This window comes from Somniosus microcephalus, chromosome 19 (assembly GCF_052327205.1).
Source record: "Somniosus microcephalus isolate GS21.2 chromosome 19, FLI_Smic_1.0, whole genome shotgun sequence".
NCBI classification, from domain to species: Eukaryota; Metazoa; Chordata; class Chondrichthyes; order Squaliformes; family Somniosidae; genus Somniosus; species Somniosus microcephalus.
In genome coordinates this window covers 26596262-26740440 of record NC_141005.1, presented here as the reverse complement: position 1 = coordinate 26740440, position 144179 = coordinate 26596262, and the positions used below count along the sequence as shown (strand labels likewise).

Here is a 144179-nt window from a genome sequence, read left to right as displayed (position 1 = left end):
TTGTTGTACTGGGTCATCTACCCTCTCAGTGGAATCAGATCCTGCTCTGCCACACCGGTGTCTAATGCGGCTGCTGCTGCCATTCTAGCCTCTTCTTTCTGAATGATTTGTCTTTTATCGGAGATTTGTTTGTTTGTCTTAGTTGTTAAAATTTCACTAATTCTTATATTAATATCTTTACAGCCCTGGAACTGGTTTTCAAGCTCTAACAGGCGCTGTACTTCCTCGACAGACCAAACATAATCCCGTCTTCCACTTCTCTGCTTAGACATGAGCAGTTTTATCCTTGCCTCCTTCCTCAGTGTTGGATGCTGATGTCTTTCATGTTGGCTGAGGCCATTTTGCGTCGTAAACCTGGCCTCACAAGCTACACACGAAAATAGGTCTTCTGACACTAACACTTTCTTTCCTTTACATTTGCGTTTTGGCAGGCAGTAGATCTGTATTCTCCTGTTTTATCGCATTTGGAACATTTGGTGGTAAATGACTTGAGTTGATGTTTATTCAACAGATGTTTCCTAAATGAGCTGACCGTTTGACATACTTCGTTGCACTCTGTGCAGAACAGACCATCTACAGGGTAGTTAATCGTTATTGGGGCCTTACTGTTACGATTGTCTACAGGCTCTATACTAACGACTTCATAATATGTGTTAGTGGATGACTTCTCTGGATCTGGCTCTAGATCTTCTCCCTCTAGATCTTCTCCCTCTGGCTCTAGGTCTTCTTCACCTGCATTTATCTCCGCTCCCTGGCGCATGCAAAAGCCTTTTCCGTAAAAAATTTGGGTCTGTATTCTCGGAAGGAGTACCCTACCTACTCTGGTGGATTCTTCTACTTCCTCCTCTACATCCTTATCTTCGCCTAATGGACTTGATATTCCCACTGCTCTGGTTATTGGAATATACTGCCAATAGGGCATGTAGAAAGATGTATAGAGTCTCTTCTCCCCATCATCAGTTTGGGTTGACGAGGATGTCATTGCAGGTCTACCAGGCAAAGACCCTGCATAGGTGCAGTACATGCATTTTGCGCAGCATGGTTCTGCCTCCAACACTGCGGGGACGTTTTTTCTCCAGGTCCCGTCCCATCCGGCAAGGGGCAACCCCTGAGGGTCGACTACGACTTTACTTTTTAGAATTGTTCACCCGAGCCTGTTCGAGCACCAATCTACGCAGATTGGCCACCTTCTCTAGTTCTTTCTGAGTCGACATAGCCGGCAATCTCTTGCTGTTTCCAGCGGGGCCCGAGGAGGTGCGACTTGCCAAGGACGACCGAACAAGATAAGACGTCCTTGGTTACGTAGTAACTAAACCAGTCATAGTTACTCCCGCCATTTATTTATGGCCACTAGTTCTCGTCTCGTCCGCACGTGGAAATATCTTCTCTGTCTACCCTATCAAGCCCTTTCATAATCTTGAAGACCTCCATCAGTTCACCCCTCAGTCTTCTCTTTTCTGATGGGTATAACCTCTCAGTTCTGGTATCATTCTAGTAAATCTTCTTTGCACCTTCTCTAGTGCCTCTACATCCTTTTTATAATATGGAGAGTGACTGCCTGTGCTTGTACATGGTTCTTAAGTCACCAGAGAAAGGATATACAGTCTCAGTGGGGTCCTGATATCAACTGAAGTTTCATTGGAAGCTGCTGAGTGACAGTGAGAGGCAGTTACAGGTGAATACAAGTCAGTGCTGTCAGGGAGCTCTAACCAGCTGTTTTCACACCAGTATAGGCAGGTCTGTTTGGAATAGAGGGTTTTTTCCCAAGTTTTTCACCCATTAACTAGAGAAATCTGATGCAGTGCTAATCTCTCTTGTATTACTTTTGATATTACAGGTAGACTATCCTTTATCCGCACTTCCGAAAACCTCTAAAAACCGAAAGTTTTTTCGTGGAGCGTAAGTCGTGCGCACAACATGACCCGAGTGGCCTGGGAGCTCTGCCTTTCCCTGTGAGCAGGGCAGAGGGTCACAGAGTTCCCTCCTGGGTAGGAGATTGCAGGCCGAGCCGGGCAGTGTGAAGGAGGTACCGGGAGAGTGAACCCAACAATACAGCGGCCCGTCCGATAGCTGCAGCGGCCCGTCCGATAGTCTTTTCTTCCCCCACCCCCCACCCAACCTGATTTGCGGGCCAGCTTAGTGTAGGAGTCAGCCGATATCCGGCTTTCCCACAACTGGCGGTAGCAGTCGAGCCCCAGACCCCCACTAAGTCAAGGAATTCAGATACGGAGCAAGGGGAGCCGGAAACCTTGATCTAACGGCAGAAATCAGCAGCCGTTTTGTTAGGTTTTTTTTCTTCCCCTAGCATTTTTTTAAACAGTCAGGCTGTGGAAAGAGTCTCTGTAGCTTAGCAACAGCTTCAGAGAGCTTCCAAGGCAGGGCCCGAGTATTTACAAGCCGTTAGTGTTTGTTGTCAGAAAACCTTCTGAAATCTGAAAAATTCCGAAAACCGAAACACAGCTGGTCCCAAGGTTTTCGGATATCTTGAATCTGTATCTTGAAACTTCAGTGTGGCCTTCTTTCGCCAGGCTTTCGTACAGGGTACTTTGGCATTTTCTTTCTCTGATGACTTAATCAGATTAATTTTAACATCTTTAAAACCAAGGAACCAAAGGTTCAGAGGCAGCATTGTGGGTCTGTATTGCCTGGTCTGCCAATTTCTTGTACTTTTATTCAACTTTTACACTAAGATTTTCTATTGATGTTTTTGAGGTATTCTAGAGGATTCAGTTTTGTTAAAACATATAGGGGGAAAAATTTGGTTGCTTCGCGTGGTGCAAAGCAACTAGCGCCCGGGCGCAGTGCCGCTAACTCCTCCTGCGAAATTCAGCGGGTAGTGCCCCATGCCGCTGGCGTCATCACCGTGCACAGCGCCCCGACCGCAAACTTGGCTCGCTCCCCCTGATCTACCGCCGGATGCTATGTCTGACAGGGTCAGGGTGGTGTTTTTGTGGCCGGGGCGGCGATAATTAAAGGGCAGGTGCCGGGTGGCCATTTTTTGGGGGGCCGCCTACCAGCACCTACCCCCTATCGCTTCCTGCTGTGAGGTGCCGGCCACGATCGGGCAGCCCAGCACTCCTCTTGAGTGCTGGGCTCTTTTACCGGAACCCCACTCCCCAGTGGTCCAGCAGGGCCCCAGTGCCGCTGCGCTAGGCCCGTCCCCTTTAATCAGGGAAGGGAGGCCTGCAGTACAGCAGCTCTAACGCACGTAGCACTGTGATATTCAATAGGAATGCCCCAAGAGGGAGTGGGAGCACTTCCAGTAGCGCCCCGCCTCCTGCTTGGGGCGCTACCATTGAATTTCGGGCGTGGGGGCACTAACCATTTCGGGGCGCTAAAGTTATCGCCCCAAAGGGGGCGTGAGCCAATTTTCCCCCCATATTGTTTTCTCCTGAGTTAAATGATTTGACTTTAGTGTAAACAGAGGGTGGCATAAAGCTCTCCATATCTTACTATTTGCTCCCTATGCTAGATATTCTGGTTCTTTTAATTTACCAACTGCCACAATGTTGCCAGAAAGTACATCATTAGTACATCAGACAGTCCATTATTGCTTGAGTAAGGTGAACTAGTCGGTGATATGTTTGTTAATGTTTTCAGTGGTGACATGAGAGTGTCAACTTCCAATGCCATCCTAACAAGCTTGAGAAACTATCACTTCCTAAATTGCTGACCTCAATCCCATCAGTTACAGACTAAAAAGACACTGCAGACATTCATGTGAATTAACAAAATAAACAATGGAATGGTGCAGTCAGAGCTGAGTGAAGTACAGGTGAATTTTTTAGTCAGCTACTGTTCTGTGGCTAAGAGAGCAGGCAAACTACTCTGTTCCCAGGCCTCTAGTCTGCTGAGGCGAAGGAGGAGTGCCAGAATTCCTAATGATGAATTGTCTTCTGATTTTTTTTTTCCTCCCTGTAATTTGATGCCTTTTGCACGTGGTCATAGCCACTATCGGCAACTTGCTGTGTGCAGCGTCTTGCATGTGAATCTGTGTTCTCACTACATGGCATCTCAGTCTGCACTTTCTTTTGCCAGGTTACAACAAATTTGGATAGGCATTGTAATAGTCATGCTATTTCTTGTCACACTTAACAAAACTGTGGCTTAAAACTGGCTGTGGGTCAATAGTAATCAAATGAAACTGGTGCCTTCGGTCGCTTAGTGTTCTTCCTCAAGAAAACCGCAACACATGTCCTGCTGGTAGTCCCAAAGCATTCCAAGCTCCAACTAAGCAAAGGTATGATCGAGAAAGCACTTTATGGCAGGAGCATCCTTGTCACGGTAAATGTAATCCAAGGCATTTAAATCCTGAGGAATTTAAAAGTTAAGGTTTAGAGCAATTTCTGCTCACGGAAGGAATGTAAATACAGGCTTAATGCTTTGTTTAAACAGTGCGAGCTGACAATTCTGTACAGTTCACCTGCTTATTGTGGCCAGTATCTGGCTTTGCAAATCTTTTAGTATCATCATGCTCTTTTATCCTGTTCTTTTACAACTCATCCCCAGGACTCGACTCCACTACTGTGTACTGGCTGCTGGAAAATGTGGGAGCAACTCGGGTTTTCTTTCCTCCAAATGATGTATCACTTTTCTGATCAGGAACTTGGGGCAGAGATGGGGTAGTGAGGCATGAAATCCATGTCATTATTTTGTGGTGCAATATGCTGGATCCTAAATGTAGATCTACCAGCGAGCCACCCAGGAAAATCAGAAACATGCCTGTGAACAGATTCCTGACATTTAAGTTCAAAACCCACAAAATGGTCATTTGTTCAAGTTTTGGAGTTCTGGCCAATTAATCCTTTCACTCTTAAGTTCCGAAAGATTCGTGACAGTGATTATATTTTATTCAGTGTAAGTGAGACTTGATACATTACAGTACCTGAGCAGTAGCGAACAAGGCGCAATCATGAGTTATTTTGCCCATTATGCCCTGGGTAGAAGGTCGCAATCTGCACGAGTCCACCCCCGCCGGCCCATGCCCCAGGCTCGGAGTGACACGTGTGGATCCTCCACCAGCCCTTCCCTCCTAGGCCCATCTGTTGGATGGTCCCAAGCCCCTGGCCGAATACCTTTACACTGTTTGTGCCTGAGGGAACCCTTCTTATACCGTTACTTTCAGTTCAAACCTGTGGAGCTTCCCTGGACCTATCACCGGTTGACACTTAACCTTCCTTTCCTTCTCCATAGGATCTCTCGTGTCACCTGACCTGCAGTCCTTCCTCTTTTGTACTTTTTTTTTCCACAACAGTTAAGCTATTTCAAGAACCTTGGTTGATACGCAGGCCCCTTTCCTATCTGCTTTGTTACATTATCAGTCTAGTTGCTATGCTTGAGAGTCCCCAGCCCTTTTCCAAGGTCCTACTGCAATATTTCAGTTCACTGTTGTTCAGTTATATGTATTGTGATAAATGTTTGCTCTTTATTTAGTCAAGTTAGCCATTATTTTCCCATCTACCCATGAAAGTTAATTATGATTGTCAACAGATATAAAAACAAGTATTAATAAGCAAATTAATAAGTAAAACGACCATAAAAACATAGAAGATAGGAGCAGGAGTAGGCCATTCGGCCCCTCGAGCCTGCTCCGCCATTCAATGCAATCATGGCTGATCATCCAATTTCAGTACCCGGTCCCTGCTTTCTCCCCATACCCCTTGATCCCTTTAGCCTTAAGAAATATATCCAACTCCTTCTTAAATATATTTAATAAATTGGCCTCTACTGTCTTCTGTGGTAGAGAATTCCACAGGTTCACCACTCTCTGGGTGAAGAAATTCCTCCATCTCTGTCCTAAATGGCCTACCCCTTATCCTTAGACTGTGACCCCTGGTTCTGGACTCCCCGACCATCGGGAACATCCTTCCTGCATCTAGTCTGTCCAGTCCTGTCAGAATTTTATAAGTTTCAATAAGATCCCCTCTCATTCTTCTAAACTCCAGCGAGTACAAGCCCAATCGTCCCAATCTCTCCTCATACGTCATTCCTGCCATCCCAGGTATCAGCCTGGTGAATCTTCGCTGAACTCCTTCCATGGCAGGAACATCCTTCCTCAGATAAGGCGACCAAAACTGCACACAATACTCAAGATGTGGTCTCACCAAGGCCCTGTATAACTGCAGCAAGACATTCTTGTTCCTGTACTCAAACCCTCTCGCTACGAAGGCCAGCATACCATTTGCCTTCTTAACCGCCTGCTGCACCTGCATGCTTACCTTCAGCGACTGGTGCACAAGGACACCCAGGTCTCGTTGCACTTCCCCTTCTCCCAATCTATTGCCATTCAAATAATAATCTGCCTTCCTGTTTTTGCCACCAAAGTGGATAACCTCACATTTATCCACGTTATATTGCATCTGCCATGCTTTTGCCCAATCACCCAACCTATCCAAATCATCCTGGAGTTTCTCGGCATCCTCCTCACAGCACACACGCCCACCCAGCTTTGTGTCGTCTGCAAATTTGGAGATATTACATCTAGTTCCCTTGTCTAGATCATTAATATATATTGTGAATAGCTGGGGTCCAAGGACCAATCCCTGCAGTACCCCACTAGTCACTGCCTGCCACTCGGAAAAAGACCCGTTTATTCCAACTCTTTGCTTTCTGTCTGCCAACCAGTTCTCTATCCAAGTCAATACCTTGCCCCCAATCCCATGTGCCTTAACTTTACACGCTAATCTCTTATGCGGGACCTTATCAAAAGTCTTCTGTAAGTCCAAATATACCACATCCACTGGTTCTCCCTTATCTATTTTACCAGTTACATCCTCAAAAAATTCCAGTAGATTAGTCAAGCACGATTTACCTTTTGTAAATCCATGTTGACTTTGTCCGATCCTGTCACTGTTTTCCAAGTGCTCTGCTATTACATCTTTTATAATGGACTCTAGCATTTTCGCCACTACCAATGTCAGGCTTACCGGTCTGTAATTCCCCGTTTTCTCTCTACCACCTTTTTTGAATAGTGGGGTAACATTAGCTACCCTCCAATCCATGGGAACTGTTCCAGATTCCATCGAATGTTGGAAGATGATCAGCAATGCATCTACTATTTCTAGGGCCACTTCCTTAAGTACCCTAGGATGTAGATTATCAGGCCCTGGGGATTTATCGGCCTTCAGTCCCATCAATTTCCCTGCAAATACTGATTTCTTTCAGACCCTATGTTCCCCAACATCTCTGGGAGGTTATTTGTGTCCTCCTTTGTGAAGACAGAACCAAAATATGTATTTAATTGGTCTGGCATTTCTTTGTTCCCCATTATAAATTCCCCTGATTCTGACTGCAAGGGACCTACGCTTGACTTCAAGATTTGTAATCTTACAAATTGAATGCAGCTGGTGGAATCCTTATGTAATACAGGTCATTAAGGCTTACCAAAAACATCTGCAATCCTGAATATAAAGTAAAGATTAATTTTTCAGCAGTTCATGTTTTCTATGTTTACAATAATCTGCTCTGTGTTGGAAGTGGCCTCAATCATCCTGCTCCAGCCAGTCTGGCCTTGCTTAGTGCAGCAATATCAATGTCATTCTTAATTGTATCGTTCCAATACATAAGTATCCCTATTTGCACTGAGCACTCATTGCCCTTGTTCTCATGCCAGTAACACTCAGCTTAAACATCCTCTTATTGGTTTCAGCAGGGAAGGGTATGAAGTTTGGCAGAGCTGGATTTCTTGCATATCTTTATACTTAATGTGCATAGTAGTATTGGTGGCTTAACTTAGTAGATGAAATAAAATGTGCTGTTGCCTTTCTCGCATCCTGTAGGTTCAAGGGACAGTATTGACCCTTTTAGTTTGATATACTGCATAGCCTGTAACTTTAAAATTTTACTAATGCCATACTGGTACAACTACTTCCCTGCAATAAGTGTGGACAAGCTAATCCATTGCAGCTATGACCCTGGCATCTACCCAACACTGGGAAAATTGCTCAGGTATGCCCAATTAGCAAAAAGCAAAGCAAATCTAACCCAGCCAATTACTGCTGTATCAGCCTCCTCCCAATCATCAGTAAAGTGATGGAGTCGTCAATTGTGCCATCAAGCGATACCTACTCACCAATAACCTGCTCAACAATGCTTAGTTTGGTTTGGGTTCTACCAAACCCACTTGGCTCTTGATCTCGTTACAGCCTTGATCCAAAAATGGACGCACAAGCTGAATACCAAAGGAGGAGTGAGGGTAGCTGCAAGACCCCTACTAAAACTGAGATAATTGGGGAAACCTCCTAGTGGCTGGAGTCATAGCTGGCACACAGGAAGGTACTTGTAGTTGTCTAAGACCAGTCATTACAGTCCCATGATATCGCTGCTGGAGTTCCTCAGGAGGAAGGTGATATGCCTATCAATTAGTCCAATAAAAGGCTACGAGTTAAGAACGTAACTGAAGGTTTTTATTGGCTAAATAACAGAGCCCACCCTCGTGGGTGATCCGATCCAACAGGGAGGAATACTAGCCAGTCAGCTACCTTTATACCTGGGCAGGTAATGGGCGGAGTCGGAGGTGGTCAGCCCAGGTATAACAGTGCGACAAGAGGCGACCTCGTGTAGTGATGTGACAGTGAGAACAATATACAGTGATAACTATAACAGTGGTTTACCACATTCACCCCTTGTTTAGATTAGAGTCCGGCGGGGTGAAGTGTATTACCAGCTCTGGTATGTCAGTCTGTCCGGAGGCTTCGTTAGCCTCTCCGATCGTCGCAGCGGCGGTGTTACATTATCCGGTGTTAAAGCTGGTGTCTGCGTAGTCGGCAAAGGCTCGTGGGGTTCCGGCATGCCGTCTACCTCGGCTGGACTCGGGGGGTTGGGAGGGGGGGGTGAGGGTGCGAGGTCTCGTAAGGAGACAGTGTCCTCCCGTCCGTCTGGGTAAGCCACATAGGCGTACTGGGGGTTGGCGTGCAGGAGGTTCACCTTCTCGACCAGGGGGTCCGTTTTATGGGCCCTCACGTGCTTTCGCAGCAAGACGGGTCCCGGAGAGGTCAGCCAGGTTGGTAGGGTGGTTCCCGTAGTCGACTTCCTGGGGAAGACAAACATTCGAGCATGGGGGGTGGTGTTAATGGCAGTGCAAAGTAGTGACCGGATGGAGTGCAGCGCAATCGGGAGGACCTCTTGCCAGCGGGAGGTTGGGAGGCCCTTAGACTTTAAGGCTAAGAGGGTGGCCTTCCATACCGTCGCGTTCTCTCTTTCCACCTGGCCGTTCCCTCGGGGGTTGTAGCTGGTGGTCCTGCTTGCTGCAATACCCCTCTCCAATAGGAACTGACGGAGTTCCTCGCTCATGAAGGAGGCGCCCCGGTCACTATGTATATAGTTCGGGAACCCGAACAAGGCGAAGAGTTTGTTCAGGCATTTAATGACCGTGTTACTGGTCATGTCTGGGCAGGGGAAGGCAAAGGGGAAACGGGAGTACTCATCAACGATGTTGAGGAAGTACACATTACGGTCGGATGACGGTAGGGGCCCCTTGAAGTCGATGCTCAGACGCTCGAAGGGGCGGGTGGCCTTGATCAGGCTTGCTCTGTCCGGCTTATAGAAGTGCGGTTTGCACTCAGCACAGATCTGGCAGTTCCTGGTCATGGTCCTGACCTCCTCGATGGAGTATGGCAGGTTGCGGGCCTTAATGAAATGGTAGAGTCTGGTGACTCCGGGGTGGCAGAGGTCATTGTGGAGGGTCTGAAGTCTATCACTTTGCGCGCTGGCGCATGTAATGCGTGAAAGAGCATCAGGGGGGTCGTTCAGTTTACCGGGCCGGTACAAGATCTCATAATCATAGGTGGAAAGCTCGATTCTCCACCTCAAGATTTTGTCGTTCTTGATCTTGCCCCTCAGCTTGTTATTAAACATGAAGGCAACCGAGCGTTGGTCGGTGAGGAGGGTAAATCGTTTGCCTGCCAAGTAGTGCCTCCAGCGCCGTACTGCCTCCACAATTGCCTGGGCTTCCTTCTCGACCGACGAGTGTCGGGTCTCGGGGCCCTGTAGGGTCCTTGAGAAGAAGGCTACCGGCCTACCCTCCTGGTTAAGGGTAGCGGCTAGGGCGAAGTCGGATGCATCGCTCTCCACTTGGAAGGGGATTGACTCATCCACTGCGTGCATTGTGGCCTTGGCTATGTCTCCCTTAATGAGGGAGAAGGCCACGCACGCCTCTTCCGTGAGGGGGAAGGATGTGGTTTTCAGGAGGGGTCTGGCTTTGTCCGCATAATTGGGTACCCATTGGGCATAGTAGGCGAAAAGCCCCAGGGTTCTCCTAAGTGCTTTTGGACAGTGGGGGAGGGGTAGCTCCATGAGGGGGCGCATTCTTTCGGGGTCGGGGCCGATGACTCCGTTCTCTACTACACAGCCAAGGATGGCAAGGCGCGCTGTGTTAAACACGCATTTCTCCTTATTGTAGGTGAGGTTCAGCCGTTGGGCCGTACGGAGGAATTTCTCCAGATTCACGTCATGGTCCTGCCGGTTGCGGCCGCAGATGGTGACGTTATCGAGATAGGGGAAAGTGGCCTGTAGTCCGTTCTGGTCAACCATCCGGTCCATCTCCCGTTGGAAAACCGAGACCCCGTTGGTGACACCAAAGGGGACCCTAAGGAATTGGTAGAGGCGGCCATTCGCCTCGAAGGCGGTGTACTGGCTGTCCTCCGGGCTGATGGGGAGTTGGTGGTAGGCCGACTTGAGGTCGATGGTCGAGAATACGCGGTATTGTGCAATCTCATTGACCATGTCCGATATGCGGGGGAGGGGGTATGCGTCCAGCTGGGTGTATCTGTTTATGGTCTGGCTGTAGTCGATAACCAGGCGATTTTTGTCGCCGGTCTTGACTACCACCACCTGGGCACGCCAGGGGCTGCTGCTCCCCTCAATAATGCCCTCTTTCAGGAGTCGCTGCACCTCAGAGCTAATGAAGGCTCTGTCCCCAGCGCTGTACCGCCTGCTCTTAGTAGCGACAGGTTTGCAGTCGGGGGTGAGGTTAGCGAACAGGGAAGGTGGCGGTACCTTGAGGGTGGATAGGCTGCAGGTGTTACGCGGTGGGCGGTTTAACTTTCGCTGGTTGTCGACTGTGAGTGGGGGGAGGGGTCCACCGTATGCTAGGGTTACACTTTGGAGGTGGGATTGGAAGTCCAGCCCTAGTATGACGGCAGCGCACAGCTGGGGGAGTACGAGGAGTTTAAAATTTTTATACTCTGTCCCTTTAACCGACAATGTCACGACACAGTAGCCGCTGATGTCTGTGGCGTGCGACCTCGATGCCATCGAGATGCGGCTGCGCGTTGGCAGGACGGGGAGGGAGTAGTGGCTCACCGTGTCTGGGTGGATGAAGCTCTCCGTGCTTCCGCTGTCGAACAGGCAGGTCGTGGCGTGGCCGTTGACTTTGATGTCCATCATTGAGCTGGCCAGGTGGTGCGGGCGGGCTTGATCCAGGGTCACGGAAGCTAGGGTGTAGATGAGCGCGTCGTTGTCATGACAAGATGGCGGCCCCCGTAGTTCACATGAGGCTCTGTTTAAATCGTTTGCCCCGCACAAAGATGGCCGCCCCTGGTTTTCCCATGAGGCTCTGCAGGCTTCGGCTGCCCCGCACAAAGATGGCCGCCCCTGGTTTTCCCATGAGGCTCTGCAGGCTTCGGCTGCCCCGCACAAAGATGGCCGCCCCCAGGGTTCGCATGAGGCACTGCTGGCTTCTGAGGATTTGCTTCTGCAGGCCTTGGAGAAGTGGCCTTTCTTGAGGCAGGTTTTGCAGGTCGAGTTTTTGGCTGGGCAGCGCGACCTCGGATGCTTCTCCTGGCCGCAAAAGAAGCAGCCAGCGGCCCGATCGGGGTTGCCTGATGTCGGGGCCGGTACCGGGGCTAGCGGGCCCGGTCGGATCCGTGATGCAGACGCTGAGGTAGGTCCCGGGGGCAGCGCTGTGAAGGGTGGTGGGGTGGGGGTCGGGCCCGAGTCCCAGGGTCGCGAATAGTACCTGGCAAACGCTTCCTGGTCTTGCTGGGTGGCCTCTAGGGTGAGGGCGAGGGCTTCGGCCTTGTCCAGGTCTATGTCCTTAGCTTCAAGCAGTCTTTGCCGTGTGTAGTCGGAACGTAGGCCTCTCACCAAGGCGTCGCGGACATTGTCTTCCATGTTCGCAGTAGCCGTCACCGCTTTAAAGTCACAGTTCCTGCCGAGTTGTCTCAGCGCTCGTGAAAATTCAGCTATCGATTCTCCTGGCTGTTGCTGGCGAGATCTTAAGAGATGCCTAGTGTACATGTAGTTTACCGGGCTCCGGTACTGCTGTTTCAGTAGGTTGATGGCGTCGTCGTACGTAGTCATGTCCTGGATGAGTGTATATACTCTCGGGCTCGCTTGGGCTTTCAGGACTCTTAGTTTGGATCTCTGAGGGACGACGGCTTCCTCCAGGTACGATTCGAAGCAGTCCAGCCAGTGTTTGAAGTCGTTGGCTGAGTTTGGTGCCTGTGGGTTTAGATCCAGGTATGGTGGTTTCAAGGCTTGCAGCCAAGCCGGCTGGTGTGGCCCGTTGTCTGGAGGCTGCTGTTGCTGTGCTGCTGGGTGAGCTCCTTGCTGTTGCTGTTCATTATCAGACATCTTTAAAATTTAGTCAATAAAATTGATATGCCTATCAATTAGTCCAATAAAAGGCTACGAGTTAAGAACGTAACTGAAGGTTTTTATTGGCTAAATAACAGAGCCCACCCTCGTGGGTGATCCGATCCAACAGGGAGGAATACTAGCCAGTCAGCTACCTTTATACCTGGGCAGGTAATGGGCGGAGTCGGAGGTGGTCAGCCCAGGTATAACAGTGCGACAAGAGGCGACCTCGTGTAGTGATGTGACAGTGAGAACAGTGAGAACAATATACAGTGATAACTATAACAGTGGTTTACCACAGAAGGCCCTTAGCCCAACTATCTTTAGCTGATTCATCAATGACTTTCCTTTTATCAAAAGGTCAGGACTGGAGCTGTTCACTAACAATTCTACAGTGTTCACCTCCACAACTCCTTCAATAATGAATTTGCTCATGCCAGCATAAAGCAGGACCTCGGCAACATCCAGACTTGGGCTGACAAGTGGAATGTAACATGTGCCCTACATAATTGCCAAGCAATGATCATCTTGAACAAGAGAAAGCTGTAGTGTATGTGCCTTTAAGAGCCCCATGTGTACTGTAATGCCGGTAATGGCCACTCGGGCTATATAAGCCTGTATATTGTGTTATATCCGTTAGTTCCCCTCCAGACTTTGTTTAGTAAACACCTATGAAACCAACTCCTGTCTTCAGTGTCTCTATCAACACACAGACACAACAGTGGCAACAAATTGGAAACGGACTTACCTGCAATTCGGCAGCACCTCAAGGACATCGATTCCTATGGCGTTCAAAGTTGAAGAAAAATCAAGAAAGGGAAGAAGCTGTGGTTTCGCCAGCTGGCCGAGCTGGTGGCAGGTACTGCAGTAATCCTTCCTGGGCGTCAGGCTGGGGCTCCAGCGGCTGGCTCTACAGCTAGGCCAAGCAGCGAAAGCGGAGGCAAGCAGCAACAGACGGAGAGGGAGCACTCGGGAGACGGCCGGCGCTGCAAGCAGGTCGGCATTCAGACCTAGAGAGAGAGTCCGGCGGGAACAAGTCTCCAACTGTAAATAAATAAATAAAAAGAACGGAAACCGCAGGAAACAGCGTTGTCATCGGCAGCAGCGGCGGGGAAGCGCCATATCTTTTCTGCAGAAAAGAAAAGCGCGGGAAGCGCCATTTTATTTCTAGGATGCCTAAGTCTGGCAATATTGATGCTTTTGATAACGAGATAGAGGATTGGACCACATATGTGGAAAGAGTGGCGGTATATTGCACCGCAAATGGAATAGAAGATGAAAAAAAAGCTTCAGTACTGCTAAATCTAATGGGCGCAAAGACATACGGGCTGTTACGAAATTTAATCACTCCAGCCAAACCAAAGGACAAGAATTTTAAAGAAATTGTTGATACCCTACAGGAGCACTTAAACCCAACACCGCTGCTGATAGCGGAACGATTCAAATTCTTCAAGAGAAATCAACACAAGAATGAAAGTAACGCTGATTACCTCACCGAATTAAGAAAGCTATCAAAACACTGTCAATTCGGGGCAGGACTAGCAGATTATCTTCGAGACAAATTTGTCTGCAGTCTCTTAAGTGAAGGAACACAGAAAAGGCTGCTTTCTGAAAAAGATTTAACACTGGACAAGGCTTTCAGTATGGCTGTATCATACAAAGCAGCCGCAAGAGGAGCTGCAGAGATACAACAAAAGACTCAGGACTTCGGCACCCATGAAATGACACAGGGTTTCGAGAGATGTTATCGCTGCGGCAGATCCACCCATGACCAGAGGGACTGCTGGTTCAAGGACAAAGCATGCAGGCAATGCGGAAAGATTGGACACATTGCACGGGTATGCCGATCTGGACAAAAAAAATCCACAGACAGGAAAAAAAAAATCAATAAAGAAAAGTACAGAAAGGTACAAATGATGACGGACAGTAGCTCCGAAGACCAGAAGAGCGATAGCGACTCCGAAAACAAGAGACTAAGCTGTCTCAAATTACATAATGTAATTGCCAAAGATTATTACCAGACCATTTGGGTTACCCTCACGATAGCAGGGTCCCCAGTTAAAATGGAGCTCGATACAGGATCAGCTCTGACCGTCATAAATCGACGGGATTACGAGCGGCCATTTCCGCATATACCTTTAAAAGACACATCCATTATCTTGAAAACATATACGGGGCAGAAAGTATACCCCAAAGAAAAAATAAGGGTGCCTGTTCTATACAAAGGCAAGGAAATACAAAAGTTGTATTTATACATTCTACAAGATGGTGGTCCACCGCTGTGGGGACGTGAATGGATCAGGAAAATACGTTTAGACTGGCACTCCATTCAGGCACTGACGGTGACCAGTAAGAAAAAAAACGATGATGACGTCATACCTGAACGATTAAAAGACATCTTGGCCAAAGCCAAAGAAGTGTTTCAAGAGAAACTAGGAACCTTTGAAAGGCATCACCGCCTCAATAAAAGTGGAAGATGCGGCAATTCCCAAGTTTTTTTAAGGCAAGACCAGTGCCATACGCAATTCGTCCAGCAGTCGAGGCAGAGCTGGAGAATTTGGAAAAGGCAGGCATATTATCCAAAATAGATTGGAGCGAGTGGGCAACACCAATCGTCCCAGTCATGAAGAAAGCATTGAATAATGATAAATCTGAAGAACAGAGAAAAATTCGCATCTGTGGAGACTTCAAGGTGACTGTAAACCCGGTCCTTCACACGGTACAGTATCCTCTTCCGAGGATAGAAGATATTTTCACCTCACTATCCGGAGGGAAACGTTTCACCAAAATTGACTTGGCACAGGCATATCTACAGATGGAGGTTGAAGAGGCCTCTAAAAAATATCTCACGATAAATACACACAAAGGCCTGTACCAGTACAATCGACTGGTTTTCGGAGTAGCATCCGCTCCAGCTATCTGGCAAAGAGCTATGGAGCAAGTCCTGCAAGGGATTCCGGAGACTCAATGCTACCTAGACGACATCCTTGTAACAGGAGAAAACGACAACGAGCACCTTGCCAATTTGGAGCAGGTGCTCACTAGGCTGAGAGAACGGGGCCTACGAGCAAATCGCCCCAAGTGCGAATTTTTCCAAAATCAAATATCATATTGTGGCCACATAATTAATAAGGAAGGGTTGCATAAGTCACCTGAAAAAATTGAAGCGGTCATAAAAGCCCCAGCACCTGAAAATGTTTCACAATTAAGGTCGTTCCTGGGATTAATAAATTACTATCATAAATTTTTACCGAACTTATCAACTCTTCTACACCCTCTTAATGAACTGCTACAAACAGGAGTAATTTGGAAATGGAGCGAAGACTGTAAACGTGCCTTCCAAAAATGCAAAAACTTAATCACGTCCAAAGAAGTTTTGGCTCATTACAACCCATCACTGCCAATCAGACTGGCGTGCGATGCATCCCCTTACGGCGTAGGAGTAGTATCGCATAAATTCTCTGATGGCTCGGAACGGCCGATAGCTTTTGCGTCACGCTCATTGAACTCAGCTGAGCGTAACTATGCCCAAATCGACAGGGAAGCACTCAGCCTGGTATGGGGAGTGAAGAAATTCAACCATTACCTACACGGACAAAAATTTACCTTGTTGACTGACCATCAACCCCTCATCTCCATATTCAACCCTAAAAAGGGTGTTCCCATTATGACAGTGCAAAGGCTACAGAGGTGGTCCCTTTTTCTCGGGGCACACCAATACAACATAGAATACAAAGGATCAAAACAGCATGGGAATGCTGACGGGTTATCGCGCCTACCGTTGCCAACGGTAGAAGAAGCACCTACCGTAGACCCAGTGGAGATTTTCCACTCTACCATAGTCGAATGTCTACCAGTAACAAATTCTGCCATTGAAAGGGAAACTAGAAATGACCCGACTCTCTCTCTCGAGTCTACGATTTAACAATGAAGGGATGGCCAGCACATGGCAAACCACTGTTGCCAGCATTCTCGCAAAGAAGAGAACAGCTGTCAGTGTGCCGAGGAACCTTGATGTGTGGATCCAGAGTGGTGATTCCACCCAAACTCCAGGATAAAGTTCTAAAGGAGCTTCACGAGGGGCATCTGGGTGGAGTGAAAATGAAGAACCTAGCCAGGGCGTTTGTATGGTGGCCAGGTATCGATGGAGATATCGAAGAAATGACCAGGAGCTGCCTAGGATGCCAGAAGGTCCAAAACGCTCCACCCCAAGCCCCTCTACATCCATGGGAGTGGCCCTCATCTCCATGGCAAAGGGTACACATCAACTTTGCTGGTCCATTTATGGATTCAATGTTCTTAATCGCGGTTGATGCACACTCCAAGTGGCCGAAGGTAATAAAGATGTCCTCCACCACCACGGAAAAAACCATCACAGTATTAAGGACCATATTTGCCAGGAATGGGCTGCCGGAACAGATCTGTTCTGATAATGGACCGCAATTTGTGTCCGAAGAATTCAGGAAGTTCTTAAAAAAACAATGGGGTTAAGCACTACACGTCCGCCCCATACCATCCTGCCAACAATGGATTGACTGAAAGGTTTGTCCAGACCTTCAAGAAGGCCATAAAGGCCATGGGTAATGAAGACATAAAACTTCAGCACAAGGTGGATAACTTCTTATTCGCATACAGGAATGCAACACATATGGTTACAAACCAAACTCCCGCCATGATGTTCTTCAATAGAAGCCTAAGATTTGATCAAGCCCAACATCAGAAGGGACGTGGAGAACCGGCAATTTCAAGGCATGAATGAAAGGCCAACTAGAACCTACCAGATAGGTCAACAAGTTTTGGCCCGGGACTACCGTACCGAGAAATGGCAGCCTGGAACTATCTGCACACGACTAGGACCACTGATGTATACCGTGGACATCGGAGAAAGCATAATAAGGCGCCATGCTGACCAAATCATAGTCATCTGAAAAGGGACAACCTACACCACAACTCTATACGCCGAACGATGAAGTAGAGATACCCATATCTACCTCCGATCCGGTGATACTGAAACCCGATGAACCCGACACTGGCATTCAAGCCGCATCGGCCTTACCAAATGAACCTATTACACCACCAGAAACTACTACACCACCAAGGTAGTGTTGGAGGAGCCGCAGCCCTTGCACTTGTCCAACAGGTTCGAGGCTCTTACTCCCTGTGAGGTTGGGAACAGGGACTGCGGGGAGGATGAGCAACCTGGCCACAGCACCGTGGAGCAGGGGGCCATTCAAGTGGGGGGAGTTAAAAGAAATGTTGTAGTGGTAGGGGATAGTATCGTTAGGGGGATAGATAGAGTTCTTTGCAGCCGAGATCGAGAGTCCCGAAGGCTGTGTTGCCTGCCCGGTGCCAGGGTTAAGGACATCTCCTCTGGACTGGAGAGAAAGTGGGAGGGGGAGGATCCAGTTGTCGTGGTCCATGTTGGTACCAACGACATAGATAGGACAAGGAAGGAGGTTCTGCTGAGGGAGTTTGAGCAGCTAGGGGCCAAATTAAAAAGCAGAACCACAAGGGTAATAATCGGATTATTACCTGAGCCACGAGCGAATTTGGCTAGAACAAATAAAATTAGAGAGTTAAATGTGTGGCTCAAAGACTGGTGTGGGAGAAATGGGTTTTGCTTCCTGGGACGCTGGCACCAGTACTGGGGCAGGAGGGAGTTGTTCCGTTGGGACGGGCTTCACTTGACCAGTGCTGGGACTAGAGTCCTGGCGGATCATATAACTAGGGCTGTAGAGAGGGCTTTAAACTAACTAGTGGGGGGGAGGTTCCTAGAGAGCAAATAATAAAAATGACAACAGAGAAGGTCATAGACTTAGGTAGCAGTGGGGAAATTGAAAACCAGAACGTGTCAGGAAGGGGCAGAAGGTATGGAGTAAAAGGTAAAGTAATAAAAAGGGCAAAAGCAGGAACTAAGTGTCACAAAACATCTTTGAAAGTTCTCTATCTGAATGCACGTAGCATTCGTAACAAAATAGACGAGTTAATGGCACAAATAACTACATATGGGTATGATCTTGTGGCCATTACAGAAACATGGCTGCAGGGTGACAATGCCTGGGAATTAAACATACCAGGTTATTTAACGATCAGGAAGGACAGGCAGGAAGGAAAGGGAGGTGGGGTGGCTATGTTAATAAAGGAAGGAATCACTGTAATACAGAGAAATGATATTGGGTCAAAAGATCAGGATAATGAAACAGTTTGGGTGGAGGTAAGGAATAATAAGGGGGAAAAAACACTAGTGGGCGTAGTCTATAGGCCTCCGAACAGTGGCAACTCTGTTGGACAGAGTATCAATCAGGAAATAGTTGAGGCTTGTAATAAGGGAACATCTATAATTATGGGGGATTTTAACTATCATATTAATTGGACAAATCAAATTGGGCAGGGCTGCCTTGAGGATGAGTTCATTGAGTGGATTAGGGATGGGTTTCTTGAGCAGTATGTAACTGAACCGACCAGGGGGCAAGCAACCTTAGATCTGGTCCTGTGTAACGAGACAGGATTAATTAAAAATGTCCTAGTAAAGGATCCCCTTGGAATGAGTGACCATAACATGGTTGAATTCCATATTCAATTAGAGGGTGAGAAGGTTGGATCTCAAACAAGCGTGCTAAGCTTGAATAAAGGAGACTGTGAAGGTATGAGAGCGGAATTGAGTAGAGTGGATTGGGAAAATAGATTAAAGGGTAAGACGATACATGATCAGTGGTGTACATTTAAGGAGTTATTTTACAACTTCCAAAAAATATATATACCACTGAGAAGAAAAGGGTGTAAAAGAAAAGATAGCCATCCGTGGCTAAATAGAGAAATTAAGGATAGTATTCGACTAAAAACAAGGGCATATAAGGTAGCCAAATCTAGTGGGAGGATAGAGGATTGGGAAAACTTTAAAAGACAGCAAAAAATAACAAAAAGATTGATTAAGAAAGGGAAGATAGATTATGAAAGTAAATTAGCAAAAAATATAAAAACAGGTAGTAAGAGTTTTTATAGTTATATAAAAAGAAAAAGGGTGGCTAAAGTAAATGTTGGTCCCTTAGAGGATGAGACCGGGAAATTAATGGTGGGAAATATGGAGATGGCAAAAACACTGAATGAATATTTTGTATCAGTCTTTACAGTAGAGGACACTAAGAATATCCCAACACTGGACAAACGGGGGGCTATAGGGGGGGAGGAGCTAAACACGATCAAAATCACTAAGGAAGTGGTACTCGGTAAAATAATGGGACTCAAGGTGGATAAATCACCTGGACCTGATGGCTTACATCTTAGGGTCTTGAGGGAAGTGGCAGTAGGAATTGTGGATGCATTGGTAATAATTTTCCAAAACTCCCTGGACTCAGCAAAGGTCCCGGCAGACTGGAAAACTGCTAATGTAACACCCTTATTTAAAAGGGGCAGTAGACAGAAGGCTGGAAACTATAGACCGGTTAGCCTAAAATCTATGGTAGGTAAAATATTGGAGTCCATTATTAAGGAGACAGTAACAGGACATTTGGATAATCATAATTTAATAGGACAAAGTCAGCATGGTTTTATGAAGGGGAAGTCATGTTTGACAAATTTGCTGGAGTTCTTTGAGGAAGTAACATATAGGGTGGATAAAGGGGAACCAGTGGACGTAGTGTATTTAGACTTCCAAAAGGCATTTGACAAGGTGCCACACAGAAGATTATTGCTTAAGATAAAAAATCACGGGATTGGGGGTAATATTCTGGCATGGATAGAGGATTGGCTATCTAACAGAAGGCAGAGAGTTGGGATAAATGGTTCATTCTCAGACTGGCAATCAGTAACTAGTGGTGTTCCGCAGGGGTCAGTGCTGGGTCCCCAACTCTTTACAATCTATATTAACGATTTGGAGGAGGGGACCGAGTGTAACATATCAAAGTTTGCAGATGATACTAAGATGGGAGGGAAAGTAGTGAGTGAGGAGGACATAAAAAACCTGCAAGGGGACATAGATAGGCTAAGTAAGTGGGCAGAGATTTGGCAGATGGAATACAATACTGGAAAGTGTGAGGTTATGCACTTTGGCAGGAAAAATCGTAGAGCAAGTTATTATCTTAATGGCAAGAAACTGGAAAGTACTGAAGTACAAAGGGATCTGGGGGTCCTGGTGCACGAAACTCAAAAGGTTAGTATGCAGGTGCAGCAAGTGATTAAGAAGGCCAATGGAATGTTGGCTTTCATTGCTAGGGGGATAGAATATAAAAATAGGGAGGTATTGCTTCAGTTGTACAAGGTATTGGTGAGACCGCACCTGGAATACTGCGTACAGTTTTGGTGTCCATACTTAAGAAAGGACATACTTGCTCTCGAGTCAGTACAAAGAAGGTTCACTCGGTTAATCCCGGGGATGAGGGGATGGACATATGAGGAGAGGTTGAGTAGATTGGGACTCTACTCATTGGAGTTCAGAAGAATGAGAGGCGATCTTATTGAAACATATAAGATTGTGAAGGGGTTGGATCGGGTGGATGCGGGGAGGATGTTCCCGATGATGGGTGAAACTAGAACTAGGGAGCATAGTCTTAGAATAAGGGGCTACTCTTTCAAAACTGAGATGAGGAGGAACTACTTCACTCAGAGGGTGGTAGGTCCATGGAATATGCTGCCCCAAAAAGCTGTAGAAGCTACATCATTACATAAATTTAAAACAGAAATAGACAGTTTCCTCGAAGTAAAGGGAATTAAGGGTTATGGGGAGCGGGCAGGAATTTGGACATGAGTCTAGGTTCGGATCGGTCATGGCCCTGTGGGTAGCGGAGCGGGCCCAGGGGCCGTGTAGCCTGATCCTGCTCCTATTTTGTGTGTCTAATTCTGTTAGATTCAGGAGATGGTTCTGTGATAGTGGATTGGCGGTTAGGATCAGATCAGCCATGATCTTATTGAGTGGCGGAGCAGGCTCGAGGGGCTGATTGGCCTACTCCTGCTTCTGTTTCTTATGTTCTTATGTTATCCGGACCGAGTCAGGAAGCCTCCAGAGAGACTGACTTATAATTAATTAACTGCAGCAATGTGTAGATTATTTTTCTTGTAACATGTAATTAATAATTACTTAAAATATTATGTACTGGTTGGCTAAAAGGGGAGGAATTGTAGTGTATGTGCCTTTAAGAGCCCCATGTGTACTGTAATGCCGGTAATGGCCACTCGGGCTATATCAGCCTGTATATTGTGTTGTATCAGTTAGTTCCCCTCCAGACTTTGTTTAGTAAACACCTATGAAACCAACTCCTGTCTTCAGTGTCTCTATCAACACACAGACACAACAAAAGCCTAACCATTTCCCCATATCTTTTAATTGCTGAGTTCCACACCATCAACATCCTGGGACTTGCCGCTGACCAGAAGCCTAGCTGCATTAGATAGCAACACTATGACCACTAGATTAGGGCAGAGGTTGGGTACTCTGCAATGAGTGGCTTACCTCCTGCTCTCAAAGCCTTTGCATCATCTACAAAGCTCAAGTCCCTGACCATAACCTGATTGAATTTGACATTAAGTTAGGAGGGAGAGTTATGAACCAAGGTATTAAACTTAAGTAAGGCTGACTTTGAAAGAATGAGACATAAACTGACCACAGTAAACGGGGCTGAATTGTTAATGGGTAAAATTATAAACAATGAAGTATTTAAAAGATAAATTTGGTACAGTGTATGACTAGTGCACATCCCAAGGCAAAAGCTCCACTTATGTAGTTCGCTAACCATGGTCAACAAATGAGATAAGATACAGTATAAAGCTAAGAGGATTACACAAATGCCAAGAAAAGAGGAAATCCAGTGGACTGGGAAAGCTAAGAAAAAATAAAGGGATACAAAAAGTATGAAGAGCTGCAAAAAGGGAATATGGAAAAAAAAATACAGGATATCCAGGCTTACAGTAAAAGTTTTTATATAAATATATTGAGAAAGAGAGTGGCTAAAATCAACGTGGGCCTATTAAAGAAGCAGCTGATTTTATAATCAACAATAGGAAATGGCAGATTTGTTAAATGAGTACTTTGCTTCTGTCTTCACAGTAGACTAAAAGGACAAAATACCAGTAGTACAAGGGAAACTAAAAATAAATCAAGCCGAGTAACTTAGTGGATTTAATGTAAGCTTTTAAAACGTGGTAATGGAAAAAATAATGAGACTTAAGATAAACAAATTTCCAGGACCTGATGGTTTCCACCCCAGGCTATTAAAAGAAGTAGGTGAGGAAATTGCAGATGCGTTAGTAAGAGATATGTGTTAGTAATCTGCCATTAGATCACAAAATTGCTAGGAGTGAAATCATGAAGCACTATACACAAAGGATAGTAGAAATCTGGAACATTCTTCCCCCAAAAGGCTATGGATGTTGGGTCAATTGAAGGTTTGAAGATGAGATTGATAGGTAAGTGTATGAAAATATATGGGTCAAAGGTAGGTAAATGGGGTTGAGATTAGCCATGATCTAATTGAATGGCGGAATAGGCTCAAGGGGCTGAATGGCCTTCTCCTGTTCCTAGGAGTGTAATGGAATACCCATCTGGACGGATGCAGCTGTAACAACACTCGAGACGATTCCCTACCTAACACGATTGTGGGAGCATCATCACCATAAGGACTGCGGTAGTTCAAAGAATAGGCTCACTATCACCTAAGGGCAACTAAAGCAAGTAATTAAAACATTGATCTTCAGGAGCTATCAATCATGTTAGTGTCATGAAAATCACCTGCGATTTTATGTTCGCTTACAAATCACTTCAGTATCTCAAATCCTTGACTTGTGTAATTGCTGTGCAACTTAAAAGTTGTCATTTTACATCTATTTTGCTGAAAGTAAATGCATGTTTTTGTATGCCAACAGTAACGCTCTCAGCAGAGTAAGTGTGATGGAAGTAGTGTGGCCTCACGCTAATGTTATGTATCATAAATGGCAACACTGTAAAGCTATATAGAGCTTCTTTTATTGGCATGGTAAGCACTTGTCTGTAAGAATACTTTCCCTTCACCTTTGGAGTATAGGCCCAAATCCAATCCAAGTTGGCGAGATGAACACCGTCTCTCTGCATCTAAATTAAATGAATTTGGATATGCCATTATTTTAAGATTTTAGGAATGTTGTGATCAAATTGTTTAAGATTAACTCTGTCATATAGGAAAATGTCCATGTGCCACTTGTAGCAAAATCATAACCATCTATAATATAAAAACTCATATGTAACACCTGCCCCACTGGAAACTATGTAAACATTTCCTGTACTGATTCCCATATTAAAATGGCCATGCTTGCTTAATATGTTTCCTATGATGCCAGTAGTTGGTGCAGAGACACCGTAATTGTGACCATCTTCAAGAAAGGTGACAAGTCCGATTTGCGGTAATTACAGAGGGGTTTCCCTGCTGTCTGCCACAGGGAAAGTCATCGCAAAAATCCTCCTCCATCGTCTTCTCCCAGTGGCCGAAGAGCTTCTCCCAGAGTCGCAATGCAGATTCCGCCCACTAAGGGGCACAATGGACATGATCTTCACCACACGTCAATTACAAGAGAAATGCAGGGAACAGCACCAACCACTATGCATAGCCTTTGATCTCACAAAGGCCTTCGACACTGTCAACCGTGAGGGATTATAGTGTCCTCAAATTCGGCTGCCCTCAAAAGTTTGTCACCGTCCTCCGCCTGCTTCACGACGACATGCATGCCGTGATCCTGACCTACGGTTCCACCACAGACCCAATTCATGTACGGACCGGGGTCAAGCAAGGCTGTGTCATCGCACCAATGGTCTTCTCGATCTTCCTTGCTGCAATGCTCCATCTCGCCCTCAATAAGCTCCCCGCTGGAGTGGAGCTAATTTACAGAACAAACGGGAAACTGTTCAACCTCCGTCGCCTCCAGCCCAGATCCAAGGTCGTCCCATCCTCTGTCGTCGAATTACAGTATGCAGACGACGCTTGCATCTGTGCTCACTCGGAGGTCGAACTCCAAACCATCGTCAACACCTTCACCAAAGCGTATGAGAGCATAGGCCTTACACTAAACATCTGTAAGACAAATGTCCTCTACCAACCTGCCCCCGCCACACAGTACTGCCCTCTGATTATCAAAATCCACGACAAGGCCTTAGACAACGTGGACCACTTTCCATACCTCGGGAGCTTACTGTCAACAAGGGCAGATTTTGATGCCGAAGTCCAACACCGCCTTCGGTGTGCCAGTGCAGCCTTTGGTCACCTGAGGAAGAGAGTGTTTGAAGACCAGGACCTTAAACCCGGCACTAAGCTCATGGTCTACAGAACAGCAGTGATACCCGCCCTGCTGTATGCTTCAGCGACATAGACCATGTACAGCAGGCAACTCAAAGCACTGGAGAGGTACCACCAATGCTACCTCCGCAAGATCCTGCAAATCCATTGGCAGGATAGGCGCACCAACATCAGTGTTCTCGCTCAGGCCAACATCCCCAGCATCGAAGCTTTGACCACGCTCGATCAGCTCCGATGGACGGGTCACATTGTCCGCGTGCCCAATACGAGACTCCCAAAACAAGCGCTCTACTCGGAGCTCCGACACGGCAGGAGAGCCCCAGGTGGGCAGAGGAAACGCTTCAAGGACACCCTCAAAGCCTCCTTGAAAAAGTGCAACATCCCCACCGACACCTGGGAATCCCTGGCCCAAGACCGCACAAAGTGAAGGAGAAGCATCCGGGAACGCGCCAAACACCTCGAATCTCTTCGCCGGGAGCAAGCGGAAGTCAAGTGCAAGGCACGCACATCAACCCAAGCACCTCACCCGCCCACCTCTTCAACCACCGTCTGCCCCACCTGTGATAGAGACTGTAGGTCCCGCATTGGACTCATCAGTAACCTGAGAACTCATTTTTAATGTGGAAGCAAGTCATCCTCAGTTCCGAGGGACTGCCCAAGAAGAAGGTGGTGCTCTAATAGGAGTCTAAATATTAATTTAATGGTTTGCCTGTCATGGCTCCCTGTCATTGCCATGTGGCATTGTATTTTTACCCCACAAATCATTGTAAAGGCTTTCTGGGGAGGAAAGAATTCAGTCCTTTTCTCAGTTACTGAAATTCCTGTGTCCAAAATTAAACAAAAACAAATTTTAAAATGACATTTCATAATAATATGATTGAATTTATCTATTGAATTGTCTTTTGCAAACCTTTTAATACCTCCATTAAAGTTTTCACTTAAAGGCCTCAGTGTCTCCCAAAAGGCTTGCCTTTTGCTTAGAGCTGTGACACTGTTGGCTGAATTCAGATTGTGCTGTCTAAGTGGAAATAATATGCCCAATTTCCCACAATACATTAGTATAATTCAGTAGCTGAACTGGAATATTTTTCTTTCTTTAGCTTCTAGTAGTTTCTGCTCAGTTGTTTTCAAAAACATATTTGGTAAAAGGTAGAGGACAAAATTCAAACATTTTATTCATCTTGTGTTTATTTGTCTTTTTTTAAAGGCTTTGAGTGCAAGGGGGTGGGGAATGATACTGTACGTGCTGTAGCTTTTTTTTTGTGTTTTATAAATCTCCAAGTGTACTAAGTTGAGAAAGAGAGACCGTGCCTTTCCTCACTCTAATTTCATTTTTTTAATTAAAACAAAACACATTATGAAGCAAAAAGAAAGCCTTTAATTTTACCTCAGAGTAATTCCTCAGACTTGCATGACCTAGGGGGAGGGAGAGAGAGGGATGTGCAGACAGAGTGTCTTTCTTGTCAATTTTTTTTTAAAGTTGCATTTAGAAAACACAAAGGGCTGAATTTTAATGTGGAAGAGCGCGTGGGTTAGGGTACGGGGTTAAAAATGGCAAAATTGACCGAGTCAAGAAGCCGACTCCGACCCGCCGACTTCCGCACGGTAGGCTGCCTACGCGCAATCTCCTCAGGAGAGGTGGGTTGTCAATTTTCATATGCTAATCGCTTTAACATCGGGTTCACAGGTTTCCCTGGCTTCCTGAAACTTGCCAGTGAAACCAAGGCGAGTACACCACAGCAATTGAGGGAGCTGAAGCAATCTCAGACAAAGATGCCAATAAATACTCAGTACGGTAGCATAGTGGTTATGTTACTGGACTAGTAATGCAGAGGCCTGGACGAAGGAATTTAAATTCAGTTAATTAAATAAATCTGGAATAAAAAGATAGTATCAATAATTCTGACCATGAAACTACTGGATTGTCATAAAAACCCATCTGGTTCACTAATGTTCTTTAGGGAAGGAAATCTGCCATCCTTACCTGCCCTGGCCTATATGTGACTCCAGACCCACAGCAATGTGGTTGACTCCTTAACTGCCCTCTGCGGTTCAAGAAGGCGGCTCACCACCATCTTCTGAAGGGTATTTCAGGATTGGCAATAAATGCTGGCCAGCGACTTCCACATCCAATGAGCAAATTTTAAAAAAAACTCTCCGCTTCTTATCTGCTTGTGGGAAAGGGTTTGTTCACAGTACCTGAGAGGTTACTTTCTACAATTTAGAGATTACTTTCTACACTTTGGTGGTTTGCTCTATCACATCAGGATCGGTGCTGCTTATGCTGCCTTAGATTGAACCTCCGATGAGGACCAAGATAAACAGCAACAGCACCCGCAGCAGCCTGCTGCTCACAGACCTGTAGCTGCACAGCAGAAAGGGGACCAGCAGAAAGGTGTAGCTCGCAGGAGGCACTACCCACCAAACATGGTCTACAGGCAGAGGATCAGTTTCTTGACCTATCTGAAGCAGTGTCTCAGAAGGTGCAGGATATCACATCAATTGGTGTCAGACATCTGCAGCCTCCGAGAGGAAGACTTGCTGCCTGGTGGCCAAGCGTTACCAGTGGCTGTCAAAGTCACCACCGCCCTCAACTTTTTTGCCTCCGGGTCCTTCCAGAGCTCTGCCGCAGACATACGCAGAATCTCCCAGGTGGCCACGCACAAATGCATAAGACAGGTGATTGGGTTGTTTTCCAGGGCTGGCAATTATGTCAACTTTGCCATCAATGACATCAGGGTGCCATTGTCTGCCCACACGTGGCAATCCAGGCACCCCCAGAACAACCAGGCGTATTTGTGAACCTCAAGGGCTTCCAATCCATCAATGTCCAGCTCATGTGCAACCACACAAAGCTCTTTATGCAGGTGTGCACAAGATTCTCGGGCAGCTGCCATGATGCTTTCGTCCTGCGACAGTCCAAGCTCCCTGATCTCTTCGCACCTGGAAGCAGACTTGTGGGGTGGCTGCTAGGCAACAAAGGATACACACTGCAAACTTGGCTCATGACTCCTGTCAGAAACCCGACCACTGAAGCCCAACGGTTCTGCAATAAATGCCATATCACCACCAGATGTTTGATTGAACAGGCTATCTGCATGCTGAAGGTGTACTTCAGGTGCCTGGACAGATCTGGAGGCTCCCTTCAGTATGCACCAGCCAGGGTTTCCAGAATGGTTGTGGTTTGCTGTGCTCTGCACAAAAGCGAGGCTTTGACCTGCAGGAGGAACAAGGAAAAGGGCTCAGATCCTCCTTGGACAATTCGGAGGGGGAGGAGGAGGAGGAAGAAGCACTGTCAACGACATGTTCCATCGCTTTGCTGATGATTGAGAGTAGGCCGACGGGGCGGTAATTGGCTGGATTGGATTTGTCCTGCTTTTTATGGACAGATCATACCTGGGCAATTTTCCACTTTGTCAGGTAGATACTAGTGTTGTAGCTGTACTGGAACATCTTGGCTAGAGGCGCATCTCGTTCTGGAGCACAAGTCTTCAGCACTACAGCTGGGAGGTTGTCGGGTCCCATAGCCTTTGCTATATCCAGTACACTAAACCGTTTCTTGATATCACGTAGACTGAATTAATTGGCTGAAGGCTGGCTTCTGTGATGGTGGGGACCTCAGGAGGAGACCAAGATGGATCATCCACTTGGCATTTCTGGCTGAAGATAGTTGCAATCGCTTCAGCCTTGTCTTTTGCACTCACGTGCTGGGCTCTGCCATCATTGAGGATGGGGGATGTTCATGGAGCCTCCTCCTCCCATCAGTTGTTTAATTGTCCACCCCCATTCACAACTGCATGTGGCAGGATTGCAGAGCTTTGATCTGATCCGTTGGTTGTGGGATAACTTAGCTCTCTAGCCTGCTGCTTCTGCTGTTTAGCATACATGTAGTCCTGTGTTGTTGCTTCTCCAGGTTGGCACCTCATTTTTAGCTAAGCTTGGTGCTGCTCCTGGCATGCTCTTCTACACTTTATTGAACCAGGGTGGGTCCCCTGGCTTGATGGTAATGGCAGAGTGAGGAATATGCCAAGCCATAACGTTACAGATTGTGGTGATACACAATTCTGCTGCTGCTGATGGCCCACAGCGCCTCATGGATGCCCAGTTTTGAGCTTCAAAAACCTTCCCTGAAAAATTCCATAACTCTATTACAATTGGAAAGTTTCTCTCCTATCTCCCCTCATGCTCTGTCCAAAGTCATCTTGTCCATGAGACCCTATTCCCACTAAACTGCTGACCATCCAACTTCCTTTCCTGGCCCTCATGCTAGCTGATATTGTAAACTGTTCCCTCTCTAGTACCGTCCGTTACCCTTTCAAAGCTGCTGTCATCACCCCTCAAAAAAAAAAACACCCTTGATGCCTCTTCTTGCAAACTACCGGCCCATCTCCAACCTTTCCTCTCAAGTCCTTAAACATGTTGTCACCTCCCAAATTCACACCCACCGTTCCCGTAACTCCATGTTTGCAGCTCTCCAATCAGGTTTCTACCCCTGCCACAGCACTGAAATGGCACTTATCAAATTACACCCTATGTGACTGGTGCACTGTCCCACCTCATCCTTCTCAACCTGTCGACAGCTTTTGAAATGGTTGACCATATCATCCTCCTCCAACTCCCTTCCCCTGTTGTCCAGCTGAGTGGGACTGCCCTCATCTGGTTCCATTCTTATCTATCCAGTCATAGCCAGAGAATCTCCTGCAGTGATTTATCTTCCAACTCCCGCACCGTTACCTCTGGTTCCCCCCCCCAGGATCTATCCTTACCGCCTACTATTTCTCATCTACATGCTGCTATGCGGCGACATCATCTGAAAACACGTCAGATTCCACATTTGTGCTGATGACACCCAGCTCTACCTCACCACCACCACTCTCGACCCCTCCACTGCCTATTATTTGTCACGCTGCTTGCCTGATATCCAGTATTGGATGAGCAGAAATGTCCTCCAATTAAATACTGGGAAGACGGAAGCCATTGCCTTTGGCCTCCGCCACAAACTCTATTCCCTAGCTATCGATTCCATCCCTCTCCCTGGCCACTGCCTGAGGCTGAACCAAAGTGTTCGCAACCTTGGCATCCTATTTGACCTCGAGCTGAGCTTCCGGCCCGATATCCTCTCCATCACCAAAACCGCCGACTTCCACCTCCATAATATTGCCCGTCTCCAGCCCTGCCTTAGGCCATCTCTACTTCCTTACCATTTTAAATCTGATAATTTGAAATCTCATGTTACTATTTCACATACATCTCAAAATCTTATGCTAATGAACTATTCATATTTAAAACCAGAGACCTAATTAATGTACATTCAGTCAAGGCTATTAGAAATTTGCAAGTCTTGCGAGTAAGGCAGATGAATTGAAGGTGTTGATGAACACATGGGAGTATGATATTGTTGCTATCACAGAGACATGGTCAGGAGGGGCAGGACTGGCAGCTCAATATTCCGGGGTACAAAATCTTCAGGCGAGACAGAGGGGGGTGTAAAAGAGGGGGTATCGCAATATTAATCAAGGAGTCAATTACTGCTGTAAGGAGGGATGATATCTTAGCAGGTTTCTCTAATGAGGCCATATGGGTAGAACTTAAAAACGAAAAGGGGGCAAGCACTTTGCTGGGAGTGTACTATAGGCCCCCAAACAGTCAGGGGGAGATAGAGGAACAGATATGTAGGCAAATCTCAGAAGTGTAGAAATAATAGGGTAATAATAGTAGGGGATTTCAACTTCCCGAATATTAACTGAGATAGTCAGAGTGTGAAAGGCTTAGAGGGAGCAAAATTCTTAAAGTGCATCCAGAAGAGCTTTTTGAGACAGCATGTAGAAAGTCCTACAAGAGAGGGGGCGGTACTAGACCTAATTCTAGGGAATGTAGCCGGGCAAGTGGTAGAAGTGGCAGTAGGAGAACATTTTGGTGACAGTGACCATAATTCGGTGAGATTTAAGGTAGTCATGGAAAAGGGCAAAGATGGACTGGAAATAAAGGTTCTAAATTGGGAGAAGGCCGATTTTAATATGATGAGGCAGGATCTGGCCAAAGTGGACTGGGATCAGCTACTTGTAGGAAAATCCACATCAGAGCAGTGGGAGTCTTTCAGAAAGGAAATAGAGAGAGTACAACACCAACATGTTCCCGGTCAAGGGTGGGACCAACAAGCAAGCTCAAGGAACCCTGGATGTCAAGGGATATACAAGAATGGATTAGGAAAAAAAGGGAGGTTTTTGGCAGATACAAAGGACTAAAAACAGTGGCAGCCCTAGAGAAGTATAGAAAGTGCAGGGGGGTACTTAAAAAATCGAGAGAGACCGAGGGGAAACATCGAGAAAGACAGGAAATATCGAGAGAGATCGAGGGGAAACATTGAGAAAGACCGAGAGGAAACCTCGAGAGAGAGAGAGAGGGGAAACATCAAGAGAGACCAAGATGGAAACATCGAAAGAGACTGAGGGAGCACTTTATTTATTTTATTTTATTAATTAATTAATTAATTGATTACTTAATTAATTTATTTATTTAATTATAAGTTGTGAGTTCCTCACGATGCTCTCCCAGGGTGGCCACCCTGTAGCCAGAGATTATTCTAGAAGCCTGGGTAGAAATATCAATGTAATTGCTGTAGAAATTTTTTTACATTATTGCTTGTTCATTTTATGTGCTGTCTTTTTATGTCTTTTATTTATTTTATGTCTGCTTTATTTATATTTAAAGTATGTATGCGTGTATATGTCGGTATGTGTTTTTTTGTGATGGCGCCGATGAAGATGGCTGCCGTCCTTGCGAGCTCCGTGCGTACCAGGCAGCTCAGTGTTCTTGGTGCTCTCGGCTCGTCAAGAAAAAAGCATTTCACTGACTAGATTTCACTTCTTGTATTTAGTTATGTGATAAATAAAATTGAAATGAAATGAAATGAAAAGAAATTAGGAGAGCGAAGAGGGGGCATGAAAAAACACTGGCGGGCAAAATAAAAGAAAATCCCAAGGTGTTTTATAAGTATATTAAGGGCAAGAGGATAACCAGGGAAAGAGAAGGGCCCATTAGGGACCAAATTGGCAATCTGTGTGTAGAGCCGGAAGATGTAGGTGAAGTTTTAAATGAATATTTTCCATCTGTGTTCACTATGGAGAAGGACGATGTAGGCATAGAAATCAGGCAGGGGGATTGTGATATACTCGAACAAATTAGTATTGAGAGAGAGGAGGTACTAGCAGTTTTAGCGGGCTTAAAAGTGGATAAATCCCTAGGCCCAGACGAGATGTATCCCAGGCTGCTGTGAGGGGCAAGGGAGGAGATTGCAGGGGCTCTGACACAGATTTTCAGAACCTCTCTGGCCCCAGGGGAGGTGCCAGAGGACTGGAGAACAGCTAACGTAGTACCATTATTCAAGAAGGGTAGTAGGGATAAACCAGGGAATTACAGGCCAGTGAGCCTAACATCAGTGGTAGGGAAATTATTGGAAAAAATTCTGAGGGACAGAATTAGTCTCCAATTGGAGAGGCAAGGATTAATCAAGGATAGTCAGCATAGCTTTGTCAGGGGGAGATCATGTCTAACCAATTTGATTGCATTTTTTGAGGGGGTGACTAGGTGTGTGGATGAGGGTAGTGCAGTTGATGTAGTCTACATGGACTTCAGTAAGGCTTTTGACAAAGTCTCGCATGGGAGACTGGTCAAGAAGGTAAGAGCCTATGGGATCCAGGGCAATTTGGCACATTGGATCCAAAATTGGCTTAGTGGCAGGAGGCAGAGGGTGATGGTCGAAGATTGTTTTTGTGACTGGAAGCCTGTGTCCAGTGGTGTACCGCAGGGATCGGTGCTGGGTCCTTTGCTGTTTGTAGTGTACATTAATGATTTAGATATGAATGTAGGAGGTATGATCAGTAAGTTCGCAGATGACACGAAAATTGGTGGAGTGGTAAGTAGTGAGGAGGGAAGCCTCAGGCTACAGGACGATATAGACGGGTTGGTTCGAGGGGCAGAACAGTGGCAAATGGAATTTAACCCTGAGAAGTGAGGTGATGCATTTTGGGAGGACTACCAAGGCAAGGGAATATACAATGAATGGTAGGACCCTAGGAAGGACAGACGATCAGAGGGACCTTGGTGTGCATGTACATAGATCCCTGAAGGCAGCAGGACAGGTAGATAAAGTGGTTAAAAAGGCATATGGGATACTTGCCTTCATTAGCCGAGGCATAGAATATAAGAGCAGGGAGGTTATGATGGAGCTGTACAAAACGCTAGTTAGGCCACAGCTGGAATACTGTGTGCCGTTCTGGTCACCACACTATAGGAAGGATGTGATTGCATTGGAGAGAGCGCAGAGGAGATTCACCAGGATGTTACCTGGGCTGGAGCGCTTCAGCTATGAAGAGAGACTGGACAGGCTGGGGTTGTTTTCCTTAGAGCAGAGAAGGCTGAGGGGGGACCTGAATGAGGTGTACAAAATTATGAGGGGCGTAGATAGGGTAGATAGAAAGAAACTTTTCCCCTTAGTAGAGGGGTCAATAACCAGGGGGCATAGTTTCAGGATAAGGGGCAAGAGGTTTAGAGGGAATTTGAGGAAAAACATTTTCATCCAGAGGGTGGTTGGAATCTGGAACTCACGGCCTGAAAAGGTGGTAGAGACAGGAACCCTCACAACATTCAAGAAGCATTTAGATGAGCACTTGAAACGCCATAGCATACAAGGCTACGGACCAACTGCTGGAAAATGGGATTAGAATAGACAGGGCTTGATGGCCGGCGCGGACACGATGGGCCGAAGGTCCTCTTTCTGTGTTGTATAACTATGAAATAACTGAGATAATTAGAGTATTCGATAAATCTTCCTGAGATCAAGTTACTTAGTAATTAGTAGCTACAGTTACTTCAAAGTTATTGCAAGGTTGATGTGGGAAGCTTCTGTGATTATGGTATCAGGGGATAATCATATCTGTGAAAGGTTTTGCAAATCTATGTGCCTGCAATTTGAGAGATTGCCAACAGTCAGTATTTTCTCCAGTAAAAATTGTTTGTGCAAACATTTCTGTGAAACAACAGACAGGTGAGACTAATTTTGGATCAGTTTGACAGTCTTGTGGGATTGCGGAAGTAGCTGCCAAAAAAAGGAGTCAATTGTGACCTTTTCTTGACATCCATCCAGCTACATGTCATTCTGTCTGTCTGCCTATAAATCTACATACTGATCTGTACACCTACCCACCTCAGCTATTTATCTATTCATTGCTGTATTTACTTGTCCGTAACTTTATCTTTTAATGTGGCATATTATGATTGTATGTGTCAAACCCACTTGTGTATAAATTCTACACCTCTGGGCAAAAATATCCAGTCCAATCCCAAGCTTTTGGGATAGGCGGAGGTCTTCAATAACAAATGTTATTGACTGCATTCAAAGACATAATTCAATAGATAAATTCAATCATGCTATTGTGAACTATGAAATGTTTTATTTTAAAATGTTGTTTGAAACTTTATTTTGGACACTAGCAATTTCAGTCACTGAGGGAAAAAAAGCAGGATTTTGAGCAATTTGTGGGAACCCAGTGGCAAGATTGTGCAATCAGTGGTAAGTATAAGTAGGCAAAATCCATTATAAATGTGGACATAGGAATTTATAATGGGAAAAAAGATGACACAAAGAATGTGACAACAGGAAGTTAAGTCAAGGAAATGCACAGTATGATTTTTTTCATAGATTATAGATATTTTATATGCTTTAATATGTTACAATCGTTGGAACATTGTAATCCTAAATTGTCAAAGAATTTACATTTGACATAACCCCTTTAAAAGCTATTTGGGGTCAAACCTTCAAATTTCTTTTCCTCCTTTTTGTTTACCCATTTATGTTGCTCCTCTCCTGAAATGGTTTGTGTCCTTGCAGGAGAGGGCTGGTTGTAGGGCAGGAACAGGTTACAGAGACCGCTGAGATGGCGTGAGTCTTTGAAGGGATTTAAACACGAGCTTGAGAGTGATCAATTTGAAGCATTGGGTGACCATGAGTCAATGAAGTGCAGGGGTGATGGCCAAGTGGGACTTGGTGTGGGATAGGATACAGGCAACAAAGGTTTGGAAGAGCTGAAGTTTATAAAGGTTGGAGGAGAGGAGGCTGCCAGGAGAGCATTGGAATAATTGAGTCTGGATGAGGGTTTCAGAGGCGGATGAGGTGAAGTAGGGCAGAGGCAGGTGCTGTCAGAGATGGAAGCAGATGTTTTTTGTGATGGAGAGGATATGGGGTCCAAAGCTCAGTTTGGGATTAAGATTAACAGTCTTAACAACAACAACTTGTATTTATATAGCACCTTTAACGTAGTAAAACGTCCCAAGGCGCTTCACAGGAGTATTATAAGACGAAAAACTTTGACAAGATTAAGATTGAAGCAGGGGGTGGGGATGGAATCAGTGGCAAGGTTAGAGTTTCCAATGTTTAGCTGGAAGAAATTGCCCAAGACTGGATGTAGAACAAGCAGTTTGACAGCACAGAGGCAGTGGTGGGGTCAAGAGAGGTGATGAAGCGGTAGTGCTGGACTTTGCCAGCGTACATTTTGGAAGCTGACTCACTGTCTGTGAATGATGTTGCCAAGCGTCGGCATGTAGATGAAGAAGAGGAGGAACGATAGATCCTTGGTATACTCCAAAGGTAACAGTGTGGTAGTGGACAGAGAAGCCATTGCTAGAGATGCTCTGGCTACAGTTGGGTAGATAAGATTGGAACCAAGTGAGGGCAGTCTCACTCAGGAAGGGAAGTTGGGTGGTCATTAGTTTAGTGGGAATGGAATCAAGGGAGCAGTAGGTGGGTCTTATGGACAAAATTAGCTGAGTGAGGACATGCAGGAGATGCAGGTTCAGGACTAGGGCAGGGGAGAGCATGGGGAAAGTTTAGCTTGGTGAGCAAGAGGAAGTGGGTAAGCTGCTGAACAGGTGGTCTCAATCTAAATAATAGTGAAGTCCATGAGCTCCTTGCACTAGTTATTGGAGATGAGGGTGGAGAAACCAAGTGGGGGTTTAGGAGATGGTTGGTAGTGGAGAAAAGAAGCTGGGGGTTATGTTTACTCTCCAAGATGATCCTGCAGCAGTTGATGGTTTTGGCAGGGGAGAGCGAGACCTAAATGCATTTGATGTGGTCCAGCTGGATCTGGTGATGGATTTCAAGCCCTGACTTCTATGGCTCCTTTTCCATTATATAAAGTAATCTTAGGTGCTCAAATGGAAGCCCTCTGCTGCTCTCCCTCATTTATTTTTCTGTCTTCCCCCAACCGCCACCCCCCCAAATCTGAATCAAGGCTTGACATCCATGATTCACATTGCTAAAAAGAGAATCTAGCTCTGTTTTTAGATTGAACTGGAGACCAGTGGGCAGTTCATGAGAGCAACAAAAGTGTGGGTCTCTGATGCTGTTGGGTCTCCAGATTTCAGGTCTTTTGTGTTGAAGATGGCTCAAGTACCAAATTTCTACCATGAATGGCACTCCATCAATGTAAAACCACTTATCAATGTAACAGTACCACGGAGAGCTTAATGCTGTCGGCAGGTGCAAGGTGTTGGCACTTGATACTTCCAGTTGTTGCACTAGAATCACACGCTGTAAATTAAATATTATGTTTCTGTACCTAATTTTTATCTTGCCTTTATCAGTGGCCAGGATACATAACAAGATGGTACACAAGCTGCAGGAAGGTACTGAGACCAAGAAGGGAGAGGCTGTGGAAGAATGGGGACTTGGGCTGGCAGAGGATAGTGGGCAGGTTATGCTGTTAAAATGGGGGTGACTGCTGGGGTGTGGAAGTGGAGAGGAGTGCACATTTCTAGATGTAAAACAATTTACACTAAGCTTTTTATTCCCTTTTTATTTGGGGTTCTCACATCCAGGTCAACCATCCTGTGAATCATGTAATTTTGTTGTTCTGCTGTAGAATAGCCTGTGGCAGCCTTGAGTCAATGTCAAGTCAGTTACTGGTGCTATTGTTCCTGTTTTATTAAGGTGAAACACTTTTTAAAAATCTTGTGGCTGGTAGAAAGTGATTACTGAGGCTGTGATTTAATCCCCAGGTTCAGTTAACTCCCAAGTACCAAATTTCATGTATATTTTACCTTCCTTTTAATAATGCCAGATTATTGAATCACACCTCTTGCGGTTTCGAGTCAATGTAATTCTGGCTCCGTAACTATCTCCATGGTTGGTGCAGTTTCTGTCTCGGGTGGGTGTAACACTACAGTTTTCATTTTATTGAGCGTGTAATGTCATTGTCGATAGCAAGAAGTGAGTAAAAAGATTTACTCTGTCAGACATTTAATATCTTGCAGTGTTTACTGCACCCTCTGAATGTGATTACACCCATTTTGCTTACTGCCAATCATGCACATTATAAATAATGTCAGGTAATTGCATACATTTATTTGTACACTGTACCCACCTTAAGTACACAGCACTTTTGAGATTGGTGTGAGAACCAATTCAGTTCATTATGACAACATTCAAGGGTGGGTCATGGATTGAACAATAGAACTGGATTCCACAGTGAATTAGAATTCAGTCCATTTATCTCTGATGCTGGATTTGAATCCAGTACAGACTAATGGGGTGAGAACTACTTTTTCTGAAAGCTATAAAGATTTAAATAAAAATTATTTTTTCAATCTTAACTATGTATACCCTGTATGTATGGGTTCACAGTATGAATCTGCCCCTACTTCAGCACAAATTGGTACTATGTTCTTGGTCAGACAAAGACGGCAGGAGGATGACTGTTGTAGGGAAAAGAAAAATGCCATTCTAGTGCAACAAGGGGTAGTCTTCTGAAAATGGAGATAAAGGCATCTCCACTCTGCATCTAACCATATTGTACCTGACATGAAAATGGATCAACATCCTGTACCTTGATACATCAAAGTGTATTGGAATGAGGGGCAATGTGTTTGCTTTCAAAATTCAGCTTATTTTTTCTCAAAAGACATCAAATTAGAATGAGTAAAGACACTGCCTGATGCTATCTGTATCTGTGTTTCTTTATCTCACATATGGAAACAATTGGTAATTGCTTTTTCTAACTGTGAACAAAACACAAGTGAGATAATTAGTCAGCTTGAAAATTCAGTTGGTGTTCTTTTAGAAAATTGAAGTAACATTAACACAAAGAAACACACTCCTTCTCTATATCACTCTCCGACAGTCCCTTTCTCCCTCTCGCTCGCTCTCCCTCCCTCCCTCAAACGGACGCAAACATACACCACCTCTTTTTCAAAACAAATGCTCAATATAAACTTTACCTCAATAAAAATTTTGAAATTTGCCCCTTTGTTTTTCAAAATTATTTAAAGAAAAGCAGCTAGAAACTGTACAGCTGACAATGCTACTGATGCATCCTAGGAAATTAGGTATACAGCAAATGCAAAGACTCCACAATCGATATTCAGCTCAAAGTGTCACAGCTCTGGGCAAAAATATCAATCGCATGCCTCTGCTTTTGAAAGAGGCTGAGGCCTTCAAGTAAAAATTTAAGGAAGGCATTAAAAGATATACACATCATTTCAATTGATAATTTAATCATCTTATGAAATAGGTCATTGTTATTTTCTTTAGACTTATTTTGGACATTGAAATTTTCTTAATGAGAAATTAATGGCAGATTTTAAAAATGTTTTGAATCTATTTATCTTGCCTGTGTTTCATTGACAGAGAAAGTTAAATGCTAATTGCTTACATCTGTGAGGCTTAGATTTCAATTGCTAACATAAGACTGAGGGAGACAGCTAGTGTATTTCTACATTCTAGATTTTGTTAAAAAAAATCAGTTCAGTTTAAAAACAAACAGAACGTCTTTAAGGGAAATTGAAGGGGGAGGGAAACAGGAAACACCTTGGGGAGTGAGTGGGAGATGAATGAATGAAGGCTTAAGGGTGAAGTGAGTACCAGCAGAAGGGGGACAGAAGGAATCCAAGGGTTTAATGGATAGTTCAAAGGAAAATAGGAAGAGAGGAAGGGTTGGTAGGAATGGGGATAGTGGGAAAATGAAGGGGTAGGGGATGTGATCGGAACGAGGGGATGGGGAAGCATGAGTGATTGGTTCTCTTCCCCTTCCCACCCCCAATGAGGGCCACACCTTTCCCCGCAAACCCCACCCCAAATGTATCTTGCAGCTATTGATGGTCCCACCCAAAAGAAAAAGACATAGAGAAGCAAAATGAAGAGTTAAAGAAAAGAAAACCAGAACAGGAAGAGACAGGCGCATAAGAGAAAGGAAACTGCAACATAAAGAAAAAAGACAGACAAGAGACTATTCTCCAACTTATTAGTGTGTGTGTATGTATATGTATGGATATAGAATATAGATATGAATATAGTTTTAAGCTCCTATTGTTTGTTACAACAGAATAATAGGCTGTTTTCTGATCCTGTATTCCCAGTGGGGAGCCACGCTCAAAGGAATCAAATGGGATAAAGCTGGGAACACAGGTCTATGACTTTACCTGAATCCATCCTTTACTTATTAAATATCTAAAATTAGAATATTTTGAAACCAGATATAGTTGAGAAAAGATAATATTTTTAAAATTCTAGTTGATGTAATTGCATTATTTTGAATACTGCGGTGCTGCTGATCTTAGGCATGTGGCTATATATTGGAGGCCGAGTCCTTACCTCAAGGGATTGGATGGAGTCATGGCCAGGCTGCTGCTGTGATACACATGTAAGCAAAAGAGCAGCCTAGCCATCCACCTGTTTGGTTGCAATGGTGCGTGGAGATGATAAATACAAATGGAAGTAGTTTACCCTTATTTCTAACAGGAGAAAATCAAAAGTATTACATTGAATTGATTTTTTATTTTTCAAAATAAAAATCGACAATTTATTTTTTATCTCATTGTCTCACATACAAACAAAAGACAAGAAGCATTCACCATGCTTTGGCATATCCTAGAACAGCACAAAAGGAGGCAATTTGGCCCATTGTGCCTGTACCAGCTGTTTGAAAGAGCTAGCCAATTAGAAACATAGAAGATAGGAACAGGAGTAGGCCATTCGGCCCTTCGAGCCTGCTCCGCCATTCAACGAGATCATGGCTGATCATCCAAACCCTAGCACCCGGTCCCTACACCGACAGCCATCCCACCCAAGCCCTATCCCCGTAACCCCACGTATTTAATCCCCCCTAACACTAAGGGCCAATTTTTATCATGGCCAATCAACCTAACCCGCACATCTTTCGACTGTGGGAGGAAACCGGAGCACCCGGAGGAAACCCACGCAAACACGGGGAGAATGTAATCCCACTCCACTGCTCTTTCTCCATAGTCCAGTCATTTTTTCCTTTTCAAGTATGTATCCATTTCCCTCTTGAAAGTTACTATTGAATCTGCTTCCACCATCCTTTCAGGCAGTGCATTCCAGATCATCATAACCCGCTGCGTAAAACAATTCTCCTGATCTCCCCTCTTGTTCTTTTGCCAATTATCTTAAATCTGTGTCCTCTGGTTACCAGCCCTCCCACCAGTGGAAGTGGAAACAATTTCTCCTTATTTACTCTACTCTACAAAATTCCTTCATAATTTTGATTACCTCATTTAAATCTCCGCTTAACCTTTTCTACTCTAAAATGACCAATCCCAGCACCTCTCGTCTCTTCACATAACTGAAGTCCCTCATCCCTGGTATCATTCTAGTAAGTTTCCTCTGCACCCTCTCCCAGGTCTTGACATCCTTCCTAAATTGTGGTGCACAGAATTGGACCTAATACTCTAGCAGTAATGTATAAAAGTTCAAAATAACTTTGTTCCTTTTGTACTCTGCCTCTATTTATAACACCATGTGCTTTTTTAACAGCTTTATCAACTTGTCCTGCCACCATCAAAGGTTTGTGTGTGTGAACCCCCAGGTCTCTCTGTTCCTGCACCCCCTTTAAAATTGTACCATTTAGTTTCTTCTTCCCAAAATGCTTCACCTCACACTTCTCTGCCACGTGTCTTCCCATTTCATCAGTCGATGTCCTCCTGAAGTCTGCTACTATCCACCTCACTGTTTACTACATTTCCAAGTTTCATGTCATCTGCAAACTTTGAAATTATGCCCCTTATACCCAAGTCCAGGTCATTAACATATATCAAAAAGAGCAGTTGCCCTGTAGCAATTCCTTTCCTTAGGTCATCATATTCACTCGGCACAGAAGCCAAACAGGCCAGAATGAAAGGACCTATGCTCAATATTCATTCGAATAGAGACTCTGGTTCATTTAGTTCTCCAGTAAATCACAACTTGTGTGACTTCTATGTGACAACTTTAGTGTCTGGTATCTGTGTAAGTTATGAATGTGAAAAAGTAATAAGCGGCCAATAAATGGATCACAATTCAGGAAGAAGGAGGGATAAATTAGTGCAGAGAGGAGAAGGTAAGCAGCACACAAATAGCTAAGACATTGGAATCACACACATAGGAAATACTGTAACTTTCTGCAATCAGGATCAGTGTCTTTAAAAATATCTTTTAATATTTTCCCTTCTCTTCTCTTAAAGGCTCTGACTCATGCTGGGCTACAGGTTCTCTGGTACCTTGGTTTTCATATGAGCCTACATGGTGACTGTTAGGCTATTTCACCATGAGAAGTATCACAAACAAGCCCAATAATGTCCTCACTTGACATATAGGTGCCAGCATTTTCCAGAAGGAGCCACTGGATAGTAATCAGGAGTTGGGACCCTTGCTGATGTTCCCCTCCATATCTCAGGGTACTAAAGTTAACTGGAACCCTCCCCCACACTGCCATCCCAACTGAAACTGATGAACTCGGCACAATCCCGAAAATTGAATCTAGTTTCTTTGTGGTCTGTATGGTTACAGCTCCTCACTGGCCAGTACATTTTCCCACTGACCCCAGCGAACTGGAAGCTGTTTCTTATTGCAGTACATTAATTATTAGCTAAACATAAGGAAGTAATTTCTATATTACACACAACCTTCTAAGGATTTTGCAGCTTCTGTCAATTTTTTTTATTTTAAAGAGGAGACTTTAAGGTTAAAAAAAACTTCTTACGCAAAAAAAAATCAAAGAATGGGGAATGTTAAAATGCCACTGGTAATAATCGACAAGGCATTCTTGGTATAAATACACAATCTATAAATATAAATACACATGGATGAGTGCAGTTCCAACAACATTCATTAAACTCGACACCATTCAGGACAAAGCAGCCCGCTTGAGCGGCAGCCTATCCACCACCTTAATCACTCCCTCCCTCCACCACCAGTGCACCGTGGCTGCAGTGCGTACCATCTACAAGATGCATTGCAGCAACTTGCCAAGGGTTCTTGATCAGCACCTCCCAAACCTGCGACCTCTACCACCTAGAAGAACAAGGGCAGCCGGTGCACGGGAAGCTCCCGTCCAAGGCACACGTCATCCTGAATTGGAAATGTATCGCCATTCCTTCATAGTTGTTGGGTCAAAATCCTGGAACTCCCTAATAGCACTGTTTGGGAGTAACTTCACCACATGGACTGCAGCAGTTCAAGAAGATGGCGCACCACCACCAGCTTCTCAAGGGCAATAAATGCTGGCCTTGCCAGCGACGCTCACATCCCATGAACAATTTTTTTTTTAATGCATTATAGAAATATAAGAGGGAAGGAGAGTTGAAACTTCCATCATGTTCATTAAGAGCAAGAGCCTATGTTATCAAAATCAACAAATTTATTTGTCAATACATGTAACAAATGCTTGTACTTTTTCCCTGTCATTCTTTGCTACCTGTTGAATGCTTTAAATGTGTTTAGATTCCAGCCAGTTTTCTGTCTACTGTTCAGGTACTATAAAGCTTTGAACTGAAAAGGGGCAGACATTTTCACATCAGCGGGTCTTTGTAGGGAATTTGCAGGGAACAAATATGAAAGAGATAAAGATCCTAAGTGTTGTGCACACTGAACTGAAGGTTCATGACCAATGTAGAGAAGTTGTAACTAAAGCTAACAGGGTATTGGGTTGTATTAATAGAACCATTCCGTATTATTCAAAGGGCATCATTTTGTCATTATATAGGTCGCTGGTCAGACTACACCTGTGTTCAGTTTTGGTCCCCACACATGGCGGGTGATATAGTGGACTTGGAAAAGGTCCAGGGAAAGGCTGAGCGAAGGATTCCTAGCTTAAAGAACCTCAGCTACTTAGGCTTAAGGACTTTGGTCTATTTACTTTAGAGCAACGTAGACTTAGAGGTGTATAATTAAAGGGCTAGACCGTGTGCCTATTTGAGAGATTATTCCAGTTTAACAGATTCAGGAGGACATGCAAGAGTAGGAATAGACTGTAAGTTAGGTGGTTCTTTTCCCCGAGAGTGGTGAGGCTGTGGAATATACTGCTGGCTGATGTGGTGGGTGCTAACTTTCTGTACGCCTATGTATCCAAGTTTGCTGATGATACAAAGTTAGGTGGGATAGTAAGCTGTGAGGAGGATGCAAAGGGATATAGACAGGTTAGATGAGTGGGCAAGAACATGGCAGATGGAATATAATGTCGAGTAGTGTGAAATTATCCACTTTGGTAGGAAAAATAGTAAAGCAGAATATTTTTTAAATGGTGAGAGATTGGGAAATGTTGACATTCAGAGGGACTTGGGTGTCCTTGTACATGAATCACTGAAAGTTAACATGCAGGTACAGCAAGCAATTAGGAAAGCAAATGGTATGTTAGCCTTTATTACAAAGGAATTGGAGTACAAGAGTAAATAAGTCTTACTTGCAATTATATAGGGCCCTGGTGAGACCACACCTGGAGTATTGTGTACAGTTTTGGTCTCCTTACCTAAGGAAGGATATACTTGCCTAAGAGGGAGTGCAATGAAGGCTCACTAGACTGATTCCTGGGATGGGGGGATTGTCCTATGAGGAGAGATTGAGTATACTAGGCCTATATTCCCTAGAGTTTAGAAAAATGAGAGGTGATCTCATTGAAACATAAAATTCTTAGAGCTTGACCAGGTAGATAATGGGAGGATGATGAGCCAGCTGCTCTATTTTTGCCTGTCAATTTTGTATGTTCATGGACCAAGAGCCCAAAGCAGCCCATTTTTCAGACTCTGCCATTCTGGCCACGGGGATAACAGCAAACATTGCAGCATAGACAGTTTTCACACATTTAAAAATTATACATTTTATATTTTACATTAAAAAAATTGTGGTGTCATTGCGCACTCCTCTCTTACAAACCTGATAAACTATCTTACAAAATATTGGCCCAATTTGTCACTGAACCTTGATAGCGGCAACAGCATACAATTGGTTAGGGGCTGCTTTACTTTGATTTCTTGTCACATGTCAGTGAGATAAACAGTGAAGATGGGTTGTAGATACTATAAATGGACATGATCTAAGATTATCATGGATTAGTTGGTTTGTAGAATATTTGTTTTCTATCTTTAGTGACATATTCATCAGTAATGGATTTATAATTGTGTGTAAGAATTAAATATAAAAGCCTGTAATCAACTGTATACAATAACCTGAATTATATGTGACATGTAACGCTTTTGCTTATAATTAAAAGTCTACGAGTAAGCTGTAACAGGATAGCATGGGGTGAGAAAGAGGGTTGCCAGGGTCGAATAAAGTGCAGCTAGCCTAGGAAGCAAGGTCAGGTGTAGCTGCCACTGTTCTGATATCTGCAGTGAATTAAAAACATAAGCCTTTCGCAGCAAACAGCAAGGACAGTATGAATACATGTTCCTTTTGTGTTGCCGTAACTACCCCAGATATGAGTCTTGATGGTCAAAAACAGATGATGTAAGGGTGTCATAAGTCTAGAACCTGCGTAAGCCAAGGTGCTGCGGACGTGGCATCTTTATGACTGGTTTTTGGGTTTGGGGTGTCAACTAGTGATTTGGTTCAGGAGGACTCCATAGATTTTGAATGAGAGTAAGGGTCTAAGAAGGTGGTCTTAACAGCCACAAAGTGCAGTAGAAGATTTCAGAAAGAGTAGACCAGTTCAGGAAGAATCAAGGAGACACCCGGGAGATGAAGAGAGACAAGAGACAGAGTGCAGTTTACTCACGGTTGTGGCTTCTACCCAGAGTATAAGGGGTAATATAAGTCTCAATTATACTCTGTGAACTGCTGCTCAAATACAGGAAACTCTTTTTTATCTGGCACCAATGGGACCGGCGTGGTGCCGGTTTATCAAAAAGTCCGGATTACAGAGAGTTATAGTTAAAAGGTACGAGAGCTCGTACACAGCAACAAATCCAAGCTTCCCTGTTGCTTAGTAACAGCTGCAAGAAACCCGACCACAGACCAAGCATCCCTGTTGCTTAGCAACAAGTGCAGGAACCTCTGATTACACAGCCAATAATCAAGAAACGGCCACTAATATGAAGAAAAACTTAACTGAACCTACTCCTGAATTTTGCCGGTTAACCGAGATTTCCGGTTGTTTGGGTGCCGGTAAATCGAGAGTTTCCTGTACTGTAATGTATTAAGTCTTTCTTGTGCTGAATAAAGTTAAATCATTGTCCCCAGTACGGGTCAACCTTGAATCATTTGGAACAAGGGTCCCTCTGGGATGTTATAAATTGGCGAGCCAGCCAGCCAGGAGGTTGGTTGACAGTTGATTCTTTTATAAACTATTCGGTACAAGTAAGATCCTAGGACTGCCATGGTTAGCACGACCTAGTCAGTTAAGGAAGGAAAACCTTTGGGGTATGTAGGTGCGACCTACCAGCAGTAATAGCAACAAGTTAGTAGAAATGGTGGGCTCGACAAAAGTTGAGCATGCCAGAGATAGAGTTCAGCAAATTACGTGTAACTGATTTAGTATAATTTCCATCTCCTTTACCAGCTTCCATTACCATCTTATTTTTCTTTGTACAATCATACCTTTTGTCATTTAATCACTCCTGCCTTTCACACTATCACAGACCTCTTTTGTTCTTTCCTCCCCTTCCCCTGCCCCTGCTTAAAATCTATTACATCTTTAACTTTTTCCAGTTCTAACGAAAGGTCATCGACCTGAAACGTTAACTCTGTTTCTCTCCCCACAGATGCTGCCTGATCTGCTGAGTCTTTGCAGCATTTTTTGTCTTTATTTCAGATTTCCAGCAGTATTTTGCTTTTGTTTTGGTATCGTTTCTGTCGAGCCCGGAAGCAGAGTCATATCAGAAGGCGATAGAGTGGGTCCAGAGCCAAGTGTCTCTGAGAAAGGTCAAATTAAACAAAGGAAAGCACTTCTTAGGCTACGCAGCCCATTTCTGTGCACAGTGCGGTGAAGTAAGAGAAGGGAAACATTTAGAAGCACAGTGAATAAGAGAAGAGGAACATTTAGAAGCACAGAAAGTAATATCGAGGGGGAAAAGAACACCAGCAGCTCGAAACCAGGAATCTAGGAACTCAGCAAATGCAAGGAGAAAACAGGGAATTAGAGAACAAGCTGCTAGACGACAGTTCAAAAGGCAGAAAAAGGAACTTAAAGTTGAAACCAGCTCTGAAGTTGATGGTACAAGCTGCCAGCTTCTGTGCCAAGAAAAATAAAACACAAGATTTACTGAGTGAAAAGAACCTTGTGGAATGCTGGAATTTAAGTGTGTGTGAAAGTGTGGAAGGTTTCCTGACTATGAATGTTTAAGAAGCTACAACATTTTCTTTTGTATGAAAGTCTGCCTTTTAAAAAAGTGTCTGTTATGTTTTATTTTAGCTCCACCCACTTTTCTGTGCACAGCTAAAAGCCGTTTAACCCTTTGTAATCTTGTCTTGGATGGTGGAAGAAAACAAAATTATTTGAGATACTTGAGCCATGTTTTTGGTTTTTGAACTGATTTAAACTGTGTGAACAGGCTCAAGACCTGAGAATATCACAAAAATTTGGCACCTTGAGTTCATAACCTATTTCAGGGATCACTATTTCTAAGTTGCATGAAAGTGTGGCTATGTTGATTTGAATTTAAGATTGTTCACCTAGAAGTGGGGAAAACTTTGTAATTTACATTTTAAGTTAAAATTTTATTTTGACTGGGGCAGCTTTTGCAACTCTGAAAGCTAAGCAAGAATTTGTTTTACAAAAGATAAGCTTCAGCCTTGAAGTTACGGTTGCCATGGTGTCTGGTATTTAATTTAATATTTCCAAAGCACTTTGATTTGATTTGTTTAAATGTGAAAACTAATTTTTCCCCAGTTATAGTCAGTATTTCTACAATCATTTGGGAAAGCATCTGGGCGACAAAATAGAAAGATGACGTGATTTGCTAGGTTTTTGTAAGCAAGTGCTATTTTGTTTTATTTTATCTGTTCTCTATTGTGTTTATTTAATAAAATACTGGTCTGAATTAAATTGGAATTAATGGAAATTAACTAACCTATTAAATTGTGAAAACACGACTTTCATTGCAGCCACAGTGAAATTCTGGTTATTATTTTAAATTACGTGAAGGATTCGAGTTCCGGACGTGAGACTTTCACAATCTTCTGTCTAAAGAGTCTTATAGTGCAAAAGTTGTAACAATTTTCACCCTGTAAACTAAACTTGGAAAGTTCATGGAGGTCATCTACTTTACTTGATTCCCCAAGGCCCATTCCACTTTTGTATACCTTATCTGCATCCCACTTCAAGATGGATAACATAATATGGAAATCAACAATGTTTGCACATTTCTGGTTGTAATGCTCTCATTTCTTGTTCTGCAGCTCGATGCTCATTGACTGCCAGCATAATTCTTTCTTTAATAACCTATGTAGTAAAAAAAGGTTTTATGAGTATGTGTGTGCGTACACTTCACATTCATGTCCTAAGCAGTAAATGCAAATAGAACCATTGCACAACGTACCAGGAAAAAGCTCTCTTAATCTGAGAGATTTTCATTTCTAAATCTTTAAGTAGTTTCAAAATTGTTGTAACTTTAAATTATATTCCATTGAATTGCCCATATTCTTGAATATTATTTGTGTCCCATTTTAACTATTTGTGTCCCCTTTGGAACTAATGGCTAGAGACAGTATGAGAGCAGACATTTTGTGCAGATTTTCCTGTGACATCATGAAGTCCTACTCTAGAGACATTATGAATGGGGAAAGTGGAAGCTTGGTAGGCTTTCCCATGAGCCTAGTAGTTATAGCTCTATTTAGTCTAATATCTGAAAGTTGAACATGCTCAAACATTACACATCTATTAATGCTTACCTAAAGAGCACAAGGAGCAGTCGGCATGGAGTTAGAAGCAACTGATCATTCCTCACAACTCTACTCAAAATTCTTTGAGAAGGTAACTAAAATGTGGATGAGGGAAATCCAGCAAAATAGGCTTTTTTCTCCACACCTTGACTCTAAATGGGCAGACATCTGCGCAGCCCATCAGGCTGGTTTCCTGCGATTCTTTTTCCAGCCACTCATCCCCTTTCAGGGACAGCAGCTGTAAAAGCCTTGCTTGCAGGATCTTTTTATGCGACAAACTATCACAACTCCGTTTCCTTTCTGCAGCCAGGTAAACAACATTTATGTTTGTCACCTATACGGATGTGGAAATTGACATTTATTCGTTCATCTATCCAGACAGAGGTGATTATTCCCTCTCTGAAGTGGCATTAACAGATGTGGCAAAGCATATTATAGGTATTCAGCCAGCCAGTTTGTTTTCAGCCAATAGTAACCAAGTTAGTTACCAAAATTCCGTAAAGGGATATTATATATTTAAAAAAAGTATATTTAGAAAAAAGGCAGATCTCTGATCCATCACAGAAGGTACTTCTCGTAATATTACTAAACGTGTTGATTTCACTGTGGTCAGATGACAAGCATAAGAGAGGTTGATGGCATTCAAAGACATCTGGACCAATTAAGTGGATGGTCCAGATTTTGATGTAGATAAATGTAAGCAGCACATATTAGAACAGGAAATAACAAATATATACACAATGAAAGGGTTTTCATCAGCAAATTTGCAAAGGAAAAGGATCTAGATATGATTATTGAATATTAATTGAAAGTAAACGGCTGGTGTGAAGCTGTTGTTGAGGCTAACCTTGTAGTGGGATCATCACAAAAACATTTTGATGCAACGCAAAGTAAGCTGATACATATTTGTAATGTTGCATGTAAGTTGAGCACCCTAATTTAAAAAGGACATTGATATGTTTACAGGGTTTCAAGCAGAATGACGAGGAAGATTCCAGGACTTCAATGATGAGGAGAGATTCACAGACCTAAACTTATATTTGTTGGGGAAAAAATGTGTAAAACAACGAGAAGCATAGATAATCTGGATATAAGGAGGCCGTTTAACTTAGGCTAGAGGACACAAATATAAAATGAAATTCCATAAAGTGCTTCGAGGGAATGAGATTTTTAACTCGCATAGAAGCGGATACGTGGAACAGACTTCCAGAAGTAACGCTGTATCTGTTAACTTAGGTAAATGGCTAGTTAACAATAGGATTGAAGGTTATGTAGATAAGCAAATACAAAGAATTAATCAAATATATCATGGAACACAATGGTTTGTGTGGTGCTGGGACCATGGAAATGTCATTTGTGGAAAACAACCAGCCATGGTGGCAGTACAGAGATGCAGACATAGTGTAGTGCTTTGCTTTATTACTTGTGAGAGATGGAGAAATTTTGCAGAACTTTCTCTAGGTGATTAAATGGGGTTGTATAGAGTCTACAATAGGGCAGATTGTTCATATTCTGTGGAAGGAGTGATTGAATGGCCTTTTATCGTTTGTTGCATTATTTTATTTTCACCATTTCAATATAGCGGCCATTCTTTCCCTTTCCCCAAAGTTTCCCTGTGCCATGCAACTTACTAAGAGCACTACCAGTTTTGCTATGTAACCAGTTGTAAGACATGCGAAACCTGGAGGTCACTTTCTGATTTTCCTTTCCTCCCTATAGCATACCATCTGTCCTTCTTTGCACCTTCCTTGGAAGCCTGGCCAAGACTTCCTTCTCAGCCACCTGGGTATTCATTACCACCTGGAACACATTGTGCAGTGAATTGAGACAATTTAATTCTACCTCCATATAGTTTAGACTGGCATGAGGGAGTGCTGCATTGTTGAAGATTTCACCTTTCAGCTGAAAAGTTAAACTGAAGTCGCATCTACCAGCTCTGGTGGACATAAATAATCATTGGGAATGCCTTGAAGATATGATAATTTGATATGTATTTTTTTCCCCTCTGTCATGTCTTCAGAACATCCCAAAGTACTTTACAACCGATTGATTACTTTTGAAGTACAGTCACTATTGTTATGTAGGTAAATGTGGCAGCCATTTTGTGCACAGCAAGCTTCTTCAAACAGCAAATGAATAACTGGATAATCTGTTTTTTGGTGGTGTTGGTTGAAGGAAGAATATTGGCCAGCACAGCAGGAGAATCCCCTGTTTTTCTTTGAATGGTGCCATATGATCTTTTCTGTCCTCCTAAACTGGTAGATGGCATCTCCGTGGGACAGCTCATTGGTATATCATGAGGTCCCAAAAGTTTTGTCTGTTCTGAATTGCACTCCTAGATGGGGTAAAATCAGTTCCATTCAGAAGTACACTTCCTGCCAGCTAACCACAGCAGCTAAATACTGCAGAATCTTTAGAGGAGTACAGAAAGTGCAGGGGTGCAATTAAAAAGGATATTAGGAAAGCAAAGAGAGAGCATGAAAAATTCTTGGTAAGTACAATCAAGGATAACCCAAAGATGTTTTATAAATATATTAAGAGTAAGAGGATAATGTGGAATCTGTATGGGTAGAGCTGAGAAATACCAAGGGGCAGAAAACATTAGTGGGAGTTGTATACAGACCCCCAAACAGTAATGCTGAGGTTGGGGATGGCATTAAACGGGAAATTAGAGACGCATGCAATAAGGGCACAGCAGTTATCATGGGTGACTTTAATCTACATATAGATTGGGCTAACCAAATTAGTAACAATACTGTGGAGGAGGAATTCCTAGAGTGTATACGGGATGGTTTCCTGGACCAATATGTCAAGGAACCAACTAGAGATCAGGCCATCTTAGACTGGGTAATGAGAGAGGATTAATTAGCAATGTTGTTGTGCAAGGTCCCTTGGGGAGGAGCGATCATAATATGATAGAATTCTTCATTAAGATGGAGAGTGAAGTAGTTGACTGAGACTAGGGTCCTGAATTTAAATCAAGGAAACTACGATGGTATGAGGCGCGAGTTGGCTAGGATGGATTGGGGAACATTACTTAAAGGTCTGACGGTGGATAGGCAATGGCAAACATTTAAGGATCTCATGGATGAACTACAGAATTTGTTCATCCCTGTTTGGCATAAAAATAAAACAAAAAAGGTGACTCAACCGTGGCTAATGAGGGAAATTAGGGATAGCATAAGATCCAAGGAGAGGGCATATAAATTGGCCAGAAAAAGCAGCAAACCTGAGGATTGGAGCAATTTAGGATCCAGCAAAGGAGGATAAAGGGATTAATTAAGAGGGGGAAAATAGAATATGAGAGTAAGCTTGCAGGGAACATAAAAACTGACTGTATAAGCTTCTATAGATATGTAAAGAGAAAAAGATTGGTGAAGTCAAGTGTAGGTCCCTTGCAGTCAGAATCAGGGGAATTTATAATGGGGAACAAAGAAATGGCAGACCAACTAAATACATACTTTGGTTCTGTCTTCACAAAGGAGGACACAAATAACCTTCCAGAGATGTCGGGGAACATGGGGTCTAATGAGAAGGAGGAATTGAATGAAATCAGTATTTGTAGGGAAATGGTGTTAGGGAAATTGACGGCATTGAAGGCCGATAAATCCCCAGGGCTTAATAATCTACATCCTAAGGTACTTAAGGAAGTGGCCCTAAAAATAGTAGATGCATTGCTGGTCATCTTCCAAAATTCTATAGACTCTGGAATAGTTCCCATGGATTGGAGGGTAGCTAATGTAACCCCACTATTTAAAAAAGGTGGTAGAAAATGGGGAATTATAGACCGGTAAGTCTGGCATCGGTAGTGGGGAAAATGCTAGAGCCCATTATAAAAGATGTAATAGCAGAGCACTTGGAAAACAGTGACAGGATCGGACAAAGTCAACATGGATTTACAAAAGGTAAATCATGCTTGACTAATCTATTGGAATTTTTTGAGGATGTAACTGGTAGCATAGATAAGGGGGAACCAGTGGATGTGGTGTATTTGGACTTTCAGAAGGCTTTCGATAAGGTCCCGCATAAGAGATTGGCGTGGGATTGGGGGTAAGGTACTGACTTGGATAGAGAACTGATTGGCAGACAGGAAGCAAAGAGTTGGAATAAACGCGTCTTTTTCTGAGTGGCAGGCAGTGACTAGTGGGGTACTGCAGGGATCGGTGCTAGGACCCCAGCTATTCACAATACAGGTAGACTATCCTTTATCCGAACTTCCGAAAACCTCTAAAAACCGAAAGTTTTTTCGTTCAGCGTAAGTCGGGCGCACGACATGACCAGAGTGGCGCACGACTTACGCTGAGCAGGGCAGAGGGTCACAGAGTTCCCTCCTGGGTAGGAGATTGCAGGCTGAGCTGGGCAGTGTGAAGGAGGTACCGGGAGAGTGAACCCAACAATACAGCGGCTGGTCCGATAGCTGCAGCAGCCCGTCCGATATTCTTTTCTCCCCCTGACCCGACCCGCGGCCCATCCGATATTCTTTTCTCCCGACCCGACCCGAACTGCGGCCCGTCCGATATTCTTTCTTCCCCCCCCCCCCCCCACCCGACCTGATTTGCGGGCCAGCTTAGTAGGAGTCAGCCGATATCCGGCTTTCCAGAGAAGCAGGAAGGGGAATGAGACACGGAACAGTCGCAAGAGGTAGCCTGAACTTTTAAAATTTATATTAAATACAAATTTCCCAGTCTTATAATAATACCTTCTGAAATCCGAAAAATTCCGAAAACCGAAACTCAGCTGGTCCCAAGGCTTTCGGATAAGGGATAGTGTGCCTGTATATATAAATGATGTAGACGAGGCAACTAGATGTAATATCTCCAAGTTTGCAGATGACACAAAGCTGGCTGGGTGTGTGTGCTGTGAGCAGGATGCAGAGAAACACCAGTATGATTTGGACTGGTTGGGTGATTGGGCAGATGCAGTATAATGTGGATAAATGCGAGGTTATCCACTTTGGTGGCAAAAACAGGAAGACAGATTATTATCTGAACGGCAATAGATTGGGAAAAGGGGAAGTGCAACGAGACCTGGGTGTCCTTGTGCACCAGTCGCTGAAGGTAAGCATGCAGGTGCAGCAGGCGGTTAAGAAGGCAAATGCTATGTTGGCCTTCATAGTGAGAGGATGAGTACAGGGGCAATGATGTCTTGCTGCAGTTGTACAGGGCCTTGGTGAGACCACACCTTGAGTATTGTGTGCCATTTTGGTCGCCTTATCTGAGGAAGGATGTTCTTGCCATGGAGGGAGTGCAGCGAAGATTCACCAGACTGATACCTGGGATGGCAGGAATGACGTATGACAAGAGATTGGGTCGATTAGGCTTATACTCGCTGGAGTTTAGAAGAATGAGAGGGGATCTCATTGAAACTTATAAAATTCTAACCGGACTAGACAGGCTAGATGCAGGAAGGAGGTTCCCAATGGCGGCGGAGTCCAGAACCAGGGGTCACAGTCTAAGGATAAGGGGTAAGCCATTTAGGACTGAGATGAGGAGGAATTTCTTTACCCAGAGAGTGGTGAACCTGTTCTCTACCACAGAAGGCAGTTGAGGCCAACTTATTAAATATATTCAAGAAGGAGTTAGATATATTTCTTAAGGCTAAAGGGATCAAGGGATATGGGGAGAAAGCAGGGGCAGGGTACTGAATTTGGATGATCAGCCATGATCTCATTAAATGGCGGAACAGGCTCGAGGGGCCGAATGGCCTACTCCTGCTCCTATCTTCTATGTTTCTAAAGAAAGGGTAGGGCCTATTAGAGATCATGAGGGTAATCTGTGTGTGGAGGCAGGAGCTGTCGGTGGGGTTCTTAATGAATACTTTGCGTCTGTTTTCACAAAGGAGAGGGGCGAAGCAAACATTGCTATCGGGGAGGAGGAGTGTGAAATATTAGATGAAATAAACATAGTGAGAGAGGAAGTATTAAGGGGTTTAGCAGCTTTAAAAGTGAATAAATCCCCAGGCCCGGATGAAATGTATCCCAGGCTGTTAAGCAAAGCAAAAGAGGAAATAGCAGAGGCCCTGACCATTATTTTCCAATCCTCTCTGGCTTCAGGTGTGGTGCCGGAGGACTGGAGGACTGCTAATGTGGTACCCTTATTTAAAAAGGGAGAAAAGGATAGACCGAGTAATTACAGGCCAGTCAGCCTAACCTCGGTGGTGGGAAAATTATTGGAAAAAATTCTGAAGGACAGGATAAATCTTCATTTAGAAAGACACGGATTAATCAAGGATAGTCAGCACGGATTTGTTAAGGGAAGATCATGTCTGACAAACTTGATTGAATTTTTTGAGGAGGTAACAAGGAGGGTAGATGAGGGTAGTGCATTTGATGTAGTGTATATGGACTTTAGCAAGGCTTTTGATGAGGTTCCACATGGCAGACTAGTCACGAAGTTAAAATCCCATGGGATCCAGGGCAAAGTGTCAAGTTGGATTCAAAACTGGCTCGGAGGCAGGAAGCAGAGGGTAATGGTTGATGGGTGTTTTAGTGACTGGAAGGCTGTTTCCAGTGGGGTTCTGCAGGGCTCAGTACTAGGTCCCTTGCTTTTTGTGGTATATATCAATGATCTAGACTTGAATATATGGGGTATGATTTAAGAAGTTTGCAGATGATACTAAAATCGGCTGTGTGGTTGATGCTGAAGAAGGAAGCTATAGACTGCAGGAAGATATCAATAAATTGGTCAGATGGGCAGAACAGTGACAAATGGAATTCAATCTGGAGAAGTGTGAGGTAATGCATTTGGGAAGGGCTAACAAGGAAAGGGAATACACATTAAATGGTAGGACACTGAGTAGTGTAGAGGAACAAAGGGACCTTGAAGTGCATGTCCACAGATCCCTGAAGGTAGCAGGCCAGGTAGATAAGGTGGTTAAGAAGGCATACGGAATGCTTGCCTTTATTAGCCGTGGCATAGAATACAAGAGCGGGGGGTTATGCTTCAACTGTATAAAACACTAGTTAGGCCTCAGCTAGAGTACTGCATGCAGTTCTGGTCACCGCATTACAGGAAAGATGTGATTGCACTACAGAGACTACAGAGGAGATTTACAAGGATGTTGCCGGGAGTAGAGAATCTTAGCTATGAGGAAAGACTGGATAGGCTGGGTCTGTTTTCCTTGGAACAGAGGGGGCTGAGGGGAGACCTTACTGAGGTGTATAAAATTATGAGGGGCTTAGATAAAGTGGATAGAAAGGATGTATTTCCCTTAGCGGAGGGGTCAAAAACCAGGGGGCACAGATTTAAAGTAATTGGGGGAAGGTTTAGAGGGGATTTGAGGGGAAATTTCTTCACCCAGGGGGTTGTGGGGGTCTGGAACTCACTGCCTGAAAGGGTGGTAGAGGCAGGAACCCTAACCACATTTAATAAGTACTTGGATGTGCACTTGGGATGCTGTAACCTGCAGGGCTACGGACCAAGAGCTGGGAAGTGGAATTAGGCTGGATAGCTCTTTGTTGGCCGGCACAGACATGATGGGCTGAAATGGCCTCCGTCCGTGCTGTAACTTTCTATGATTCAGCCATGGAGAAGTCTGCTGCCAAGTCCCAGGATGGGGGGGATACAAACAATCTCATTGAATTCCATCAAAAAATATTTCTGAGTTTGATTAGTTGAACTTTCACCTCTTCAAACTTCTTTTCACTGTAGACATCATTCTTGTTCATGAAGGTCAGCAAAATCCAGTCACACAAGAACGAGCCCTAAGTTCAGTAAAGACAAATTCATTACTCAAAACATTTTATATGCAAATCTGATTATTGGAAAGTTCCTAGCGAATTCTGGTCATTCACAGGAGAATGATTGGCAACCCTGTAATGTGGCTTTTATTTCCATCATGGTAGGTGAATGTTTAGTTCAAGAATAATGACATCTTGAGTCAGTTATGATCAACCTCATGATGAGTGGAAGTTAAATCTGTATTACAGTGACACCCATCTGGTGTCTGGACATAACAATCCTATGTTAACTTTCATTTCAAATAAAGTTTTTCCCTCCAGTTTTCTCCTCTCCTAATGCAGACTTACAGTGGGATACAGTTCCATGGGGCGGGTTACCTCGCCAATACCTCTCTCAAGTGGCTATTCTTCATATATGAGGCTAGACAGTGAGTTTCAGTAGATTACTCAACCATAGGGAGCATCACAGTTGGGCCTGATGCCCTCATACTATCATCTTCTAGCAGGGACCACTGGATAGTGATGAGAAGCAGAAATCTTGGCTGATTTTCTGATTGGTCTGAGACTAACGGTAGTGTTGCTACTGCTGCCCCAGCTGAGATCAATCAACTTCAGCATAGACAAATAATTCAAATTGGAACATTCCTGGGCTCCATGGCTCAGTTTCATCATTTGGCACTGTACTTACATTAAGCTTTGCGTAACCAGGTGCAAATATGCCTAAGACAACCTCAGGCTGCTTTTCTCTGCTACCAGCCCAACTCTAAAATCCCATGCTTGACCCCTCTGTCCTCACTAACTACCATCCCATCTCCAAATTTCCTTACGTCCCCAAGGTTCTTGAATGTATCGTCACCTCCCAGACCTGTACCAATCTATCCTGCAACTCCCTATATGAATCCTTCCAATCTGGTTTCTGCCCCTCCCACAGTACTGAAACAGCCTGAACCCAGGTCATGAACAATATTTTCTTTGACTGTGACCCTGGTGCGTTATTCCTCCTTGACCTCTGCAACCTTCAATATAGTCGATCACACAATCCTTCTCTAACACCTTTCCTGCATTGTCCACTGCATTGAACTGCCTAGGTCTCTCGCTGGTCATTCTGCCTCCAGGTCCCTCTAACATGAAAGGCCAAAAGGTTGTCAGTTTGCAGAAGAAGCAAGGCTTGTTGCAGACCTTAAATGCAGCAGCAATGATGTCGTCATCGGAGGCGAGTTTCAGACTGAAAAAACGAATTGGGCCATGGGTTCCCTCACGCTGGAACTCAATTGCCCACTTAAGTTAAAATCGCATCATTCTCCCACATAGATTTAGATTCGGGTGGATAACACGAAAAGTGGATTACACGACCCCAGCCCGTCCCAGTGACAAAATCCAGCCCTTGATGTCTTGTTCGACCCTAAGCTGCGCTCCTGAGCTCATAGCCTCTCCGTCACAAAGACCACCTGCTTCGATCTCAGTAACATCATTCAAACTGGAACATCCCCTGCCGCCACACCACCTCAGTCTATCCACTGCTGAAATCCTCATTCATCCCTCAGACTTAATGACTACAATATTCTCTTGGAAGGCCTCCTATCCTCCAAACTCCATGAACTTCAGCTCATCCAAAACTCTGCTGTCACACATCAAGTCACATTTGCCCATTAAACATATCTTTGCTGACCTACCTTGGCTTCCATTCCCCCTTAAATTTAAAATTCTCATTCTTATTTTTAAATCCTTCTATGGCCTCACCCCTCAATATCTCTCATCTCCTCCAGTCCTACAACTCTCCCCTGTACACTGTTCATCTGATTTTGGCCTCTTGGAACCTCCCCCTGTGCCTCATCACTGGCACCATGCCTTCAGCAGCCTAGATCCCACTCTCTGGAATTCCCTCCCTAAAGCTCTTGGACTCTCCATCTCCCTCAACTCCTTTAAGACCCTTCTCTTTGACAAGCTTTTGGTGCCCCCTCCTCTCCCTCTTTTACAAGCACCTGCTGATCTGCAAACTTCCCTTACAGCAATTGAACTCTAATTGGCCTAGGGATGTGTTTACTTATAGCAATTAAACATTACAGCCTTCAAAAGACAGACCTACTTAAACACGGTTCCAGCTCAACGGCAGAGTAATTCATTGTGCATTATGCGAGATAACACTCTTGGCATTGTAGAATGTGCATCATGTGACTTAACTTGAGAAATGCCACAGAAGATCCACTAGTACAGTATATAAAACATAAAGAAAACCAGAAAGTACTTACAACTCCAATAGATGTAAGAGCTGCAGCAATATTAATAATTGTTGGGACGATATTAAACATTCCTGCCTAGAAGAAATGAGAATTGAAGAATTTTAATTTTCTATTTACTGTAATTCTGTAACTGAATTTTCAATTTTTATTGCATTTGATATATCCAGTTAAATAGGCACAATATGATATATACTGTAGCAGAAACACTTATTAAATTAGAAAGTTTCTGTCGCTTGGGGTGATACATTGTGGCAGTGTGTTGAAGTATCAAAGTGAGGTGCCACAAAGGGTAGGGATCCTCTAATCCATTGATTTGCAGATCTCGGATACAATGCTTTGAGATATCTGGGCTCTGCTCTGCACCTCCTCCTCCTCCGAGGAGGTGGAACAGAAGGCAGAGCCTTTGCCAAGTTGCTGTCGTATGCCTCTGACACACTGGTGGAGGTACAGAAGCTGCTCACGACCTTGACCACAGAAGGTTTGTGGTGCAGCCACACCTGCACATGGAGAAAAGTAGAAATATAGGAACTTGATATTCTCTATTCTATTACTGGTAATATGGCAGGTTAAGATGCAATCCTCTGTTATTGATATGAATATGTAAGATACTGTAACACTGACCACACTGGAAGTTGGTAAATAATCAAGTTTGCATGTGACTCCTTTAGATCATCAATTAATTGATACACTAGTATTAAAACTTTAAAGTGTTCATTATTGTATTTATTTCTGTAACTCGACAGAGTTTCTATATAATTCTATATAATCAGGGTACGATGTAATTGTACATACTATCAGCTAATTCAGCAGGCTAAGGGTATTCAATGAGTAACTACAGAATTCCACCAGGAAGGACAAGGGCAGCAGATGCATGGGAAACACCATCACTTACAAGTTCCCCATCTAAGTCACACACCATCCAGACTGACACGTATTGCCATTCCTTCATTGTTGCTGGATCAAAATCCTGGAACTCCCTCCCTAACAGCACTGTGGGACTACCTTCACCACATGGACTGCAGCAGTTCAAGAGAAGGCGCATCACTACCTTCTCAAGGGCAACTAGGGATGGGCAATAAATGCTGGCCTTGCTAGTGATGCCCATATCCCAAGAATTATTATTCACTGTAGAGTTCCTGCCTTTTCAGAGTAAGGGTTACTTTCTGTATAAGTACACAAAGTTCCTGTTTATTCAGCAGAGTGAGGGATATTTGCTATATAACTGCAGCACTATGGTTTACGCACCAGGTTAAGGTTTGGCTGCTGTACAACCGATTGGAGTACTAGTTTATTCAGTAGTAAGGATTACTTGATGTAAAACTTACAGAATTACTCTTCATTCAGTAGAGGAATGGTTATTAGCTGTGCAGTTATATGGAGTTATTAGTTTTTCAGTAAAGGGTTACTTGCTCACAGTTCAATCACACCCTCACCTCCACCTTTGATGCCTTTGTCCCCATTTAATTACTCTCTCTTGCTCTGGTCATTCCTCTCATCTCCGCTCCCTTAAGTCCAAGGGACGCAGACTTGAACATTTATGGCAGACAACTGGTTTAGCCGTTCACCATATCTGGCTGGACCATATAAAGCATTATCAGGTCCTGCTCTCTGTGGGAGTGAAAGTCTGTATTACCTGAATACATCGCTATTATTTCTGCGTGGCCTGTGAGACCAACATATGCTGGGTTAAAAGTTAAAACAGCTTTCTGCTAAGCATAAGTTGTAAATTGGGAAAAGGATGTCTTCAGGGGAAAGATAATAGTAGGATGTATGAGAGTCATTCGGCCATATCCGAATGTGTCAACTTGATAACTCTGTTTAAGGAGGGAAAGGTTTTATTGCGGCAGTAAAACAATTAGAAGAGTTGAGAGTTATTCTGTGAGATTTTTATGTATCTTTGCTGTACCATGATTTATTGGTAGTAGGTATGGAATGTAGTGATCAAAGGTAAAATTTAGTATAAGAAATGTAAGGGAACACTGTTTAGCAGCTCACACTGGAATCATGGATAGTGTGTGTTTCAAAAGCAGCTTGTGCTCACACTGGTTTTATGAACTGTGTGTCTCAGCAGCTCTCACGCTGGTTTTGTGTGGTATGAAAAGACTTGTGCACTCACACTGGGTGTGGATAGTATGAGGTTTCAATAAAGACCTAATCCTGCATTACTACAACTGAGTGTGTGTGTAATCTGTCCTTTAAAGCAACAAAACGAAAAAGAACAAGAAAGCAGTCCAACACTCTACTCTGCCAAAACTGCTCACTATTCTAGGACCATCCTGGAATGCAAAGATACCACCCGCCCCCCCCCCCCCAATTCTCTTCTCCACTACAAACCATCTTCTTAAACACCTCTACCCTGTCTTGTCCATCCTCACCTCCAACGAGTGCAAGAACCTCATGGACTTGTCACAAAGCTTGAGATCATCCGTTCAGCTGCCTCTGGCATTACCTTCCCTTCCCCAAACCCACCAGGCCAAACATCCCCTAAGGTTCACCCCTGCCCTAGCCCTGAACTCACATCTTTCTCTAGTTTCTCTCCTATCTCCCCTCATGCCCTCTCTGAACTCATCTTGTCCATGTGACACACACCCTGCTTCCTTGACCTATTCCCACCAAACTGCTGACCACCCAACTTCCCCTCCTGGCCCCCATGTTAGCTGTTATTGTTAAAGATTCCCTCTCATAAGGTACTGTCCACCTCCCCTTCAAATCTGCTGTCATCAAAAAACGACCTTTGACCCCTCTGTTCTTACAAACTACCACCCCATCTCCAACCAGCGTTTTCCTCTCCAAGGTCCTTGAACGTGTTGTCGCCTCCCAAATCTGTGGCCATCTTTCCCGCAATTCTATGTTTGAATCTCTCCAATCAGGTTGCCGCTCCTCCCACAGTACTGAAGTGACCCTTAAAGTCACAAATGGCATCCTATGTGACTGTGACTGTGGTAAACTGTCCGTCCTCTTGCTTCTCGACCTGTCTGCAGCCTTTCACATGGTTGACCACACTATCCTTCTCCAACGCCTCTCCTCCGTCGTCCAGCTGGGTGGGACTGCCCTTGCCTGATTCCATTCTTATCTATCCATCAATAGCCAGAGAATCACCGGCAATGGCTTCTCTTCCCTATCCCACACCGTCGCTACTGGTGTCCCCCAAGGATCTATCCTTGGCCTCCTCCTATTTTTCATCTACTTTCTGCCCCTTGGTGACATCATCCGAAAACACAGTGTCAGGTTCCACATGTACGCTGACGATACCCAGCTTTACCTCACCACCACCTCTCTCGACTCCTCCACTGTCTCTGATTTGTCCGAAATCCAGTCCTGTATGAGCAGAAATTTGCTCCAATTAAATATTAGAAAGACCGAAGCCATTGTCTTCAGTCCCCTGAGCTCCTCCAATTCTGGCCTCTTGAACATCCCCGATTTTAATCACTCCACCACTGGTGGCCGTGCCTTCAGCTGCATAGGCCCTAGGCTCTGGAATTCCCTCCCTACACATCTCCGCCTCTCTACCTCTCTCTTCCTTTAAGACGCTCCTTAAAACCTACCTCCATGACCAAGCATCCATCCTAATATCTCCTTATGTGGCTAGGTGTCAAATCTTGTTCAATAGTTGTTCCTGTGAAGCGCCTTGGGACGTTTTATTACATTAAAGGTGCTCATAAATGCAGGTTGTTATTGTAATTTTACAGATTGCAGGGTAAAGGTTATTTACTGTGACTGGAGTTCCTGTTTTATTTAGAAGAGTAGGGCTAAATTGCTCTGTAACTGATTGGAGAGCCAATGGAGATCCCCTTTATTCAGCAGGGTTAAGGTGAAGTCAAATATTTTTATGACATCCACAGTAGGCCATCTTGCTTTCAGTGGGAATTTCAGTTAACAGAATAATGCTCGATGAACCCTGGACCTACAAACAACAGTATTCCATCACGAGAGGCGCGATTTCAGAGTGAAATGAAGTGTCAGCTGTGGCTCAGCGGGTAGCACACTCGCCTCTGAGTCAGGAGGTTGTGGGTTCAAGTCCCTCGATCAACATCACTAAAACAGATTATCTGGTCATTATCACATTGCTGTTTGTGGGAGCTTGCTGTGTGCAAATTGGCTGCCGTGTTTCCCTACATTACAACAGTGGCTACACTTCAAAAAGTACTTCATTGGCTGTAAAGCGCTGTGGTTGTGAAAGGCGCTATAGAAATGCAAGTCTTTCTTCTTCACTTGTGCTGGAACGCCGAAGTCTCATTTTTTGGGGAAGAAAAAATATGCCGATTTGCGCATGTGTGAATTGCGTATATTTTTCACGCATGCGCAAATCGCCGTTTATCCCAAGATTGAGGCGTTTCTGAAAGTTAGCAGCAGTGTTGTTACATAGAGACAGTAGTACTTCACCACATATGAGGCAGTGTCTTGTCCTGCTCCTCAGTGAGACCGAAGCAGCAACTTCACTGAGTAACTCCACAAGCCTGTAACTTCCATCCACAGAGAGAAGCTTTGAGCTAACAAAAAAACAAATTTAAAAAGGCTCAACTCCGGCCCAGGAGCATTCATTTCAACCCCAGGTGCGATTATTATTTTAATTTTGTCCGGGGAGCAACGGGGAAGTTTCAAGAGTAAGTACCTGACAGAGACTTAACTCGGAACAACAGCATCTCCCTGCGAGCCGCACTCGGTTTCACTTTCCGAGTGGCCATCACTGCACATCCCCGGTCACTGCGCCTGCGCGGCCGCGCTCCACACCGGAACCTGTGGTTGTCAGCTACTTCTGCACGGACAGAGTGGGTGAGGAGAACTACAATAACTAGCAGGCTACTGTTCTGTGGGTGAGGGGTGAGGTTGAGAAACAAGGCAGACTTTGAAGGGTTATGATGTTACTTTAGCGGTTTTGCAGTTGTTGTTGTTTGACTGCTCCCGCTCTCGGACTCTTTCCTTGGTGTAAAGTAAGAACCAATTCCTAACTCACAGCACTCTGTTTAAACCGCACTTTTATTTTTCTCCAGATGTGGTTGGGGGGGTGGGGGTGTCACAGAGCCGAACTCCCGCTGGTTCTCTGTCCCCTCTTGTGCAGCTTTTTAGCTCCTGCTCTCCTGGAAGCTGACAAAGATAGAAAAAGAAAGAAACATCTCCCTCCCTGAACTCCCTCACTCACCAAACTCGCAGCTTAACACTCTGTTCCGATCTGCACTCCGTGACCTAGTTTTAGCTCCTGCTCTCCTGGAAGCTGAGGAGTTTTGATCAATTGTATTCTAGAGACAAATTTCACCTGCCTCTAATTGCGTTGAGGAGACTCAGTGATAGTGTAGAACCTACACGGCATGTTGGAAGAAGTAAGCATGACGGGCGAGGACCTTTTCTCAATCCACACTTAGGATTCTCAAAGCTGTCAAACGATGACAATTCATCTGTCAAAAATTTTTGACAGATGAAACATCATACACCGACGTCCTCTGTCAGCGGCTTTCCCTTAATTTGCCGGCTAAGCCCGCAGGGCGGGCTTAACAAGGTCAATCAAGGGAAAATAGCGTGGGTTGGCCGAACGTCATTGGGGGGCGAGACTGAAACCCGACAAGCAGCACTCGCGCCCCCAACGCGTCCCCATTGACAAAATCCAGCCCTTACATTCCAATAAAAGTATTGAAAAGCAAAGGTGTACGAATAATGTTGACCATTTTAAGACATTTCTTAAGCATTCCTACTGGAGTTAGTGTGCCAGTTTAACTTAAATTCTTTTGTGAGGGTATATCTCTCATATCAAGAGGCCTTCAGAAGGCATTTTCCAAAGATACACGGGGAAAATTTAGGAAAGTTTATGGATGAGGGTGTAGGCAGATACACAACAGGAACTCCCAACATCCCTTGCATGCAATGAAGCTTTGCAATGATCATAATACTGTGTTTGAGCTTTCTACAATACCTGCATAGTTATACAAATAACAGTAATCCCAACAACAACTGCAACTCCCAGCATCCTCTGACTACTTTTGTACATGTGCAAACAGAAGAATGTCCCTGGGATTGCTGAAACTACATTTTGTTCAAAAATGAAGCTACTGAGAAATCCATGTTGGAAAACGTTCTATTTACCCAAAAGATAGCACATGTACTAGGGACTCTTACCTAAATTGTTGGTTGGCAAAGCCAAGGGATTGCCATGTGTGTGCTAAAGGTATTGCTAGAGTTTAACTAACTAAAACCAAGCAGCATACTGGGACATAAATAATTAAGCATGCAGTTTCAGTATAGGAACCAAGGCAGAATGGCTAATGCAGGAATCATGGGTAGGATAGGATTAAGTAGAACAGAAATGCGGAGCCAGCTCAAAGAGCTTAACTAACTTTTGACTGCAGAATGCACGTACTTGAGCAAATCAGACAAAGCAGAAGCAGGAAGCTAAAGCAGAAGAGGTGATTATCAACAGTTAACCACAATGTAAACTGAGACAACTGTTAAATTAGACAACGGGAACTGCTACATGATAGTCTGCAGGTAATGCTTGTTTCCTAAATTTCAACAGTGACTACACTTCAAAAGTACTTAATTGGCTGTGAAGCGCTTTGGGACATCCTGAGGTTGTGAAAGGCGCTATATAAATGCAAGTCCTTCTTCTTAAGCTGTATAAATAAAGAACCCAAAGCAGAGCTAGGTTAAGGACTTTAACTACCTTTGAAGAAAAGTTCCATAAATGACCTGGATAGATGATCATTCGCGAACCCCCGATTAGTCCTTTACTCATCATGAGCATATATATGTAGGGATGTCTTACTCACATGTACTACTCTATATGCAGTCTTATATGCAGTCTTAAGATGAATGTTTTGAGATAATAATAAATGTAATGTAACATATTATCAGACATATTACTGTCTCTTGAATCCACAAATCTGTTATTTTGAGTTAAAAGGATAAGGGTTATCCAATATCTACCAGCACAGAGCACTGGCAAGCTTCCCGCTGCCTGTCCAGCCAGGACTACCCTTCAGGGCATTGTATTTCATGATTATCTGGAGTCAAATGGGAAGAGTCTCAGTGCCCAACGCTGATCTACTTTTTCAGGTTTCATTAGTCAATCATCAACAGTGTTCCAAAGTACTGAAGATGTGCTTGCCTTAAGTACTGGATTACCAAGTTTGTTAGAGGGTTGAATTGGTTCTGAGCCACCTTGTCTTAACTCCAAAGAAACCCTGCTTACCTTCACGGACCCCAAGGGAAACAGTCACAAGTTGGCTGTGAGACAATTGCCAAGCATGTGTTTCAGTCCTCACTAGGTAGGCTATAGGTACTAGGAACTCCATGTGAGCAGCATGATGACCAGCATAACTCTCCATAAAATGTGTAAGTACACTGCACAATCTCCTTGACACACAACTGGATATACACTATTTGCCACTGAATGTGGTTTCACCAGTCAGGCATGCAGAGCTTAAGCAGCTTTCCTCTTTGCAACTCAATCATGATGTGCCCTCGAGAGATGAATGTGTGTTCCCATACTCAGCCTCCAGGTAATGACTTTAGTAGCTGTCATGCCAAACCTCACTGTTTCTTCATCAAGTGTATAATGGATGTTAAGAGGCAGGAGGGGAATCCAGAACAGGGCAAAGTTAGAAGAACAGAATCTGTAAACTGGGACATTGAGGTTGAAGAGTTTGCAGAGGTAATATTGGACACACAAACAAAATCATTTGTAATGAGGGTGAGGATTTTGAAATCAATGTGTTGGGGCAGGGAGGCAATCGAAGTTGGCCAAGACAAGGGTGATAAGTGGGAGGGACTTATTGTGGGAAAGGGTACATGTGACCTAGGTTTAGACAAGTTGGAGTTTATGTAAGGTGGAGCTCAGGAAGTCAGCAAGGAGAGCATTGGGGGTGACAAAGACATAGATGAGGGTTTAGGAGTGAGGTAAGGATGCTGGTGGGTGGTATGCCGGAGGTGGAAATGCTGGATATCCATCACCAAAAACAACATTTCCAACTCCCTCAAGGTTAAACAGGACACTGAGATTGCACATCATCAGGTTTAGCCAGAGTGAGCAGCTGACGAGGGGGATTGAATCAGGGGCTACATTGCAGAGTTTCTAGCAGAGGTCAAAAAGGGTATCTTCATTCATGCAAATGTTTAGTTGGAGAAAGCTCTGACTAACTAGATGTTAGACAAGCAGTCAGACAGAACAGTAACAGTCGTGGAGTCAAGGGTAGTGGCAGAGAGGGACAATTGGCTGTCATCAGTGGATGCAGAATACGTGCGTTCAGATAATGTCATCATGGGACAAGTGTATACACAGGGTGCTCCGCAGTTTAACCAGTGAAAGGCGCACAGCTTGCCAGCACAGAGCTGTTGCTTGTCTATTTAGGAGCACCCTACTCATTAGGGCATTGATTTTCATGGTTATCTGGAGCCAAGTGGGGAAATGGCAGCACCCAGTGACAGGTCTACCTCTTTGATTCCAATAATGACCTGGGCTGGCTAGCCAATCAACAGCAGTGCTCTGGAATGGATCTGATTGGCTCCAATATCAGATTACTGAGTCTGCCACAAAAGTTCCAATCTTCTAACACCAAATGTGCCATCTGTGACCCCCAAAGAGCACCATTCAAGGAGGACCATCATTAGTTGGTCATTAAATAACTGACAAACAAGGGACGAGAAACTATTGATATGAGGAAAGACTAGAGGTGCTGGAACTATCTCTGCTGGAGCAAATAAGGCTAAGAAGAAATCTAATAAAGGCTTTTAGAGTTATGAAGGGTTTGATACAGTGAATAGGGAATGACTATCTCCTCTGGTTGGGGAGTCAGTGATGAGGAGTCATCAATTTAGGATTGTCACTAGGAGAGAGAGGTTAGGAGAAATGTCATTATGCAGAGGGTTCTTGGAACATGGAATGCTTTGCCACACGGCATGGTTGAGGCAGAACCATTGCACATTTTAAAGGAAAATTGGATACATATTTGAAGCAGCTGAAGATACAGGTTTATGGGGAGAGAATGAGCCAGTGAGATTAGTTTTGGATTGCTCTAGTAAAGAACTGGCACAAATATGATGGGCTGAATGGCCTCCTTCTACGATGTAATTCTCTATGGTTCTAAGTCCTATGCCATGTATCAGATTCACTCACCAACTGCTTGATCCAAGTCTTCAGGTGAGGTTTTTTTGGCAAAATGTTTGCCCTCAGGAGACCAGCCCTGCCTTCAGAATGCTAAGCAACAGGTCTGTGTAGATCAGAGCTCTCCCTCCAGGCAAGTGTTTTACTTCTTTGCTACAAAATGACCTCACAGATTGACGTGCATCTTGCACTTGAGCTAAAGGAAATCCTTCTATTGCATGTCTAGGAGTTCTGAACCATAAAGGAGAACTGTTTGGATACATGTTTTATACATCACAAGCTCAATCTGCATTGGGACATTGAAGAAAGAATGGAAAGACTAAACTGTCCTTTGCCTCTTCTCAACAGAATGCCAAAGATCTTTGTCCAAGCTAATCTGGTCAATCGCCGGAACTATCAAATATCTATACAAATCAATTATTTGGACAGACTCTTGTATCTTCCACGTAATAACTTATAGATCCCAATTTGAGCTGTTCAAAGTCATAATATTGCTCTTTGAGGTGAAAGAAAGAGAGATATTTTAGTTTTGTATAATTTTAAATAGTCAGAGTAAATCCCTATTAAGAATGCCATCAGCCAGTTAAGTCTCTCAGATGTTAGGAAATTTCCTTTGTTCTTTGTTAGTCTGTGGATGGCCAATACATATGGCTGGCTACAATACAACTAGCCCTCATCAATTTATTCAGTGTGGATAGCAAAATACTGCAGATGCTGGAATCCGAAATAACAACAGAAAATGCTGGAAAAACTTAGCAGGCCAGGCAACATCCGTGGAGAGAGAAATAGAGTCAACGTTTCAGGTCAAAACCCTTTGTCAAGACTGAAAAAGCACAGGAAATGAAACAAATTAAAAGGCCAGTTTGGGGGCTAGGAGAGAACAAAAGAGAAGTGAAGAGACATTAAGAGGTATTCAAAACGAAATCGTTCCACTCCACTTCTTCCTTGAACAGAGGCCCGACCAGTCCCCATCCACCACCACCCTCCTCCGCCTGGCTGAACTTGTTCTCACATTGAACAACTTCTCCTTTGACTCCATTCATTTCCTCCAAATCAAAGGTGTTGCTACGGGTGCCCGCATGTGTCCTAGCTACGCCTGCCTTTTCATGGGATATGTGGAACACTCTTTGTTCCAGTCCTACTCGGGTCCCCTCCCTCACCTCTTTTTCCGGTACATTGATGACTGTATCGGTGCCGTTTCCTGCTCTCGCCCTGAACTAGACAATTTCATTCACTTTGCCTCCAATTTCCACCCTTCCCTCACCTTCACATGGTCTATTTTCGACTCTTCCCTTCCCTTCCTCGACTTCTCCGTCTCCATTTCTAGGGATAGGTTATTGACCAACATTCACTACAAGCCCACTGACTCCCACAGCTACCTGGACTACACTTCCTCCCTTCCTCGCCTCCTGTAAGGACTCTATTCCATTCTCCCAGTTTCTCCATCTCCGCCGCATCTGCTCCGATGATGCCACCTTCCACACCAGTGCTTCTGACATGTCTTCCTTTTTCCTCAACCGAGGATTCCCCTCTACCGTGGTTGACACGGCCCTCGACCATGTCCGTTCTATCTCCCGCACTTCTGCCCTCACCCCTGCCCCTCCCTCCTGGAACCACAATAGGGTTCCCCTTGTCCTCACCTTTCACCCCACCAGCCTCCACATTCAACGGATCATCCTCCGCCATTTCCACCACCTCCAACGTGATCCCACCACCAAACGCATCTTCCCCTCCCCTCCCCTTTCAACATTCTGTAGGGACCGCTCCCTCCGAGACACCCTAGTCCACTCCTCTATCACCCCCAGCACCCCTTCTCCTTCGCCCGGCACCTTCCCGTGCAAGCGCAGGAGATGCAACACCTGCCCTTATACCTCCCCCCTTCCCACTGTCCAGGGCCCCAAACACCCCTTCCAGGTGAAACAGCGATTTACTTATACTTCTTGCAATCTGGTATACTGTATTCGCTACTTACGATGTGGTCTCCTCTACATTGGGGAGACCAAACGCAGATTGGATGACCGCTTTGCGGAACACCTCCGTTCAGTCCGTAAGGATGACCCCAAGCTTCCGGTCGCCTGTCATTTTAATTCACCGCCCCATTCCCACTCAGACCTCACTGTACTCGGGCTCTTGCATTGTTCCACGGAAGCTCAGCGTAAGCTCGAGGAACAGCACCTCATCTTCCGATTAGGCACTTTACAGCCTTCTGGACTCAATATCAAGTTTAACAATTTCAGATCATAACCTCGGCTCCCATTACATTTTTACTTATATTTTTTATCCACACCTTTGTTTTGGCCCTCCCCACCTTTTGTTCTCTCCCACATGGCAGCTGTCTCCCATTCTGCCAGCGCATTTCACACCTAATCTAGAGCCGTCTTTTGTCTCCACTAGTCCTAACACCATCTCATCTGGTTTTGAATAATGTCTCTTCACTTCTCTTTTGTTCTCTCCCAGCCCCCAAACTGGCCTTTTAATTTGTTTCATTTCCTGTGCTTTTTCAGTCTTGACAAAGGGTTTCGACCTGAAACATTGACTCTATTTCTCTCTCCATGGATGTTGCCTGGCCTGCTGAGTTTTTCCAGCATTTTCTGTTGTTATTCAGTGTGGATGTTTGTCTTAAATGTATTTTTGTAGGTACGTATCCATGTCTGACTACCCAAAACACAGCCCATTGTTAACCTCCACAGGGTTACTTTATGTGGCTTCATCTATGATGCCAGGTGGTTAAACCAGTCCTCTGAAAATATGTTAAAATCACAGAAATCAAAGATGATTAATTAGACCATTAATCTAATATTTACTTTGGCCATAAAAAGAAAGACTTGCATTTATATTGCGCATTTCATGACCACTGGCCGTCCCAAAGCACTTTACAGCCAATGAAGTACTTTTTGAAATCTAGTCACTGTTGTAATGTAGGAAACACGGCAGCCAATTTACACACAGCAAGCACCCACAAACAGCAATGTGATAATGACCAGATAATCTGTTTTAGTGATGTTGGTTGAGGGACACTGGGGATAACACCCCTGTTCTTCTTCGAAATCATGCCATGGGATCTTTTATGTCCACCTGAGAGGGCAGACAGGGCTTCGGTTTAACATCTCATCCAAAAGATAGCACCGCCGACATTGCAGCACTCCCTTGGTACTGCACTGGAGGGTCAGCCTAGATTTTTGCGCTCAAGGCCTGGAGTGGGACTTGAACTCACCACCTTTATGACTCAGAGGCAAGGGTGCTACCAACTGAGCTACTGGCCATGTACTTCCATAGATTCTAGCTGCTTCAGGAGGGCCATTTGAGACACTTGGTCAAGAGCCTTCATCAAGGCTTGGCCAAAGGTGGAATCTTGAAGCACTCGAGGTGACTGTGCAGACACTGGAGGAGAAGCCACTGCAGGACATGCACTGGCTGGCTGTCAGGAGTGGAACCATGTGAGGTCAATACCACAGAGATGAACCACAGAGGGAAGGCAATGGAGTTGTTGATCATGTCCAAGGGTGCAGAGAGTTTGAGGAGATCAAGGAGCACCAGGGTTATAGCCACAGAGACTGTCAGTGGTACTTTGACTCAGTGCTGTGGGCTGGATGAAAACCAGACTGAAGGGATTTGAACATGGTGTGGTGGGAGAGATAGGCACCAAGCTGGAAGGCAACCATGCATTCCAGGTCCTTGGATAGGAAAGGGAGACTAGAGATAGGGTAGTAATTGGACAAGCCAGAGGGATAAAGGATGGGCTTATTTGAGGGTGATGATAATAGAAATTTTGAAAGGGAGGGAAGGCATCTGTGGGCCACTCTGAAATCTTAACCTACAGCTGGGACAGTCTAAAACTTAAAGGTAAGCAGAATGCACTGTATGATGATCAGAGTAAGCCACTTGCCACAGAGATTTAACAATCGCGAGTTGGTCATGTTATTGGAAAACATTTCAAAATAAAAAATTGATTTTACCTCACCGTGAACAATAATGTCAATTCTTATCCCAAACACTTTTATTAGAGTCCTGTATTCAGTACCGTTGTCCATGTAGTACTTCGCATGCCTGTCATTCAGACACAGAAATGAAAAGGAAAAGGAGATTACAGTTTTATTATGGTGCCAGGTCTTTGCTTGATGTCACGCCTAAATGCTTTTAGGCACCTGACAAAACTCAATGAGATGTTGTGTAATTGATGAAGATGTAATTACACAAATAATAAAAGATGACTATTGACATGAATCTTGTCATTCATGTGGAAATGACTTATGAAATGATGCTGGGCGGCCTGCTGGTGGCGCTGTCCAGGGAGAGCATAAATACTCAGGCATGGGCCCAGCTTGCTCAGGACATTCTTTAACAGGAACTAGTGAAGGACACAACTAGATCTCCATGTTGAAAAACAGTTGATTAGAACCTTGTTTAATACTCAGACCAAGTGTTTAGTAGTTTCCTTATGTCAACTATAAATTCAGAGATAAAAGGAAAACAAAAAAATAAATCACTAGTTAGGCCTCCTGGAGTATTGTGTCCAATTCTGGGAACCACACTTTGGGAAGGATGTCAAGGCCTTGGAGAGGGTGCAGGGAAGACTTAATAAAATGGTACCAGGAAGAGGGACTTCAATTATGTGGAGAGACTGGAGAATCATAGATTCCAGAAGCTGGGATTGTTCTCCTTAGAGCAGCAAAGGTTAAGGGAAGATTTAATAGAGGTATTCAAAATTATGAAGGGTTTCGATAGGGAGAAACTGTTTCTACTGGCAGGAGGGTCGGTCACCCAAGTACTTGGATATAAGCTAATTGTCAAAAGAACCGGGGGTGGGGGGATGAGGAGATTTTTTTTTACTCAACGTGTTGTTATGATTTGGAATGCTCTGCCCGAAAGGGTGCTGGAAACAGATTCAATGGTAACTTTCAAAAAGGAATTTGATATATACTTGAAAAGTAAAAATTTGCAAGCCGATGGGGAAAGAGCAGGGGAGTGGAACTAATTGGACAGCTCTTTCACAGAGCCGGCACAGGCACGATGGGCCGAATGGCCTCCTTCTGTGCTGTATGAGTCTAGTGAAATAATAGAAAATTCTGGAAACACGCAGCAGGTATGTTAGCACCGGAAAGAGAAAACACAGATTAAAATTTTGGATGAGTACCTTTTATCAGAAATCATGTTCTGATGTGGTACCACCAATGCAAGTAACAGGTGACTCTTCGCTTCCCTTCTCCTCAACTTCTCCATCACCATCTCTGGGGATAGACTGTCCACTGATATGTATTATAGGCCCACCAAGTCCCTTTGCTACCTCTATTATACTCCTTCCCACCCCACTTCCTTTCTCCATCTCCATTGCATCTTCTCTGACGATGCCACCTTCCACACCATAGCTTACAAAATGTCCTCCATTTTCATCAATCTAGACTTCCCCTGCATGATAGACAAGGCCCTCGACTATATCCGTCCCTTCACTTCCAATCTCACCCCTTCAGAACTATGATAGGGTCCCCTTTTCCCCACCTTCCACTCTACCAGCCTCTACATTCGACAAATCATCCTGCGCTATTTCCACCACCTCCAACGCGTCCCCACCACCAAATACATCTGCCCTCCCCTCCCTTTTCAGCATTCCAAAGGGACTGTTCCCTCCGTGACACCCTGGTCCACTCCTGCATTACCCCTGATACTTGCTGTCTTTCCTCGGCATCTTCCCATGCAAGCAGGAGACACAACACCTGCCCTTTCACCTCCTCTTGTACCACTGTACACAGCCCCAAACACTCCTTCTGTGTGAGACAGCGATTTACTTGTACTGCTTCTAACCTAGTATACTGTATTCTCTGATCACAATGTGGTCTCTACATTAGGGAGACCAAATGCAGATTGGGTGATCACTTTGCTGAACACATCCGTTTGTCCACTAGTGTCGCCCTGAGTTTCCGGCCGCTTGCCACTTTAACTGTCCATTCCACTCTGACCTCTCTGTCTTTAGACTCCACTGTTCCAATGAAACTCAACGCAAGCTCGAGGAAACGCACCTCAACTTTCTACTAGGCACTTTGCAGCCTTCTGGCCTTAACACAGAATTTAACAATTTCAGATCTTAACAGCTCCTATTTTCTGTCAGACGGCAGGTACTGATAATGTAGGATGAGTGCACCATCACTACCGAGAATGGGCGAGATTGTGGGCTAGTGCTTCGGATGGGAATGCCCACACGGCTGATTGGATGATCTGAATCCCTGGTGTCATACCTGCCTTTTTCTAATGCCACACTTCTGTGCCACTGGAGCCTTCTCCATTTTGCCAGATTTTTCATGCTCACCTCTGCTATTCTGCTGTAAACATTCACATATCCTCGGTGTCTCGGATACGTGTTTTGTCTCTCTAACTTTTCTCATTATTGCCTTCTTTTTGTCTTGTGTCATTGTCACTTCTGTCAGTTAATCATCTCCTATCCTCCGTCTAATCAGAAGTCTCTTTTTTTTCTCTTTCCACCCACTTTTCCCTGGCCCTGTTCCTCCTTTTAAGCTGTTTCTGTAACATAGAAACATAGAAACATAGAAGATAGGAGCAGGAGTAGGCCATTCGGCCCTTCGAGCCTGCTCCGCCATTCAACGAGATCATGGCTGATCATCCAAACCCTAGCACCCGGTCCCTACACCGACAGCCATCCCACCCAAGCCCTATCCCCGTAACCCTGCAACCCCACGTATTTAATCCCCCCTAACATCTTCCAGTTCTGACGAAAGTTCATCGACCTGAAACGTTAACCCTACCTTCCTCTCTCCATAGATGCTGCCTGACCTGCTGCATGTTTGCAGCATGTTCTGTTTTTATAATAGGGTATTATTCCTGTCAACCTGCACAAATTGAAACTCTTCCCCACTCTAACCATCAATGCTTGTGGCCTTGGAGCCCAGTGTTTGGTTGCATTCTTCAGGATATGGAGTGCTGTAGGTGGAATACATGAAAGTGCAATTGTGTATTGTCTATAGTGGGAATGGGCTTTAAGGTCTTGCTCCTTTGAGCTTTTCCTCTCCTTCTTCCTAAGTTTCAAATATACTATCTTAAATGCTGTTCCTACAATCGAGAGTTTTTTAAACCTTAAGCTTGATGCCAACTAACCACTGATTCTTGATTTACTTTGCTTTCTTCTTCAGTTTTTTTCAACCTTAGCAGTGTCCCCATTATGCATCTACCTAGGCTTCTCTCAATCTTAAAATCTTTAAAAAAATCCTTCATTTGATCTATAATTCTTATGTAGTAAAACGTGTGAGTACTGTACACATAAGAGCAAGCACCTAAAAACAGAGGATGTACTGACCTGAAGTTATATCCGAAGGAGCTGCTGTTACTTTTAGAACTGGAATCGAGCCTCCTAAAGGAATAATGAGGGTTACATTCTGAAGCTGACTTATCCAGGTCACAGATCCAGCTTATAATTACTCCCAGGATTCCTCCCTGTATTACACAGAAACAAACAGATAAAGGATAAGAGTGGAATCAATGCATCACTAGAGACCGAGTACAATCCCCCACCACCCCACCCCGCCCCGTAATTTTTTTTCATGATCAGATACTCCGTGTCACACAACTGTTTTATGCTGTGGGGCCCAAAGGGCTAGAGTGGGATTATTCTGGAGGACAGGAGGCAGAAGTGGAATATTGGAAGTGGAAGGATGGATGAATATTCTGGACTTTTGCTTGATTATTTTTGGTGATCAGAGAGTATCTATGCAGAACTTTCCTTCAGATTAGGTGAGTGCACTAAAATGAGGAAGAGAGTGTTTGAAGACCAGGACCTCAAACCCGGCACTAAGCTCATGGTCTACAGAGCAGCAGTGATACCCGCCCTGCTGTATGCCTCAGAGACATGGACCATGTACAGCAGGCAGCTCAAAGCACTGGAGAGGTACCACCAACGCTGCCTCCGCAAGATCCTGCAAATCCATTGGCAGGATAGGCGCACCAACATCAGTGTTCTTGCTCAGGCCAACATCCCCAGCATCGAAGCTCTGACCATGCTCAATCAGCTCCGATGAAAGGGTCACATTGTCCGCATGCCCGATACGAGACTCCCAAAAAAAGCGCTCTACTCGGAGCTCCGGCATGGCAAGAGAGCCCCAGGTGGGCAAAGGAAACGCTTCAAGGACACCCTCAAAGCCTCCTTGAAAACGTGTAACATCCCCACCGACACCTGGGAATCCCTGGCCCAAGACCGCACAAAGTGGAGGAGAAGGATCCGGGAAGGCGATGAACACCTCGAGTCTCTTTGCTGGGAGCAAACGGAAGCCAAGCGCAGGCAGCGCAAGGAGCGCCCGTCAACCCAAGCACCCCACCCACCCGCCCCTTCAGCCACCGTCTGCCCCACCTGTGACAGAGACTGTAGGTCCCGCATTGGACTCATCAGTCACCTGCGAACTCATTTTTAGTGTGAAAGCAAGTCATCCTCGGTTCCGAGGGACTGCCTAAGAGAAGACTAAAATCCACAATAGAGTAAATTGTACTTAGTCTGCAGAATGAGTGGCATTGATAGTCCAAATGGCCTTTTGTTGTTCCATTCTTTCTTATGTTTGTAATAAATCTTTATGGTGGAAGCATTGATGGGTGTGCAACTGCACAAATGCCTGCAGAATTCTGAGCAAATGCAAGTCTGTCCATTCAATAAATCAACAATTGTAACAAAACTCAACAATAATGGCAGAACAAGAGCCACGGGTTAATATGTTAAGCGAGTGTTTGGTGGTGATTAAAGGCAGCTCAGGAGCACTCCTTTTTAATAAGCACTGTTTCTACAACACTGAAAGGTAATACTCACTTGGAGACCCCAAGATCTAATGCTGGTAAGGTTTCCCAATTCATTGCTTGGTAAAGTCAATTCCATTAAGATGAAACTGTTGCTAAAATTGAACTGTTTCATCTTCATGGTTTCTTTTAAGTTTTCTTAAAATTCTTCCAAGAAATAATAGTAAGCCTGACTGGAAGTGAGGCATTGTGAAAAGAGCACGCACCCAACATGTAATGTGTTGACCCTGAACATATTTCTGGGGTCAGGTTCATTTGCATATTGGAGGCAAGTTTCCAGCACGATAAGCACTTGGCACTGGGTCTTCGCCAATTGGAGGAGGGAACGCAGGCGCACAAAGAGAAGGAGGAACCCCGAACATTCATTCTTTTAACATATATGAGGAGAAAGCCTTACAGATGTGGGGAGAGAAGCCAAAGAGGGGGCTGGAGATGGTGAAATAGGAGGACTGGCTCCAGTTGACGATTCACTGTAACTTTCTCCAAGTACATGAACAGTTCTGGTCTCCATATTATAAAAAGGATATAGGGGCACTGGAGAAGGTGCAAAAAGATTTACTAGATTGATACCACAATCGAGAGGTTATACCCATCAAGTAAGTTTGAACAGGCTGGGGCTCTTCTCTCTAGAAAAGAGACGACAGAGGAGTGTCCTGATAGAGGTCTTTAAGATTAGGAAAGGATTTGATAGGGTAGACGTAGAGAAGGTGCTTCCACTTGCAGGAGAGACAAGAACTAGGGGCCATAAATATAAGATAGTTACTTACAAATTCAATAGGGATTTCAGGAGAAACCTCTTTACCCAGAGAGCGGTTGGAATGTGGAACTCGCCGCCACAAGGAGTAGTTGAGGCGACTAGCATAGAGGCATTTAAGTGAAACCTAGATAAATACACGAGAGAAAGGAATAGAAGGATATGTTGATGGGGTTTGGTGAAGAAGGGTAAGAGGAAGCTCGTGTGGAGCATAAACACCGGCATGGAGCTGCTGGGCCGAGTGACCTGTTTCTGTGCTGTACCAATTAACTGGTCATTCATATTACAGGAAACTTTGGTTTATCCGGAGGTTGTATGTCTGAAATACTCGATCTAACAGCAAAAATCAGGAGCCGTTTTCTGTAAGTTTTTTTAGATCTCGTTCTTTTTTTTTCCCAGTCAGCCACTGCAAGGTCTGTAGCTATAGCAACAGCTTCAGCTAGAGACGCTTGCAGCTGCAGCCGACTCTTTAGAAGCTGTTGCTAAGCAACAGTGTTTGTTGTCAGATACGGAGATGAAAACCTCCGTATGCTTCAACATTAACTTTGTATGTCCGGCAGTTTTGATAGATCGGCAACACACCAGTCCTGTCGGTGCCGGATATCACAAAGTTTCCTGTATTAGCTTTTGTGGAATCTTGCAGCATGCAAAGTGGCTACTGTGTTTGTCTACATATGAACAATCACTGCATTTCAAATTAAGCTGTTATTACCAATGGGGCTGGATTTTGCCAATGAGGAGCTTTTGGAGGTGGGACTCCCATTTGTCGGGTTTTAGTCCCGCCTCCATCGACTTGTGGCCAACCCACGCTATTTTCCCTTGATTGACCTTGTTAAGCCTGCCCAGCAGGCCAATTAAGGGGAAGCCGGTTACAGAGAACGTCAGCGTATGACATTTCAATTTTTGACAGATGAATCGTCATCGTTTGATAGCTCTGTGAAGCTGTCAAACACTGACGTTCTCTGTAGTTTGATGAGTTCTTGTATTTAAGACTCATCAAACCTCTTTCTTTAGCAGAAATTAGATGGTTGTTGCATTGGAGAATGCAGCAGCCATCTGTCATCTCTGCCGCGGAGGTGCGAGACTCTCCGCATCCCCAACGATTGAAGCCTGCAGGAAGGAACAAAGGTAAGTAAACTTTTTCTAATACTTTCCACTTACCTCACATACTCACCTCTCCACACTTGCACCCATCACTTACCTTCACAGCACACTTTTGCACCCCGCAGACCCCCGCAGACCCACTGCTCGCCTCGCTGACCCTGGCGGGGTTCGCAGCCTTCGGGAAGCCCGCACTTGTGTGGGTAAAATGGGGATAATCCTCTTATCTGCCTGTTAACTGCCTGTTAATAGGCTGTTAAGTGGCTGTAATCCCCTTCCCGCCTCCAAGGAGACGGGACCCGGCGCGGGTCGGCTACCCATCTCCTGGCAAGATGGCACTGAGGCGGGTTGGAGATTCTGCCATTTTCCTGGCAATCCCGCCTCTATACCCGCCTCCCCAGGGCTGGCAAGATCATGCCCATGGTGTTAGCATTTTGTATTGTTTCTAAGAAACTCAATAAGGCCGACATAAATGCAAGTCTTTTTTTCAAATTCACAAAGGCCTCATATAAAGAACAGGCTCAGTTCTAACCTGTTGTTATGTTTTAGAGTTAATGAGTGTGAGGTCACAGAGAGAAATTACACTCTTGGTACCTAAGTTTATAGAACAATTAATATAAATAGCTATACCGTTTTGCTGAGGTTATCGAAAGTCTCTCCTGTTTTCTCAATAATGAAGCTCAATGGGAAAATAGGACAATAGGGGTTGGTGTCCTCATCAAATATACAACTTCTCAAATAACTTGGTTCTCTATTTTCTTGAATGTTTCCTCTGGGAATAAAAATGTCAGAAATTATTATAAAGAATAAATAACATGACAGAATCAGAATGGGGTATTGCTTACAGTCAACAATCCTGATAGTATTTTAAAAAGTTACAGTCTGCTTAATAAATCAATAAACTGAGCATTCTTTCCCAAAGTTAGGACTGTCTAAAATTGTTATTCATGCAAAATATAACCCAATAACTTTCTATCTTTATTTTAATAAAGTATCAATCATTCCTGGTTTTAAAAGTGAAGCTTTATAAATTATTGAAAAATAAATAAATTGTTAAATTAAAAATAATCTTATTTATTAACTCCAGTTTATACAACAATATTCCCACTATCTATAGCAAAGAAAATTTGGTGTGTTGGACATGCAAACTATGTCAACCTGTTCTTACAGGAGATCGCATTATAAAAGTGTCAACCTTTTCCTCCAATACCTGAAGGATCAGAGACAGAGGGAGAGACTCACTGAAGGATCAGAGACAGAGGGAGAGACTCACTGAAGGATCAGAGACAGAGGGAGAGACTCCCTGAAGGATCAGAGACAGAGAGAGAGACTCACTGAAGGATCAGTCACAGAGGGAGAGACTCACTGAAGGATCAGAGACAGAGGGAGAGACTCACTGAAGGATCAGAGACAGAGAGAGAGACTCACTGAAGGATCAGAGACAGAGGGAGAGACTCACTGAAGGATCAGAGACAGAGGGAGAGACTCACTGAAGGATCAGAGACAGAGGGAGAGACTCACTGAAGGATCAGAGACAGAGGGAGAGACTCTCTGAAGGATCAGACAGAGAGAGAGACTCATTGAAGGATCAGAGACAGAGGGAGAGACTCACTGAAGGATCACTGACAGAGGGAGAGGCTCACTGAAGGATCAGAGACAGAGAGAGAGACTCTCTGAAGGATCAGAGACACAGGGAGAGACTCACTGAAGGATCAGTGACAGAGGGAGAGACTCCCTGAAGGATCAGAGACAGAGGGAGAGACTCACTGAAGGATCAGAGACAGAGGGAGAGACTCACTGAAGATTCAGAGACAGAGTGAGAGACTCACTGAGGGATCAGAGACAGAGGGAGAGACTCCCTGAAGGATCAGAGGCAGAGGGAGAGACTCACTGAGGATCAGAGACAGAGGGAGAGACTCACTGAAGGATCAGAGACAGAGGGAGAGACTCACTGAAGGATCAGTGACAGAGGGAGAGACTCACTGAAGGATCAGAGACAGAGGGAGAAACTCCCACATCGGGAAAATGTTGGAATCCATTGTTTAGGAAGTGGTATCAAGTCACTTAGAAAATCATAACATGATTAGGCAGAGTCAACATGGTTTAATGAAAGGGAAATCGTGTTTGACAAATTTATTAGAGTTTTTTGAGGATGTAACAGGCAGGGTAGATAAAGGGGAACCAGTGGATGTAGTATATTTGGATTTCCAAAAGGCATTCAATAAGCTGCCACGCAAGATTAGGGCTCATGGGTTTGGGGGTAATATAGTAGCATGGATAGAGGATTGGTTAACGGACAGAAAACAGAGAGTAGGGATAAACGGATCTTTTTCAGATTGGCAGGCTGTAACTAGTGGGGTGCCGCAAGTATCAGTTTTGGGGCCTCAGCTATTTACAATCTATATTAATGACCTAGATGAAGGGACCGGGTGTAATGTATCCAGGTTTGCTGACGATACAAAGCTAGGTGGGACAGTAAGCTGTGAGGAGAACACAAAGAGTCTGCAAAGGGATATAGATTCACCAAGTGAGTGGGCAGTAAGGTGGCAGGTGGAGTATAATGTAGGGAAATGTGAGGTTATTCACTTTGGTAGGAAGAATAGAAAAACAGAATATTTTTTAAATGGTGAGAAACTTTCAAATGTTGGTGTTCAGAGAAATTTGGGTGTCCTCGTGCAAGAAACACAGAAAGCTAGCATGCAGGTACAGCAAGCAATAAGGAAGGCAAATGGCATGTTGGCCTTTATTGCAAGGGGGTTGGAGTATAAGAGTAAGGAAGTCTTGCTACAATTGTACAGGGCCTTGGTGAGACCACACCTGACGTACTGTGCACAGTTTTGGTCTCCTTATCTAAGGAAGGATATACTTGCCTTGGAGGCGATGCAACAAAGGTTCACTAGATTGATTCCTGGGATGAGAGGGCTGTCCTATGATGAGAGATTGTGTAGAATGGGCCTATACTATCTGGAGTTTAGAATGACAGGTGATCTCATTGAAGCATATAAGATTCTGAAGGGGATTGACAGGGTAGATGCTGAGAGGTTGTTTCCCTTGGCTGGAGTGTCTAGAACGAGGGGGCATAGTCTCAGGATAAAGGGTAGCCAATTAAGATTGAGATGAGGAAGAATTTCTTCACTCAGACGGTTGTGAATCTTTGGAATTCTCTGCCCCAGAGGGCTGTGAATGCTGATTCTTTGAGTATATTCAAGGTTGATATAGTTAGATATTTGTACTCTAGGGGAATCAAGGGATATGGAGATCAGGCGGGAAAGTGGAGTTGAGATGGATGATCAGCCATGATCTTATTGAATGGCGGAGCAGGCTCGAGGGGCCATATGGCCTACTCCTGCTCTTACTTCTTATGTTCTTATGATCAGAGACAGAGGGAGAGACTCACTGAAGGATCAGAGACAGAGGGAGAGACTCCCTGAAGGATCAGTCACAGAGGGAGAGACTCACGGAAGGATCAGAGACAGAGGGAGAGACTCCCTGAAGGATCAGTGACAGAGGGAGAGACTCCCTGAAGGATCAGTGACAGACGGAGAGACTCACTGAAGGATCAGAGACAGAGGGAGAGACTCACTGAAGGATCAGTGACAGAGGAAGAGATTCACTGAAGGAGCAGAAACAGAGGGAGAGACTCACTGAAGCTTCAGTTGTACAGAGCCTTGGTCAAACACATCTGGAGTATTATAATCAGTTTTGAGGACCAAACCTCAGGAAAGATACATTGGCCGTGGAAGGGGTGCAGCACAGATTTATCAGAAAAGGGCTTAAATGGCTAAATTTTGAGGACACATTACATAAACTTGGTTTTATTTCTTTGTGTTTAGATGGTTTTAGGGTGGTATAATCGAGCTCTAGAAAATGATAACTGGATTTGATATTTCAGCTTGTGGGGATTCCAGAACAAGAGGGCATAATCTTACAAGTGAAGTTAGGCCATGTAGGAGTGAATTCAGGAAGCAGTTTTTCCCACATAGGGTAATGGAAATTGGAGTTCTCGCCCCTAAAAGGATGTGAATGCTGGGTTGATTGGATTTTTCCAGACTAGGATCGCTAGATTTTTGTTAGGTAAGGGCATAAAGGGATGAGGAGCAAAGCGGGTAAATAGAGTTGAGGTACAGATCAGCCATAATCAAATTGAATGCCGGAACAGGTTCAGGGGCTGAATGGCCCACTCCTGTACTTATGTTCCTATATGTATCCCGCACCAAGTCCTATGCAGACATCCATCTCCCTGTCCTTACTGAGCTAAAGTGGCTTCCAGTCCCTCAATAACTGAAGTTTAAATTTCTTCTTCTGATGCTGAACTCATTTCATGACCTTTCCCTCCCCTATCTACAAGCCCCCCACCCCACCCCACTTCACACCATTGGTGGCCATGCTTTCGGTGGCATAGACCCCATGCTCTGGAATTCCCTCCCAAACCCCTCCAGTCCTTTTCCTTTAAAACCCTTCCTAAAACCCATTTCTCTGACCAAGCTTTCGGTCAGCCCTCCTCATCGCTTCATCTTTGGCTTTGTATCCTTTTTCTATGAAACAACTTGGGATGTTTTTCTACATTTAATGCATTATATAAGTGCAAGTTGTTGCACCTGTAGGTGGTGCTGTGACAGGATTTTCAGTGTGGAAGGTGCCACAATTCTCTCACCCAACACCCACTGTTTCAGTGACACCTTGCAAGGTACTCATATCTATCCTTGCCCCATAAAATACTGAAAATGCTTTCTGAAAGAAATGTCATCCACCATTTTTTCCTCTAACTGAAATTTCTAATGTCTGAAATGAAGCTTTAAACAAAAGGAAAAAAATCAAATAAATTACATATTTCCCCATAACATGGTTAATTTAATCTATTGAATAGTCTTCTTGTCTTTTAATGGGCCATATATTCCGATCCCTACGGGTGTGTATGAGCTGTGTACATACCCGTAGGTTCATCGGAAATGCCGGTTTCAGGCATGCACAGCGCATGCGCTGAAAACCGGCATTTCCGAACTGTCAGGAATGCTCTTGACAGATCGGAGGCCTGCCCTGGAGAAGGGCCTCTGCGGGCGGAGAGTTCTGCTTTCTGGAGAACCTCCGCCCACAGAAAACTCTTAGAAATCTTACGCCTGGTAAAAGCAGGCGTAAGGCCTTGCTTTTACCAGCCTAAGATTTAAAAAAAGTAAAAAAATATATAATTTTTTTCCCCACTCATTTATCATTTTAAAATAATTTCAGAAAAGGTAAGTTTATTTTTAGCCCTGTAAAAATCTTCAATTATTTTTTCCAAAAAATTAAATTTTTGTTTAAAATATTTAATTTATTGTAACTTCAACTAATTTAAAAAATGTGATGTATTTTTTAAATTTTATTTAATGTTTTACAGTGTTTTGGGGTGATCTCTAATGTCTGACAGAAATTAGTATCTCTAGGGATATGGTGTTGGGTAAGTTGAGGGGACTGAAGGCCGACAAATCCCCGGGGCCTGATAAACTACATCCTAGGGTACTTAAGGAGGTGGCCCTGGAGATAGCAGATGCTCTAAGGATCATCTTCCGGAACTCCATTGACTCGGGAACAGTACCCGTGGATTGGAGGGTAGCTAATGTTACCCCAATATTTAAAAAGGGGGGTAGAGAGAAAGCAGGGAATTATAGACCAGTAAGCCTTATATCGGTTGTGGGCAAAATGCTAGAGTCCATTATTAAGGATAAAATAGCGGAGCACTTGACAAATGGGGAAAGGATCGGACAGAGTCAACATGGATTTACAAAGGGTAAATCGTGTTTGACTAATCTGCTGGAATTTTTTGAGGAAGTAACTGGTAAAATAGATGGGGGAGAGCCAGTGGATGTGGTGTACCTTGACTTCCAGAAAGCCTTCGATAAGGTTCCACACAAAAGATTATCATGCAAAATTAAGGCTCATGGGATTGGGGGCAAAGTATTAACGTGGATAGAGAACTGGCTGGCGGATAGAAAACAGAGAGTTGGAATAAACGGCTCATTTTCGGAGTGGCAGGCAGTGACCAGCGGGGTGCCGCAAGGATCTGTCCTGGGACCCCAGCTGTTCACAATATATATAAATGATCTGGATCAGGGAATTGGATGCAATATTTCCAAATTCGCTGACGACACTAAACTAGGAGGGGGGGTGGGCTCTGATGAGGATGTCAGGAGGCTACAATGCGATTTGGACAGGTTGGGGGAATGGGCGGATACGTGGCAGATGCACTATAATGTGGATAAATGCGAGGTCATCCACTTTGGGGGTAAAAACAGGAGGGTGGATTATTATCTAAATGGCAATAGATTGGGAGATGGGGAAGTGCAGAGGGACCTGGGTGTTCTTGTGCACCAGTCACTGAAGGAGAGCATGCAGGTGCAACAGGCGATTAAGAAGGCAAATGGTATGTTGGCCTTCATATCAAGGGGGTTCGAGTATAGGAATAGGGATACCTTACTACAGCTGTACAAGGTGCTGGTGAGACCGCATCTGGAGTATTGTGTACAGTTTTGGTCGCCCCATCTGCGGAAGGATGTTCTTGCCATGGAAAGAGTGCAGCGGCGATTCACCAGGCTGATACCTGGAATGGCGGGAATGACCTACGAGGAGAGATTGAATAGTTTGGGCTTGTACTCACTGGAGTTTAGAAGATTGAGAGGGGATCTCATCGAAACATATAAAATTATGGCAGGCCTGGACAGGCTGAATTCAGAGAGAATGTTTCCAATGGCAGGGGAGCACAGAACCAGGGGCCACAGTCTAAAAATAGCGGGCAAATCATTTAAAACAGAGATGAGGAAGAATTTCTTCACTCAAAGAGTGGTGAGCCTGTGGAATTCCCTGCCACAGAGGGCTGTGAAGGCTAATTCAATAAATATTTTCAAGAGAGAATTGGATATATTTCTGAAGGCTAAGGGGATTAAGGGTTACGGAGAAAAGGCGGGGACGGGGTACTGAACTGGTAAGATCAGCTATGATCTCAGACGAAGATCAGCCATGATCTCATTGAATGGCGGAGCAGGCTCGAAGGGCCGAATGGCCTACTCCTGTTCCTATCTCTATGTTTCTATGTTTCTATCTCCATTCATATATTTGACAGGTCTGTCTGTCAAGTGTATGAAGGGAGATTCCCTTCTTTGATTGGCTCCCCATGGCCCACGTGATCCCAGGGACGCTTGAGAACCACATGCGCCTCTGGGATACGTGGGCCCTGCGCATTTCCAGTTGGAGAGGCCCAGGATCGGAAGTGTCCGGACCTCGGGAGCCCTCAGGTAAATCCGTAGATTTTTCCAGATCAGAGGCCTTCGCGCGCAGGAAGCCTCCGATCGGAAAATACGGCCCAATATCTTCACTAAAGTTTCTACTTCAGACTCTCCCAAAAACCTGGACTTCAGCTTGATGGGCCCAAAGATCTGTAGATATTCTACCAGTCTCCCACTGCAACTCTGGTGGGAAACAGGCAGAACCACCAGAAAATGGTGAAGAACCAATTGTGCTGGATCTCCACTGTTTCTAGGAGGTTTTGATATGCTTTGTAATGGCAGAATCTCCACTTGACCTGTACAAAGCAAATATCGTCATTGGAACGGTGGGAGCTTCCGTTAGCAGAAAGACACCAACACTAAGACGACACAGAGTTAAGAGGGAGACCATTTTATCAGAATAATCCTGTGCATCACCACAGCATTGACTAGTATGTAGCTATAATACAGCTCCTCTGATTGCTGAGCCATACAGACCAGAAAGAGCACAGAGTTGATCCAATAACCTTTACTGTAGTTTTACAGCTGCCTCAGTAAAGCCTATACCTATATGTAACCTTCAGCCATGTCCTTTATTCAAGTACATACCCTCAAAGGTGTCTGCAATACACATACATAAACCTCAGTAGTACCCCTACATATGTATCTAATGCTCAGTGATGTCCCTAAATAAGTACATACACTGGGAATTTCCTGAGGGATTCTCCCGATCATCCACTGTAACTTCAGTGGAAGATCAGCGGAAGCTCCAGACAGACCCATAAACAGGGTTTCCACTGATCTACCAGCAAAGTTATGGTAGCTAATCAGGAGAACCCTGGAGCAAATTCCCAGTGATAATCCCCAGTGATGACCCATACATGTATAAAGCTTTCAGTGATGTCTCTGCAGGTGTATGCAATCCTCAGTGAAGTCCCCTAGAAATGTATATATCCCTCGGTGATGCCCCATAAAAACCCACTGTGATGAAATATTTCCATTCATCACTGCCTGTGACTGAGATCGGTTTCAGTGTCATTTCCCTTCCCCCAGACCTCATTGTATTGTGTACTGGAATGTGCTGTATTGTATACTGGAATGTGCTGTGTGTAGGGCTCCGCCCATACCTGGCCCCGTTTGTAAGCTAGCTTTCAGTCTAGCCCCAGTCTCCAGAAGGACGACATCTCTCTCGCTTACGTGTTTCGTTCTAAGTTAATAAAAGCCTTGTTTTGTTCTGCTACCTTCGAGTCTCGGAATTATTGAGGCACATCAATTTTATTAACTTACTTTCAACACTATGGATCAACTCCTGAAACCCGAACGTTTGGATTTGGATCAACATGCTCCGGACGCATCAGCACGCTTCGGACACTGGTTTGAGTGTATGGAATTCTTCCTGGACAATTCCGCAGCCGTCAAAGACGCTACGGACGCTGCAAGGATGAGACTCGGAATTCTGCGGAATTGGGTAAGCCACCGGGTTTACCCCCTCATCCAAGACGCCGAGACGTACCTGGCCGCCTGTGACATCTTAAAGGCGCATTACCAGCAGCCTACGAATGAGGTGTATGCTAGGCACCTGCTCGCCACCCGCGCACAGCGACCTGGGGAATCAGTGGAGGAGTTCCTAAGCACCCTGAAAATGCTTGGCAAAGACTGCAAGTGCCGAGATGTAAAAGCCGCAGTGTACACTGACGAGCTTGTTCGCGATGCCTTCATCACAGGCCTCAGCTCCACTTACATCCGGCAAAGACTGCTGGAAAAAACGGGGTTGGACCTGAAACAGGCTGCGGACACCGCGCGATCCCTGGATGTGGCCCAGAGAAACTCGGACGCCTACTCTTCAGCCCGCGCCGTCCACGCCGCCACGTGTGCACCAAGGGCGCCGCCATCTTGGAAGGCATCTTCCCCGCCCGACAGCCCGACACCGGCTGGGCCCCGCTCTCCCCCCAGAAGCCCTACGACAGCCGCGACGCGTCAGGGACCCAACTGCTACTTCTGCGGGCAGCCAAAGCACACCAGAAACCTGTGCCCGGCGAAAGGCACCACCTGCTTTAAGTGCGGTAAGAAGGGGCACTTCGGGAAGGTGTGCAGAGGGAACCCCGCCGGAAAACCAACCGCCGGAAAACCGCCACCGCCGCGTGTGCGCCGTGGGAGCAGCCATCTTGGATGCCATCTTGCCCGACCTCGTGGGGTCCGCCATCTTGTGAGCAGACAGCGTGGACGCCATCTTGTATCGATCAGGGCCCTACAGTGGCATCGGTCACAGTGGACCAGACCAGGCCGCACCCGCTATCCAGATCAATGGTGGACATCGAGGTAAACGGGTGCCGGGTTAAATGCTTAATTGACAGTGGAAGCACGGAGAGCTTTATCCACCCAGAACTGGCACAACAACTCTCCCTAAAGGTGGTCCCTACTCAGGGTACCATCTCTATGGCTGACAAAACCCAGACATCGACCATTCTGGGTTACTGCACGGTACAATTGTGCGTTAACGGAACTGTATATGATAATTTTAAAGTATTAATCATGAAGAACCTATGTGCGAGCGTGATCTTGGGCCTGGATTTCCAGTGCAACCACCAAAGCATCACGCTCAAGTACGGTGCTCACAGTGTGCGGTCTGGCTACCCTGAAGGTAAAGCCGCCTTCGCTATTCGCGAACCTTACCCCTAACTGCCGGCCAATAGCGACCAAAAGCAGGAGGTACAGCTGGGAGGACAGGCGGTTTATCGCAACCGAGGTAGACAGGCTCCTGAAAGAGCGCATTATTGAACGCAGCAACAGCCCGTGGCGCGCCCAAGTGGTAGTGGTAAGGGGTAGCGAGAAGAAACGGATGGTGATCGACTATAGTCAAACGATCAACAGGTACACCCTACTAGACGCCTACCCGCTACCCCGCATATCAGAAATGGTGAACCAAATCGCCCAATACCGGGTGTTCTCCACCATCGACCTCAAGTCAGCGTACCACCAGCTCCCTATCAGACCAGAGGACCGCCCGTACACCGCCTTCGAGGCGAATGGACGCCTCTACCAATTCCTCAGAGTCCCCTTTGGGGTGACGAATGGGGTCTCGGTCTTCCAGAGGGAGATGGACCGCATGGTCGATGACCACCACTTGCAGGCAACCTTCCCCTACCTCGACAACGTCACCATCTGCGGTCACAACCAGCAGGATCACGGCTCGAACCTCGAGAGGTTCCTGAAAACCGCACAAAAACTCAACCTCACCTACAACGAGGACAAGTGCGTTTACAACACCACGCGCCTCTGCATACTAGGCAGCGTGGTGGAGAATGGGGAAATCGGACCAGACCCCGACCGATTGCGCCCCCTACGGGAGCTGCCCCTGCCCAACACTCCCAAAGCCCTGAAAAGGTGCCTGGGGTTATTTTCTTATTATTCCCAATGGGTCCTCAACTACTCCCACAAAGCCCGCCCCCTCTTGAAAGCATCCTATTTCCCGCTCTCTGCTGAGGCCCACGCCGCCTTCAAAAGCATTAAGCAGGATATTGAGCGGGCCACGCTACAGGCAGTGGACGAGAACACTCCATTTCAAGTGGAAAGTGATGCGTCTGACTTCGCCTTGGCGGCCACCCTCAACCAGGCGGGGCGGCCCGTAGCTTTCTTCTCGAGGACCCTCCAAGGGCCCGAGATCAGACACTCCTCCGTGGAAAAGGAGGCCCAAGCCATCGTGGAGGCAGTGCGCCACTGGCGCCACTACCTAGCCGGCAAACGCTTCACCCTACTTACCGACCAGCGGTCGGTAGCGTTTATGTTCAATAATAAACAGAGGGGGAAGATTAAAAATGATAAGATTCTTAGGTGGCGGATCGAGCTCTCCACCTTCGAGTACGACATCATTTACCGGCCAGGGGCCCTTAACGAATCCCCTGACGCCCTCTCACGAGGGATGTGTGCCAGCGCCACCGGGGATCGGCTACAGACCCTCCACAACGACCTCTGCCACCCAGGGGTCACGCGGCTGTTCCACTTCATAAAGTCCCGTAACTTACCCTACTCGATTGAGGAAGTTCGGTCCCTGACCAGGAACTGCCGCACTTGCCCTGAGTGCAAGTCTCGGTTCTACCGCCCAGATAGAGCCCACTTAATCAAAGCTACACGGCCCTTTGAGCGGCTCAGCTTAGATTTCAAGGGCCCCCTCCCATCCGTCGACCGCAATGTTTACTTCCTGAACATTGTGGACGAATACTCCCGGTTCCCATTCGCCTTCCCCTGCCCAGACATGACCAGCGCCACGGTCATTAAATGCCTCAACAGCCTGTTCTGCCTGTTCGGTATGCCGAGCTACATCCATACGGATAGGGGGGCGTCCTTCATGAGTGAAGAGCTACGCCAGTACATGCTGTCCAGGGGGATCGCCACGAGCCGTACCACCAGCTACAACCCCCGGGGTAACGGCCAAGTGGAGCGAGAGAACGGGACAGTATGGAAAGCAGTCACTCTAGCTCTAAGGACCAAGGGCCTCCCTATCTCCCGCTGGCAGGAAGTCCTCTCGGATGTGCTCCATTCGATACGGTCGCTATTGTGTACGGCCACTAATACCACGCCTCATGAACGAATGTTTGTCTTTCCCCGGAAATCCACCTCAGGCGTATCCATGCCGTCATGGCTCTCCACCCCAGGTCCGGTACTCGTGCGAAGGCATGTGAGGGGCCACAAGACGGACCCTCTCGTGGAGCCAGTACACCTACTCCACGCCAACCCCCAATACGCATATGTCCGGCACGCCGACGGAAGGGAGGACACCGTGTCCATAAAAGACGTCGCCCCAGCCGGCATCGACAACAACCACGGCAATAGCGGCAACGACGATCACAGCAACTCTTACCCACCCACTACTCTTTCATCACCCCCGGAAGAACACCGACCAACGGCACCCCCACCAACTACCCCTTCAACAACCCTGGCGGCACCCCCGGCAGAGACCCAGGAGGCTACCGGGGACACCCAGCCGACACCCGCGGCACCGCAACAGCCATGTCGGTCGCAGAGGACTATCAAACCCCCGAACAGACTAAATCTATAGAAGGGGTGAATGTGATGAAATATTTCCATTCATCACTGCCTGTGACTGAGATCGGTTTCAGTGTCATTTCCCTTCCCCCAGACCTCATTGTATTGTGTACTGGAATGTGCTGTATTGTATACTGGAATGTGCTGTGTGTGGGGCTCCGCTCATACCTGGCCCTGTTTGTAAGCTAGCTTTCAGTCTAGCCCCAGTCTCCAGAAGGACGACATCTCTCTCGCTTACGTGTTTCGTTCTAAGTTAATAAAAGCCTTGTTTTGTTCTGCTACCTTCGAGTCTCGGAATTATTGAGGCACATCACCCACATGGTGAATGTGCCTTTGCTGTCTACTCTTGTTGAACAACAGTAAAGGTGTGGCTTTCTGAACAAAGGAAATGATCAGTGTCTACAACTGATCGCTAACCACACAGAACATACTGAGCCTGTGATATACTTCACAATAATAACTCCCACCTTACTTTGTGAACCCAAACCTGGGGAAGTGAATACTGTTTTTGATGAAAATGGTGAAATTCTGGGCCCTTTGCAGTACTGAGTCCCTGCAAAAAGAAGAAGAAAGAAAACATAATTTTAGAACATGGAACTAAATTCTCCAATGGAACAGACTACACATTAACATGCTTCTGTAGTAAATAGCTTAGGCAACTTCTTAGTGGATAAAAAGCTCAAGGAAACACAAACCAAGTTTATACAACCTGATCACATAATTTAACACTTTAAGCCCTGGTATCATTTTGGTGAATTCCATCTGCCAAAGTTTTGCCTACTCACTTAGTCTGTCTACGTAGCTTTGTAACTTCCTGTTCCCACCTACACAACTTACTGTGCTTCCTAACTTAGTGTCATCTGCAAACTCGGATAGACTTACTCCTCCCCCAACAGGTTCCGAGATTTCTGCTGCCTCCAGAAATCTCGGGACTCTATTTTGGCTGCTGCACTGCCAGGTATGCCAATCAATGAGCTCCCTGTGACTGGCAGACTCCCTGCTGGGAGCTCAACCTGAATGAGTAATGGGACAGGAAACCTGAAGTTAGTGTGACTCAGACAGGTGCAAAGCCCACTGCACACTGCCCCTGCTGCTGGAGTAGGATCAATAAAAAATGTATCGCATAGCTGGGAATCTGTTCCATATATCCACTATTCTGTGGGGAAAAGTTTCTTTTAATCTCTATTGTCAATTTAGGCTTGTATTCTTCTGCTCCCTTTTCAGGACTTCCATGCCTTGCACCTAACTCATTTTGGACACTGTGTTAACAGACATCAGTGAGAACAAGACTTGATTCCATCTGGGGCACAGTTACAGCCATTTCATTCCATCTGCCTGATATTTAGTTACAGCAGCCCATTGCTGAGTAAAGTTAGGTTGTGCCTGGAAGCCACTTTGGAATAACTACCATTGAGTTACTGTCGATTCCCATTTTGAGCAGTCTGCCACATAAGAACATAAGAACATAAGAAATAGGAGCAGGAGTAGGCCAATCGGCCCCTCGAGCCTGCTCCGCCATTCAATAAGATCATGGCTGATCTGATCCTAACCGCCAATCCACTATCACAGAACCATCTCCTGAATCTAACAGAATTAGACACACGAAATAGGAGCAGGATCAGGCTACATGGCCCCTGGGCCCGCTCCGCTACCCACAGGGCCATGACCGATCCGAACCTAAACTCATGTCCAAATTCCTGCCTGCTCCCCGTAACCCTTAATTCCCTTTACTTCTAGGAAACTGTCTATTTCTGTTTTAAATTTATGTAATGATGTAGCTTCTACAGCTTTTTGGGGCAGCATATTCCATGGACCTACCACCCTCTGAGTGAAGTAGTTCCTCCTCATCTCAGTTTTGAAAGAGCAGCCCCTTATTCTAAGACTATGCCCCCTAGTTCTAGTTTCACCCATCATCGGGAACATCTTCCCCGCATCCACCCGATCCAACCCTTTCACAATCTTATATGTTTCACCTACACCAGTGACTAGTAATAAGCAGCAACTTTCAAGCATTTTGTGCCACCTTATAGTTGGTCCATTCTCCACTGGGCACCAAGCGTAGACCTCACATGTCTTTATCGAGTCATGGTAAGTTACACATCTCCCGGTTTTCATTCCTGTGCAGGGAAAGTCATTGTAAACATGATTGATTACAACCCAAACTTTTAAATTAATCTTTTTTATTAAAACAATGTTTATTCAAACTCGTTTGTTAAAATGATGTCAGCAGAGGAAGCTCATTGCTTCAGGTGGAACTTTAAAGGAGGAAAAAGAGGCAGAGAGGTTTAGGGAGGGACCTACCTATGCCACTCTATGCCCCATCCTTAGTGTTGGCTAATATCCAACTTTTGTTAATTCACTCACAGATTCCCTATTCAACTATAGCAGGCTTCCTTCTCACCCCAGGCTGTCTGGGTTTTGGTTTCCTCACAGACTTTAATTATAGGCAAATGGTTACATGTCTGATATAATTCAGGCTACCATTGCATACAGTTTACAAATACAACTATTTTACATTTAATTCTTACACACAATAATAAATCCATCACTGATGATTAGATCACTAAAGATAGAAAACAAGTATTCTAAAAACCAACTGATCCGTGATAATCTTACACCCTCCCCCCTCACACTAGTCTGTTCATACTGTACCATTTCCAAGCAATTCCATTTCTCCAACCACACAATCTAAGTCAGACGTGCATGTAGATCCAGGAACATGGTCACTCTAAGGAAGAATTTAATAGAGAAATAACTACTTTTGTTAAAGGAAAAGTTTTAAATTTTAAAGAAAATGTTTTTAAATTGGGGACACAGTCCTAAAATGTCAACAAACCACAATTAAACTACAATCCTTGGAACAATGTTTCACCCCATTAAATTAGGATTCTATAACATCCAATTACAAGAACCGATACAAAGGACAGTGAGAAATCTGAAATAAAAAAAGTGAAAGTGCTGTAAATGTACAGCATCTGCAAAAGAAAAGACAGGTTAATGTTACAGATGGCATCTTTCATTAAAACCAATGAGACTGAGAACTGACCACGTGGAGAATATGGACAAACACGTATCGTGCTCCTCAGCGGCAGCATCTACAAGTTAATGTGCTGTAGAATCGGGTGACTATCATGTCCGAAGTGATTTATGACTGCCCTGAGCTGACTGATGGGCAAGTAGATTTCCTGGGGGGGCAAAATTCGATTAGGCCAGAAAACGGGCGCGGGAATCGCGATGCGTGATCGGCTGTAGTACAGGCAGTAGTACAGGCTGTAGTACAGGCAGCACACAAAATTCATGCTGCCTGCTCATTGTAATGATTGGAGCGCTGAGCTCAACACTAAACATGCTGCTGGTTGGCTCGGCTCTCAACAGGGGGCCCAATATTCTGCGCAGTCTGCTCTCCATTTAAAGGTTGTCTGCAGAGTCACAGGCTGTTCTGCACTTCTTAAAGGGGAGGTGCTCTGAATCAGAAGGACCTCATTCTTGGTGGAGCTAGTCAAATAAATATGTCTCAACAGGGGAGAGAGCGTGCACCTCGGTTCTCCGATGCAGCACTGGAGGCCTTGGTGCAGAGGGTGTACAGGAGGAGACAGGTCCTGTACCCGCAAGGGGGGCAGGAGGCCTTCCAGGCACTCCGTAGGAGGAAATAGCGGAAGCCATCAGTGCCACCAGTGTTGCCCCCAGGACCTGGATCCAGTGCCGGAAGAGGTTTAATGACCTTACTCGAGTGGTCAAGGTGAGTGAATGTACCTTCAAATGCCACATCCCACCAACTGCACCACTCACCTCACACACTGCTCAATGCATCACACCCCTATTACTCAACTACCAACAATCTCTAGCAATCACGACTCATACCTCACAATCATTGCTTCACTTCACCCTCGCACATTTACCACTGCTACAAGCCTCGCACCCACATCTCACACCTTGCGCACACTGCCAGCTATTCAACCATGGCAGGCACATCACCCAAACATATTGCACTACACACACTTCCCTTTCTCTTGCAGGCCAAGGTTGTTCACAACAACAACAACTTGTATTTATATAGTGCCTTTAATGTAGCAAAACGTCCCAAGGCACTTCACATGAGTATTAAAAGACAAAAAATTTGACACCGAGCCACATAAGGATAAATTAGGGCAGGTGACCAAAAGCTTCGTCAAAGAGGTAGGTTTTAAGGAGCATCTTAAAGGAGGAAAGAGAGGTAGCGAGGCGGAGAGGTTTAGGCAGGGAATTCCAGAGCTTAGGGCCTAGGCAACAGAAGGCACGGCCACCAATGGTTGAGCGATTATAATCAGGTCAGGGATGCTCAAGAGGGCAGAATTAGAGGAGTGCAGATATCTCAGGGGAGTTGTGGGGCTGAAGGAGATTACAGTGATAGGAAGGGGCGAGGCCATGGAGGGATTTGAAAACAAGGATGAGAATTTTGAAATTGAGGCATTGCATAACCGGGAGCCAATGTAGGTCAGCGAGTACAGGGGTGGTGGGCGAACGGGATTGGTGCGAGTTAGGACATGGGCAGCGAGTTTTGGATGACCTCAAGTTTACGTAGGGTGGAATGTGGGAGGCCAGCCAGGAGTGCGTTGGAATAGTCAAGTCCAGAGGTAACAAAGGCATGGATGAGGATTTCAGCAGCGGATGAGCTGAGGCAAGGGCGGAGATGGGCGATGTTACGGAGGTGGAAATAGGCGTTTCTAGTTATGCTGTGGATATGTGGTCAGAAGCTCATTTCAGGGTCAAATATGACACCAAGGTTGCGAACAGTGTGATTCAGCCTTAGACAGATGTTAGGGACAGGGATGGAGTCAGTGGCTAGGGAACGGAGTTCGTGGTGGGAACTGAAAACAATGGTTCGGTCTTCCCAATATTTAATTGGAGAAAATTTCTGCTCACCCAGAACTGGATGTTGGACAAGCAGTCTGACAATTTAGAGATCGTGGAGGGGTTGAAAGAAGTGGTAGTGAGGGTTGGGTGTTGTCAGCGTACATGTGGAAACTGACACTGTGTTTTCGGATAATGTCGCCAAGGGGCAGCATGTAGATGAGAAATAGGAGGGGGGCCAAGGATTGATCCTTGGGGGACACCAGAGATAATGATGCGGGAGCAGGAAGAGAAGCCATTGCAGGTGATTCTCTGGCTACGATTCGATAGATAAGAATGGAACCAGGCGAGTGCAGTCCCACCCAGCTGGACGACGGTGGAGAAGGATGGAGTGGTCAACCGTGTCAAAGGCTGCAGACAAGTCAAGAAGGACGAGGAGGGATAGTTTACCTTTGTCACAGTCACAAAGGATGTCATTTGTGACTTTGATGAGAGCTGTTTCGATACTGTGGCAAGGGCGGAAACCTGATAGAAACATAGATGATAGGAGCAGGAGTAGGCCATTCGGCCCTTTGAGCCTGCTCCGCCATTCAATGAGATCATGGCTGATCATCCAAATTCAGTACCCTGTCCCTGCCTTCTCCCCATATCCCTTGATCCCTTTAGCCTCAAGAAATATACCCAACTCTTTCTTGAATATATTTAATGAACTGGCCTCCACCGCCCTCTGTGGCAGAGAATTCCACAGGTTCACCACTCTCTGGGTGAAGAAATTCCTCCTCATTTCAGTCCTAAATGGCTTACCCCTTATCCGTAGACTATGACCCCTGGTTCTGGACTCCCCGGCCATCAGAAACATCCTTTCTGCATCTAGTCTGTCCAGACCTGACAGAATTTTATAGGTTTCGATGAGATCCCCTCTCAATCTTCTAAACTCCAGTGAGTATAAGCCCAATTGACACAATCTCTCCTCGTACGTCATTCCTGCCATCCCAGGTATCAGCCTGGTGAATCTTCGCTGCACTCCCTCCATGGCAAGAACGTCCTTCCTCAGGTAAGGTGACCAAAACTGCACACAATACTCAAGGTGCGGTCTCACCAAGGCCCTGTACAACTGCAGCAAGACATCCTTATTCTTGTACTCGAACCCTCTTGCTACAAAGGCCAACATACCATTTGCCTTCTTAACCGCTTGCTGCACCTGCATGCTTACCTTCAGCGACTGGTGCACAAGAACACCCAGGTCTCTTTGCACTTCCCCTTCTCCCAATCTATTGCCATTCAAATAATAATCTGCCTTCCTGTTTTTGCCACCAAAGTGGATAACCTCACATTTATCCACATTATAGTGCATTTGCCATGTTTCTGCCCAATCACCCGACCTGTCCAAATCGTACTGGAGTTTCATGACATCCTCCTCACAGCATACCCTCCCACCCAGCTTTGTGTCGTCTGCAAATTTGGAGATATTACATCCAATTCCCTCGTCCAGATCATTAATATATATTGTGAACAGCTGGGGTCCTAGGACCGATCCTTGCGGTACCCCACTAGTCACTGCCTGCCACTCGGAAAATGACCCGTTTATTCCAACTCTTTGCTTTCTGTCCGCCAACCAGTTCTCTATCCAAGTCAGTACCTTGCCCCCAATCCCATGTGCCTTAATTTTGCACGCTAACCTCTTATGCGGGACCTTATCGAAAGCCTTCTGAAAGTCCAAATACACCACATCCACTGGTTCTCCCTTATCTATTTTACCAGTTACATCCTCAAAAAATTCCAGTAGATTAGTCAAGCAGGATTTACCTTTTGTAAATCCATGTTGACTTTGTCCGATCCTGTCACTGCTTTCCAAGTGCTCTGCTATTACATCTTTTATAATGGACTCTAGCATTTTCCCCACTACCGATGTCAGGCTTACCGGTCTATAATTCCCCACTTTTTCTCTGCCACCTTTTTTGAATAGTGGGGTAACATTAGCTACCCTCCAATCCATGGGTACTGTTCCAGAGTCTATTGAGTTCTGGAAGATGACCAGCAATGCATCTACTATTTCTAGGGCCACTTCCTTAAGTACCCTGGGATGTAGATTATCAGGCCCTGGGGATTTATCGGCCTTCAGTCCCATCAATTTTCCTAACACCATTTCCCTACAAATACTGATATCTTTCAGTTCCACCCTTTCATCAGACCCTATGTTCCGCGGTATTTCTGGGAGGTTATTTATGTCCTTCTTTGTGAAGACAGAACCAAAATATGTATTTAGTTGGTCTGCCATTTCTTTGCTCCCCATTATAAATTCCCCCGATTCTGACTGCAAGGGACCTACGCTTGACTTCACCAATCTTTTCCTCTTTACATATCTATAAAAGCTTTTACAGTCAGTTTTTATGTTCCCTGAAAGCTTACTCTCATATTCTATTTTCCCTTTCTTAATTAATCCCTTTGTCCTCCTTTGTTGAATCCTAAACTGCTCCCAATCCTCAGGATTATTGCTTTTTCTGGCCAATTTGTATGTCCTCTCCTTGGATCTTATGCTATCCCTAATTTCCCTTGTTAGCCACGGTTGAGTCACCTTTTTTGTTTTATTTTTATGCCAAACTGGGATGAACAACTTCTGTAGTTCATCCATTCGGTCTTTGAATGTTTGCCATTGCCTATCCACTGTCAACCCTTTGAGTGCCATTCCCCAATCAATCTTACCCAACTCGCTCCTCAGACCATCGTAGTTTCCTTTATTTAAATTGAGGACCCTAGTTTCTGAGTCAATTACTTCATTCTCCATCTTAATGAAGAATTCGATCATATTATGATCGCTCCGACCCAAGGGGCCTCATACAACAAGATTGCTAATTAATCCTTTCTCATTACATAATACCCAGTCTAAGATGGCCTGATCTCTGGTTGGTTCCTCGACATATTGGTCCAGGAAACCATCCCGTAAACACTCCAGGAATTCCTCCTCCACAGTATTGTTACTAATTTGGTTAGCCCAATCTATATGTAGATTAAAGTCACCCATGATGACTGCTGTGCCCTTATTGCACGCTTCTTTAATTTCCCTTTTAATGCCATCCCCAACCTCCACCTTACTGTTTGGAGGTCTATATACCACTCCCACTAATGTTTTTTTCCCCTTAGTATTTCTCAATTCTACCCATACAGATTCCACCTCATCAGAGCTAATATCCTTCATTACAATTGTGTTAATCCCTTCTTTAACCAGTAATGCTACCCCTCCTCCCTTTCCTTTTTGCCTATCTTTCCTGAATATCGAATACCCCTGGATGTTGAGTTCCCAGTCTTGCCCGTCCTTGAGCCACGTTTCCGTAATCCCAACCAAATCATATTCGTTTACCTCTATTTGCGCAGCCAATTCATCCACCTTATTACAAATGCTCCTTGCATTAAGACACAAAGCCTTCAGGCTTGTTTTTTTAACGCTCTTAGACCTATTAGAATTATTATTTACTGTGGCCACGTTTGATTTAAACCGTCGATTTTTCTGACTGCCACTTTTGTTTTTCTCCTTCCTATCTTTTGCTTTTATCCTTGTTTTCCTTTCCTCTGTCTCCCTGCTCAGGTTCCCAACCCCCTTCCATTTTAGTTTAAACCCTCCCCCACAGCACTAGCAAACACTCCCCCTAGGACATCGGTTCCAGCCCTGCCCAGGTGCAGACCGTCTGGTTTGAACTGGTCTCACCTCCCCCAGAACCGGTTCCAATGTCCCAGGAACTTGAATCCCTTCCCCTGGCACCATTCCTCTAGCCACGTATTCATCTGAAGTATCCTTCTATTTCTACTCTGACTAGCACGTGGCACTGGTAGCAATCCTGAGATTACTACCTTTGAGGTCCTGTTTTTTAATTTACCTCCTAACTCCCTATATTCCGCTTTTAGGGCCTCATCCCGCTTTTTACCTATATCGTTGGTGCCTATATGCACCACGACAACTGGCTGTTCACCTTCCCCTTCCAAGATGTTCTGCAGCTGCTTGGAGACATCCTTGACCCTTGCACCAGGGAGGAAACACACCATCCTGGAGTCTCGTTTGCGGCCGCAGAAACGCCTATCTATTCCCCTTACAATTGAATCCCCTATTGCTATAGCTCTACCACACTTTTTCCTTCCATTCTGTGCAGCAGAGCCACCCCTGGTGCCAGGAAGTTGGCTGCTGCGGCCTTCCTCTGATAAGCCATCCCCCCCAACAGTACTCAAAGTGGTATATCTGTTGGAGAGAGAGATTCAAACATGGAATTGAGGGAAAGATAGGCATGGATTTGGGAGGCGACAAAATATTCAAGGACTTTGGAGAGGAAAGGGAGGTTGGAGATGGGGCGGTAGTTTGCAAGGACGGAGGGGTCAAGGGTTGTTTTTTTGAGAGGGGTGATGATGGCAGATTTGGGGGAGAGCGGGACAGCACCCGAGGAGAGAGAACTGCTAACAATGTCAGCTAACATGGAGACCAGAAAAGGAAATTGGGTGGTCAGCAGTATGGTGGGAATAGGGTCGAGGGAGCAGGAGGTGGATCACATGGACAAGATGAGCACAGAGAGGTCATGAGGGGAGATCAGAGAGAAACTGGAGAAAGATGTGAATTCAGGGCTAGGGCAGGGGGCAACCTTAGAGGAAGTTTGGCCCAGTGGGCTAGGGGAAGGAAGGGAAGTGGCAGAGGCAGCTGAACAGATGGTCTCAATCTTAGAGGCAAAGAAGTCCATGAGCTCCTCACACTTGTTGTTGGAGGTAAGGGCGGAGGAGATGGGGAGAGGGGTTTAAGATGATGGTTAGCAGTAGAGAATAAGAGCCGGGGTTTATCTTTGCATTCCAGAATGATTCTGGAATAGTGAGCAATATTGGCAGACAAGAGCACGACCCGATAATACTTTATGTGGTCCAGCCAGATCTGGCGGTGCATGGCTAAACCAGTTGTCCGCCATATCTGTTCAAGTCTGCATTCTTCGGACTTAAGGGAGCAGAGATGAGGGCCATACCAGGGGGAGCGTCCAGGGTGAGAGAGGGTAATTGTTTTAATTGGAGAGAGTAGCAACGACTGCACAACCTAATCCCCATGGAGGAGACTGTGCTGGAGATAACTGGAGGGGCCGACATTGAGGCCGTGGCCCGGGGTGATGCTGAAACCATTGATGATGACGGTACGCTCATACCTAATCCTTCTTCTCGCATCTCACTTCCCCCTCATTCCACAATCTCTTCTCACTTACAAGCTGCTGATGATGTCTTGCTTTCCCCCTCCCCTCACCACAAACCGACCCTTATGCCTTTTTCCTTTCAGATACAAAAGAACTGCTAGCAGCCCAATGTCTTCAGCCAGAAGTAGAGGAGGAGAGTGATGGAGAAGAAGAGGCACCGTCACTCGATCGGACACTCCCAGGCACCAGCTCAGAAAATGGGACAGCATGAATTTTAGAGGGTAGTATGGGGCAGGATCTGCACGTGGTGAGTCACTGAGCACGAGTGGGCTGCAGCCAGGCCAAGGGGAAAAGGTAGCATAGGTGCCAGCTCCCCGGAGGGTGAGGTCACACACGAGTTCTGCTGCACAGGACTCAGATAAGGACTTCGATGGGGTGGGTGATGGCCATGGACACACAAATGCTTGGTGCAATGGCAGGCCTGCCAGAGAGCCTCTTGTCACTGTCAAGGAACATGGAGGAGTCCAGCTCCAACGTTGCACGGTGTTTTGCACGGAGCTTGGAGCCCATGATTTCCAGGATGGAAACGATGGGCAAGCCATTGGAGAAATTATGGATCCAACCATGATGCTGGGTGTGATTGGAAATGTCACAGCTTCCATTGCAGCACAAGCGGAAGTGACCCAACGTCTGATTGCTGCAGTGGAAGCTCAGACTTCTGTCATGCAAAATCAGCGTGCTGCCATGCAATCTGTGTGACAACAGATGGTTAGGAATGCTGAGGTGCTGCCCCGGGGGAGGGGGAGTGGCAGCGACTCTTGTAGTGGATAGCCCTTGTCTCTGAGAAGCCACCCTCGGGTTCGACGTGGTGGCTGGAAGATTGCTGGCGCAGCGGACTGGCACAGGATGAAGGCATCATGGCTGGTGCTGGGATACCGGGCATTCACCATCACGCTGGGCGTGGTCGCACACCAACTGCACATTAAGAGAGCGGTAGCCTTTGCAGTTGTGGTACATCTCAAAATTGATAAGCTGTAATGATATCAGCAAATAGTGATGGTATTTGCCTGTTTGATTATGATGCCTTACCAGCATATTTGTCTCTTTGATTATTTATGCCTTACCAGCAGAGGGCATGTGAGAGAGAGAGAGTTTAGTTTTAGTTTCGTTTTAGATGGATCTCTAAGATGGTGTCTCCTGTAAATGCTGTTAACTGAGTTGAACAAGCTTTAGATTAAAAGACATTCTCTTTCATGAATGTGTCGTCATTGAACCCACATACAAATCGATACATGGTGTCAGAAGTGATTGAAAGAGATGAAGAGGAAAAATCTGAAGTTAAATCAGCTCTCCACTGTGGTAAACCACTGTTTGTATTCCTGTTTGTCCTGTTTGTATTCCACTGTGTACATGCCTGGACATGCCTCGGCTGACTCCTCCCACAGGTCCTAGTATAAAGGTGACTGCTCCCCAGCCCTTAGTATCATGGACCGGTCGACCACGCGAGGCAGACCTCCATTCTGTTGTTAATAAAAGCCTTTGGTTACTCTTCTAACTCTCAGTCTTTTATGAGTAATTGATAGCGCATCATCCACATATTAGCAAGCAAAAAGAGAACATCGTTACTTACCATTGGAGAATAGCTAACGAAGTGAAAAATGGAAGGTTTACACCCACCGGCGAAGCTTCAGTTGACAGGTAATGTGGCTGAAAATTGGAGGAGGTTCAAACAATGTTTGGGGTTGTATTTAGCAGAAATCGGAGCTGACGAGAAAAGTGATAAAATGAAAGCGTCAGTGTTCTTACATGTCATGGGTGATGAAGCGCTGGAGGTGTATAATAACTTCACATTCGCTGCTGATGGAGACAAAATGAAGTTGGATAAAATAATGGAACAGTTTGAGGCCTACTGCATACCTAAACGTAATGTGACGTTTGAGAGGCACAGATTTTTCACATGTGTACAGAAAACGGGAGAGACTATTGATCAGTATGTGACTGAACTGAGAAACAGAAGCAAAATGTATGAATTTGGGGGACTGACAGACTCGCTGATAAAAGACAGACTGGTGTGTGGTATTCCAGATAATGGTCTAAGGGAAAGACTGCTAAGAGAGCAAAATCTAGACCTGGGGAAAGCCATAGCACTGTGTAGGGCTACAGAGACTGTGAAGTCGCAGGCAAAGGAGCTGTTCAGTGACAGTAGCTGCAATGTGGATGCAGTGAGAAAGAACGGACACAAACCGTTTAACAAAAAGAGCGCCAATGTGAAAAAAGAGGCGTGGCCAGCGAACAAAAATGAAAGGGGCAATCGAAAGTCATGTAGTCGATGCGGTACACAGCATCCACCAAAAAAGTGTCCAGCATATGGTAAAACATGCAATAGTTGCAACAAGAACAACCATTATGCCCGTTGCTGTAAGAACCAAGCGCAACAAAGCAAGGTCCATACAGTAGATGAAAGTGAGATAGAGGAGTTCTATGTGGATGTTGTGTCTGAAAACAAAAAAGAAAAAAGAGACCGGATGTTGACACTAAAAGTGAATGACATACACATTCCATTTAAATTGGATACTGGAGCACAAGTTAATATGATATCAGAGACTGATTTTAAGAAAATTAGACCCAGACTAAAGATACATGGAATAAAAGTGAAAGTGACAGGATACTCAGGTACTGATATACCAGTGAAAGGAAGATGCATTGTCCAAGTGACACACAAGGACAGAGAGCACACGCTAGCATTAATCATGGTGCCAAAGGATGTGCAGGCCATACTAGGTTTAAAAGCCTGTGAGAGACTGAACCTGGTAAAGAGAGTCCTCGTTGTGGAAAGCGAAGGAGAGACAGTCTATGATGAATTCATGAAAGAGTACAACGACCTATTTCAGGGTCTAGGCTGCCTTCCAGGAGTACACACGATCAGAGTAGATAAAAGTATGACACCGGTCATACATCCATGCAGAAAAGTTCCGTTTGCTCTTCAAAAGCAACTGAAGGCAGAGTTGGACAGGATGGAAAGCCTGAATGTGATTCAGAAGATAGATGAGCCAACTGAGTGGGTGAGTTCCCTCGTCGTTGTGGACAAAAAGAATGGAAAGCTCAGAATTTGCCTGGATCCAAGAGATCTAAACAGAGCAATAAAGAGAGAGCACTTCAAGCTTCCTACACGTGAGGAAATCATGTCACAGTTTGCAAATGCAAAGTATTTCAGCAAGTTAGATGCATCATCAGGATTTTGGCAGATGAAACTGGACGAGGCAAGTTCAAGGCTGTGCACGTTCAACAGTCCATTTGGCAGATACAGATTCATAAGGTTACCATTTGGCATTGCCTCAGCTCCTGAAGTGTATCACAAAACTATCCATATGATCTATGAGCACCTGGAGGGAGTTGATACATCAATGGATGACATCATAGTATGGGGAACCACGAGAACTGAGCATGACGAGAGACTGAAAAAAGTGCTGGAAGCAACAAGGAAAACAAACCTGAAGCTGAATAGAGAGAAATGCCAGCTCGGGGTGACAGAACTGACATTCGTGGGAGATATCCTTAGCAGTAAGGGCATCAGACCAGATCCCAGAAAGGTGTCCGCCATTGAGAATATGCCAAAGCCACAATGCAAAAAGGACGTGCAGAGGTTTAATGGAATGATCAACTACATGGGTAAATTCATATCCAACCTCTCAGAAAAGATGGCGCCACTGAGAAGACTAACTGAAAAGAACATAGAATGGGAATGGAATCATGAGCATGAGAAGTCATGGAGCGATCTAAAGAAACTGCTCACAGAGGAACCAGTTCTGAGGTTTTATGACCCAGCGAGACCCATCAAGATATCATCAGATGCATCACAGAGTGGGCTCGGTGCCGTTCTTCTGCAAAAATATGACTACTGGCAGCCTATTGCATATGCATCGCGCTCAATGACAGACGCGGAGACGTGATATGCTCAAATAGAAAAGGAGCTGCTCAGCATCACATACGCCTGTGCAAGATTTCACCAGTTTGTGTCAGGACAAGCAATCAGTGTAGAGACTGACCATAAGCCCTTGATTGCATTGTTCCAAAAGCCACTAAATGGGTGTCCGCTTAGAATACAAAGAATGATGATCAGGCTGCAACGCTATACACTGAATGTTGCATACACACCGGGTAAGCTGATGTATACAGCAGACACGTTGTCCAGAGCTGTAGACCCAAGAGAGCCCGCAAACACCAAAATGGATGAAAAAGTGAATGCCTACGTGGACATGATCACAAGTGCAATGCCCATAGCAGATGCAAAAATGGAGCTCATAAAGACTGAGACAAACAATGAGACGACTGAGGAAAAGCATCTTGGATGGATGGCCCAACATGAAGCAAGACTGCTCACCTGACATGGCAGAGTACTGGAACTGCAGGGCGGAACTATCAGTGGTCGAAGACATCATCTACAAAGGAAGTAAAATAGTTATCCCAAAGAGTCTGAGAAAAGAGATGCTAAAAAGGATCCATGGAGGACATCTGGGAATCGAAAAGTGTAAGAAAAGAGCACGAGAGGTGATGTACTGGCCACGAATCAACCAAGATGTGACAAATGAGGTGTCAAACTGCACAATATGCCTGAAATATCGAGCAAGCAATCCGGTAGAACCACTAAAGCCACACCCAGCGCCAGACAGACCTTACCAGAAGGTAGGCGCTGACCTATTCGTATGTCAAGGGAAGGACTATCTTGTAGTCACAGACTATTACTCCCTGTATCCAGAGGTTTGTAGACTGTACACCACCACTGCAGATGCTGTGATAAGATGTATGAAAGCCATATTCTCCAGACATGGCATAGCAAGCGAGGTCTTCACAGACAACGGACCCCAGTTTTACAATGCAAGTTTCCGACACTTTGCCAAAGAGTGGGACTTTGTCCACACAATGTCAAGTCCTCACTTTCCACAGTCCAATGGACTAGTGGAAAAATCGGTCCAGACAGTGAAAAGACTGATGTACAAGGCAAAAGACAGTGGAACTGACTTCTACCAGAGCATGCTTGTATACCGCACAACGCCGCTCGAGTGTGGTATGTCACCAGCCCAACTCCTTATGGGACGTCTGCTAAGGTCAAACCTACCCATCCCGGAGAACCTCCTGAAAACAAAAGAGGGGGAGAAAGTGAGGAAGTTCAAAGAACAGAAAGAAAAGCAAAAGTACTACTATGACAGAGGAACACAAAACCTACCTGAACTCCACACTGGTGACCAAGTAAGGTTCAAAGACAAAACAAACATATGGACTCAGAAGGGAACTGTCCTGAGTGAAGTCCAACCAAGATCATACACCATTCAGACAGATGAGGGTGCTGTTCTGAGAAGAAATCGTCGAGATCTTCTCATGGGACCAGCCACAGCAGGTCAAAAGACTGATACTGTTGAACAACCTGATCACACAGCAGGTCAAAAGACTGATACTGTTGAACAACCTGATCACACAGCTGAGAACACATCATCTGAGGCAACAACTCAGATTCAAGGACAATCAATCAGAAAATCCTCAAGACACGTGAAGCCTCCTGAGAGACTCATTGAGCAAATTTAAGGACTCTTGTTATAGAAGGAAGTAATGTTATCTTATTCTCTCTTCAAGTTCTAGGTATTTACATATTTCATGTGAACACACAAAACAAGGTTAAAAAACCTTGATAATGATAATGATAATGTAAGTTCATTAAGTGTTACAGTTAAAATGCAGAGTAATACAAAGAAAACATGTTGTTAGATAAAAGTAAAATACTTTTGTTTTAAGAAAGGGAGATGTAATGATATCAGCAAATAGTGATGGTATTTGCCTGTTTGATTATGATGCCTTACCAGCATATTTGCCTGTTTGATTATTTATGCCTTACCAGCAGAGGGCATGTGAGAGAGAGAGAGTTTAGTTTTAGTTTTGTTTTAGATGGATCTCTAACATGGTGTCTCCTGTAATGCTGTTAACATAGTTGAACAGACTTTAGATTAAAAGACATTCTCTTTCATCAATGTGTCGTCATTGAACCCACATAGAAATCAATACATAAGCCGCATCCGCAAAGCTGCATGTGTGCAGTCAATGGCGCCCTGCACCATGGGGAAGCCCGATATCCAGGCAAAGCCACGTGTGTGCAGTCAATGGTGCCCTGCACCATGGGGATGCCAGATATCCAGGCAAAGCCACGTGTGCATTCCTCCTGCTTCTCTCTGTTCAGAGAGAAGACAATGAAATCCCCTCTCCTGGAGTACAGAGCTTCTGTGACGTTCTGGATGCAGCAATGGACGACGAACTGGGAGATGTTAGCTATGTCGCCTGCTCCAGCCTGGAAGGATCCGTTAACGAAAAAATTCAGGGTCACCTTGAGTGCCACTGGCAGCACTGTCATCACCCTGCTCTGAGGCTGCAGATCTGATTCCAAGAGGTGGTAGAATACTGTGACCACCTCCCTGGTGAAGCAGATCCTCCGAACACACTGCTCCTGGCTTAAGTGCAGGTAGGAGAAGTGCTCCCTGAAGACCCTGCGGAGGGCCCTCCTCCCTCTGTGAGAAGCTTGTCTTTGCTGCATCTGCTCCGTCCCCCTGTCATGCTGCAGCACGAGGGGGACAGCAAGTAGAGCCCCCATGACTGGGAGCAAGTGATGTAGTCAGAGGCCTTCTTTTAAGAGCCAATGCCTTCCCAACATCCAGCAGCACTCCCTGCACACTTTCCCAACGTTATATTTTGATTACACTGAGGCACTACTGAAAAACAGTACAGGAACCAGTACAAAACCAAAAAGAAACTTACCTCAAAGTTGGATTGTGTCCCTTTAAACAACACTGGTGGGGGGTCCCTTGTGCAGTGAACGCACGTTCAGCTGGTGCGTGTTTAGGAGAGGGCGAACAGCGGAGCGGTGACGTCCAAAATGGCATGTTGTGCGGCAAATCAGCGTTTCATGCTGATTAACATCACGATCTGCCTCATTTGAATTCTTCCGCCCCACACAGGCAACGGCTGCACTATCGCCCTTCCCAAGATGGCGACCAGCACAGCCCATGCCAGAAGTCGGCGGAAGCGGGGCGGCCACCATTTTTTCCCAGAAATCGACCTTAACTGCTGGGGCTAAGCACGGGAATTTTGCGGCCTTGGTGTTGTGTTTAGGGCATTGAATACAAAAACAAGGAGGTAATGTTTAACTTGTAAAAGATCTTAGACTGCAATTGAAGTATTGTGTACAGTTTTGAGCATCCTTTATAGGAAGGATATAAAAGCTATAGAAAAGATACCGCTTAGATTCACTAGGATGTTACCAGGAATAAAAGGTTACAGTCATGACAAGAAGCTCGAGAATTCAGGACTTTTTCCACTGGAGCTAAGGTTACTTTTTTCAATTTAGTATACTGTATTTGCTGCTCACGATGCGGTCTCCTCTATCATTTAGGAGACCAAACGCAGATTGGGTGGCCGCTTTGCGGAACACCTCCGGTCAGTCCGCAAGCATGACCCGGAGCTTCCGATCGTCTGTCATTTTAATTCTCTGGACCACTCCCTCTCTGACCTCTCTGTCCACAGCCTCCTACACTGTTCCAATGAATCTCAACATAAGCTCGAGGAACAGCATCTCATCTTTCTTTTAAGCACTTTACAGCCTTCTGAACTCAACACCAAGTTCGATAAATTTCAGATCATAACCTCTGCCCCACTTTTTTGATGGCAAATGTTGCTGATGATTCTGCTATTCCCATTTACACCTCCTCTAGACTCATCTTTTGTTTTTTTAATTTGTCCCGTTACCATCTCCTTTCAACTCGCACCATCATCCCTTTTGTCATTTAATCTCTCCTGCCTTCCACCCTATCACAGACCTTCCCTTTGGTTCTTTCCTCCCCTCTCCCTTTCCCGGCCTCTGTACTTGTTTAAAACCTGTTACATCTCTAACCTTTTCCAGTTCTGATGAAAGGTCATCGACCTGAAACGTTCTGTTTCTCTCTCCACAGGTGCTGCCTGACCTGTTGAGTATTTCCAGCATTTTCTGTTTTTATTTCAGATTTCCTGCAGTATTTTGCTTTTGTATTACATTGGGATTGTGCCTGATGGTGATCTTCAGCGGTGACCTCACTGGAGTTTGCAGGTCAGTGGGAGGGCACTTCATTGGCATGGGTCAGGCAGGAGCAAGCGCCACTTTGGGCACATCTCTGGCCCCTGCCCATGCCTGCCGGAAACTCTGGCACTTTCCTACCTGTTGGGGGTGTTACCCAGCCCGTACCCCACTAGACCCCAGCAATGGTCCTATTGAGCCCCTGAACAAAGGACTGATCTGCAGTTTTTTTTAATTATCTGTGGTAGTCCAGGAACTTGGCCTGGAACCCACTGGTGGGGCCCCCATATGCCCTTGGGGAGTCTGGTATGTCTCCCCTCACTCAGGATACCGACCGCCACTACTGCACCGGATTCCACTGGAGTCGGAGAAGCAGGAACTCCTAGTTTAGGGAATCCCCACTCCTAGCTCTGTCCCCCATCTGTCATTTGCCTTGTAAAGAGTGGACTGAGGTTCTACCTTCCTACAAGGCAAGTATGAAATGCTTAAAGGCAGTGGAGATGCACCACATCCCGGTCTCTACTGTTTTCCTGGGGACACTGCTGGTCTATCATCAGAGATAAGGGAGACTGGCAGATCCCCTTCCCCACTCCGAGGAATTTTCGGGCTAATGAGCCTAGTAAACCTTACCTCAGGACAGGTGTTCAGTCTCTGTAATGGGGTTGTCATAGTTCGCACAGTGATGCTGAAAATATCTCGACCCTGGATTGAAAAATGGTTACAGAATTAGAATTTATTGATTGAGACCTCTGGTGGTGTAGGGCAAGTCCAGCGCTATGTCTTGACATCTCCTTGTTTATTGCTCAACATCTCAAAAAGAAAATTGGGTTTCATTGGGGCAGATGAGACACGCTAGGATCCCATTAGAGCAAGTCAGAAGCACTGTGGACCATCAGAGAAAGTGATCAGCACTGGAGTCCCATTAGGGTGAGTGAGAAAAGCTGGGGTTCCATCAGGTCAGGTAAGAGGCACGGGCCATTAGTTCAAGGTAGTTGGGAAGCACTAGGGTTCCATGAGAGCAGTTTAGAAGGCACTGGAATTCCATCAGGAGAGGTAGGAGACAGTTGGATTCATTCTCTGCAGGTGGGGGATAGAGGAGGCAATATTCTATAAACACTTTCCTGTGTTAAATTACGATTTTGAAAACTGGGGTCGCACGAGGTGCTGTGTGGATGGTGTGTACTCGGTTGTCATGAAGCTTCCCTTCCAACTCATGCAGTAAAGGAATGACACAAATCCGCAAAAGACATTCCTGTAAAATTTCAGTGTTGGTGTTAGCCTTGGCTCAGTGGTAGCTTGCTTCCGAGTCAGGAGGTTGTGCGTTAAAGCCCCACACCAGAGACTTGAGCACATAATCCAGGCTGGCACTTGAACGCAGTACTGAAGGAGTGCTCCCTGTCAGAGGTGCCGTCTTTCAGTTGAGACATTAAACCAAGACTGTCTGCTTCTCAGGTGCAGGCCCCTCCCCCTTAAGAATGGGAGGAAGTCCTGCAGTACCGCAGCGCGCCGTGCCACAGCATGTGGTGCTGCGGCATGTTGCGCTGCGATATTCAGTTTCAGCGCCCTAAGAGGGACGCGGAGCACCTCGAGCCTCGCCCCGTGTCCCTCTTGGGGCGCTCAAGCTGAATTTCCGGTGATCGCTGCTGCTCCGATCGCAGCGCAAAATCTGGCGCCCAGGCGAGCTTGGCGCCCCGTTTGCGGCTCAACCCAATTTCTCCCCCACTGTGTTTTATGGTACAGAACCATACAGGCAAAAGAGTCCCGGGTTCAATTCCCAGTCTATGCTAATTTATATTAATGGCCCAGAAATTTGGGTCTCCACGGGTGAGTACGCATGGGGTACTCACCCGTAAGCCCAATGGAAGTGCCGGTTTCGTGCATGCACTGCGCATGCGTGGGAAACTGGCACTTCCGTTCCCCTGAAAGAAGAGGTTGACAGGTGGAACGCGTGCGCTGGAGAGCCAGCGCGTGCGCATCGAACTTACGTTTTTTTTAAAGGTTTTCCCAGGAGGGTAAGTCTCCAGGAGTTACACTTTTAAAAAGCAGGCACAAGGCCTGCTTTAAAACATTTTTTCCACAGGTTTATTATTTTTAAATACTTTAAAGAAAGGTAAGTTTATTTTTAGCCCTGTTAGAAAATGTAATTAATTTTTTCAAAAATTTAAATTATTGTTTAAAATAGTTATTTCATGTAATTTATAGTTATTTTAAAAATGTGATGTTTTTAAAAAAATGTATTTGAAGATTTAGTGATGTTTTGGGGCTTATAGTATTTATAGGTTTGACAGGTCTTGTCAAACTTATGAATGAAGCATTCCCTGCTACCATTGGCTCTCCATGGCCCACGTGATCCCAGGGGACGCATCGAACTAACTGCGCCCCTGGGATACGCAAGCACTGCGCGCCGGCAGTTGGAAGAGGCCCAGGATCGGAATCCCATGTGGGCCCACAGCTCAACGGCCGGCGCAGTCGGTAAGTGCAGGTCGGGGGCTTGCACCCGCGGGAAACCACCGACCTGAATTTCTGGGCCAATATGTTATAAGTTTAGGGTCTTGGGTTAGATATTCTCTCAGGTGCAACGGTGCCAGTCACTTGCATAAACAGTATGAGCATCCTATGTTTAGGGGCGTGCCCTTACTGTCCAATACCTAACTATACAATGACATAACCCCGTGTCTAACAATAGTACACCCATGTGATCTTAAATGGATATTCATGTTTTTTGCATATGTGCCTCTCCAAACTTTCTGAAGGCAGACTGAGGAAGCACTTGGTAAGATGTAACCAGATGCAAATCATTAAGCTACTTTATTTCAGAGTGAGTGAACATACAGAGCAACAGTTGTGATCAAACTCAACTTAGTTCAATCTGTAACATTTGTTTTCATGTAATAATGCAAAAATAACCAACTTGCTACACTTCCCCAAATCAGGGAGTTGTCTTGCTTGACGTAAACAAAATAACTCCTAACTACCTTCCTGCATTCTCGTTCTAGCTTGGTTAAAACTCGCCCATGCAGCTTTCTGTTTTAAAACCTGACCGCTTCTGTGTCTCTGTTCCTATCTTTTATGTCCCCTTGTTCAGAAGCAGAGAGCAGAACCTGTGCTAGACAACCTCAGCTGAGCACCCGGAACCAGGGACCTACCAACACAATGAGTATGAGGGGTTTGTTGATTTCTGAGTCAAACTAATGAATTGCTTATTGTTTACTGTCTTTGGGGAAAATTAGCATTTTAGCCATTTTTTGTCTTAATGTATTTTTTTTTACAAACTCGTGTGATTAAAACACAACCCTTAAATTGACTGCCCCATTTTCTACATGACAACAGTGACTACACTTCAAAAGTACTTAATTGGCTGTAAAGCACTTTGGGATGTCCCGAGGTTGTGAAAGGTGCTATAGAAATACAAATTATTATTTTTCTTGCTTTAAATGTACTTTTTTTCCTTTCTGTGAACAAATGATCAAAGAATCCCAAAAGGTGACAGCTGATCTCAGCTAGAATTGCAGTTGTGGGGCTATAGTTGGCCATAGTGTCCCTGGGCTAGGGAGGTAAAGTATCAGCCCAGAATCCTGCTCCTGATCACAATGAAGTGATTCCTGCTGGTGAGATTCACATAAGAGGGCAGTATTGTACTTGGCCTGAATTTCATCCAAATTTGAATAGCCTGAGTATCTAGGCTCACAAATGAAGAAGATACTTGAAAACACCCAAGAGCTGCTAACACCCATAGGAATGTACCCCTGCAAGAATCAGTGTCTTCCAGCCCTCACCTCTGGTGGGTTGACATATTCTGCAACATCCCATATTTTTCTTCCCATGGAGGAATTTGAGATTGCAATCCCTTTCACCTTGGTGATGACAGAGCTCTCAGGAGCATTCTCTCTTTCTTGGTATGACTTCTGGATGATGAAAACATACCTGCACCAATCAGAAACAAGAATTATTAATTCAAGAGTTAACCTAGCACACTAAGAAATATGTGTGCTAGTTATTTGTTCTTTCTTTCAAGATGGTGGCTTACAAGCTTCAGTTGAATTAACCCAGTACCAACTACTATTGATGCAAGTGTGACTACCTTCAAAAGAGGCCTTTGCTTGTTCTTGTTTCACACTAAACTGACTGTCCTGTCAGCATCTCTCAATCAGTAGAAAACTTGCTAGCAATAGGGGGTTGGTAGTATCAGTCTATCCCTGCCTTTCCTTGCACATTCGCTGTGTTCTGTCATTCCGCTCTTCCACAGTGGTGCAAGTGAGCACAATATTCACATGGTCCCTGCTTGCATCAGTTTTACTTTCCTTGGCTCTTATTCTGTTTCAGTTTAGATGTAGATAAGAGCCGAGACCTCATTTGGAGCAAGCGTTGGGCCAACGTCTTTGGGTGAGCGTTCCAGGCGCAGCGCAGTCAATTTCTCGGCCATATCATTTTCAGTTTGGTATTACTGCTCCTCCCCCTTCACAAAATCAAACTCACATTGAAGTCGATTGGTTGATTATACCATGAAACTTCTACCAGAGCGTCAATTGACACAAGGTGCTCTGGATGAGGATAGCAACTGGGCTCCGTGGAGAAGTAGACCCCAAAACACCTTAAGTAAAAGACCCACTGAAATGATTAAATGTTCATACAATAACATTGCTGACAGTATTTTGTGACAGTAGTTACCTTTTGGCAGAAGCCCCCAGCGGCCCCTTTAAGCATCGCAAGTTAATCCTTTCAATGCCTGGAGAAACTGGGACTGACATTTGCTATTTCTCCTTGAAAGTTACAATTGGCATCCTACAACACGCATAGGAGCCTTTAAACGTCTTTCGCCTGTTTCGGGTGGGAGTACTGGGTGCCCATTTAAAGGCCTGTCAGAAAGTTGATTCCGGTGGGCAAATGGGCGCACAAGGTCCCCACCAGAGTTTCAACAGCCACTCGCCCGTTTTTCAAGCAAGAACTGGATGGCTGGCAGTTGAAAGTCTCCCCCAATCTTTTAAAAATGCAGCAGACGTGAAATTATACTAAGCGATCTCCTGTCGCTGCCTGGAAGGAGCCAAAGGCAAAGAAGTTGAGGGATGCAATAGTTTGACTGCAACAGGCAACACTGTGCTAGCTGTGGCAGTTGATTGCAGCTTTTGCTGCAGGGGGTAACACAACTCTGTGACACGATAGCAAAATACTGCGGATGCTGGAAATCCGAAATAACAACAGAAAATGCTGGAAAAACTCAGCAGGCCAGGCAACATCCGTGGAGAGAGAATTAGAGTCAACGTTGACTCTATAACTCTGACAGTCTCCCTAGAGAAGCGCAACCTCCTTATGCACTGCTCCTCATCAGAAAACTGCCAGGCCTATAAACTCTGTTGGAAGGTTAAGGATTCACACAAGCTCGTCTCCTTCTATTTGCTCTCCCTGTAGCTGCAGCTCTGTTAGCACCATCCTCTGCTGCTTCTACTGTTCCTCCTCCTCTTGCCAAAGTGGAATTGTTCCACCCTACGTAAACTTGAAGTCATCCAAAGCTCGCTGCCCGTGTCCTAACTCGCACCAAGTCCCGTTCACCCATCACCCGTGTGCTCACTGACCTACATTGGCTCCCGGTTAAGGAACGCCTCGATTTTAAAATTCTCATCTTTGTTTTCAAATCCTTCCATGGTCTCGCCCTCCCCATCTCTGTAATCTCCTCCAGCCCCACAACTGCCCCCCCCCCAGATATCTGCGCTCCTCTAATTCTAGCCTCTTGAGCATCCCTGATTATAATCGCTCAACCATTGGTGGCTGTCCCTTCTGTTGCTTAAAACCTACCTCTTTGACCAAACTTTTGGTCACCTGCCCTAATTTCTCTTTATGTGGCTCGGTGTCAAATTTTGTTTTATAACGCTCCGGTGAAGCGCCTTGGAACATTTTACTATATTAAAGGTGCAATATAAATACAAGTTGTTGTTGTTGTTAGAAGGACCACCATGAAGAAGAGTACATTGTTTGATGTCCCTCAACAGTTCAGAACATTTTACAGTGACTATAAGCACTTTGAAATTGGCTTAATAACAAAAAAAAATCACTATGTAATACAAGCAATATGTCTCCCAAAACCTTCAAACGTTTTATTTGAGAGTAACTGATGACCGCTGTCAATATCGCTGGAAATTGACGCCTTCCGACTTGGGCACGTCTTGTGGGTAGGATCAGGAGCAAGCGGAAGCAACACGCGCAGAGTCAAAAATGCCGTTGTGGTTCACGACTACATCATTTGACCCCGATTTGCATTTATTCATTAGGCCCCCGTTTGTTTCTGGTGGGAGCTCTTACCATCTAAATCAAGGTCCGTCCAAAAATTAGCATGGGCGGACAACCAGTGGTCAGTCGGCGCTCCCTTTCCCATGTGACTTTCGTCCCACTACCAGTCCATTATTCAGCGCAAATAGGGCGGCGGTGTCACGAATATCACCCCCTTACTGATTGAAGCGGAGACCATGTCAACATTTAAGAATCGGCTAGATTGGTGTCTGAAGGAAAGAATGATAAAGGAATAGGGGAACAGAGTGAGGACGTGGGATTAGAACTGCCGCTTGTGTGAAAGACAAACACCGACGCGGATTGATCGGGCGAGCGGTCCATTTCCATGTTGTAATTTCTGTGTAATTCTATGTATATTAGCGTGTGTGCATGACTGCTTAACAGCAACAACAACAAATTGCATTTATAGAACCTCTTTAACTTAGGAAACGCACCAAGGCATTTCACAGCGGTGTGAAGAAAACAGACACTGAGCCAAAAGGGAAAGATTAGAAGAGGTTGGTCAAACTGATATAATAATGATATATGACGGGAAATTTCTTTGCTATTTTAGAGGAAATGCTGACACATTTATTTAATAAATCTGCTAAATTAGCAGACATAGGAATTTCATACAAAGCGTTTGCATACTATTATTGTTCAGCATAATTTTAATGACACGATGTCAGATCCCTAAAACTTATGGGGAAATTGCACTTTGTACAGATATTAAGGCTCTCTGGTGCTAATTATATGACAAAATGTCAGCTTCTCCACTGATCGTCAATAAGTGTTCCATTTATCAAGAGCTGAAACTACAAATCAATTTAATTAGAATTCTTTACAACTGTTTGGTTTTAAAATGGGTGGGGAGGACCCAATGTTCTAAGTTGGTTAATACACTGCTCAATGTGGTACACAGACCAGGAAGGTGCCACATTCAAACAGCCTTTACGCCATTTCTTCAAGGTTTCCACAGATCTTACACCAAAGTTACAGTGGATGACTGGGAGAACCCGCGTAAAATTCAACCCCTTAGTATATACGTTCTCTATCTTTTAACGGGATAAGTGTTGATTTATTTTCTACGCTCCTGTGAAGCACCTTGGGACATTTTACTATGTTAAAGGCGCTGTATACGGGCGGAGGAATGGGGCAGAGGAGCAAAGGGATCTAGGGGTACAGATACACAAATCACTAAAAGTAGCGACACAGGTTAATAAGGCCATTTAAAAAACAAGAAAAGCACTGGGGTTCATTTCTAGAGGAATAGAATTAAAAAGCAGAGACGTTACGTTAAACATGTATCGAACCTTGCTTAGACCACACCTACTGTGCACAGTTCTGGTCTTCATATTATAAAAAAGGGTACAGAGGCACTGGAGAATGTGTAAAAAGATTGAAAAGGATGATATAGGATATAACCTCTCAGATCTATCAGGTAAGATTGAACAGGCTGGGGCTCTTTCTCTAGAAAAGGGAAGGCTGAGGGGTGACTTGATAGAGATCCTTAAGATTATGAAAGGGTTTGATGGGGTAGTTGTAGAAAAGATGTTTTCACTTGAGTGGGAGACCAAAACTAGGGGCCATAAATATAAGCTAGTCAATAATAAATCCAATAGGGAATTCAGGAGAAACTTCTATATCCAGAGAGTGGTTAGAATGTGGAACTCGCTACCACAAGGAATAATTGAGGTGAATAGCATTTAAGTGGGAGCTAGATAAACACATGCGGGAGAAGGTACTAGAAGGTTATGCTGGTAGGGTGAACTGAAGAGGGGTCGGAGGGGGCTCGTGTGGAGCATAAATGCTGGCATAGACCAGTTGGGCCGAATGGCCTGTTCCTGTGCTGTAGAGTCTATGTAATTCTATGTAATCAGTGAACGTAACCACATCACATAATTTCTCTAACAAAACTGAATTTAAACACAATCAATAAACATGGATGGAAATTACATAAAAATGTACCTTAACGTAAACACTCAGTTACAGCAGTTACCTTATGAGAATACACATTGCTAGTCCTGCCAGTGGCTCAGTGAGTATGTGACACATGGACCACTTGGGTGAGATGCCAGAGGGCTGTGAACAGCCATGGCACCATATCCCGGAATGAGTCAGTCCTTCAGGAAAAGAGGGGAGAAAATTTGTAAAATTAAAAGTAAATCCTTGTGGATTCTCCCAGTGAATCCACATACAGTGCGTTTTGTTTCCTGGGAGGCTTCCATTCTTACATAGCATCAGAGATAGCACTGATGGCAACCATGGAGACAACTGAAGACTGGGTCCTCCCATTTCCCAAAGAAGTTAGTGTTGGAGCTTGGGAAAACGAAAGAAGAGGGGGGGGGGGGGGGATACAGAGAGGTAATATTATTGGAGACATTGAACAGTTGCCCAGAACAGTTGGATACAGGTACAACAAGCATGAACTCATGTTCATTAAAATAGGGTGGCTGAGGCAGAGAAAAGAATAACTCCATTAATGAGTTAGTCCCACAATCCATTCAGACATTTACTTGTGCCTGGCTCATAAACTCCATCCACATCTTCACAGCCAGCGCATGGTAGTGTGAGAAGTCAAGATAGCAAGAGAAAAAAATACTAATGCCAAATTAAAAACTAGCCATACTTCACAAAGCAATGCACTGCTAATTTAGACATGCCTCGCCAGGGTTAAACAGGGCAAGCAGAGGTTAGAGTGCCTTTGCCGGCGTTAGCCATTTTAACCGAGTCTAGTTCGTGTTCGACATGAAAATGCACCTTGACGTGAACTCATTGCAACAATCTTACGACAATATAAACAGACGGGGCTAACTAGGGTTAGATAGGGTCAGTCCCTCTCTTGTGGTCGAAGGCAGAAACAAAGTCTCAATAATGTGACAGATCAGCAGGAGTGTTGTCACCTCCACAACCCTGTTCTTCTCCAGATCTTTGGGAATATTTCACAGGATGAGTTTTTTTTCCCACAGGAGCAGACGCGATGAATTAAAAACAGGATCCGGCTTCATTAAATTTAGGAAAAATTCCTATGAAACCCGGATATTTATTCTGAACTCCCACCTCTGCAACTTGCCATAGATCCCGACATTTAAGAGTTCAAGGAGCCGGCTCCCTGGCCCAGCGACCCCACTCATGATTATTAAACTGTAGCAAAATTCAGTATCAATAAAAACTGTTAACGTGAAAGATCAGACTTTACTGCGAGGGGTGAGGATCGGAGGTGATTCAGCAACAAGTTTAAAACGGCTCAAGTTTGAGCCAAGTTATATTAAAGCACAGGTTTATAAATTAATTTACTCACAGAAACTCAATACCGACGAGTCAAAAATCAAATCCGTGGATGCAAAAAATAAACGGTGTGATAGGCAAATTAATTTATTCGATTCAAACTTGGTGACAACAGCCTAAACTCTCGGGTGTACTTACACGGCGAAGTACATTATGATCGCAAGTTGGATAACTCTGTAGATAATTCCTAAAGTTCGGTTTTTTACCACCACGACTTTGGGAGTTTCATAATCCCAAAATTCTGCCCAGTGCAGAGCACAAGTTTCCCTGCAGCCCATGTTCTTAAATTCCGTTGAAATCTGGATGAAATCCCTGTTGGGCTCCGGCGCGATCTTCAGCCTGTCTGTCAGCAGGTATCTTTCTAGCTCACCTCCAGCGCTGTGCGTTTCCCTCGTCAGTTTGATGGATGGCTGAGAATAGGGCGCTGACTTCAAACAACATCAGCTCCCTTCTCCCTCCTCCCACCTCCTCCCCACCAGGCTCAGGGAAGAAACAGCGACGCCCTCGGGATTTCAAGCTTCTTTGCTTCAAAAAGTTTCATACGGCCACAAGAAAGATGCCGACAGGAGAGGCGATTGAGCCTGTGCTTTGCTTTACAGAAAGACCCCGTGGTCTCCCCGCCGTGAAATCTAATTGTTTCTTAAGTAATTGCAGGATTTTTGCCTCTATTAACCCACTGCAGGAGATGATCATTGTGCGAAAAAAACTTTCTGAATCCAACCTTAATTTGCCATTTACGAGTTTGAACTTGTCTTCTCTTCCTCCTCCGGCAATTTAGTTGGAAGTGATTGCCTGAATCAATTTTAACCATACCACTCACAGTCTTGAATACCACAATGAGGTCATCTCTTAGTTGCATGGAATTACAAAGAATTACATTGAATGTACAGCACAGAAACAGGCCATTCCTCGCAACAGGTCTATGCCGGTGTTCATGCTCCCCAAGAGCCTCCTCCCACCCTACTTCATCTCACCCTGTCAGCATATCCCTCTATTCCTTTCACCCTCACTTACATATCCAGCTCCCCCTTAAAGGCCTCTATACTATTCGCCTCAACTACTCTAAGTTCCATATTCTCAACACTCTCTGGGTAAAGAAGTTTCTCCTGAATTCTTTATTGGATCTATCAATAACATATTTATGGCCCCTAGTTTTGGAAGCCCCGCCCCCGCAGGTGGAAACATCTTCTCTAGATCTATCCTATCAAACCCCTTCATAATTAACTCTGTTTCCTATCAAAGCCAAAATGTTACGAGTTTTTCTGGTCTCTGCTCAAGACTTTGTTCCCTGCTGCTAGAGATCAGCATTGTGGCTCCTTTCTGAATGGGCTCCAGGGCCTGAATGCCCCTTGTGTCTGTGTGACCAGAACTGGACACTGTATTCAGTGCCTGGTCTGACCAGAGCCCTATAAGGTTTGAGTATGACATCCTCTAACTTGTACTCTACTGTTTTGTATATAGTTCAGCATTTGGTTTGCTTTGTTGATTTCTGCTCCAGGGTGGTTGGATATGTTCAGCATTGAATCTACTAAAATCCTAAGATCTCTTCTCAGAACCAATTGCCCCTATTAGTTTGATATCATCTGTGAATTTGATCAATTTGCTTTGAGTTTCTGAATTCAGATCATTAATGTAAATTATAAGCATAAGGAGACCCAACACTGATCCCTGGGCCACCCCATCCATCACTTCTTTTCACCCTGATGTAAATTCTCTAACAAGTACTGCTGATTTCTACCATTCAGCCAATTTCTTATCCATACACAGGTTTACCCCATTGCTTTGAGCTTAACTCATAGTCTTCCATCTGGAACTTCGCCAAATGCTTTTTGGAGTCAAGGCTCCACCAGTAGGATTTGGGATGGGCAATAAATGCTGGCCTTGCCAGCGACGCCCACATCCCGTGAACGAATAAAAAAGAACTGTCCACTTAAGGGGAAAAAAAGTCAAGACGTTTGGTCAGGTAGGATCTTCGCCTTCTGAAACTATGTTGGTAGCTGTTTACTAGATTATTATTATATACAGGTAATCCTTGCATTTACTTTGATTTCATCATTTTTCCCAGTACAGAAATAAGACTAATTGATCTGTAGTTACCTTTGTCTGTTTTATTGCCGTGTGTGAAAATGGGACTCCATTAGCCTGTTTCCAAATCCACCTGGACCTTCCCAGTGTGCAACAACTCACTCATAATGACAGTCAGTGGCTCAAAAATATGCTCCCTTGTCTCTCTTAGTACTCTGGGGAAAATACCAGGTATCCCTGGGAATGTATTTGTTTTAAGCCCTTTAAACCTGTCTAAAATTTTAATCATATTTATATTAAAATTAATCTTTTGAAAAGCAAAGGAAGCTAAAAGGGATATTGATAAGATGGGGGAATGAGCTAAAATGTGGCAGATGGAATTCATTGTCAGTAATTGAGGTGATACATTGTGATTTTAAAATACAGCAGTAATTATACTGTGAATGGAAGTAGGCTCGGTGCTGTGGAAGAGCAGAGGGGTTTGGGGATACAGGCTCACACAAAAAAAGCAAATGAAATTCAAGATTTTATCACAAGAGCTATAGAATATAAAAGCCAAGAGTTAATGAAACCTTAATAAGACATCAGTTAGAGTATTGTGTACAGTATTGGGCTCCAAGCTATTGGATGGATATTTAGGCTTTAGAGAGGGTTCTGTGCAGATTCACTAGCATGCTGCCTGGTACAAGGAAACACAGATACAAAGTTGGCAGTATTTTCATTGGAACAATGCAGATTACAGGGCAATATGATAGAAGTGTTTAAAATTATGAAAGGATGGGGCAGGGTAGATAGAAGCAGACTATTTCCAATAGTTGAGGGGTCTAGAATGAGGGTCCATAGACATAAGATTAAATGTAATAGAACAGAGGGCAGGAGAAGTGTCTTCACACAGAGAGTTGGGAGGCTGTGGAATGCACTTTCGGGGCTAGTGGTTTAGGCAGAAACTATGTCAACATTCAAGATTAGATTGAATAGAGGGTAAAGGAAAAGGGGATAAAGGGATTTGGGAACAGGGCAGGTAAAGGCGATTAGGACTATTTGATCACATGAAGGGTAAATGACAACCAAGACTAATACAAAAGCAAAATACTGCGGATGCTGGAAATCTGAAATAAAAACAGAAAATGCTGGAAATACTCAGCAGGTCAGGCAGCAACTGTGGAGCGAGAAACAGAGTTAACGTTTCAGGTCGATGATGACAAAGACTAGTTGGGTCGAATGGCCTGTTTCCACGTTGTAACTTCTATATGTTACTTCTACTTGAGTTATCATAATTTAGGGATGGCATCTTGCTCAAGTCTTCCCCAGTGTATACTTGGCAATAAGATCAGTTCCATTAAACACTAACCATTTAGTGGTGCAATCTTGCACACCATTCACCCACCCCTAGCAACGCTATCTGCTGAGGGAGGCAAAACATTTAAAATTGTGAACGATTCAAGAAAAACTTCAGAAAATTCCTCTTAAACTCCCTAAGGCAATCAAGCTAGCTCCAGGTGGCCAGAGTTGCCAATGACTCATCACAGTTACAACTAACCAGTAACTTACTCCCAATAGCAGAGATGTCCACCTCTCTCAGGAAATGGTCAAGTTCTCTTTTAAATTACTGTATCACATTCTTAAGGTTCATTGAAGTCAGTTTTTGTTGTTGATTTAAAAAATATGGTTCACCAGGTGTTTTTCAGTTCTATTTGTCGCATCAAAAACCTGGAGAAAATCAGGGAGGGAAAATTGACCCCATAAAATCTGGGTAAATTTGAAGAAAATCAGTAAAGATCATTGGTTGTGGAGCGATTTAGGTCATCCTAAGGATGTGAAAGAAAGGAGTTGCATTTACATAGCACCTTTCACAACCCCCGAACATCCCAAAGGGCTTAACAGTCAGTGAAGTACTTTTTGAAGTGTAGTCACTGCTGTAATGTAGGAAACATGGCAGCCAATTTGCACACAGCAAGGTCGCACAAATAACAATGAGATCAGGGCCAGACAATCTGTTTTAGCGATGTTGGTTCAGGGATAAATATTGCCCAGGACATTGTGGAGAACTCTCTTGCTCTTCTTTGAATAGTGCCATGGGATCTTTGACATCCACCCGAGAGAGCAGACGGGGCTTTGTATAAACATCTCATCGGAAAGACGGCATCTACGACAGTGCAGCACTCCCTCAGCACTGCTCTGGGAGTGTCAGCTTAGATTTTGTGCTCAAGTCTCTGGAGTGGGACTTGAACACACAACATTCTGACCTATAGATTCACAAAGGTACGATATGAATGCAAGTTATTTATACAAAGCACAAAATCTGGAGTGAACTGGATGCTGTCAAATCTTTATTTAAATAGATCATGGAATGTTACAGCAAAGAAACATTCCATTCTGTCCATCAAGGCTGCCCCAGTGTTTTATTCCACAGGAAGCAGTTAGTCTAACCCCAGGCTCCTGTTTGCTCCTCTTCCCCCTTTCAAAGCAATTTCCTTTTAAGAGAGTTTAAGTGAACCAACTGCTTGAAACTGTGAAGATCCCAGGTTCAGTGCTCAGAACATAATCCCTCTATGATTCTGTGCTTTCAGGAGAGATGGGGAGGGGAAAATTGAAAACAAAATGAACAAAAACTGGATAATCAAGTGTTTAGAGCAACAGTTAGAATTCCTACTGCAATGCAGACTTTCCTGGTGGCTGTTGAAGCATCTACAAAATAGAGTTTTCAGAGAATCTCCAGCGCTTGGCACATGACCCACTCCCCTCCTGGACCATTCTCAATGCCAAGGGGATCAACCTTGTCACATGCATTGCAAAAACGGAGGCACCTGCATCTGAGATGTTTTCTTATTCTAACATTCAAACATAAACTATCACACTTCCCGGCGGCAACACCGATTCTAGGAAATTGCACAGATATGATCTCAGATCCTTTTCACTCAGTAATGCAGGAACTTTCTGGCAATGAAAAGCACTTAGCTTGGTCCTGCAGTCATTAAACCCAGCAACACTCCATAATTGGATTCCTTCAAAATCCCTGTGCAGAACAATTTCCTTTGACCCAGCAACATTAACCCATCCACTGCCGATTGATCTGTTTGTGATCTCCCTTCCTGTGCTTGCCGGGGGTTTTGTTGATGGGACATTGCTGATACGAGTTATCCCGAGTATAGCCGGAAGTGCGCACAGTCCTCATAAACCTCACAGATGAGAATCACTTTAGAAGGAATGTTATGATGGCATGGGGCAGGGTCACTTATTTGAGTCTTGCTGTGCTCAACTTTCAGTTAGCATTGCATTGAGCAGGGAGGCACTTCAGAAAGTAATCCATTCTCACGTCTTCACTATTCAACTCTATTCTACTAACCTCCACGGACAACATTCCTTCCACTTGCACACACCTGCCGCAGAATCATGCTCCTGGTCTACTTAAACCATTATTATATTCATACAATATGACTCAGTCATATAAAGGACTGGCAGAGAATTACCTGCTGAATATATTGTATGCAAATCCATTGGCAGGATAGGCGCACCAACGTCAATGTTCTCGCTCAGACCAACATCCCCAGCATTGAAATTTGACCACGCTCGATCAGCTCCGATGGACGGGTCACATTGTCTGCATGCCTGATACGAGACTCCCAAAACAAGCGCTCTACTCGGAGCTCCGGCATGGCAAGAGAGCCCCAGGTGGGCAGAGGAAACGCTTCAAGGACACCCTCAAAGCCTCCTTGAAAAAGTGTAACATTCCCACTGACACCTGGGAATCCCTGGCCCAAGACCGCACAAAATGAAGGAGAAACATCCGGGAAGGCGCCGAACACCTCGAGTCTCTTTGCCGGGAGCAAGTGGAAGCCAAGCGCAAGCAACGCATGTCAACCCAAGCACCCCACCCACCCACCCCTTCAACCACCGTCTGCCCCACCTGTGACAGAGACTGTAGGTCCCGCATTGGACTCATCAGTCACCTGAGAACTCATTTTTAATGTGGAAGCAAGTCATCCTCAGTTCCGAGGGACTGCCTAAGAAAGAAGAGAATGTATTGATTTGTGATGATATAGCTCCCTCTACTGATTAAATATTGAACTACAATAAATGAAATAACACTAGAAATTAAGCACTATTCACTACATTCAGGAAAAAGCTACTTCTGATGGGCTTTAGTTTAATTACCACATCATACATGCAGCCTTGTTTGTGCTAACCATGGTAAACATGTTACTTTTCAATCATTATCATCAATCATTATCATCAATTATTTCAAAGACTGATCTGCGTAGCAACAGCAGGATGTTATATTTAATCAAAATTATTGAGCCCTACAAAAAACAATGAGACTGGCCAGGACTGGAGGTATGTCTTAAACGTTACTAGCTGATCTTTGCACTCCCAATGGCTTTAGTGAACTGCTGCACTGCCTAGTGTGATGCTGAGTCGTACAGTGGAGGGAAGTCTGAGGTTCAAGCCTCAGTCTATGTTGTGCTAGTTGGTCTATGTTGGGGTAACAGTAGCATACTATAATTGCCCTTGGTGCCTCTGGCCGTAGAAGGTTAAAATTAACTTGGAGCTGGATCATCACAGCTGAACCCAGTCCTGTCCTCAGCCAATGTTGACACATGCAAACTTTCCAACCGGAGTCACTGGACAACAATCAGGAGTGACAACCCTGGCCAATTGCTGCACAGCTGAGATTGGCTAATTCAGCACCCGCAGGGGATGGAACTTGGCGCTTTTCTGATCTAAAGAGGAGTAAAGCTGAATCAATAAAAGAGAGTAGAGGTGTCTCAGTGTATTGCATGTATAAAGAAGAATGGAGATGCAGTCTCTCAATGTAATACAAATCATTGGTTAGGCTGCAGTGGGAAAGTTGTGTCCAGTTTTGGGTGTCTTTCTTTAGGAAGAATGTCAAAGGCATGAAGAGGTTGGCGAAGAGATTTGCTGAGATGATACCAAGAATGAGAGGCTTTAGTTATGAGCAGTGAACAAGAAACCTTAATGGGTTGCAAGAAGGAACTAGAAAGGTTCCTGTCAACAAATGGGATTCAGGCCTTTCAGTGTTATTAGAAATGCACGAAGGGAATACTATGGATAGGTGGACTAGAGGGACCCAAGGTCTTCTACCTGTGGCTGTTACTATATTACTACGTTATGTAGATTAGAGTAACTGGGGCTTTTTTCATTAGAATGGAGGTGGTTAAGAGGACATCTGATAGATGTGTTCAAAATTACAAAGGGTTTGATAAGGTAAATAAGGAAGAACTACTTACATCGGATTCCATAGGATATACAGCACAGAAACAGGCCATTCGGCCCAACCAGTCCATGGCCTCTAGTTATGCTCTTCCCCACAAGTGGAAACATTCTCTGTATCCACTCTATCAAAATTTTTCATAATTTAAAGACCTCTATTAGGTCTTGCACTGGTCAGTTAGTTGGCAACTAGAGGACATAAATTTATGATCATTACCAAAAGAATGAAGAGAGTGGTTAGGATTTTTGTTTTATGTAGAGGGTTGTTGGGACATGAGATAGCCTACCAGAAATAGTATAGGGAGCAACATCCATAATAGCTTTTAAAAGGGAAGTGGATAAATATTTGAAAAAGAAAGATTTTAAAAGGTAAGGGGAAAGGCCAAGGTATGGGAATAAATTGTCGGTCTTTCAGAGAACTGGCACAGACAGAATGGGTCAAATGTTCCCCTCTGCCCTGTAAAATCTTAAGATTCTATATATAAAAGAGAGTAGCACCGTTAAGCTCACCATCTCCTCATGGTGGGACAACTGACCTGGGAATTCATTGTATGGTGATGGCAAGAGCAAACCGTTTAACAAAAACGTGGTCTGTCAGAGGCTAGTTCATTTTTGGCTACTTTGTGTAAAGGGAGGGCTGTGGAGAGAAGAGGGTGGATAATCGATTCATGTTAAACTGCTGTGAGGCCAAGTGCATGAGGGACAGTGATTGCTGGATCAGAAATTGAAGGAACAGTGACTCATGGACAAGTTGCACAGAGGGCAATGACTGAGGGCCAGTTGCACAGGGATCAGTGGCCCACCTCCTATTTGCCTCCCTCTTCCCTCAGTTTAGCGATCTGCCTCAACAGCATGAATAAGATGAGGGACTCACTATGTGTAGGAAGTATGGGATCACAATGACCAGCATACCCATGCACATATATACACATGGTGTGGAGATGCCGGTGTTGGACTGGGGTGGACAAATGTAAGAAATCACACAACACCAGGTTATAGTCCAACAGCTTTATTTGAAATCACAAGCTTTCGGAGCGCTGCTCCTTCGTCAGGTGAAGTGGAGAGATGCATAAAAACACAGCTTATATAGTCAGAGAATAATGTCAGATGTTTACAGATGTTTCCAACTGCCATTTATCACACCTCAGCAGAGAGATAATCACAGCAATCAAAGGTGTAAATGGTGTCCAAACAGGTCAGTCAGGAAAGCATTACATCAAAGAACAATGAGGTGGGGTCACAAGGGGTCAAATGTTGCAGATGCTGGGGTCTGTATGAAAAACAAAAAAACAGACAAAAAACATTTTTTTTGCTGGAAATCACAGCAGGTCCGGCCGCATCTGTGTGGAGCGAACAAGCCAATGACGACTCGAGTCTGGATGACCCTACGTCAGGTGGGGTTACATGTAGCGTGACATGAACCCAAGATCCCGGTTGAGGCCGTCCTCATAGGTGCGGAACTTGGCTATCAGTTTCTGCTCGACGATTTTGCGTTGTCGTGTGTCTCGAAGGCCGCCTTGGAGAATGCTTACCTGAAGATCGGAGGCTGAATGTCCTTGACTGCTGAAGTGTTCCCCGACTGGGAGGGAACACTCCTGCCTGGCGATTGTTGCGTGGTGTCCGTTCATCCATTGTCGCAGTGTCTGCATGGTCTCGCCGATGTACCATGCTCCTGGGCATCCTTTCCTGCAACGTATGAAATAGACAACGTTGGCCAAGTCACATGAGTATGTACCATGTACCTGGTGGGTGGTGTCCTCACGTGTGATGATGGTATCTGTGTTGATGATCTGGTATGTCTTGCAGAGGTTGCTGTGGCAGGGTTGTGTGGTGTCGTGGTCGCTGTTCTCCTGAAAGCTGGGTAATTTGCTGCGAACGATGGTTTGTTTGAGGTTAGGCGGCTGTTTGAAGGCGAGTAGTGGAGGCGTGGGGATGACCTTAGCGAGGTGTTCGTCATCATCAATGACATGTTGAAGGCTGCGAAGAACATGGCGTAGTTTCTCCGCTCCGGGGAAGTACTGGACGACGAAGGGTACTCTGTTGGTTGTGTCCTGTGTTTGTTATAAGCTGTGTCTTTATGCATCTCTCCACTTCACCTGATGAAGGAGCAGCGCTCCGAAAGCTTGTGATTTCAAATAAAGCTGTTGGACTATAACCTGGTGTTGTGTGATTTCGTACATATATACACACACACACACACACACACACAATTATACCAGAGAGTAACTTGCGTTTGCCCTGGTTTACATATACACTAGCACACACATGCACACAACACACAGATGGGTGCACAAGTACTTGTACACACCCACATTTACACAAACCCTCTCAACACACTGTCTCAGGAAGAACACCATGAGGACATTTAATTTTAGTACTTTACTGGAAGACATATATAAATGTATAAACATCAAAAGGACATTTAGTGGCAATGGGTATCACAGTGTTAAATTATAATGTCTTAATCTCCAGTACATACCCTGGTCGGTAATACAACAAACTCAGGACATAACCCGGGAGACGCAGGTGAAAGGTGTGTTTATTCCAAATGGCATTTTTTTTAGGGACAAGCCATACCCAATGAGAGGTTTTACATTCCGTTAAATGCTCCCCTCGAATGCTATCTGAACAGTATAGTTCAGGGGAGGACACAGCGAGGCAAATCATGTCTTGCGATCAATTTGATTGTTGTGATGAGTTAAGTGGTGCGACGGCAGAGGGTCGTTTATTTTCTATTCAGTTATTGGGATTGATTTCAATAAACCCTGGAAACTGGTCACTTTTCTGACTAATACTGGACTGGATTGACATTTGTGTCAAATAATTCCAGTGATTATTTTATTGACGTGGAGGTATTGACCAAAAATGGACTCTGTACATCCCAGGTGGTTTAACCATGACCGGGAAATTCTTCAGCGCTGCTCCCGCTCCGCCGCCGTAACTTGTCAGCAAGTGCAGCGGAAAGCCCGGTCACTCCCGTAAACGAGGTTTCTGCCCCATTCCTGGCGAAGTTACAGCAGCGGGGCGAGAGCAGCTCTGAGGAAATTCATGATTAATACAATAATAGGAAGGGATTAATCTCAACTTCATGTAATCAAACTCGGTTTAATCCTGGTGGTTTAACCATGACTCAATGTAACCAGGGCGGAATGAACCATGACTTCAGGTAACTGGGCCACTTTAACAGCAACACCATGTAACCAGAAATGTATAATAAGGGTGCCTTAACCATGACTGCATATAGCCGGAACACGATTAGCTGTGACTCCATGTATTCAGGACAGATTTAACCTCCACTCAGTGGTAATGTGACAGTTTAATCTTAATAAGTTGCAGTGTTGCCCTGAGCCTGCGTATCTGACTGGCCTATTGGTGCTACTTGTTATAATTTTTCTGTTAATACATAAATGCAAATGCTGTTAATTATCACTTTGTAGTGTGACAGCATCGTGACTGGAATGAAGTGCACTGGAGTAACACAGTGTAATCAGTGGGTCTCTCAAATCCACAACTATTCTATTAAATTCACTATCCTAGAATTTCGTTTGCGCCCGTTGGCAGTAAGGGTAAGCCCAAGGCCCACCTGACATTGGTCCTCGGGCCTCACTAACATCAGACTGGTGAGCTGCAGACTCATGCTGGGCGCCCCCAGGCAGCTGACTGGATTCGGGGAGGGGGGGGACGAGCTGTGCTTTTAATATGAGGTCAGGAGGAGCAAACCTGCGCCTCCCAGCAATACAGTCAGGCACATGTATTTTAACAAACTTACCTTGCTGATGGCAGCCTTCAGCGATCCCGCTCAGGACCTGGTTTCCCTGAAAGCAGCCCAGTTTTGTATTGTGGGCCTCAAACTGGGCTGAGGCCCCTTATTTGCATATGCAATGTGGCGAACGCCTGATCAAATCAAATCAAATCAAAATCAAATCAAATCAAATCAACTTTTATTGTCATTGTTAGTGCACAAGTGCAGTACAACGAAATGTAGGCTTGCGGCTCCCGAGTGTGTACATTTGGATTAAGACATTTAAACATTCAACATACATTTGGCTTGTAGTATATTAACATAAATATGACCATAATAAAGTGCATTGGCAGATGTGCAGGCTTTAGAGTTTATTGTGGAGTTCAGTAGGATGACAGCCCTGGGAAAGAAGCTGTTCCTAAATCTGGTCGTACGGGTGCGAATGCATCTGTAGCGTCTCCCAGATGGTAGGAGGGTGAACAGACTGTGGCTGGGGTGGGTAGGGTCTTTGATGATGGACCGTGACCTCCGTAGACAGCGTTTCTGGTATATGTGCTCTATGGTCGGTAGCCGGGTGCCGGTAATGCGTTGGGCAGTTTTGACTACCCACTGCAGGGCTTTCAGGTCATAGTAGCTACAGCTGCCATACCATACTGTGATACAGTTTGTCAGGATGCTCTCTATAGTGCAGCGGTAAAAGTTAGAGAGGATCAGGGGTGACAGATTACATCCCTTCAGCCTCCTTAAGAAATATAGGCGCTGCTGGGCCTTCTTCACCAGAGAGGAGGTGTTGAGGGACCAGGAGAGGTCTTCCATGATGTGGACTCCGAGGAACTTAAAGCTGTCCAACCTTTCCACCACAGCCCCATTGATGTGGATGGGGGTGTGACTTCCGCCTTTGGACTTCCTGAAGTCCACAATGATTTCTTTTGTTTTCTTGGTGTTAAGGGCCAGGTTGTTATCGGCGCACCACTTCACGAGATGCTGGACCTCCTCCCTGTAGGCTGACTCATCGTTGTTGGTGATCTGGCCTACTACCGTGGTGTCATCCGCAAACTTGATGATGGTGTTGGAACCATTAACAGCCACACAGTCGTGGGTGAAGAGGGAGTAGAGGAGGGGGCTCAGCACACATCCTTGTGGGGCCCCCGTGTTCAGGGTCGGGGGGGGGGCGGGGGGAGGTGTGGTTACCTAATTTGACAGACTGGGGTCTGTTTGTTAGGAAGTCCAGGGTCCAGTTGCAGAGGGAAGTGTTCAGGCCTAGAGTTTGGAGTTTGGTGGCCAGCTTGTTGGGGACGATAGTGTTGAATGCTGAGCTGCAGTCTATAAACAGCATTCTGATGTAGGTCTCCTTACCATCTAGGTGATTCAGTGCCGAGTGTAGAGCAGTTGTGATTGCATCCTCCGTTGATCTGTTTGCACGATAGGCAAACTGGTGTTGGTCAAGGGAGGCAGGAACACTGGCTTTGATGTGGGCTAAGACCAGTCTCTCGAAACACTTCATTATGATGTGTGTGAGTGCGACAGGTCGATTGAGGCATGGGCCCAGGACACTGATGTTTTGATGCCTACACCAATATGGTGGGCGGCGCAACCTCCGCTTTGGAATGAGTGCACGCTTCCTGCCTGCCATCTTGGAAGCTTTGGTGCCCGCCTAGCACCTGGAAAAACAGGCATGGCGCCAACAAATTTCTAGGCCACCGTCTCAGCAAGCATCTTCCCAGCTTTGCCCATTTTATATTTGTGATATGAATCAATTTCAATGTTAATATGTAAAGGTTTATATATAGAATAATGGAGACACATATCTAGCAAGCACCGCTCAGTCATTCCAGTTCAGAGTGTCACCTTTATTTTAAAAAAAGAAGCAAGTCATTTCCTGCTGTTTTTCTCTGATGATGATATGTTTGCCTCGACCAAGAGCAGGAGCTGGAGATGCAAGAGCAGCTGCTAATCTACAGAAACTTCCCACAACAATCAGCCTCTCACTGACCTAGAGCTGTTCCATCAGGGAGTATCTGGGCGGTAGCCTGAAAGGGACAAGGCAGGTTCAATCTTAGCTCCATCTTAGCAGCGAAACATAATGGGGGCGATTTTCGGCAGCGCGTTCAGGCGCTAACGATCCTCCAAGTTCGGGTTCTTGAGTTGAAACACCGGTTTATCCTGCGTTTAACACAAGGTGCCATCTGGGTAAAGGAGTTGAAGTGTGCGCTTGGAACGGCCTCCAAGAGACTCGTTGAGGGGCTGATTGCCAATTAAAATGCCTGCTAGCACTCATTAAAGAGGCCGCATGGGATTTTGGTGGCTAGCACATGTCCTCTCTTTTCATTTGGGCTAGCACATGTCCTAATGCCCTCTCCTAACAGTGACCAGCTGTTTGGGAGTAAACACAGCGTTGATGTTGATTTCAAGTGCTACTTAAAGGGATAGTCACCATTTAAAAGGGATATTCACCAATTCATGTTCATTGCTGCTGGAGCTGTGAAGAGGACCTCAAACACATCGGGAGACTTTCTGGGACACTTTGTCAAGACTTCACCAGGAGAAAGGGAGTGCTTGGTCATGGGCATTTTGCTAAGGCTCCCCCTTTGGTCTTAATGAGGAATGGGAGGAAAATATGAGATTAGGCAGAGCAGCACCAGTTGCTGCAGGAGAGAGGGACAGGAGGTGTCCTTCCTCCCTGCGCATACAGAACATCCCTCCTCCTCTGGACCCCCTCCACCAGGACCTCCAGTGCCGTGTCGGAGAACCCGTGCGCCCTCTCCCTCGGTCCCTGAGCCGTCCTGCAATGTGCCAGTCAGAGCACTCCACACCTTCAGTGGAAGTGGGTGCGAGGAGCCCGCATAGACTGCTCCAGTAAAATTGCGTCTAATCAGCACTTGAGTGCGAAACCCGCAGGTGTCTGTTGAGCACCTCCAGGCAAGTTCAAATGATGGTAATCAGCACTCAGGGCCAAAATTGTGTGTTAAATCTCAAACAGGCTCGTCTTATTCGCACTGCACCCATTTAGCGCCTGTTTTCACCCTTTGGCCAAAATAACCCCCAATCAGTGTGCTGCAGACTCCGGGCTAGCTGAAAGCCATTCCATGAGAGACCAGCTGATAGAATAACAAGATATCTGGGAGTGAGTTGCAGGCTAGAACCTAATCAAGGGATTTGGATCTCTTTTTGTAAGACCAAAACAAAAAACAAGTTAAACAAGAAAACTGTAACTAAAAGTCTAGTAACCTTTTAAATAAAAATTCAACAATCAAATTAAAATTTGGTCACTTAAACCGATTATGCACTCCAGTCCCCGCGGCGCCCACCGGTCACGAAATTGCTCGAGCGTGCCGGCGGACACCGCGTGCTCCATCTCCAGGGCCACCCGGGCGCGAACATGGCTGCGGATCAAGGGATTTGGATGGTTTAAATAAAGAATAACAGACACCTGGGCGTGAGTAACAGGCTGGAGTCTGGTCGCGAGGTTAAGAAATTGTGATGGTCATCCAGAACTGATTTACAGGCTGGAATCTAATTGAGGGGTTTGAATGGTGTAGAAGTAGAATGATGGATAACTGGGAGTGACTGATAGGCTGGAGGCTAATAGAACGGGTTCAATGTTGATTTCTAATGGTCAGCTGACCCTTGAGATGCGATCCCACTAGTCATTCTAATATTCAGCGTATCTTTGGAACAGCTTCTACTCTGACCCAGTCTTTGTTCAGATTAACGGTGTTATAAATTTTTTTTTGAAATACATCATACAAAATGGGCTTGGTCCCTATACTGAACTCAAACCAGTTATTGGGTTCTTCAACTTCACAACGGAAGTCTGCCAGCTCCTTGTTGATCTCGGCTTCAATGCACTTGGCTAAAGCCTTCAGCTTGAAAAAGGCTCCCCATTTCTTCTTTATTAATTGTAGTTTCAGGACACTCTTGTAGATGAGCTTTCGTGGATTTCCGACTTGAATTTTTGCTCTTCGAAGCTGCGGGCAGACTGTGTGGCCAATTCTGTAAAAGGATGTCTTTGCCTCCCCGATCACATACATGTAAACCACCGCTTCATTCTGTTTCAGGAACTCGTTCGTATCCAAGTCAATTGCAGATGCTGCCACCTCATAGAGTAGGTTACCTTCACCGGCGCCAAAGTCAAACTCGTCAAAGTCGCTGAAGTTATCACTTGCATTGTTGCCCATTGTCTGCTCAGCTCCGCTCTGATTGTCTTAGTATCCGAGTGTCTGGCAGCCCTCGGCTCCTGAATCTGGTGAGAACATGAAAGTTACCATTTAAATCGAGTGCTCCCGGACTTTTATAGAATCAGAAAGTTTGTTACAGAATGAGGCCCTTCAGCCCATTATCTCAGTGCCATTTGTTGCTCCACGTCAGTTATCCACTGTAATCCCATTTCTCTCCTCCCCCTCCCCCAGAGCTTTTAATAATTTTTTCTTCAAATGTTGATCAAATTCACTCCTAAGTGCTAGTTCCTTCCACTGGTCAGTAGATGGCCCTGTAACTACAGGGCACCATGGGTATTGTTGTGGTGGCTACCTGGATCTGTAGGTAACGTGATAAATCTATAGTCGTTTGAGCAAAGTGACAATATCGCCCGTGTCAACTCCTGCTATTTCACTGCTGCTGGGCACTCCCTCAACAAGGCCAGAAATGTCTTCCGCTTCCACACACAGGTTACCTTTATGGTCTCTAATAGGCCCTACTCTTACTTTAGTTATCCTGTTGCTCTTAATGTATTTATAAAACATCTTTGGGTTTTCCTTGATTTTACTTGCCAATATTTTTTCATGTCCTTTCTTTGCTTTCCTAATTTCCTTTTTGATTTCACCCCTGCACTTTCTATACTCCTCTCGGCTTTCTGCAATATTGAGTCCTCGGTATCTGTCATAAGCTTCCCTTTTTTTCTTTATCCTACCCTGTATAACCCTTGACACCCAGGGGGCTCTAGATTTGTTAGTCCCACCCTTTTTCTTATTATTATTCGCTTATGGGATCTGGGCATTGTCGAAGTTTCGACTGTTCAATAAGACTGTGAAACAAAGTGATCGTCAAAGGCAGACTTTATTTAATTACTTGCTAGCAAGGGGAGCTTCACGTAGGCAAAGGCTATCGTGACTTCTCCGAATACATGGACAAAAACACCTCTTTTTATACACAAAGATCAAAACCTTTTATCACATGGTATGGTATTGAGACACAATTAATAACATTAAGAGATGAGTAAGGAATGTTTAAGGTCAACAAGAAGATGACTAAAGGGTCAGCAGAGCCTCAGTGTCTTAAGATAAGGTTAGTCAATAGATAATCAAAAGTCATGATGCAGGAATACCTTTAGATAAAGTTAATTAATTTTATACAATGGAGACGGTTTGTCTCTCACTTTGGTTCTGGACATTCATACGAATGTTTACAGTACATGTCCTTCGGTTATCATGCTTTTGTTCTACTAGGCTTATCTTGTTTACTGGAACTGCTTAGCCTGCAAGCTACAAAGGAGTCACATCCTCTTCCTTAAACCGCTTCCTAATATGGGCCTGCCCATTTCCCCTTATGTTATACTGTGTGAAGCCATTTTGGCCTGTTGAAACAGTTCCAGACTCCATTTTAATATAAGAGTATGTGTGCTTATTTTATACTAATTTTATGTGGATATATATTTCTATGCTGATGCACTTCTACAGCATCGCTGGCAAGGCCAGCATTTATTGCCCATCCCTAGTTGCCCTTGAGAAGGTGCTGGTGAGCCGCCACCTTGAACCGCTGCAGTCCGTGTGGTGAAGGTACTCCCACAGTGCTGTTAGGGAGGCAGCTCCAGGATTTTGACCCAGCAACGATGAAAGATCGGCGATATATTTCTAAGTCAGGATGGTGTGTGACTTGGAGGGGAACTTGGAGGTGGTGGTGTTCCCATGCGCCTGCTGCCCTTGACCTTCTAGGTGGAAGAGTTCGCGGGTTTGGGAGGTGCTGCCGAAGAAGCCTTGGCGAGTTGCTGCAGTGCATCTTGTAGATGGTACACACTGCAGCCACGGTATGCCAGTGGTGGAGGGAGTGAATGTTTAAAATGCTGGATGGGGTGCCAATCAAATGGGCTGCTTTGTCCTGGATGGTGTTGAGCTTCTTGAGTGTTGTTGCAGCTGCACTCATCCAGGCAAGTGGAGAGTATTCCATCACACTCCTTACTTGTGCTTTGTAGATGGTGCAAAGGCTTTGGGGAGTCAGGAGGTGAGACACTCGCCGCAGAATACCTAGCCTCTGACCTGCTCTTGTTGCCACAATATTTATGTGGCTGGTCCAGTTAAGTTTCTGGTTAATGGTGACCCCCCAGGATGTTAATGGTGGGGGATTCGGCAATGGTTATGCCATTGAATGTCAAGGGGAGGTGGTTAGACTCTCGCTTATTGGAGATAGTCATTGCCTGGCATTTCTGTGGCGCGAATGTTACCTGCCACTTATCAGCCCAAGCCTGAACGTTGTCCAGGTCTTGTTGCATGCAGGCATGGACTGCTTCATTATCTGAGGAGTTGTGAATGGCGCTGAACACTGTACAGTCATCAGTGAACATCCCCATTTCTGACATTATGTTGGAGGGAAGGACATTGATGAAGCAGCTGAAGATGGTTGGGCCTAGAACACAGCCCTGAGGAACTCCTGCAGCGATATCCTGGGGCTGTGATGATTGACCTTCAACCACCACAACCATCTTCCTTTGTGCTAGGTATGATTCCAGCCAGTGGAGTGTTTTCCCCCTGATTCCCATTGACTTCAGTTTTACTAGGGCTCCTTGATGCCACACTCAGTCAAATACTTCCTTGATTTCAAGGGCAGTCACTCTCACCTCACCTCTGGAATTCAGCTCCTTTGTCCATGTTTGGACCAAGGCTGTAATGAGGTCGGGAGCTGAGTGGTCTTGGCGGAACCCAAACTGGGCATCAGTGAGCAGGGTATTGGTGAGTAAGTGCCGCTTGATAGCACTGTCGATAACACCTTCCATCACTTTGCTGATGATTGCAAGTAGACTGATGGGGCGGTAATTGGCCGGGTTGGATTTGTCCTGTTTTTTGTGGACAGGACATACCTCGGCAGTTTTCCACCTTGTCGGATAGATGCCAGTGTGGTAGCTGTACTGCAACAGCTTGGCTAGAGGCGCGGCTAGTTCTGGAGCACAAGTCTTCAGCACGATAAGGGAACATACTTGCTCTGAAGCCTCACTATCTCCTCCTTGAATGCCTTCCACTGCTCTGACACTGATTTACCTTCAAGTTTCTGTCTCCAGTCCACTTTGGCTAAATCACCTCTCAGCTTAGTAAAATTAGCTTTTCCCCAATTGAGAATTTTTATTCCTTGTAAATTATGTCTCCGTTCGCACTGTCCTTCAGACACATGTTTGTGCACCTCTGTCGGTAGATTCTCCTGTGGAGGTATCAACAGGCTGGTGTATCCAGTGTCAGCTGTGGCTCAGTGGGTAGCACACTCACCTTTGAGTCAGAAGGTTGTGGGTTCAAGTCCCACTCCAGGGACTTGAGCACATAAAGCTAGGCTGACACTCCAGTGCAGTGCTGCACTGTCGGAGGTACTGTCTTTCAGATGAAACGTTAAACTGAAGCCCCGTCTGCTCTCCCAGGTGGATGTAAAAGATCCCATGGCACTATTTCGAAGAAGAGCAGGGAAGTTATCCCTGGTGTCCTGGCCAATATTTATCCCTCAACCAACATAACAAAAACAGATTATCACATTGCTGTATTGCTGTTTGTGGGAGCTTGCTGTGTGTTTCCCACATTACAGCAGTGACTCCACTTCATAAGTACTTCATTGGCTGTAAAGTGCTTTGAGATGGCTGGTGGTTGTGAAAGGCGCTATATAAATGCAAGTCTTCCTGCCTGACTTGTCTTTGCTGGCCCTGTCTCCTTCCTCAGATGTGGGGGATTCCCATGGGAAATCCGTTATGGAACTTTTGTAGCTAATGGTAAAAAAGGCAGCAGCACAATTGTTACAAAGGTTAAGTGACAACACAAAATGATTACATAGAAGATAGGAGCAGGAGTAGGCCATTCGGCCCCTCAAGCCTGTTCCACCATTTAATGAGATCATGGCTGATCATCCAAATTCAGTACCCTGTCCCTGCTTTCTCCCCATATACCTTGATCCCTTTAGCCTTAAGAAATATATCTAACTCCTTCTTGAATATATTTAATGAATTGGCCTCAACTGCCTTGTGTGGCAGAAAATTCCACAGGTTCACCACTCTCTCTGGGTGAAGAAATTCCTCCTCATCTCAGTCCTAAATGGCTTACCCCTTATCCTTAGACTGTGACCCCTGGTTCTGGACTCCCCCGCCATCGGGAACATCCTTCCTGCATCTAGTCTGTCCAGTCCTGTTAGAATTTTATAAGTTTCAATAAGATCCCCTCTCATTCTTCTAAACTCTAGCGAATATAAGCCTAATCGACCCAATCTCTCCTCATACGTCATTCCTGCCATCCCAGGTATCAGTCTGGTGAATCTTTGCTGCACTCCCCCCATGGCAAGAACATCCTTCCTCAGATAAGGTGACCAAAACTGCACACAATACTCAAGGTGTGGTCTCACCAAGGCCCTGTACAACTGCAGCAAGACATCCTTGCTCCTGTACTCGAATCCTCTCGCTATGAAGGCCAACATACCATTTGCCTTCTTAACCGCCTGCTGCACCTGCATGCTTACCCTCAGCGACTGGTGCACAAGGACACCCAGGTTTCATTGCACTTCCTCTTTTCCCAAGCTACTGCCATTCAGATAATAACCTGTCTTCCTGTTTTTGCCACCGAAGTGGATAACCTCACATTGATCCACATTGGGCAGATGCATGGCAAATGCAGTATAATCACCCAACTTGTCCAAATCATACTGGAGTTTCTCTGCATCCTCCTCACAGCACACACGGACACCCAGCTTTGTGTCGTCTGCAAACTTGGAGATATTATATCTAGTTCCCTCGTCTAGATCATTTATATATATATTGTGAATAGCTGGGGTCCTAGCACCGATCCCTGCGGTACCCCACTAGTCACTGCCTGCCACTTGGAAAAAGACAGGTGGTGAGCCAGGAGACAGCTAGACACCTCCATCACCTTTGCAAAATCAGGCATGATGAATAAGGCAAAGAGTTGGTAATACCCACTTAATGCCCAACGTTACCGATTGAAGATCTACCCTCAATTCTCAACCACGGACACACCTATCCAGCTCCCTGATCACTGATTCTCCAACTAGCATTTGTCTCTTCTCATGTTCACTAGACCCCTATATAGTACCATGACCCATGGGACCATCATTTGCATCATCTCGACCATCCACTTCGTTCAGAAACAACAGCTAGATCTTTATGTAGCTCTTCCCAGAGAAGGAATTGGCTAGTTTCACCCCTCATGGGTTCCTGCCATGGCTTTCTGTCTCCTGGCTCACCTTCTGTCTTTTTTTTCTTCTTTCCTTTAAAGCCATAGAATGGTTACAGCACAGAAGGCTATTCAGCCCATCTAGCCAGTACTGACCCTCTGCAAGATCACCTCAGCTAGACCCACTCGCCCGCCCTTTCCCCATAGCCCTGCAAATTTCTTTGCTTCAGATACTTATCCAACTCCCTTTTGAAAGCTGTGATTGAAGAGTTTATTTCTAGAGGGATAGAATTGAAAAGTAGGGAAGTTATGCTAAACCTGTATCAAACCTTGGTTAGACTACACTTAGAGTACTGCATACAGTTCTGGTCGCCATATTATAACAATGATATAGAGGCACTGGAGAGGGTGCAGAGAAGATTTATAAGGATGATACCAGAAATGTGAGGGTATACATATCAGGAAAGCATGAACAGGCTGTGTCTCTTTTCTCTTGAAAAATGGCTGAGAGATGACCTAATAGACGTCTATAAAATTATAAAAGGTTTTACATAACATAAGAAGTAGGAGCAGGAGTAGGCCATACGGCCCCTCGGGCCTGCTCCGCCATTCAATAGGATCATGGCTGATCCGAACCTAGACTCACGTCCACTTCCCTGCCCGCTCCCCGTAACCCCTAATTCCCTTATCAACTAGGAAACTGTCTATCTCCATTTTAAATTTATTTAATGTTGCAGCTTCCACAACTCTCTGAGGTAGCAAATTCCATAGATTTACTACCCTCTGAGTGAAGAAGTTTCTCCTCATCTCAGTTTTGAAAGGGCAGCCCCTTATTCTAAGATTATGCCCCCTAGTTCTAGTCTCACCCATCAGTGGAAATATCCTCCCCGCATCCACCCAATCAAGCCCCCTCACAATCTTATATGTTTCGATAAGATCGCCTCTCATTCTTCTGAACTCCAATGAGTAGAGGCCTAACCTACTCAACCTTTCCTCATAAGTCAACCCCCTCATCTCCGGAATCAACCGAGTGAACCTTCTCTGAACTGCCTCGAGAGCAAGTATATCTTTTCTTAAATATGGAAACCAAAACTGTATGCAATATTCCAGGTGTGGCCTCACCAGTACCCTGTATAACTGAAGCAAGACTTCCCTGCTTTTATACTCCATCCCCCTTGCAATAAAAGCCAAGATTCCATTGGCCTTCCTGATCACCTGCTGTACCTGCATACTAACCTTCTGTGTTTCATGCACCAGGACCCCCAGATCCCTTTGTACTGTAGCACTTTGCAGTTTCTCTCCATTTAGATAATAACTTGCTCTTTGATTTTTTCTGCCAAAGTACATAACCTCACACTTTCCAACATTATATTCCATCTGCCAAATTTCTGCCCACTCACTTAGCCTGTCTATGTCATTTTGCAGGTTTTTTATGTCCTCCTCCCTCACTGCTTTCCCTCCCATCTTTGTATCGTCGGCAAACTTGGATATGTTGCACCTGGTCCCCGCCTCCAAATCGTTAATATAGATTGTAAAGAGTTGGGGTCCCAGCACTGACCCCTGTGGAACACCACTAGTCACTGATTGCCAACCCGAGAATGAACCATTTATCCCAACTCTCTGTTTTCTGTTAGATAGCCAATCTTCCACCCATGCCAGTATATTACCCCCAATCCCGTGATTTTTTATCTTGTGCAGTAATCTTTTGTGTGGCACCTTGTCAAATGCCTTTTGGAAGTCCAAATACACCACATCCACTGGTTCCCCTTTAGCCACCCTGTTTGTTACATCCTCAAAGAATTCGAGCAAATTTGTCAAACATGACTTCCCCTTCGTAAAACCATGCTGACTCTGTCCGATTAAATTATGCTTATCCAAATGTCCTGTTACTGCTTCCTTAATAATGGACTCCAACATTTTACCAACCACAGATGTTAGGCTAACTGGTCTATAGTTTCCAGCCTTTTGTCTACCTCCTTTTTTAAATAAGGGCGTTACATTAGCAGTTTTAGAGTGGATACAGAGAATGTTTCCACTTGTGGGGAAGAGCATAAATAGAGGTCATCAATATAAGATAGTCACCAAAAACTCCAATAGGGAATTCAGAAGAAACTTATTTACCCAAAGAGTGGTTAGAATGTGGAACTCGCTACCACAGGGAGTGGTTGAAGCAAATAGTATAGATGCATTTAAGGGGAGGCTGGACAAACATATGAGGGAGAAGGGAATAGAGGGTTATGCTGATAGATTTAGATGCGGAAAGATGGGAGGAGGCTCGAGTGGAGCACAAACACCAGCATGGACTGGTTGAGCCGAATGGCCTGTTTCTGTGCCATATATCCTATGTAATGTAATCTGCCTCCACCACCCTTTCAGGCAGTGCATTCCAGATCTTAACCACTTGCTGCGTAAAAAGTTTTTACTTACGTCGCCGTTGATTCTTTTGCCAATCACCTTAAATCTGTGTCGTCTGGTTCTCGACCCTTCTGCCAATGGGAACAGTTTCTCTCTATCTACTCTGTCCAGGCCCCTCATGATTTTGAACACCTCTATCAAATCTCCTCTCAATCTTCTCTGCTCCAAGGAGAACAACCCCAGCTTCTCCAGTCTATCAATGTAACTGAAGTCCCTCATTCCTGGAATCATTCTCGTAAATCTTTTCTGCACCCTCTCTAAGGCCTTCACATCCTTCCTAAAGTGCGGTGCCCAGAATTGGACACAATACTCCAGTTGGGGCCGAACCAGTGTTTTATACAGGTTCATCATAACTTCCACACTTTTGTACTCTATACCTCTATTCATGAAGCCCAGGATCCCGTAAGATGTGGAAAAGAGCAGCTTTTGTTTTTGGTCCAGTGAAATCTGCAGAAACTCCCTGGGGTCTGCTCCCTCATTCTTGTTTATCACTGCAAGAGGGCTGGTAGATAAATGCTGTCTCATGGGGAGATTCTCCAGGAGCTCAGAGGGGTTTAGGCCCCTTCTGTTTAGGTGTCTCACCTGCTCTATGCTTTCTATCTCTCTGACTACATTGGGTCTTATACTAATGGGGAGAGCAGGCTAGCTTTTCAAAATAAGTGCCACATGAGCTGTGAATGTGTTATACAGTAGCTCTCTGCGTTAGGTTGATTTCCAATGCGATCATAAACATTATTGATGAGTACATTTTTTACGGCAGCAATAAGTGTGCAACAATTGGACTCGGCACTCCGATATAGAGCGGGCAAAATCAACCAGGGAAATGTGACCTTCATTGGAAAATGCGAATGCCAGCTGAGTTCAGGGTTGATTAGGCTGCCGACCTTCACCACCCAGCCTGTGGCCAGCTGGTAAAGATGCTGCGGATGTGGAACTGCCCACTGGTAAGTGTCGGTGGGTTCAGCAGCGGAGGAAAGGAAGAAATTGGAACAAAAACTGGGAGGGGCAACAGGCCAGAAACAGGAAGGCAGCAGATAGGCAAGCTGAAGATGACTACGCTAATTTACCAAAACAGCTTATGGAGTCCACTGGCATCTGTACTGGTGGCATGGGCGATATATTTCAGAAACTATTAGATAATTGGAAATAAACAAAAACAACCATCAAGAAGCATTATTTGGTGCTTCAGCTCACATTTGCCAGTAGAACCAAGATATGCAATCATCCTTGTGAAAGTGTGACTTGTTACTGAAATTCAGAACCACCTATTTTACACTCTAGAATATTGAGAGTCTACAAAAACACAGAATAAACTCACCGTCCTTGCTGGAAGCACAAGTCCAGGTGAATCTGGGGAATAGTCGATCTGCAGAATCTTAGCGGATTCACTTTTCTGCGCAGTTTGTAATTTTTCTTTTCACACAGAGTCTCTCGGTTTTGGATAAAGTAGGTGAGTAGAACCACCACTGCTTCAACTCCTCTGCATCTTGTTCCTTCTCTTCTGATTTTCTCCCTGTTAAACAGTCCTCTCTCTGACTGTAATTATTTTTCTCCCTTTGGCCCTCTGCACTACTGACGCTATCTCGCTGTGTGTCTGGCAGTCCTCGCCTCTCCTCCTCTCTTTTCCTGTTATTTCTAAACATCTGATCCCTGGCAGTCTCTGATTGGCTATCCCAATCTGCTCTGTTGTCGTGATAATCCAATGAAATCAAAGCTAAATATTAATTTCTGTAAAAATCCTCTCAGTGTATGAGACAATATACCAGAGAGAATAGTCCATCACTAATTTCAATTTGATTCTAGTTAACTTTTTAAAATCTTTTCCTTTGCCAACACTTAAAGACTGCTGTAGTACTGACAGGCATACACATTATAGGATTTTGTGCTGAGTATTCTATTTGGCACCGTTTGACAGGTGGACGAGTGGTTTGTGTACACTTCCCAATTTGTTGTATATTTACTGTATTTGCTGGTGGCAAAGGGTTTCAACAAGGACATTTACCTCATGGGAGGGAGTTTGAAAGGATGAAGGATGTTATTGTATGAGTTGTATTGTTTTTCCGCTGTCCTTTCGGTCTAGTCCCTGGGGCCTCCTTTCTGATCAGGAAAACAGGGCATCACCTGAGCAGCACCTCAACCCAGGAGATCACACCTGCTCCCAGCTCTGTTTCTGCAGCCAAGTGTGAAACAGTTACAGTCCTGTATCTCTGTTGTAGATTACTTTATATGTATGTCTCTTGTCTTTGTTCCTAGGTTTTATTTTCCTCTTCTAATTTTCCCTCCGAATTTGTCCCTTTACTTAAGAACATAAGAACATAAGAAATAGGAGCAGGAATTGGCCATTTGGCCCTTCGAGCCATTTAACAAGATCATGGCTGATCTTGTACCTCATCTCCACTTTCCTGCACTATCCCCATACCCCTTGATTCCCTTAATATTCAAAAATCTATCGATCTCTGTCTTGAATATACTCAACGACTGAGCCTCCACAGCCCTCTGGGGTAGAGAATTCCAAAGATTCACCACCCTCTGAGTGAAGAAATTTCTCCTCATCTCAGTCCTAAATGGCCGACCGCTTATTCTGAGACTGTGGCCCCTGGTTCTAGACTCCCCAGCCAGGGGAAACATCCTCCCTGCATCTACCCTTCTCCAGAATGCAGTTTTTTTACACAGGCAGGGGTGGGGTGGGGGGAGGTACAGATCCACATTGTCCAGCAGTGTTCTACTGCACCACCCAAGTGACCATTTGATATGGTTGACTGCTAGGAGAGGGAGTTAGTCAAATCCTACCCTTCCCAGACATCCATACACATGCACTTTCTACCAGGCATTGCTGGACGGTGGAACGCTGATATTTAAAACTTCCTAACCCAAGGGGTGCTGAGACACAATGTAGAGCACTATCAGTTAGTTTAGCACAGTCCAGGAATCGAACCAGTGACTAATCTGGTCTGTATGGCTCAGTTCCACACTGTGTAATGTATTTCCAATAGAGCCATCAGAACAAGCTGTTGCTGAATGTGTTAAATTGGGAAGCCCTTCCTCATGAGTTCAATAAACCCATTAATCTATCACTGCAATATTCCACTTGTGATACACACATCCGAGTGTTAGCACTTGGAAAAAATTGTTCAGAACAATTTTTGACGGTTGTTAAATTATAACATTTTTATTCAGAGTTTTTTGCACAGGACAAACCATGGCAATGCTGCTATGATGGTGAGGCATCGGGTTCTGCTCCTGTGAATGGTGCCCTTTCATTCTCCTGATAGCAGTGCTCGGAGGGTCACCATACTGTATGGGGTCAATTAGAAATGTGAGCACATGGCGAGCTCAGTGGACAATGATGTACGTGTGCACTGATTTGGTTTTCACCGCTTTTAAGCAATGGCGCCCAGTACTGCGCACTAACACAAAGGGGTCATTAGAGGAGAGCGTTTGATGAAATGGACATTCTATTATTCAAACTCTGTTTTATGTACCGTTCATACATATTGGGTGTCCCCTCGCCCAGTTACCCCAAAATACAACCACGGAGTCAAACCTCCCCTATCCAACAAACATGGAATTCTCCAAACTGCAGTCCCTCCACTCCCCTCCTCTGGCGCACATGTCATTTTTCAGGAAAGTTGAAACCCCCTGGAGAAGACTTTTCCTTACAGACTTTTTGTGTGTACATTTTGTGCTGTTTAAGGTGAGGGGTATCAGTGCTGTGAAACGGAACATTTTTCATTTCAGCATCAAGCACTCCTAAGTCAGGTATAGAATGGGTTAGAATGGAGAGTATAGCACCCTCTATTGTACCTCTGCAATGTTCCTCAAAACACCCAGTATTGCACTCGTGTGACATTTCACCTTGTCCACCCCAGCTAATCTTCAGCCT

The 144179-nt window shown here is 45.0% G+C and overlaps 2 protein-coding genes across 2 annotated transcripts; both read right to left on the bottom strand.

Moving 5' to 3' along the window:
• Positions 1–43504: 43504 nt before the first annotated feature.
• Positions 43505–117896, bottom strand: p2rx2 (purinergic receptor P2X, ligand-gated ion channel, 2). Its single transcript, XM_085961446.1, has 12 exons — positions 117656–117896; positions 111745–111892; positions 108599–108670; positions 92552–92627; positions 91923–92016; positions 90372–90452; positions 78252–78393; positions 74286–74422; positions 70939–71029; positions 57901–57966; positions 55598–55675; positions 43505–47533 (listed from the first exon to the last, which is right to left on the bottom strand). Exons 1-12 carry the CDS (start codon positions 117793–117795, stop codon positions 47438–47440), a joined length of 1221 nt encoding a protein of 406 aa, XP_085817572.1. The 5' UTR covers positions 117796–117896; the 3' UTR covers positions 43505–47437.
• Positions 117897–128698: 10802 nt separating this feature from the next.
• Positions 128699–141899, bottom strand: LOC147104258 (uncharacterized). Its single transcript, XM_085961445.1, has 2 exons — positions 141615–141899; positions 128699–132759 (listed from the first exon to the last, which is right to left on the bottom strand). Exon 2 carries the CDS (start codon positions 132692–132694, stop codon positions 132176–132178), a length of 519 nt encoding a protein of 172 aa, XP_085817571.1. The 5' UTR covers positions 132695–132759; positions 141615–141899; the 3' UTR covers positions 128699–132175.
• Between the last annotated feature and the right edge of the window lie 2280 nt (positions 141900–144179).

Bases quoted from the DNA above. Each gene is read 5' to 3' on its own strand.
- LOC147104258 (XM_085961445.1), bottom strand. From the start codon at position 132,694: ATGGGCAACAATGCAAGTGATAACTTCAGCGACTTTGACGAGTTTGAC.
- p2rx2 (XM_085961446.1), bottom strand. From the start codon at position 117,795: ATGGGCTGCAGGGAAACTTGTGCTCTGCACTGGGCAGAATTTTGGGAT. The intron at 78,394-90,371 runs GTAAGGTGGGAG...TTTTATTCCCAG, and splicing joins CCCAGGTTTGGGTTCACAAA to AGGAAACATTCAAGAAAATA. The intron at 55,676-57,900 runs GTAAGTACTTTC...TACTGAACTTAG, and splicing joins CTCTTACATCTATTGGAGTT to GGCTCGTTCTTGTGTGACTG.